The 139,179-nt window shown below is 43.2% G+C and overlaps 1 protein-coding gene across 1 annotated transcript; it reads left to right on the plus strand.

The window, feature by feature from the left end:
• The first annotated feature begins 9,131 nt into the window (after positions 1 to 9,131).
• On the plus strand, positions 9,132 to 120,566 carry il34 (interleukin 34). The gene is made up of 8 exons (XM_069900995.1): positions 9,132 to 9,215; positions 33,969 to 34,073; positions 43,999 to 44,099; positions 45,300 to 45,377; positions 104,552 to 104,719; positions 113,909 to 114,047; positions 116,934 to 117,038; positions 120,477 to 120,566. Exons 2-7 carry the CDS (start codon positions 34,046 to 34,048, stop codon positions 117,005 to 117,007), a joined length of 588 nt encoding a protein of 195 aa, XP_069757096.1. The 5' UTR covers positions 9,132 to 9,215; positions 33,969 to 34,045; the 3' UTR covers positions 117,008 to 117,038; positions 120,477 to 120,566.
• Positions 120,567 to 139,179: the final 18,613 nt, after the last annotated feature.

Raw genomic sequence — 139,179 nt, forward strand, 5'->3', positions numbered from 1 at the left:
GGAGGGTGATTGACACCCTACTGGGTGGGGCTTGATCCATTCAGGCCGACTAATTGGCAGCCGGCCAGATGTTGTCCTGTTCCCCCACTCCTGCAGGTATAGAGGTTGCCCCCTGCAGTAGGCTGGTGATGTACCACCACAGTCGTGAACATGTCACTAAATTTGTTTCATTGTGGTGCCATCCCAGTGCAAACATTTCTATAAAACCACATCTCAAAATAAATAAAATAGTGCGGTTCATTATTCATTCAAGGCAGCTTCATTGACCTTTTTTTGCAGTGGGTCAAGGCGAAGTCCTGTATCAACTTCCAAATGGCACAAACCTGTTATCAAATGTTTGTGGGCCTCTTGTGGGGACCCTTTGCAGAGTGATCATTGTCAGCTGGAGCTTGGGTACTGACTGTTTGCCGGTGAAGGGCAGCTGGTTTCACTTCTGGGGGAAGTGCACTCTTACCTTACAGACACCTGCAGTCCCTTTCTCAGTTCTAAAGGGGAAGTTTAAGGGAATTACTGGTCTGAAACAGGACATAAAGACAGCAGAAAATAGGAGTGGGAAAATAGGGGGAAACAATCCCCCTCTATCCTACCCCACCATTTAATATGATCATGGCTGATCTATGCTGACCTCGAGTTCCCCAGAGCCCTCAATTCCTCAACCTTTCAAATATTTTTTCCTCCTTTAAATATCCCTGACATCCTACAGTGTTGATACAGTAATTTTGAAGAGGGTAATCTGTGAGAGGGTCCTATGTGCCTTGGTCTCAGGTAACAGCCTTGCAATCTTGCAACCTAGTACCTTTGTTCGAGACACCCACTGGTTGAAATAACTCAGGATCTCCCCTGTAATTTCTCCCACCCCCCCCCCCCGATGATATTGCGTCTTGGAATACGGTAACCCCTCATTCTAAGCTCCAGAGTAGAAATCTAATGCCTTTAGCCGCTTGTGATGTGACACCAATTCAACAGCTTGTCCAATGTTCCAAGATTGAGTGAAATGCTTTATTTTGTGTGCTACTGAGGCAAGTCAACTTGCACTGAAGTATACCAGGTAAATACAATGATAAAGTGAGGGCTCTGTCAATCCAGAGTGCAGGGTGGAGAGGTACTATTAAGATCTGGCTTGAGGATGCTGACTTTGTTCTTCAGCAACATTTTTAGCGTACTAGATTGGAGTATGTTTGCTGCCCATGGTACCACAGACTCTCAGATTGATATCAATTTGTATTCCAACTCTGTCCTTGAGAACATCGACAAGTGTGTGGATGGAGTGACATCATAGAAGCAAATTTTAAAAAAAATTTGCGAATCAAAAACCATGGATGAACAGTGAGGCTCGTTGTCTGCTCAAAGACAGAGTTAGCTGTCAGATCTGGAGCCTTTCAGATCAGCCAGGGTCAACCTAAGGAGGGGACTCACTCAAGCTAAACATACAAGCAAAAGGTCGAAGAGCATTTCAACTCTTTGGACCCCCGGCAGATGTGGTATGACCAACAGATCATTACAGACTATAAATCACCTCATACTGCACCCCCTTCCAGTTGTGTCCCCCTCTCTGCAGAGCTTAATTATTTCTACACTCCCTTTGATCAAGAGAATAAGGAGGTCACCTTCAAAGTGTATCTTCCACCTGATGAACTGTCTCTCTCTTACTTTCCATCTCCAATGTTTGGGCCACCCTGAGTAGGGTGAATGTAGGAGAAGGTAGCTGGTCCAGATGGTGTACCTAGCCATGTGTGATGATACACCACTAGCCTACTGCAGGGGGCGACCTGTGTACCTGCAGGAATATCACCAGAGGACAGACCACACCTGGCCGGCTGTCAATCAGCTGACCTGAATGGATCAAGGCCCACCCAGTCCACTGTCAATCATCCGCCAGGATATAAGCCACATCCAGCCCCTCGAGGTCAGTCACACGGAGTTGCAGCTAACTACAGCAGAAGACTTTAAGTAGAATAAAGCCTGTTGTTCAGTCTTTAGAATCTTGTCTGCATCACACCGTGTGCTTAAGAATCTTGTACAGAACAAGATAGGGTCTTCATGGCCATTTTCAGTCTGTCTCTGTTCATGGCAGTTGATCTTATGAGCTTCAAGATTGCCACCATTGTTCCAGTGCTGAAGTGGCCTATTGCCATGAGTCTGAAAGACTTCTGTTCAGTTGCACTCTCTCCCATCTTTGCAAAGTGTTTTGAGAGACAGGTTCTCTCACATTTGAAATCCTGTTTGCCTGCTACCTGGACTCTCATCAGTTTGTCTATCGTATCAACAGGTCAACTGAGGATGCCATTTCCATGATGCTTCACTCTGCCTTAACCCACTTGGACAGGCCCAACCCTTGTGTCAGAATGCTGTTCATTTGCTTTAGTTCGGCATTCAATAATGTGATTCCCTCCAAACAGATTGCCAAACTTTGCCAGCTTGGTATCAGCTCATCCCTCTGTAATTGGACCTTGGATTTCCTGACTAACACCCCAATCTCTTCCATTCTCACCTAAAGCCCCAGCGTGCCCCAGGGCTGTGTGCTGAGCCCGACTGCGTTGCTGTATATAGTTCTAATTCCATAATCAAGTTCGCAGATGACACCACGGTGGTTGGTCTGATCAGAGGGGATGATGAGATGGCCTATAGGGACGAGGTCCAGCACCTGGCCGAGGGATGTGCTGATTTTAAAAACTTGGCACTTAACATCAAGGAAATCATTGTGGACGTCAGGCATGCTGTAAGCCACACTCGTGTCCTTATTTACATCAGTGGAGTTCTGGTGGAACATGTAAATTCCTTGGTGCCCACATTTCCGATGATCCCACCTGGCCCCTGAACTCCATCCAGATCAAAAAGGTGCATCAACGACTTTATTTCCTGTCCCAGGATACTGATGGATTTTTACTGCTGTATCACTGAGACCATAAAGTACTTCAGCAGGTGGTGAAAACAGCCCAGTGTAGTATCGGCATCCAATTACCCACCATTGAGAGCATCGATCACAGTGGCACTCAACCTTTTTCTTTCCACTCACAGACCACTTTAAGTAATTCCTAGGCCATCGGTGCTCTGTGATTAGTAAGGTGGTATGTGAATGGGAAGGGAAGGTTGAGAATCACTGCTCTGGACCCAATTGTTACTGAAATATTTTGCTTGAGAAAAATTGTCATTTTGGCCCATTTCCTTTGGAATTCTGAAACTGCACATAAATGAGTCAATGAGAGACTATTAAAACAGTGGCTTTCAAACCTTTTCTTTCCATTCTCATACCATTATAAGCAATCCCTCACTAATCATAGAGCACCTATGGCATAGGGAATACTTAAAGTGGGATGTGAGTGAAAAGAAAAAGGTTGAAAACCACTGATCTATCAGGAACGCTGTCAGGGCCGGGCGAAGAGCATCATCAGGATGGATCACACGCAAACTGGACCTTTTACTCATCTCCCATCCGGTAGGGGCTACAGGAGACTTCGCTCTCGAACCAGCAGGCTCATGAAGACCTTTTTCCCCGAAATCTGTGACTTTGCTGAACCTTAAATCCCAGCGCGGAGTGGTCCTGCTCTCTCATTGAACTGTCAGGACTTTTAGAATTGTTTGCTTGCTAAATGCATTTGTTTTTATTCGCACATAGTTATTTGTACATAACACTACAGTACAACTCTGATCAACCAAATTCGGATTCTCCAAAATCCTCAGTTATCTGAAATTTAAAAAATTTTTTTTGGATAAACAAGGATGTCCAAAATCCTTATTTATCCAAAATTATTTTTGGAGCTGAACTGACTGGGGACCTTGGGCTCCCAGCTCGAGCAATGCCTTAGTGGGGAAGTATCAGTAATCGGGGGTGGCCAGCATTTTTTGTGAGAATTAAACATTATTTTAATGCTTAAAAAGCCTTCCCATGTTGTTTGTTGTTGTTTAAACTCTGTTATAAGTGATTTGCTGTTCCTACTGGGCTGTTTTTTAAAAAAAAGATAATTTCTCAGAAAAAGCTGTTTATTCGAAACAGGCCTTGTCCCGGCTATTTTGGATAATCAGAGTTGTACTGGACTTTTTAACTTCTGGTTGGATGCTAATTGTTTTTCATTGTCATTGTGTCAGTAAGATACAAACCCAATTAAGTTTAATCTACTAGGGTAAGGTTCAAGTTTATTTTCATCTGACTATACATGTACAACCGGGCGAAACAGTGTTTCTCTGGACCACGGTGCATACACAATACACACCACATAATATTCACATGCATATATACATCAACCTATATAAGTATTCTGGAATAACTTACTCAGTTTGATTTGTGAGAATCCCAAGGTTGCAGGATACCATTCATCAAGGGATAGAATTTTTGGCGAGACATCAGGGGTAAGATTTTAACACAGATTTGTGGGGGTCTGGAATGCCTTGCCAGGGATGTTGGTGGAGACTGAAACATCAGGGGCATTTAAGAGATTCTTAGACAGTCACATGAATGAAAGAAAAATAAAAATAGAGGGTTATGGGTTTAGTATTTTTTTTAAGGAACCAGCAGGCTCGTGAAGAGCTCCCCACCACATCCCCCGAGGTTGTGACCTTGCTGAACTTTAAATCCCAGCGTGGAGTGGTCCTGCTCTCACATGGAACTGTCAGGACTTTTAGAATCGTTTGCTTGGTGGATGTACTTGTTTTTATTCACACTTAGGTATTTGTATTTGACATTTTTTTAAACTTCTGGTTGGATTCTAATTGTATTTAAATCTAATCTTTGGTCAAGACGTGCAACTGGGCGTCCGTGAGGTCCAGGCGGCCCACGTTGGGTGGAGGTGTGCTTTCTCTCTTCCCCTGTCGGTGATCCAGAGGGGTGTGATCGAGAGGGGGTGCGCCCTGTCGGTGATCCAGAGGGATGCGATCAGGAGGGGGTGTGCTGAGCCCAAACCTCTGCACTGATTTGAATTCTCGGAGTTCTTGTCTGGGATGTCTTGCTTCCTCGTTGCTATTGTCAGTATCAAGGGGGACCCAGCACTTGAGGAGCTGGCGAGGGGGGTGGGTATATCTCATGACCTGGCTTGTCAGTTTCTTGGCTGTGGGCTTATGTTCACGCCTCCTCGCTCCTTTCCCCCCTTCCTGGGAATCCCCTGGAATCATCATCACCTGACTGGCTGGAGATCGGGCACTGTAGAGCTGGCCAGCTCCCATTCATGCAGCATCTCTGCTCATTAGCTGCAGCCCAGTTGGCTCTGTGGAAACCTGGTCATTGCCTGTGGCTCAGGCCATTGGCAGAGACCCTGATAAGTCCAACTTCCTGCCCAGCCACGGGGAACCTCAACATCCCACACTCTTCCACAATCCAGCACTCTCATTGCTGGAAGCCATTTCTGGGTTGACCTGTATCAATGGGAGATCTGAAGCTGAACACAATGGATGTCTTCGACTCTTGTCCTCAGTCCTCCATGGATCTACAATCTATTATTTCCCATTCTGGGTGTTTATGTGGCTGATCCCACATCTGTGTCTGCACCCCCATTTTAACTCTGTTACCTTTCTCTCTGTGAATCTGTTAACTGCCAGCATAATTAGCACTCCAAAGGATTAATCCCAATGGAAACTTGAGGCCATTGAGCCTGTTGAGTCATTGCTGGCCCTTGAAATAATCTGCTCTGTCCCATTGCACTACTTATTTCCCAGTAACCTATTCTCTTCAATGCAGACTGACTTGCCTGGATAGAGCACAATAGCTGAGAAATAGTGCTGGGCTCACATGACAGTTCAACCTCTCTTACGGCTATCAACTTCCTTTTGGTCCATTTAACCCCACTCCCCCACCCCACCCCACCACTCTGATAGCCTTTAGAATGGGCATGGTGGGTGGGAGGGGGAGAATCCCACATCTTTCTGGGAAGAATGTGCAAACTTCACACAGATAGCACCAGAGGTCGGGACTGAAGCTGGGCTGTTGATGCTGTAACACTACCCCCGTGGCCTGTTGACGATCATTTCCTGTCTTTTGTGTTGTCTTCAGTAGTACCTGGTCTCTGTCAGCTGTTCCACCTGGGCACCACTGAAAGGCTTGCCAACTTGTGCCTGTAACTATAATCAACCCCAATGGTGGTACAGATGAATTTGTTCATTTTAGAATTGCAGATTTGGTGTATAACTGCAATAATTGGGCAGATGTTCTGGTCTGTTGGATCCTTCTCTTAGTCCAAATCAATTTCACAGTGAAATGATGCATCTTTCTTAAGGGGAGGTTGAAGAGGGCAAGATCACCAGCCCCCATCTTGACATCATTTTTAAAGGGTTGAGTGTGCCCTGTCGGGTTGCATCATTGCAGGGTCCGGTAGCTGCAAAGCAGTAGAATGGAAGTTGATAGAGGCGATCACCAAAGCAGCTGAGAAGATCTGGAGAAGCACTGCTCTGTCTCCTACACGTATGGCCAGATGATGATGAGATGCCTCAGTGAAGCCGGTGTGCTCCCTACTTTCCTGCTTCTTGGGCAGTTTCTGGCTCCGACTGGATGCCTGGCCCATCCTCCACTTGTGCTGCAAGCCTCTGGCTCAACAATTTTCTTCCTCCCAGTTGTGCTGGTCTCAAAATCGACCTGAAAAACCCCAACTAAAATAATTTACTGAATTGAATTAAAAAGAGACAATAAATGGAGAAGATAGATGTTCACAGTAATCCTAGTGCAAATGATATGGATAGTCCATGATTAGCGTGACAAGGGAAGGTTGAAGAGCCTGTTGGAAAGAAACTGTTCTTGAACAGGGAGCTGCTGGGTCTTCAAGCTTCTATACCTTCTACCTCAGTGGTTCTCAACCTTTTTCTTTCCATTCACATCCCACTTTATGTAATCCCTATGCCATCGGTGCTCTGTGATTAGTAAGGGATTGCTGAAGGTGGTATGTGAGTGGGAAGGGAAGGTTGAGAATCACTTCTCTAGACTCAATTGTTACTGAAATATTTTGCTTGAGAAAAATTGTCATTCGCCCAATTCCTTTGGAGTTTTGAAACCATGCTCATAACGAGTCAATTAGAGACAATTAAAACAGTGGTTGTGGGGGTGTGAGCAGTGGAAGAAACACAGCCACCACATTGAGGGTCATTAAGGACTGTTTTTATTCATATTCAGCGTGTGCCCCTTTAAGGGCAGCATGAGCTCAGTCACCTGGTGCATTGTGACATCATAATCGTTGCCCAGGGCACGCACTGGAAGGGATGTTGGAGTCAGAGAGAAACCTCTGACGATGCCATTTCCCCATGGCTGCCCCACCACGTGGCGATACAAGTGGGGCCAGTTTGCCATGAGAATGTGCTCCGCCACGTGCTTTTCAAACTTTTTCTTTCCACCTCAAGCAATCCCTTAAGCAATCCACTGAGCATCGACAGCATAGGGAATACTTAAAGTGGTAGGTGAGTGGAAAGAAAGGGGTTGAGAACTTCTGTTCTACCTGAAGGTAGCAGTGAGAGGAGGCTGTGGCTAGGTTGATGAGGGTCTGTTATGATGTTGACTGTTGTCTTGAGGCAGCACCTCATGTCGATGACTGCATGAGCTGAGAGGTCCATCTATGATGGTGATGTTTGCTACCTTCTGCATTTATGGGCAGTAGAGTTCTCAAACCAGGCTGTGGCATAGCCAGTTTCCATAGTGCACCTGGAGACATTTTATAGTGTGCATCTGATGACATCCTGAATTGTCTAGAATCTTTGATTAAATCTCACTTGCCTCTGCAACGTGGCCCTTTGATTGTTGAAGTGTCTTGGTTCCACTGTGTAATCAATGTTCTGGGCCTCATTTACATGCCTCGTCCTTCATGTTCCCCATTGATTTAATGCACTGTACCCACTGTGACTAAACACAGCACCACAGCCAAGCAGAATGTCCACATCCTGCACAGTTGTATTCCAGCACGTTCTTTGCAGTTGGTCTTGTTCTGAACATTTGCTTTCATTTTTGAGTTGTATTGGTTTATTGTCACATTTATAGAGCAAAAAGCTTTGTCTTGCATGCTATCAGGCAAGTCAGCCCATACTTAAATACAGCAGGTAGTGTAATAATATAACAAAAGTTATATTATATTAAAAGTTATATTATAGTCAAAGAGCGTCATCACTTTAATGCGTTTAACACATGTTTTTGCTTCAATCTCTTCGACATCTTGTTCCATGAGAGACTAACAATAAAATAAAAAATCAGGATGCCTTTAAACACCCACTGTAGGTCGGGCATCCTCAGTGAGAGAGAAAGAATAGCTGCCCTTTCTTCATCTCCCACTGCTGCTGCTCGACCCTCTGACCTCCTCCAGCAGCAGGTGTTTTGCTTCAGATTCCTGTGTCTGTAGTCTCCCATGTGTCTTCAAAGCATGCTTTTAAAATAGGTTTTAAATACTTTGTCATTTGTCCAAGCTGCTCTTCATAAATCACTGCACAAAGTAAGAGTTTCTGAGGAAAGTTGCTGGACCTGAAATGTTAATGTTTTCTCTTTCCCCTAATGCGGAAATGTGAGGAGGCCATTTGGCTCCTGTTAAACCTGCCCCACCATTCTGCGGCTGATCGATGCTGCCTTCACCTCCAGTTCCCCCCACCCCTCAATTCCTTGATCTTTCCAATATTTATCTGTCTCTACCTTAAAAACACGTCCATTAATCCAGCCTTCGCCGCCAGGGGGTAGAGAATTGCAGACAGTTGCAGAGGACAAGTCACTGGGTGGATGTGAAGTGAGGTTCGTGAAGAGTGATAGCGTTGAGGGTTACAGGGAGAATGGGATGGAGAGGAAGAATACATCAGCTGTGATTTGAAAGTCAGAGCAGACTGAATGGCTTGGCTCTATTCCTTTGCCTATGGAAAGTAGGTGCAGCCTGGCCTGCTGAGTGTTTCCAATAATTTCTGTTTTATTTTGAAATAAAAGAACCATTTTGGACGGAGTTGAGTAGGTTTCTCTTTGCCAGAGAATGGTAAACCTTTGGAGTTCCCTGGCCAAGAGGGCTGAATGTATTCCAAAGCAAAGAATCTAGGGTTCACTGAGCTACCAGATTCAAGATTAATTTACTGTCAAGTAACAAGTCAGGATGTGTAATACTGTACAGGTAGTCCCTGCCTCACGACTGGAAAAAAAAATTTCAATGGGGGGGAGGCTGCATTTGTTTGTGCATGGCGTAAGCGCAGTAAGCTCACCAGAGTAGATAACGAGCAAGAGGAAAACCCATCCCCTGCCATCAGATCCCCTGCTGACAGACGATTTGGAATTGAGAATGAAGGTAATCAACCAATTTTTGAATTCTATGTGCCTTGCTAACATTTTTCCGATGCGCCCGTTTTGAGATACAACCAGCTGGTCAGAACGAAAAACGGTTGTAAGTCGGGGGCCACGTGTAAGAGTCACCATTAGTGCCACTCAGTGCCTCCTTACAGTATGAGATAAAGCGAAGCAAAAGAAAGTCTCTTCAGAGTCCCTGGGTGACCCTAGATTTGCCTCCAGCGCTTCTGTGGCTGCACAGACTCCTGTTTGACTCATCAGCAATTCAAACGCCGGGTCCAAGCCTCTGTAATTAGGAAGCCTTCATGCCCGAGGCTCTTCAGGAGCCCTTCTTGCCCTCAGCACCCTCTCGAAGCTCCCATGAACTGGTCTCCAGTAGCCCGTGTTGCAAGATCAAACCAGCAACCAAAAAGAAGGCATATCACACAAGGGTAAAGAGGAACAATGACTTTATTAACAAAAATTCACCTTCAAACTTTAATTCAAAATCCCCCCTTTTATAACAATGCCCACTGGTTACCATGCAAATTTCTATAACAGTGTAAAACTAATAAATTCCCCTGCCTAAATTAAAGTCTAAGTCATATTTCCAACCAGTCCACAGAAAAACTTATACACAAAACAAACACAAAACACACAAGACTCATAAAACTTCGATCTCAACCGAAGCAAAGATCATAAACAAAATTCAGTTTGTTTGATAAACTGAAGCCAAAAGATCTTTTAGAGAGAGATAGAGAGAGAAAGCACAAAATTTGAGGTTGTCTTGTGTGCTTACAGAGAGAGGAACAATGGCTTGGTCCGGATCCTTCTGGTTGCCTTCGGAATGTTCATCCCTTTTAAAATGCCCAACATTCTAAACTGCCTCCCAGACAATGGATCATGCTTGGGCCTCCTTCCACTTCACAGCCACACCCAGTGGTGGTTTGTCTTCCAAGTCCAGAAATTTCTAGATCATCTTCGGCACATGCCCAGTCCATCTCCCACTCTCTGCAATCCACCTTCACCTTGGCTCTCAAAGGCAAACTGTCACTTTTTAACATAAAACCAAACAACACATAGGTCAATATATAACACAGAACCCTGTAACACCTTCCCGGTTTAAAAAAAAAAAATTTGGTCCACAAGAACAAATTTTTAACAATTAATAGAAGTATTACATAAATAAAATAAACATTCCATTTCTTACAGTAAGTATGTGATTAGATTCATATCTACCCAGATTAACATCTTGACAAACAATCTGCTATTACATCATCCATCCCCTTAATGTGTGTAATAATTAAATCATACTCTTATAACATTAAGCTCTAGTTCAATAACCGTCTGTTCTTATTGTTCATTTTAGACAGAAAAACTAATGGATTATGATCAGTATATATTATTAATGGTTTTTGAGCAGTACGAATTTACACATCAAAATGTTGCAACGTTAAAACAAGCGCTAATAACTCCTTCTCAATGGTCGAGTACTTTCATTGATGGTCGTTAAACCTTTTCGAGAAGTACGAAATAGGATGTTCTACTCCATCACCATCCTTCTTCTGTAACAGTACAGCACCAACCACTTTGTCACTGGCATCCATGGCTAAAGAGTATGGCTTTTCAGAGTTAAGGGACACAAGTACAGGCTGATAGCATAAAATAGCCTTTAACTTCAGAAACACTTCCTGGCATGCATCTGACCAGATAAATTTTTCTTTCTTTCCAAGTAGTTTTGTTAATGGGAGTGTTAATTTCTGCAAAATTTTTACAAAATCTATGATAATAGCCAATCATACCTGGAAATCTCCAAAGAGCTTTCTTATTACCTGGGATAGGGAACAGTGAGAGCCAATACCTTCACTCCAACTGGTGCCACCTGTCCCTGTCCAACCACATAACCCAGATAATTTACAGTGGCATATCCAAACTCATTCTTGTGAGGTGTGCTTCCACCAGTCTCTGAAATAATTGCTCTAATTCAAGCATGTGTTCTTCCCATGTATCTGTACTAATTATATAGGTTTCTGTGTGCTGTAAACCCTGAATTACTGCATCAATCATTCTCTGAAATGTGCCAGGTGCATTTTTCATCCTGAAAGGCATAACATTATACTCATACAAATGCAGAGATCTCCCTGCCTCTCTCTGTCAAAGGAACACACCAGTATCTCTTTAAGAGATCAATCTTTGTAAGAAATTTATCCTTCCCCACCTTTTCTATGCAATCATGTATTCTGGGAATAGGGAACACATCAGTCTTCAATACCATGTTTACCTTTCTATAATCTGTATAAAATCTAATTGAGCTATCTGTCTTAGGCACCAGAACACAGGGTGAACTCCAGTTTGAACTTGATTTTTGGATGATGCCATCTTTGAGCATATAATCCACCTCTTGATCCAACAATCTTCTCTTTTCCTGATTAATTCGGTAAGGATGCTGCTTAATAGGCTTAGCATCACATCATGACAACCCACAGTAGTTCTTCTTGGAACATCTGGGAATATATCCTTAAATTTCATAAGTAATGTCTTCAATTCTTGCCTTTCTGATTTAGTCAAATGCATTAACTTGGTGTCTAAGTTTTGCAAAACAATAGAATTTTCCAGCCTAGGGCTTATCACTTTCTGTGCTCCATGACCTTCCATGAAACTTATCTCCTCCTTACTTTCCTCTATAACTAGCACCTTGGTTGGAATCCTAGTCTCCCCCTCAGTCATTTTCTCAAAATAAGGTTTGAGCATATTCACGTGACAGACCTGTGTCTCTCTTCAACGATCAGGCGTCTCAATGACATAGGTGACCTGGTTAATTTTTGATTTCACCTTGTATGTTCCTGAAAACTGAGCTCTCAAAGGGTTTGACTGCATTGGAAACAAAACCAATACTTTAGTTGCCAAGTTTAATGTCCCTATTTTTTGCTTTTTGACTTTTCATTTTTCTTTGAGCAATTTTTAAATTTGTCCTTGCCATCTCGCAAGCCTGATGTAATCTGTTTTTAAATTTGAAAACATAATCCAACAGATTTGATTGTATATCATTATGATACCACTGTTCCTTCAACAATAGTAATGGACCACCTACTTCATGACCATACACCAACTCAAATGGACTAAAGCCAAGAGATTCCTGAGTTGCCTCTCGAACAGCAAACAATAACAAATGGATTCCTTCATCCCAATCCTTTTTATTTTCCATGCAATAAGCCCTCATCATATTTTTCACAGTTAAATGGAACCTTTCCAAGGCCCCTTGACTTGCAGGATGATAGGCAGACGACACAATTTGATGGGCTCCCAATTCCTACACCAACTGTTGAAATATTCCAGATATAAAATTACTCCCTTGGTCTGATTGAATTTCCCTTGGTCGGCCAAACAGTGTGAAAAATTTTAGCATAGCCTTCACAATCATCTTCACTTTAATGTTTCTCAGGGGAATAGCCTCTGGAAACCTTGAAGCTGTGTACATGAGTGTTAACAAATATTCATTTCCTGCTTTGGTTTTTGGCAATGGGCCAACACAATCCACTATCACTTTTAAGAAGGGCTCCCCGAAAGCAGGGATGGGTTGTAAAGGTGTCACTGGTGGTCCTTGATTAGGCTTGCCCACCAGTTGTCAAGTGTGACAGGTTCTACAAAAGTTCACAACATCCTTTCTTAATTTCGGTCAATAAAACTGTTTCCTGATCTTTTCTACCATCGTCTTCACTCCAAGATGACCTCCCAAAGGTGTACTATGAGCCAACTTTAATATTTCATTCCTGTAAGTTTTGGGAATTACAACTTGCCTTATTACCGCCCAGTTTTTACTGGCCGGTATCACTTGTGGTCTCCACTTTCTCATCAATATTCCATCTTGAACAAAGTAACCTTCTGGCACAGTTTCAATTTCCTGGTTAGACAGAATCTTATCTCTTATCCCAGCAAGATCCGGATCATGCTTTTGTCTGGCTATTAATTCTTCTCTTGACAACGCAAAACTGGATCCTTAGGTTTGTCCTCAATGCTTGCCTCCACTACAGGATCATCACAGACTTTCTCTACCTCTACCTTCTTTCTAGACATAGCTCTAGTAATGGCACATGCAGGGTAGATTTCCAAATCCTTTTTGGACTCATAAACCAATGGCTTACTTGTGAATTTCATCGCAGGTATGACATTACCCTCTGGTAAATCATTCCCTAACAAAAGAGAAACTCCATCCACCAGCAGACTTGATCTTATCCCTATCGTAACCGGGCCATTGACTAAGTCTGATTTCATCACTATTCTATGCAAAGGTATAGGCTCTGCTTCACCACCAATACCTTTAATTAAATTCACATCTCCAGTATCAGTCACCTCACCAAAATTCAAAAGGTTGTTTAATACAAGCAACTGGGCTGCTCCAGTATCTCGCAGGATTTTAACTGGCACTTGATTGGATCTTTATTTAACTGAAATGAAACCTTCAGTCATGAATGGTTTAAAAATATCCCTAACTTTCTCACTCTGAACACAGGCAGTTGGTACCACCCCTTTCTCTTTCTTCCTTTTCAGTGCAGGGCTATTTGCTATTATGTGCCCTGGCTTCTTGCAATAGTGGCAAATAACACTCGAAAAATTTTCCTTCACCCATTTCTCTTCCTCTCTTCCTTTAACCTCACTTCTAGATTTTCTTTCTACTTTACTTCGATTATCAACAGTATTCCTTTGAAAGGTTTTCTCTGGTGTCCACTTAGGCTTGTGGGTTAAAACATATTCCTCTGCGAATTTAGCCAGTTCTTGCCAAGTTTTTATATTTTTCTCTGCCAAGTACACTTGAATATCGTCAGGAACACAATTTTTAATCTCAATCGGAATGATTTCCCTCAATAAATCCAAGTTATTTTTTACTTTCATTGTGGCACACCACCGATCAAAAGACACAACCTTCCTAAATGCAAAATCCAGGTAAGATTGGGTGGCTGTTTTTTTAAAACTCCTGAACTTTTGTTTATGAGCCTCTGGGACTAGTTCATAAGATCAGAGTATAGCCTGCTTTACAAATTTGTAATCAGCTGCTTGTTGCACCGTGAGACATAATTACACCTGTTGGGCTTTCCCTTTCAGAACACTTTGTAGCAGGAGTGACCACTGGTCTGGTGGCCATTTAAAATTTACAGCTACTTTCTCAAAATGCTGAAAATACTGGTCTATTTCAGCTTTCTCAAATGGAGGAACTAACCTCACTTCTCTACTGACCAGAAACCTCTCCTCTTGATCAGCACCTCTCCTTGTGCTAGGGTCAGCTTTAAAATTAAAGCTTGTTCAAGCTCATGCTTCCGTTCTTTCTCTCTCTCCTCCATTTCTAGTTTTCTTAAAACCAACTTTACTTCCTCTGAAGTTTCTCCTTTGGAAACTGTTGTAATGCAGCTTCTTCAAATACCCCCTTTCCTACATAGTGCTTAATAATCTTTTGGGCAATTTCCTTTTTTTTCATCCCAGTTCTTACTGTAAGAAGTTTTAACTTGCTAACTATAACCATCAGTTCTGACTTTTTAGCCATTTTTAAATTAACCACTGAAGGGTTCGCTATGAACTGGCCAATATTCATAGTTGCTGGTTTTTCTGCTGGTGATTTACACACTCACCATTTATTTTTAATTTCAATCTGGGGTTGAGTCAAACTCAGACGACTGATAACTAAGTACAAATCAATCGCCCCTAAAGCTTCCAAATTGGTTTGATCCTGGATGAATCCCTCAAATTATGTTACAAGATCAAACCAGCAACCACAAAGAAGGCATATCACAGGGGGGTAAAGATGAACAATTACTTTATTAACAAAAATTCACCCTCAAACTTTAATTCAAACCCCCCCCCCTCCCCTTTTATAACAATGTCCACTGGTTACTATGCAAATTTCTATAACAGTGTAAAACTAATAAATTCCCCAGCCTAAATATAACATATGTAATTAAAGTCTAAATCATATTTGCAACGAGCCCACAGAAAAACTTGTACACAAAACGCACAAGACTCACAAAACTTCGATCTCAACTGAAGCAAAGATCATAAACAAAATTCAGTTTGTTTGGTAAACTGAAGCCAAAAGATCTTTGAGAGGGAGAGAGAGAGCACAAAATTTGAGGTTGTCTTCTTGTGTTGCTTGCAGAGAGAGGAACAATGGCTTGGTCCGGATCCTTCTGGTTGCCTTCGGAATGTTCATCCCTTTTAAAATGCCCAATATTCTAAACTGCCTCCCAGACAATGGCTCATGCTTGGGCCTCCTTCCACTTCACAGCCACACCCAGTGGTGGTTTGTCTTCCAAGTCCAGAAATTTCTAGATCATCTTCTGCACATGCCCAGTCCATCTCCCACTCTCTGCAATCCGCCTTTACCTTGGCTCTCAAAGGCAAACTGTCACTTTTTAGCATAAAACCACACAACACATAGGTCAATACACCACACAGAACTCTGTAACACCCGTGCAGGTGACCCAACTGCAAGTTGCCCACGGCCACAGAAGCCTCTCACTGGTCAGCTGCTTTAGTCAGCATCCCGCTTCTCCTCAATGGGAGAGGTTCTCCTTGTTTCTGGTGCCCTGTGCTGGCCTGCCACTGCCCCGGGTTCTGCAACCTCTCATGGCTGATGCTGAGCACAGATGCTGCCATCTTGGGCACAGTCCTCCACTGTTGCAGGATTTTATTTATGAGCACCTTTATCAAGCTGTTTAAACCCTGTTCAGTTGGTGACCAGATGGGTGAACCTATCACGGCAGCGCTGTGTCTCCACTCTCCACGCTCCTGTGTCCACACTAGGGCAACGCTGCCATTACAGCAGATCCGCCATTTTTTTCTGACTGAATCATGGGAGCATCAGTCGGCAGGGCTGCCACCTCCCATCTATTTCTTATGCTCATGTGAGCTTTTTTGAAGGATTTCTCTGGTTTCATTTTACTTTTGAGACCCAGTGCAGTAACGAGCCTTTCCAGTGCCCAAATCCACCAATGTTTCCTCCATCTCAACAGCCTGCTTTTGACATAGTGCCAGTGACCCTGCTTCAATCCCTACCTCCAGTGCTGCTTGTGAGGAGTTTGCATGTTCTCCCTGCCACCATGGGGTTTCCCCCACTCTGAAAGACGTGGGGGAGTTGTTCGCTGCGAATTACCCATTAGTATGTAGGCGCAGGTCTAGAATTCAAGGAGTGCTGAGGAATAAGAATTAGAATTGGCCTACAATGGTCAGTACAGACTCGAGCTGAAAGGCCTGTTTCCATGCTGTGTAATTTGGCCTCCTCATTATCCTAAATCGTTTTTTTATTATTCCTCTTTTTGATTATTATTTGTCCATAGCTTTGCTCAGAATGTTTGCTGTTACATCAGGTGTTGTTTCCGAGTTTCCCCTTCCTTCTGTGTCCCCAAGCCCAACTGCTTTTTCTTTCTTCGAAACCTCGCCCATTGACTGTGTGGTGCTGCGGGTGGTGCTGCTTCCTCTAGCTCTGGGGTTCGATCACCATCTCTGTGTGGAGTTTGTAGCGATCTGGAGGGATTCTGCCTGCTCCTTCGCACGTCCCCGAGACGTCGGAAGGTTAGTCGTCCTCTGTAAATGGCCTTTCACGTGGGTTAGAGGCAAAGAAAAAAGCAGAAAGGAATTTCTGTTTTCTTGTTTTGAACACTTTATAAGACAACATTTCTAAAACATCAAACATTTCCCTTATTTTCCTACTTAAAACTTCTTTAACCCCATTCTCCCCTCCCCCTCCTGAGTTGCCCTTTATCCCTTGCCGGGCAACCACATCTCCCCTCTTCATTTGGATTTGCAAATTCACTCGCAAGCGTCAACTGATTTTGTAGTGACCGTAACTCCTCCCCACCCAGCCCCCCCGGAAAAGATTTCAATTTTCATATATAACAAAGGTCACTCTTTTAATTCCCTCCTTATCCCCTCTATTCCCTTTCATTCCCTTATTAATTCTTATCTATACTCTATATATTTTCCTCTAAATACGGATACACTCATGTATACACACATATACATACACACCCATATATATACATATAATATATATATATATATATACACACACACACATACATGGTCATTTTTACTCTCATTACATGTCTTCATCTCTCTGCTTGTTTTGTAGTTGTTCTGCAAATTTTCGTGTTTCCTCTGGATTCGAGAATAGTCTGTTTTGTTGCCCTGGAATAACTATTTTAAGTACCGCTGGGTACTTTAACATTAATTTATATCCTTTTTTCCATAAAATCGTTTTTGCTGTATTGAACACCTTCCTCTTCTTCAGGAGTTCAAAACTTATGTCTGGATAGAAAAAAATTTTTTGACCTTTGTATTCCAGTGGCTTTTTGTCTTCTCTTATTTTCTTCATTGCTTTCTCCAATATATTTTCTCTTGTTGTATATCTTAAAAATTTTATTAGAATGGATCTTGGTTTTTGCTGCGGTTGTGGTTTCGGGGCTAATGTTCTATGTGCCCTCTCTATTTCCATTTCTTCCTGTAATTCTGGTCTTCCTAGGACCCTGGGGATCCAATCTTTTATAAATTCTCTCATATTCTTGCCTTCTTCATCTTCCTTAAGGCCCACTATCTTTATATTATTTCTTCTATTATAGTTTTCCATTATATCTATCTTCTGAGCTAACAGCTCATGGGCCTCTTTAACTTTTTTTATTAGATTCTTCTAATTTCTCTTTTAAGTCCTCTACTTCCATTTCTACGATTATTTCTCATTCTTCCACATTTTCCACTCTTTTTCCTATCTCTGATATGACCATTTCTATTTTATTCATTTTTTCTTCTGCATTCTTAATTCTTCTTTTTATCTCATTAAATTCTTGTAATTGCCATTCTTTCACTGATTCCATATATTCTTTAAAAAAAGATATATCCATTGTCTTGCCTTTCTCTTCTTCCATTTCTTTCTGTTCTTCTTCCTCTGGGTTGACCATCTGTTGTTTCCTTGTTTTCTTTTTACCCTCTTCTTTCTTGTTGTTGTTATTTTCCATGTTCTGCACCTGTTGCTGTGTTGCAGGTGTCTCTCTCAGCTGTGGAGATTGACTCCGGAGCTGTTACCCCCCTCCCGTCAGTGTGTTTTTTTTTCATGCGCGGTTGCGCATTTTTACTCGGCTCTGTGAGCCATTTTTGTAGTCCTGAGCCTGGGACTTCCACTGACCTGAGGGAGCGGGCTTCTCTCTCTGCGGCGGGCCTCCTCGGACAGGTAAGGCCTTCACCTTCTTCTTCCGACGTTCTTTCATCTTCTCTTCTTCCCGTTGTTTTTGACTTTTCTCTCTTCGCTGCCATTTTCTTCTCACCTTTATTTTTACTTTGTTTTAATTTTTACTCTTGTACCTTTGTGTTTTATGTGTTTTTTTTTTCAACTTTTCCGGAGAGGGCTGGAATTCCCTGACCGGCCACTACTCCATCATGTGACTCCTCAAAAAAAGCAGAAAGGTATTCAGGGAATTTTTCTATTCATTCAAGGGGCAGGGACTTGACTGGCTGAGCCAGAATTTGAAGGTCCGTCCCCTAATTGTCCTTGAGAAGGTGGGGAACCTGCAGTCTTTGAGGTGTAGGGACACCCACAATACCGTTGGGGAGGGAGGCCCAGGATTTTGTGGGGACACCCATAATGCTGTGGGGGAGGGAGGCCCAGGATTTTCTGAGGACACCCACAATGCCTTGGAGGAGAGAGGCCCAGGATTTTGACCCAGCAACATTGAAGGGACAGCGAGATGTTTCCAATCAGGATTGTGCGTTGCTCTGAGGCCAGGCTGGTGGAAGGTTTTGAAGGAGTCTTGGTGAGTTGCTGCAGTGCATTGTGTGGACGGAACAAACTGTTTCCTCCTGTACATGGGTGGTGAAATGAGCGAAGGGGTGTGGATGGGGGCTATCAAATGGCTGCCGTGTCCTGGATGGCGTCGTGTTTGAGTGTGCAGGATGCTGCACTCACCCAGGCAAGTGAAGGGTGTTCCATCACACTCCTGACCTGAGCTTTGGTGGACAGGCTCTGGGGAGTTGGGGGGGGGTGGGCTAGTGTGAGTTACTCACCGCAGGATCCCTAGCACCTGACCTGTTCCTGTGGCCACATGGTGCATGTGTCTACTTCAGATCAGTTTCTGGCCAATGGTTACCCTCAGGGTATTGACCAAGGGGGAATTTCATGATGTTCATGTCATTGAATATCAGGGGGTTGGGGGTGGGCTGGGCTTTCTTTTCCTGGAGTTGGTCATTGGCCAGCACTAGTGCACCGGGTCTGTGACTTGTCACCATCAAGCTAGGCCCGGATAATGTCTGGGTCTTGCTGCATTTGGCTGTGGATCGGGTCATTACCAGAGGAGTCCAGCATGGTGCTGAGCATTGTGTGAACCTCCCTACTTCTAACCCTATGATTGAAGGAAGGATGCTGATAATGAAGCTGAAGATGGTTGGGTTCAGCACACCATCTGGAGGAACTCCTGCAGAGCTGTCCTGTGCTGAGATGGTTGACCTCCAACCACAGCCATCTTCCTTTCAGCGAAGTAGCTTTCTAACCCATGTTCCATCTGATTCCCATCGACTCCAGTTTAGCCAGGTCTCCTTGAGACCACTTGATTAAACGCTGCCTTGAGGCCAAGGGGGAGTTATTGACCTCACCTCTGGAAATCAGCTCCGTTGTCCGTGTTTGGATCGAGGCTGTGATGAGGTCAGGAGGTGACTGATCCCAATCTGCAGGGCACAAAAGTGCTGGAGAAACTCAGTAGGTCATGCAGCATCCATAGGAAGTAAAAGGCAGTCAATGTTTTGGGCCTAACTTCGTCATCAGGAGCATTTTGAATGTCAGGCCGATGCCAACATCAAAAGGGGGAGAAATGGAAAAGTGGAAGGAGGGGTTGGGAGTGACTCTGTCATGGGTAATGGGTCATTGGTGGAATCAGGTGGGAGGGGAGAAGGGAAAGAAGCTGATCGTAGAAGGGAAGAGGGTGGAGACCTGGAGGATAGAGGGGTAAGGAGAGGCCAGGAAAGGGTTTACAGAAATTGGAGCAGTCAATATTGATGCCATGTGGTTGGGAAGTGCCAAGACGGAATTTGTGGATGGGTACTGATTGGCGGTGCATGAGGCAGACCTATCATTCTGGGAATGGTGCGTGGAATTGAAATGGCTGGCCACTGAAGGATCCCTGCTATTGCAGTGGGCAGAGCAAAGGTACTCAATAAAGTGATTTCCTCCAGGCTGCACCCAGTCTTCCTGATGTAGAGGATGCCATGTCGGAGGCTCTTGATGTTGTAATTGACCCAGACAGATTCATCGGTGAAGTTTCGCTTCACTTGGAAGGACTATTTGGGGGCCCTGAATGGAGGGGACGGAGGAGGTGTAAGTGGAAGAGTTTTTTTGAGCAGGTTGTTTATGGACAAATGATGCTATTTGCTATCGCTTTGAGGTAGTTAACGTCCGGATGGTTTTGTCCTGCTTTTGGGCAGGACGTACTTGGGCAACTGTCTAATTGTTGAGTAGATGCCAGTCTGGTATCCTAACTGGCCAAGAACAAGAGAACAAGTTACAAGTGGAGGGGAGGGATGGGCAAGATGGGATCCGAGAGAGAGAGAGAGAGTTGGCAAAGACCCAGTTGACCAAATAGCCTCGTTCCCTTTTGTAAGATCTTTGGGAAAAGGAGGACAATCACAGCAGCCCTTGATTTCTGAGAAATGAGAGAACTGCAGAGGCTGGAATCTTGGATGAGTAAAGACTTAATGGATCGGAGGGAGGTGGTCAGTCAGCATTTTGGGTCAGGGCCAGTGGGATGGGGATATAGTAATGGGGAGGGAGGAAAGGTGAATGAGAATGGGTGCAGGTAAAAGTTGTAGAGGCGATAGGGATGGAATTACCTGGCATCGGAAAATGCGATGTCCACACTGCAGAGTTGAAGGCTGGCCAGGAGGAATCTGACGTGCTGCTCCTCAGGTTTATCCTGACAACCGATGAGGCGAAGGTCGGATGTGCCTGTGTAGGACTGATGAGGGGAATTAAAATGGCCAGCAAGGTTGGATCCACAGACCACGGGTGTGCGGCGAAGCAGTCCTTCCGCCATTTCAGTCAATCTCTTGAAGACTTAGACACCCTTCCAGGTTGCGCTTGGCACCCACAACAGCATTGCCCGCTGGGCTTTGTTTTGTAATCTTTCTGCTGCCTCCCAATGAACCGTAAGATCCTGCCTGCTTCACTCTTTGTGTCCCAGGAATGCACACAGTTCCTACCTCCCCTCAAAAGTTGACTCAGCAGCTTGCATCGACATTCTGACTGCTACCAATGTTTACGACATGCCACTTCCATTGAGCTCAGTGTTGGTGCCTTTTACCTTTTCTGCCTGTGTCCTGTCACTGCTCGGGTTTTGCACTCTTTGAAGTTCACAAAATTGTGCTCTGGACCCCTAAGACTGTGCCATGAAATGGCACAGAGTCCTCTTGACGGCTGCTGCACCTTATAGTTCTCTCCAGTGAAGGCACGCAAGGCATCGGATTGTACAAAGTTATTGTTGGGACCCTAATTTCTCCACTTTCCTTTTGACTCCATTTTATGAATATGTAATTATAGAACTTTAAAAGAATGTTAAATTCCCCTTTCTACCTGCCCCTCTGTTTTATTTTTAATCTCGCTGGTCTTTTTCCAATGTGACTGTCAAAAGGTTTCAATGTACATGTACTGTATCTTCTCTCATGGGGATATGGTACCTGAATATTGTTTTGCCATCTATATCTTGGGCCTGATTTCTTACCAATTAATTGAAGCCAGCTGTGCTCCAGTTAGGAACTTAATTATTTTTGTCCTTTCCAACAACTATCCTAATTACCCTGCCAAGTGATTTCCCCCTCCCCTCCACCAATCCAATTAGCTCGGACTCACCAGAACTAAATCCCGCGCAGTTCAGAAAAGTGCCGAAGGATCTCAGCAGGGCAGGAAGCAACGGGCCATCGACGTTTCGGACCTGACCCCCACCCCCCCCCCCCTTCATCAGGGGTGCCCAGTGAGAAGGTTGTGGGTGTGGAGGTTAGCGGGTGGTACAGGTGGGAGAAGGAAGGAGGGAAGGGAGCCGGCAGGCCCAGAGTGCTCCCTAATTTGGGGACGGAAATGCAGAGATCAAAAATGTTCTCCTGCAGTCTTGGACTCTTTTCGGGTGCCTTGCCTGCTGTCTGATGCAGAGTCCTGACCCAAAATGTCGACTCAACGACACTGCCCCGGCCGGATGGGTTCCTCCTCCAGCAGAATGGGTTTTCTCACTCCAGATTCCAGCCTCCGCAGCCTCTTGAGTCTTCTGTGAAATTGGCACAGCTTGTTGTTTTAATTCTGGACACATCCTCCTGCTCTGCTTTTCACAAGTCCAAGTTCTCACCCTGTAGCTGCTTCCATTCCCTCATGGTCACCCTGGTTTTACCCCATCAGAGATCCCCCTCACCTTCCCTCCCCTGCAGCTTAACAGGATTCCTTTGGTTCCAGTTCTAACAATGGGCCTTCCACATGAAATGTTAAGTCTGCTTCCCTTCCTAAAGCTGTTGACTGCTTCCAGCAACTTTTTTGTTCTTGATTTGGAAAGCCATCCCTCCCTTTTATGTTGGCTCTCCCTCTATCTCTACCTTTGAAGCCAGTCTCTGCTACTGCCCAGGCATGGTAACCTTGCGTGGCAGGGTGCTTTGCAGCTGATGCCCCTTGAATGTGTGAGTTGGGGCCTTGTGTTACAGCTGTGCGAGACATTGGTGAGACCACACTTGATGTTTGGTGCCCCGTTCCCATTTTGAAAGGAGGTCATTGCGTTGGAAACTGAAATGAATGAATCTGCAGAGAGTGACCTTTTTGTTTTTGCCCAGAGGGAGGTGCTTGTATGGAATGGGCTGCTGGAGGAGGTGGTTGAGGCAGGGACTTTAAGAATCATTCAGACTGATGCTTGGCTTTTGAGGGACATAGATCAAATGCTGGCAGGTCAGCTTGGGCAAATCTGTTTCCATGTCTCCATAACTCAGTAAGGGAGCGACCTTAAAGGGGCATAGAAAATCAAGAGGGGCACAAACAAGGTGCATGGTTGCAGGATTTGTCCCAGGGTAGGGAGGCAAACGACGAGAAGACACAGATTGAAGGCAAGAGGGGAAAGATTTAAAAGGGGCCTGAGAGGCAACTTTTTCTGCAGAGAGGATGATGGATGCAGGGAACAAGCTGCCAGAGCAGGAAAGTTAGCGTTTTTTTTTTAAATAAAAGCCTAAGGCTGATTAGAGGATCAGTAAGGTGGAGAGGGATATGTGCCGAACACCAGCCAATGGGATCGGTTCATTTCATAACTTGGTCACCATGGACCAGTTGGGCCGAAAGGTCTGTTTCCTTGGTATGTAGCTCTGATTTTAACACATTCCTCGCCATTGCCCAGAAGCAGCCCCAGCTGACAGAAGATTACATGGCGATTGAGTTTCATCCAAATTTTATTTGATTCTCAAGTAACCTGCCTTAACGACAATCGACCATAGCACTTGCATCAGCGGTGATGAAGTGTTTTGAAAGGCTGGTGATGAAGCAGATCAGCTCCTGTCTGAGCGGTGACCAGTTCACCTATCATAGAAACAGGAGGGGATACCATCTGACTGGCTCTATACAAAGCCCTGGAACAGCTGGACAGCAAAGATGCTCTTTATTGACACCAGTTTGACATTTAACACCATCATCCCCTCAAAACTGATCAGCAAACTCTAAGACCTGGGACTCAACACCCCATTGTGTAATTGGATCCTGGATTTTCTCACCTCCAGACCACAATCAGTGAGGATTGGTAAGAACTTCTCCAGCAGTACTGGTGAACCACAGGGCTGTGTCCTTAGCCCCCTGCTCTACTCACTTTACACCTATGACTGGATGGCTCAGTACGACAATAATACCATCTACAAATTTGTCGATGATACCGCAGTAGTGGGTTGTATAAAGGAAGGGGATGAGTCAGCGTAAAGGATGGAGATTGAAAACTTGGCTGAAAAATGACACCAAAACAAATTGATGTTGACTTTAGGAAGGGAAATCAGACTTTAGGAAGGGGATCAGAGGTGGAGAGAGGAAGCACATTTAAGTACTTGGGAGTCACTATCTCAGAGGATCTTTCCTGAGCCCAACACACCAATGACCAATGGCATCATGAAGAAAGCATGTCAGCACCTCCACTTCCTCAGGGGTTTGCAGAGGTTTGGTATGACACCAGAAACTCTGGAAAATTTCTACAGAGGTGTAGTGGACAGTTTGCTGACCAACTACATCATGGTTTGGTACGGGGACACCAACACCCCTGAATACAAAGGTAGTGGATGCAGCCCAGGATATCACAGGGAAAACCCTCCCCACTAGTGAGCACATCTGCAGGGAATGCTGCCGATGGAGGGCAGCAGCGATCATCAAGGATCCACACCACCCAGCACACGCTCTGTCTCATTGCTGCCATCAGGAAAGAGGTATAGGTGCCACAAGACTCGCACCCCCAGGTTCAGGAACAGCTGCTCCCCCTCCACCGTCAGACTCCTCAACAACAAACTCAATCAGGGACTCATTTAAGGACTCTGACTGTTGCATTTTATTGATTTTGTTCTCTCTCTATTGCACAGTTTTGTTTACATTCATTATCTGTTTACATTTCTTTTATTTACGTATACATTGTGTACAGTTTATTTTTTTGCACTACCAATTAGCGGTAATTCTGCCATGCCCACAGGAAACAGGAATCTCAAGGTTGGATGTGATGTCTAGATTGTACTCTGACAATAAATCTGAAGAGTTATTTTTGCCCTTAGCCTCTTGTTCCTTATTTAGCTTCCCTTGTGTGGCAAATCATTCTTTTGAGGCTGTGAGCATGATATGCCTTAGCATTTCCTTGTCTGCACAATATGCCTTGTCATTTCCTGTGACCTGGTGAGCCAGGCTCTTGCCTGTGCACTCAATCAGTTTGTCTGAGCCAGTTGTGTGCTACTGGGAAATTCTGATCCACTTAATTCCTGCCTTGAAGCATCGAGGAGAGGGGTTTCAGCATCCCAGGTGAATGACAAGAATAACCGCCAGTACCATTTGACACCTCTCAATTCCAGGGGCAAAAAGCTGACAAGAGCTGAATGGTGTAGGAGAGGGTGGAGAAAGATTTAAAGGGGGCCTTCTTCACTCGGAGGGTGGTGGGTGCACGGAGCCAAGAACCAGGGGCAGTTACAATGATTAATGGACATTTGGACAGGTGCATGGACAGGAAAGGGTTAGAGGGATGTGAGCCAATCGTGGGCAGGTGAGGTTAGCTTCAACAGGCAACTTAGTTGGGCCAATTTTTGTTCTATACGATTCTGACTACCGGTCCCAAGTACTTATCTGCCCAGAGGCAGGACCTAGATCAGACTACCAGGCCGCCAACTCTGGCTGCATAGCTTGGTGGATGTCGAAACTACCATCCGGGGAATCCGCAATCAAGATATCTTCCTTTGTGCTCCTCCCCTGATTTCCATTATAACCAATACCACAGACTGAAAGATTACTAAAGTAATATGATTTGGTATCCAGCAGCTTGCGACATTTCCTGGCGATTATGATAATAAATGTATTGTTGTAAACATTGTACAATTCTTATTTGCTGCAGCCAAACAGGTACTTTGCAATTAAAAACTAGATATTGTTCTTAATTGAATTAAAAAGACAATGAGCACACAAAAATAGATAATATTCAGTTATCCTAGAGCACATGAAAGTGACTTTGCAGTAGTGTTGAGTCCTTTTGAGGTGTTGGAACAGACCCTGATTAGTGTAGCAAAGGAAGATTCAAGAGCACTTTAAATTCTGTTTGGGACTGAAGGGACTTTGTTAGCACTAACACAGGAAAATGGAAAATTCACTAGACACTGGCAAATTCAAAATAATAGTGTTTATTAAACTATTAATAACATACAATTTCTTACTTATCTCTAAACTTTAAATTTAACCCCACTATGCACAGATGTGAATGTGTGTGTTTGTGATTTAAAGTCCCCAAACTCTGAAAATTCAATTTTAAAACTTCAGCATAATTTTGGTCTTGCTTAAAAGTCTTAAATTTTCAGTTCTGAAATAATTATAAAATATCATCAGGCCTCTTTAAACTCACAATTCTTGCGATGAGTTGTTCTTCAGAGAGATTCTTCAAACAGAAGTGACCATCTTCTGAGCCACATATGTATCTCCTGTGAATAGGATAACACAAGTTGTGTCTTTCCAGGAGGTCAAATCTTCTTTTGAATGAAAACTTTGAAATCTGTTTTCCAAATGATGAAACTGCCCTCTTTTTCTGAAAGAGACAGTCAGAAGTAGCTTCTCTTTTGAAATCTACTTATTTTGTCACCCCCTTTTATTAGAATAGCACATAACAGCACCTACTCTGGTTACTGTAATTCAACTCTGGCTTCCACAAGGTTCCAACTCTTGTGTGTGTTACATGGTCTTGACTTCTATAAACTGATCCAAAAATGTCTGAATTTGATAATATATTTCTTCAAATAATTTGACATTACATCATCAACGAGGTCAAGTCCAAATTCTTGGACTATTATTTTTTTTCCTGCAAAACTTCTTACCTTTTTCAAAACTACTTCATATCAACCTCTGACCTCATCTATGTTCAAGAGGCTTAAGTGATTTTATGATGCTGGAAAGTCTTATAAACGTGTTTTTGTTTAAACAGCAGTTCTTCTTGAGTATTTAAATACTTCAGTTTTTAATAAAGCAAACACTACAATGTTCTTGAATAATTAAGACCCACTTCAGTTCCATTAGCCCTGTCTTTCTAGACACCATAACTCTGAAAGATGAACCTCACTTCATAATGTATGGTATGGTTGTGCCCTGTTCTTCTTTCTTTGGCTTGGCTTTGCGGACGAAGATTTATGGAGGGGGTAAAAAGTCCACGTCAGCTGCAGGCTCGTTTGTGGCTGACCAGTCCGATGCGGGACAGGCAGACACGATTGCAGCGGTTGCAAGGGAAAATTGGTTGGTTGGGGTTGGGTGTTGGGTGTTGGGTTTTTCCTCCTTTGCCTTTTGTCAGTGAGGTGGGCTCTGCGGTCTTCTTCAAAGGAGGCTGCTGCCCGCCAAACTGTGAGGCGCCAAGATGCACGGTTTGAGGCGTTATCAGCCCACTGGCGGTGGTCAATGTGGCAGGCACCAAGAGATTTCTTTAGGCAGTCCTTGTACCTTTTCTTTGGTGCACCTCTGTCACGGTGGCCAGTGGAGAGCTCGCCATATAATACGATCTTGGGAAGGCGATGGTCCTCTATTCTGGAGACGTGACCCATCCAGCGCAGCTGGATCTTCAGCAGCGTGGACTCGATGCTGTCGACCTCTGCCATCTCGAGTACCTCGACGTTAGGGGTGTGAGCGCTCCAATGGATGTTGAGGATGGAGCGGAGACAACGCTGGTGGAAGCGTTCTAGGAGCCGTAGGTGGTGCCGGTAGAGGACCCATGATTCGGAGCCGAACAGGAGTGTGGGTATGACAACGGCTCTGTATACGCTTATCTTTGTGAGGTTTTTCAGTTGGTTGTTTTTCCAGACTCTTTTGTGTAGTCTTCCAAAGGCGCTATTTGCCTTGGCGAGTCTGTTGTCTATCTCATTGTCGATCCTTGCATCTGATGAAATGGTGCAGCCGAGATAGGTAAACTGGTTGACCGTTTTGAGTTTTGTGTGCCCGATGGAGATGTGGGGGGGCTGGTAGTCATGGTGGGGAGCTGGCTGATGGAGGACCTCAGTTTTCTTCAGGCTGACTTCCAGGCCAAACATTTTGGCAGTTTCCGCAAAGCAGGACGTCAAGCGCTGAAGAGCTGGCTCTGAATGGGCTGTAACCAACCCACAACTAACCTAAGACCTATCTATAAGAAATATAGCTTAACTTTAACCTAAATATTAATATTAACACAGATCCATTACAAGTCTCATAGTCAATGGAAAGAAACTGTTCTTGAACCTAGAGATGGTGCCCGAAGGGAGCAGTGAGAAGAGGTTTTGACCAAAGTGATGGGAGTCATTTATGATGTTGGCTGCCTTCTTGAGGTAGCACCTGATGTAGATGCATTTAATGGGTGGGAGAACCGAGATGATGATGGACTGGCTATGTTTGTTGCCCTCTGTGTTCTGGGGCAGTCAAATTTCCAAACCAGGCTGTGGCCAAATCTCCTCAGTCTCCTTAGAAAGTAGAGGCTTTGATGTGCTGGCTCCAGGAGAGGTTCTGTGATGTGAAGTCTGAGGAACTTGAAGGTTCCAACACTCTCCACCTCTGTCCCATCAATGCAGACAGCTATGTAGACCCTTTGCTTCTCTTTCTTAAAATCAACAATCAGTTCCTTGGTCTTCGTGATGTTGAGAGCAAGATTATTGTTCTGGCACCACTCAAGCAGATTCTCGATCTCCATCCTGGATTCTGACTTATCACTTCCAGTTATTCAGCCAACAACGGTGAAGTTGTCAGGGAATTTTTTGATTGAGTTTGAACTGAACTTGACCATGCAGTCATGGGTTAGCAGGGAGTAGAACAGGGGACTAAGGATGTAGCCTTGGGTGCCCCTGTGTGGATGGTCTGTGAGGATGAGGTGTAGTTTCTGATTAGTACTGATGGGGGTCTGCTGATGAGGAAGTTGAAGTTGATGAGGATCCAGATGGAGAGGAACGGACAGAGTCCCAGAATCTTCAGTTTGGTCATGAATTATGCTCATCTGATGGTCTTAAGTGCTGAGCTGTAATCAATGGACAACAACCTGTCAGGCTTGTGGTCCAGGTGATCTAACAGAGAGGGGGCCAGCGAGATGTGTCCGACCTGTTGTCAAGATTGGTGAATTGAAGTGGGTCCAGGTCCTGACGGAAACAGGAGTCGATTCGCTCCATAACCAACCTCTCAAAGCACTTCAATTTGTATCTTTGTGCATTTGGGATTTTCAGAAGGCCTTTGACAAGGTGCCACACACGAGGCTACTTAACGAGATAAGAGCCCGTGGTAGAACAGGAAACATGATGTGTGGGTAGAGTATTTGCTGATTGGCAAGAAGCTGAGAGTTGGAATACAGGAGCATACGCTGATTGGCTGCTAGTTGCTAGTGATGTTCCACAGGGGTCGATGTTGGGGCCACTTCTTTTTTAAGTTGTATGTTAATGATTTGGAATTTGGATTAAATGGCTTTGTGGCCAAGTTTGCGGATGATCCAAATTAAAGGTAGGTGGAGGAACAGGTAGTGCAGAGAAAACCTGGAGGGTGCAGAAGGATGAACAGATTGGGAGAATAGGCAGAGTATTGGCAAATGAAATATAGTGTCGGAAAGAGTGCGGTCATGCTTTTTGGTAGAAAAGACAAATGAGCAGACTTTTTTTTAAATGGGGAGAAAATTGAAAATATCCAGATGCAGAGGAACCTGGGAGTCCTCGTGCAGGATAGCCTGAATGTAAACTTGCAGGTTGGTGAAGAAAGCAAAGGCAATGCTGGTGTTCATTTCTCGAATATAAGAGCAGGAATGTGATGTAGAGGCTTTATAAGTCACTGGGGAGATGCCATTCAGAGAATTGTCAGCATTCTTGGGTTCTTCGTTGAGGAAAGAACATGCTGACATGAGAGAGGATTCAGAGGAGGTTCACAAGGAGGATTCTGGGAATCGTATGAGGAGCGTTTGATACCTGTTTTTGTTGGAATTTAAGAGAATGAGGGGATATCTCATTGAAACATTTTGAAAGGCATGGATGGAGTAGATGTAGAAAAGTTGTTTCTCAGAACGGGAGAGTCAAGGACAAGAAGGCACAACATCAGGATTGAATGGCATCCACTTAGAATATGCTCTGGGCTCCTAATCCTCTCCTTTCCCTATTTGGAATAAATAGTCAGCTGATTTTAAATTTGTCTGGGCCACAATCCCATGGAGTTGCCTTTGGTCTTATTACCAGAAGAGCCCTACTTCTGAGATGGTTGGATGCTGTCCCTCCAACACATGCTCAATGCTGATCTGATGTGCTCGAGTCTGGAAAAAATTAGATGATCTACCAACGTAATGAACCTTAATTTCCTAAATTTATAGGGTCCTTTCCTTAATTATTTCAGAATGTATAAGATTATGGGATCCTATTTTAAGGGTTGATTGTCCTCTCTTTCATGCATTAATGGAACATTAACGTTTAATCATAGCTTCACAAGGAAAGGGTTAGATGATTAGAATGGTTTTTGTTTTATATAGATTTTGGTTTTTTTTAATTGCATAGGTTGCTTACATCTGTTTGTTAATATACATTTATTTTGTTGGATATAGATGCTTGTTACTACCTAAGTATGAATGTATATAATATACATTTATGTGTGTGTATATAAAATATGTATGTGTATATATATATGTTTGTATATAATATGTTTGTATATGTATGTGTGTGGATGCATAATATGTGTGTATATAATGTGTGTATATGGGTTTATAATATGTGTGTATGTGGGTATATAACATGTGTATATGTATGCACATGTATGTATGTGAGTATATAATGTGTGTATGGGTATATAATGTGTGTGTAAGTGGGTAAATAATATGTGTATATGTATGTCTTCTTTGGCTTGGCTTCGCGGACGAAGATTTATGGAGGGGGTTAAAGTCCACGTCAGCTGCAGGCTTGTTTGTGGCTGACAAGTCCGATGCGGGACAGGCAGACACGGTTGCAGCGGCTGCAGGGGAAAATTGGTTGGTTGGGGTTGGGTGTTGGGTTTTTCCTCCTTTGCCTTTTGTCAGTGAGGTGGGCTCTGCGGTCTTCTTCAAAGGAGGTTGCTGCCCGCCAAACTGTGAGGCGCCAAGATGCACGGTTTGAGGCGATATCAGCCCACTGGCGGTGGTCAATGTGGCAGGCACCAAGAGATTTCTTTAGGCAGTCCTTGTACCTTTTCTTTGGTGCACCTCTGTCACGGTGGCCAGTGGAGAGCTCGCCATATAACACGATCTTGGGAAGGCGATGGTCCTCCATTCTTGTGACGTGACCCATCCAGCGCAGCTGGATCTTCAGCAGCGTGGACTCGATGCTGTTGACCTCTGCCATCTCGAGTACTTCGATGTTAGGGATGAAAGCGCTCCAATGGATGTTGAGGATGGAGTGGAGACAACGCTGGTGGAAGCGTTCTAGGAGCCGTAGGTGATGCCGGTAGAGGACCCATGATTCGGAGCCGAATAGGAGTGTGGGTATGACAACGGCTCTGTATACGCTCATCTTTGTGAGGTTTTTCAGTTGGTTGTTTTTCCAGACTCTTTTGTGTAGTCTTCCCAAGGCACTATTTGCCTTGGCGAGTCTGTTGTCTATCTCATTGTCGATCCTTGCATCTGATGAAATGGTGCAGCCGAGATAGGTAAACTGGTTGACCGTTTTGAGTTTTGTGTGCCCGATGGAGATGTGGGGGTGCTGGTAGTCATGGTGGGGAGCTGGCTGATGGAGGACCTCAGTTTTCTTCAGGCTGACTTCCAGGCCAAACATTTTGGCAGTATGTATGTGGGTATATAATGTGTGTGTATGTAGGTATGTAATATGTGTGTATGTGGGTATATAATATGCATATGTATGTGCATGTGGGTATATATGTGTATGTGGGTATATAATGTGTGTATATGTGGGTATATAATATGTGTATGTGGGTATATAATATGTGTGTATGTGGGTATATAATATGTGCATATGTACGTGGGTCTATAATGTGTGTGTGTATGTGGGTATATAATTGTGTGTATGTGGGTATATAATTGTGTGTATGTGGGTATATAATTGTGTGTATGTGGGTATATAATGTGTTTGTATGTATGTGTATGTGGGTATATAGTATGTGTATATGTATGTATGTGTATGTGGGTATATAATTGTGTGTATGTGGGTATATAATATGTGTATATGAAAGAGAGGAATTTCTTGTGGGGGGTGGTAAATCTGTGGAATTTTTTGTCACTCACGGTTGTGAAAGCCAGGTCATGGGGGTACTTAAGGCAGAGATTGACAGGTTCTTGATTAGCCAGGGCAATGAGGCTGAGTGGGAAAATGGATCAATTCATGATTAAATGGCGGGCCAGACTCTGTGGGCTGAATAGCCTATTTCTGCTCCAATGTCATTTGATCGTATGATCCTGTCATTTGTAGATGCCAGTGAGGCAGGTCGCCTGGCTCTGCTTCAGCACCGGGATGACGGATATCATTTTGACCATTGTTATGAGTGGTTGAAAATGTCCGCAGAAACTCCAACCAGTTGTTGTGCATGGGTTTCAAGGACGGCACCAGCTACCCCACCTGGGCTGGATGCTTTCTGAGAATTCACCCTCCTGAATGCTCTGTTCACATCAGCCTCAGATACCGGGAGCATAGGGTTGCTGGGGATGTGGGAGGTGGCATCGTGGTTGTACCCTCACTCTGTGCTGAAAATGGCTTGATTTAAATCAATGAATCTGCCAAGGAAAGTTGTATTGAAAGTTTTACCATCTGTATTTCAAGTTGGGAAGATTGATTATTGTGGAGTTCTACAGCATGGAAACAGACCCTTTGGCTCAACTTGTCCGATTTGCCCACGTCGCTCTGATCTCTAATCTACATCGCTGTCTAAATGCCTTTGGAACAAAACCATTCTGTGCACTTGCAACACTTCCTCAGGCAGCTCATACCACAAGCCCACCACTCTCTGGGAGTGGTACTGTTAGCATAATGCCATTACAGCGGTAGTGACCCAGATTTGAATCTGGCGCTGTCTGTAAGGAGTTTGTGCTTCCTCCCAGTATCGGTGTGAGTTTTCTCCGGGTGCTCCCACCCTTCAAAACTGTACAAGGGCTGAAGGATAATTGAGGTATTTTGGTAGCAAAAGCTAATGGGTCGGAAGGGCCTGTTACTGTGCTGTATGTCTAAATTTTAAAAATTGTTGGTTCCTTTAAATCTTTCCTCTCTTACATTAAATCCATGACTTCCAGTTTTATATTCATCTGGGCTAGGGAAGAAAAGCTAGGATTATTTACTGTATCTCAACTCTTTTTCGACCTATGAGTTAGGACTTATGAGTTGGAGTTACTTCAGAGTGTGATGTCATGGCGTTTACCTATTCCTCGTGAAGCAACATCAAGCTTTTTGCTGTATCTACCCTGTGAGCTTTGGGTGGGAGTTATCAAGGGAGCTTTGTAACTGTCTATGCGTGGGGAATGTTGATGGGACAGCTTTGTAATGTCAAACGCAGTTGTTCTCAACCTTTCTCTTTCCACTAACATACCACTTTAAGGATTCCCAATGCCATAGGTGCTCTGTGATGAGTCACAGATTGCTTAAGGTGGTACGTGGGTGGAAAGAAAAAGTTTGAAAACCACTGTTTTAATCATCCCTAATTGACTCGTTATGTGCACGGTTTCATAACTCCAAAGGAAATGGCCAATGGCAATTGTTCTCAAGCAAAATATTTAAGGAACAATTAGGTCTAGAGCAGTGATTCTCAACCTTTCCTTCCCAATCACATCCCATCTTAAGCAATCCCTTACTAATCACAGAGGCATAGGGATTACTTAAAGTGAAATGTGAGTGGAAATAAAATGGTTGAGAACCACTGATCCAGCTCTGCTGAGGAACATTTGGTGGAGCCAGAGCTTTGTTGCGTTACGTATCTTGGACAGGTACAGAAGAAAATTTGAACGGTCTGACCTCTACCATTCCTGGTCTGGGAAAGGGTTCAACTGTTCCGCGCCTCCCTGGGTGCGTCATTCTGCACCTCCGAATGCTCGTTTGGGCAGAACAGCAGTCTGAAATAGTTGTTGTTGTCCTTCCGCAGATGATCCAAGGTTGGGGACTGTGATCCGATCCAATGAGGGCAAAGGCATAGCAAGGTCTACCATTGGGACAGTAACCATGCTGTGGCATTTCACCAGAGCCATCTGTGAGTGAATGCAAGTTTAATTCCAGTTGTGGGGGGTGGGGGGGAGAGTGGTTTGATTTTTAGAAAAAGACTGCTCAAGGAACTCGGACGATGGATGCTTTTGACTGACGATGACTTCCTCCCACATTCTGAGCTCGAGTTTGACTAATAGTGATTTGGGAGGTGACAGACACTTTTGGGATGTGTAGCTCCCCCCCCTCCATCCTTCCAACTCTCTGGGCTTCCCCACTCCCCTTTCCCTTCCTATCATCCCTGTGTGCCCCTGAATCTCGTCTCACCGCTGGACATCTCTGCCCTGGGGCTGCGAAGGTTCCAGCTCAGCCCCTCTGCAGCCTCCTGCTGAGACGTGGGCTTGAACCTACATCTCTTGCTGGCCCTCCTGAAGCTCCCACTCAGCAAAGTGCCATACATCCAGATCGCCCCAGGACTTCCCGTGAAGCAAGGTTTTGGTTTGGAGTGAATAGGTTTCACCTCAACTATCAACAATTCTCTCTGATTTTTTATCATTGGCTAATACGTCATCGGGGCCTTTTAACATTTCCATAGAACCTTAGAACATTATAGAGCAGAAACAGACCATTCAGCCCATCTATAATTCTGCCTTGTCCAATTAACTTGCACCTGGACCATAGCCCTCCAGACCCCTCCAATCCACGTACCTGTCCAAATTTCACTTGAATGTCAAAATTGAGTCCACTTTCTCTTCAGTCATGCGGTTTGAGCATTTGCAGTTTTCCGATTTGAAGAGTATTATTGGGCGCATTGAAGGAGTCTGTTTGAGCTGTGGTCTCCATTGGTAGTAGGAAGGAAAATATCTGGGGCCTGTTCTGTTACACTGCCAGTAGCTTGGTTGGTATCTGCCACTGTCTGAAAGGAGTTTATACGTTACCATGCTGTATCATTAAGTTATGTGCCACACATGGTTGGGTTGACCTGTGGCTTCACTGAGAAGACGAGGCTCAAGGGTAATGGAACAATTCTGCATGAAACAGACTATTCAGCCCATTCTGCCTGTGTTGGCCCTTTAGGGGAGGACTGATCACTTGTTCCTTTCCTCTTCTTCACCTATCAAGGCACAATTTGATCCAAATCTGATAAAGATTTATCTGGCATTGAGAGTTACCTCTCCAATCTGCTTTCACCATTTCAGTCCCCTAGTCAACTCTCCATCTCTTCCACCCCTTCCTAATCATCCTGACCCTTTGGAAGTGCCTCAATTCTGCTTCCTACCTCTACTCAAAGGTTTTATTTTTTAAATATCCCAATAAAATCTTTCTTGGAGAAGTGGAATGCCCTCTCAGCCCATTCTCTACCACAGCCTCTCCTTCACACCTTCGTACCTTCCCAACTCTGGTGATGGGTTCCCCAACGGTTCTCCCTCTCCCCCACCCCCCACCATTGCTGGTACTGCCTGAACTGCTGTGTTTGTCTGACATTTTTCCTCTTTGAGAGATGGAGGGGCTATCCTCGTTAGAATTCAGAAGAACGAGAAGGAATCTTACAGAAACGGATAAATTCATCAAAGAGGTGGATCAGATCGAGCCAGGAACGTGGGGAAGATGAGACCTCATTTTCTTTATCTCACACATTTATCCAGCTCTACCTTAAATGTTATAAATGTTCCAACCTCCACACCTTTCAGTGAGCAGAAGATTCCTCCTTCTACGAGGAGAAAAGTGTGCACACCTCAGTTTTAAAGGCCCATCTGCTCATTGTGATTCCTTTGTTCAAGATTCTCCAGCTGATTTAAAAACTTCTCAGCATTGGCCTGTCCTCGCAAGACCTTAAATGTCCCAATGTGGTCGCACCAGCTTCTTGCACATAAGCACGACGGCTAGAGTAATAAACCAGTCTCGTTTTCCAAGGCTTTGGTGAACATGTCATTCTTCTCCAGGCTCGCATGGTGCGAACCTTACAGCTTAGATAATAAATCTTGTTGTTTTACAAAGAGCCCACATTTCTTTATTGTAATAAAAGAAACCTCACGCCCAGTTCCCATGAGCGCACAGCCCGTGCAGGTACTTCGACCACAAGTTGTCAACCTCCTGCAGCCTGTGTGGCTTCTTCAGCCACTGAGCTGCCATGGTCACTGTCCTGTGGGAATGTCTTCCATGCTTCTCCTTCTCAGTGGGAGGGTTGGGGGAGGGGGTGGTGTTCTCCCTCTTTGTTCACCAGTCCACTTCTCTTCATGGTACGTTGCCCTGCACAGGCGCCGCCACCTTGAGCACAGACCCCTGTGGTCACAGGATTTTTAAAAAGAAACACTGCCCAGCCACCTTAGCAGATTTAAAGCCTTTACGGAGCCATTGGCATTAGAACTGGTTTGTAGAACCCTGGAGAGCAATGCTGTGCCTGCAATTCCTGCTCTCTTGGTTCCTTGCCAGTTACAGTGGCTCCAACGGTTCCGCTATTGGCTCTGTGAAAGGGAGATGAGATAGTTGTTTAGACCACCAGATGATGGTGGGATGGAGGGATTCAGCGGATCAGACAGCACCCTTGGATAGACCAGACGCTCAATGGTTCGGGTTGGGGACCCTTCATCAGGGCCCGGCCTGCTGACTGAGTGTCTCAGTGGAGGGCCAGGGCCGACTCATCGTCTGACGGTCCCACTGGACCGCCCAGCCATTTCTGCACATGGACGTTGCCTGACCTGAGTTTCCCCAGCTCTAGATTTTAGTGTCTGCAGATCTTGTGCTTGAGTGTCACGCTGGATGGGGAGCTGCCGAGCGGCTTGGCCACAGTCCCGTGAGCAGAGTTCTCCATGTGCAAAGCATCTTGAGAGCATTCAGATTTGTGGCCAGGCACTTTATTGGGAAAATCTGTTTGCTAATGGGCTTGATGCTGCTTGGAAGCAACCCTCCCCTTTCCTCTGCACGTTGCCAAAGGATACAGCGCTACAGATGGTGCTCAGGTCCCAGCTCCGGACTACAAGCCACTGCCAGGAAATCATGACCAACTCTTTAAGGAAAGGCCCACATCTGGAAACAGACGTAATGTGAGGACTTTGCAGTTTGCTTGCAGAGACATTCCAAGTGAAAGATTTCTTCTGTCACCACAACTGTTCTGCTTTAAAGGGGATTAGTCATAGATGCGAATCGTGCACATGATGAGAACCCAAGGGCAAACGCTCCAAAAAAAAAGGTTCTTTAGTGGGGTGTGAATGGTGGAAACAGGCCCTTTGGCCCACCAGGGCTGTGCTGGCTATTGATCAGTCGATGGCTTTTTGCCAGCCTGAGGATTCTGATTGTGTGACATTGAACCGAGTCTGCATCTGCCTCGCTGCTGCCACTGACCCCCCCCCCCACCCCGACAATGGGCAGATATCAAAACAGGCCGTCCCATGGAGTGAGGGAGTTGCACAGTGGGGGTGGACGTTTCTGTTCTCACACAGAGGCGTGAGTCGATTATATGGTCCCCGGCTGAGAGCGTCTGTGTGGTGAATCTGCTGCGGTGGGAGGCAAATGGGAGGTCGGTCTGGAACGCTAGAGCCAGGTGCTGGCAGACCTCAGCGGGCCAGGAAGCATCTGTGGGGGCGATGGACAGTTGACGTTTCAGTCTGGAGCCCATCAGGAGGGCAAGGGAGGGGGCAGATCTTTAATGATGAATGAACCTGACCAAAGCGTCTCTCTCTCCCACTGGCGCAGCCCGACCTGCTGAGTTCCTCCACAGTCCGTTTGGCTTCAGATTCCAGTGTCTCCAGGCTCCTGTGTGTCTTGTGCAGAACAGGATTTGACTGTAAAGGAAATGTTTGGATGTAGCAAAGGGAACTTTTACTGCCATTAGATCCAGTAGGCTGTCTGTTGGAGGACCAGCAGTATCCGTGGTGAGGGGTGGATAGTCGATATTTTGGTGGCAAGAGCTGGGAAGAAGCCCGAATTAAAGGACAGGGAAGGGGCAAAGGTTGGGAGGTGATGGTTGGATGTAGGTGGGAGGGGGGATGCATTGTAAGATGGTAGGTGAAAGGGGCTCAAGGCATCTCAGGGAGAAGACGCAAACTCCACTCAGACAGAGGTGGGGATTGAACCGGGGATCTCGGGCTGCGGGACAGCAAGCAGAAGAGACCTATGGTGGGCTTGGGAACTTGTTGGGATCTCTGTGATTCGAATGTTGTCATTAAAAGAGTAGAGTGTCATCACAATGTCAATGTGGGAGATCCCCCCTCCCCTCCTTCACAAACGAGCAGCAACCCCTCACCTTGTGGAGTTGACCTCATCCAGCTGACTTGGGTCCCTTCGCTGGTGGAAAGGGAAGATCGAAAGAACCGAGAGATATTGGGGTTCATCACCATAGGACATTGTTAAAAAGGCATGCGCTGTGTTGGCCTCCATTAATCATGGGATCAAGGCTTGAGGTAACGTTACCTTGGTTAGACCCAACAGAATATTAACCATATAACCACTTACAGCACAGAACAGGCCAGTTCGGCCCTACTAGTCCATGCCATAACAAAGCCCCACCCTCCTAGTCCCACTGACCAGCACCCAGTCCATACCCCTCCAGTCCTCTCCTCTCCATGTAACTATTCAGTCTTTCCTTAAATGTAACCAATGATCCCGCCTCAACCACATCTGCCGGAAGCTCATTCCACATCCCTACCACCCTTTGCGTAAAGAAATTTCCCCTCATGTTCCCCTTATAATTTTCCCCCTTCAATCTTAAACCATGCCCTCTAGTTTGAATCTCTCCCACTCTTAATTGAAAAAGCCTATCCACATTTACTCTGTCTGTCCCTTTTAAAATCTTAAACACCTCTATCAAGTCCCCCCTCAATCTTCTACGCTCCAGAGAAAAACGCCCTCGTCTGCACAACCTTTCCCTGTAACCCAAACCTTGAAATCCTGTCAACATTCTCGTGAAAATTTATGCTCAGTTCTGGTCACCTCTCCACAGGAAGGATACGGAGGGTGCAGAGGAGATTTACAAGGATGTTACCTGGATTGGAGAGCACGCCTTGTGAGGATAGGTTTGGCGAACTTGGTCTTTTCTTCCTGGAGAGACAGAGGATGAGGTGCACAGGATGGTGAGAGGCTATTTCCCAGGGCAGAAATGGTTGACACAAAAGGGCCTAGTTTTAAGGAATTGGGGGGGGGCAGGGGGGATGTAAAAGATGAGCTCTTGCACAGAGTGGTGGGTGCACAGAATGTGCTGCCGGCAGCGGTAGTGGGGGCAGGGACAATAGGACCTTTTAAGAGACTGTCAGATAGGTACATGGAACAGAGACAGAGTGTTGTGCAGCAGGGAAATTTTAAGCAGTTTTATTATGTCAGTACAACACTGCCTGTCCCGCATCGGACTTGTCAGCCACAAACGAGCCTGCAGCTGACGTGGACTTTTACCCCCTCCATAAATCTTCGTCCGCGAAGCTAAGCCAAAGAAGAAGAACAACACTGTGGGCCAAAGGGCCTGTACTCTGCTGGAGATTTCTATGTTCCATGAAGGGTGTTGGACAGTGTCTCCACCAACTGCAGGACACCCACCTTCTCACTTGCTCTTGGAGAAGTAGTGTTGCCTGCTGGAAGTGGACACTGTCTAACAGTTCTGTTCAAAAGCCCAACAGCCTCGACAAGAATAAAGCACGAGGACTGTAAAGCATCTGACTAGCGTGTCAAAGCCTCGGCGATGAACATGTTTGGAGCAATCTCAATCTTGAAACAGCGGACGGTCACACCACCCTGTACTGAAGTACCTCGACTGCATAATCGACCGTGGACCTGTCAGCCTCAACTGCATGTTCTTCAGCCTAGCAAGACCCCCTTGAGGGGGTTACTGGCTCCATACCGAACATTACTGTGTGGGACCAGAGTCTGATCTGTCGAGATGCTCAGTAAATGGACCTCTTGGCAAGATGTAGTTTATTTGGAAGTTGAAATTTTCCTGCAGGGTTCTAATGCTGGCGTTCTGCCCCGTCAATTATATTTACAATGTACACGCCTTTGCCAGTTATGTTGAAGGAGAGAAAATTGATGTACTTGCAGTCCTTGCAGGAAGAAAGCATTGAACCAAATGGCTAGAACTAAGCCCTTCGTTTAAATGGTTATGAATATTTTTAAAATATGAGGAGCCTGGGAAATTAGCCAAGGTGGAAGCGAAGGAGCTTGGAACGGTTCTGTCTTTCACAACCTCGGGACAACCCAGAACACGTTGCAAACAAAGAAGTGGTTTTTGAAGACTTTGGTGGAAAACAAAATCTCCCCCAATAAGAATGTTATAATGGCCCATTTTCAGGAGCACGGGTGGGGGGGGGGGGGGGGTCCGATCAAACCCTGCCTGAATGCACGGCCCAGATGTATGTGTGAGAGAGAGACTGGCAAAGAAGGAAATGCAGAGAGGGAAGGAAATGTTCAGAGAGGGGGAGAGAGGGAAGGAAATGTTCAGAGAGACACAAGATAAGTGCTTATGTGGAGAGTGAGAGACTGAGACAGGAGATGCTCAGAGAGAGAGAGAAGGAAATGTTCAGCGAGCAAGAGACAAACATCCCTACACATCTGGGTTTGGCTGCAGAGGCACTAGAAGGGTGTCTCCTTCTGGCACAACTCCGAGTCCAGGGGGAGCAGATTATCCCCAGCCACAGCAATAGAGAAATGAGGTCTCCAAGCACTTTTCTTTTTCAATATTTTTATTAACATTGAAATTTCACATCCAAAAATACAGAGTCCATACAGATACATGTTAAAAGTCAAGAAGAAACTTTACACCTAAATCTTATCATTTCATCCAAGGTCCCACCCACATTTTAATCAGTTTATATTGTATTGATATTTTATTATTAAAAAAGGAAAGAAGCTGTTTCGCCAAAAGAAGACAGAATTTTTACCTGAGTGATAAATTATCTCATTAGTCGACACTTCTGCCTTCAGAACAAATCGAAGATTTTGAAAGGAACTCAAAAAGGGTCCCCACAGTGTTTGAAAAATTCAATTCAAACCGGAAACTGAGCATCAAATCTTCTCCAAGTTTTTCCTTAAAATATTTTTATTAATTTGATAGCGAGAAATATTACATGTATATATTTTTTAGATGTTAATTATATCTCTGTTCTACAATACAACTCAGAATGAGTCACATGTCAATTATACATTGTCTTATATAATTCTCAAACAAAAATGAGAAATCCTTGAGAATTTCACCTCGCATTCCAATCTGAGGTTATCGATAGACCCATCTCTTCTAGTTGAAGAAATAAACAAATATAAGAACAAAAGAAAAATAAAAGTTTAAACATGACATCACGTAACCATTGAGGGGTGACGTCCCTCCATCCACCTAGCCCTCAGAGAAATGAAAACGAGTACATGCAGCTCAGATGTCCTTACAATTACACCACTGTTTCTAAGGCAATTAGGGGATTATGTGCAAAATTAACTTTAAAAAAAAAATAGAGAAAGTTTGAAATACTTTGTTCCAGTATTTACTCTAAGCATTTTGAACCAGCTGGTCCATCTCCACCCCCTGCGGCCTCCAGCACCGTCAAAACCAAACCTGCACCGTTTTGAAATGTGGCATGAAGCAGTGGCTTGAGGCACTGACCCTTGGTTGTAGTAGTATGACCAAAACGACCTGTGCCCTTTTACCATGGGCGCATTTATCCACCTCTGAAAGTGGAAGATCGCCAAACTAATGATGGCAGAACAAGTCTGTTCATCAACCAAATGATGGAACCATTAACACTCCTCACTTGTACGCTGACGACGTGCACAGGGTCTTGCCAAGACCATAGCTCCAGATCACGTCACCCAAGAGGCACGGAGATCACAACTGGCAAAATATTTTAAAATGAAGACATTTAACTATTTTAACTATACAGTAAAAGGCCCATCTGGTCCATGAACCAAATTAGGCCGAAGTAATATTCCTCTGAACCTCTGACCTCTTACCTTGAACATGTTCTCTGGTGTTTGAGGGAAAGATCAAAGGAAGCGGAAGGTGGAGCAGCAGGCAAGTACCACCAAAAATTGGGAATTGACAGATTTGAGTTTGTCTCTCTGACGCCCAGCAATAATCCTCCTGTTCTGTGTGACGGTGCTCAGCATCTCCCAGGCTGAATGTCCAATGCAGCCCCAGGTCCTGACGCTGACCTGCACAACAGCCAGCACCACAGGGTCGCTACCAGTTCAAATCAGATAACAGACTTGGGGGGTGGGGAGAGAAGGAGATCCCTTTGTTGAGTTGTATCCACTGTAACAGCAAGGACCTCCCAGTGGCCCACCACTCAATTTCACTCTACATCACCTCACTGACATATCTGTCCATGGCCTCTTGCACTGCTATTGAGGCCTCCTGTAAATTGGAGGACACCTTGCGTTCGTCTCAGGAGTCTCCAAACAGAAGGCAGCAACATAGATGTCCAATTTGCATTAACCACCCCCTTACTTTCTCCCCCTCCTCACTCTCTCACCCCTTTCACTGACTCCTTCCCCTCCTTCCTCTCCTGCCTGCTTTCCTCCAGATCCCCACCTTTCGTCTGATCACAGAGCATCTTTCTCAGCCCTCTGTCACCTCAGCTCCCCTCCCACTGGTATCCACCTTTCACCCTGCAAACGTGCTCCCTCCCCTTGCTGCCCTCCCTCCACCTTATGATTTGCGCAAATGCCTGAATTGTTGAGCTTGAGCCGCAGCAAGCTATTGCCTCTGGTTCTCCACGGATGCTGCCCGCCTTGCTGAGTTCTTGCAGCCCTCTCTGCGTGCTATTCCTGAACTGATCTGAACCAGAAAGCAACGTGTAACACTTGTTGTAGGCGGGCGAGGCTATAGAAGCTGGAATTTGCGGTCGAAACGTGAACTTCTAGAGGAACTCGGGTCGAGCAGCATCCATGGAGGCAGAGGCCAACATTTCAGGTCGAGGTCCTGCATTATAACTTCACACAATTTACACGTTGTTGGACCTTTGCTCTGCTGGACGGTTCAGTCTGCTCCTGAGAAATGTCCAAGCTCTTCGCCCGAGGAACCAGGCCCCCAGTCTAGTTGGTGTCAGCAGAGTTGTGGCTGCGCTGTTGCCCTTGGATTTGAAGCTGTGCATGTGACCCCAGCAACTTTCGTCAGGAGCTCGGGGTCCTGCTCCTCAGGGTGCAGCCCAGGACTGGTGGCTGCCGCCTCTCTCTATTGAGTTTCTCCATCCCTTCTCCCTCCCCAGTGCCTCAAACGACTGAAGAAAATGAACTGTTTTCTAGCATCCTGGAGCCACATAGCAGAACAGTGGGCCTTTCAGCCCGCTGAGTTGGTGCTATCCAACTGTCCCCCCTCCGATGCTAATTCCATGTTATTCTCTGCACATTCTCATTAGTTCCACTCAGATATTGCCCCTCAGCCAGGCCCACTTTGCAAGGGCTAATTAACCAGCTGACCCACATGTGGGAGGGAACAGGAGTACCTGGGAGGGTTCACACTCCACGAGGTCCGATGATCGAAATCTTTTTAAAAAAGATTTAGAGCTACTGCACGGTAAAAGGCCCTTCTGGCCTGCTACACCCCAGCACAGCCATGTGACCAATTAACGTGCACCTTTGGAGTATAGGAGGAAACTGGAGAACTCCTTGCAGACCGTGCCAGATTTGAACCCGTGTCGTTGGCGCTGTAATAGCGTTGCTAACCATGTCACCCTGGTGTTTACCCTTTCCTTTAATGCTGAGGGATAAATATTAACCCGAACGCCGGTGATAATCTCTTTACCGTGTGAGAAGAAGGGTTTATTTCCCTCAGACTCATGTATAATTGAAGCCTCTTTGACGTATATTCAATGATGAACTTATTGTGGTAAGGTTTGGTTTTTATGTGATGTGAAGGTACAATTGTCCCAATAAAGGCTTGTATAACTTGAACTTGAAGCCATTAGATGAGGTTGACCCAATTAGAAGACCGGGCCATGTTCATATCTCGCTTCTTACATTTACCATGATAATTTCTTCAGTCTCGTCTCTCTCCCTTGCAGATTTAAGTCTCCTTGGGGCACTGGTCACCGCTGATTCACTCTGCATTCATCTGGAGGAGCTCCACAATAAGCTGCAGTACCGACATCGGGCCAAGTACATGGTAAGTGGTGCTTTGAATTGAAATAGCATTGCCACCCTCCAGATGAAGCTCCCATGAGCACTTTAGTCCCCTCACTGGGAAAGTGGCCCAATCCTGTTCCAAGATTGTGGTTTGTTTAGCCATCCTCGTGTTCTCCCCTGTGGACTCATGGAGCGCTGCTGCCTGGACTTGCGCTATTGGCCGCCTACCCAAGTAGCCCTACTTTCGATCTTGTCTCAAGATGTAGGAGCAGAATTAGACCATTCAGCCCATCGAGTCTGTCTGCCATTCGAATCGTGGCTGAGGTGTTTCTCCCCATAACCTTTGATACCCTTACTAATCAAGAATATATCAGCCTCTGCTTTAAATCTACCCAGACACGACCTCCACACGTGTCTGTGGCCACAAATTCCACAGATTCACCACCCTTTGGCTGAAGCAAATCTGAGTTCTAAAAGAATGCCCTTTTATCTTGGGCAGCATTGGAAATGTCTTCCAATGCCCACTTTACCCAGCCCTTTCAATTGTGAGTAAGCCGTCTGACCATGGGGTCATCACCACTAACCTTGTTCTTGAACTTTGAACTCAGTGAGTGGGGAAATATCATTACTCAGTATGAGGTAATGGGGAGGTTTAATGCCCTCGATCTGTTGGTCATGATCTCTTCACACCCCCTCCCCTCCTGTCAGGAAGAAGATTCACGAGTACGAGATCACACACCTCTAGGTTCAAGGACAGCTTATTCCCCACCATTATTAGACTCCTGAATGGTCCTCAAAGTGGTAAAATTCTACCTGCTGCAGCTCCATGCTGTAACAGAGTTTGCTTTTGTTCTGTATCTTAACTGGGTACGAGATGTTTAACTGGTAAGCTCGCAAGACAACCTTGAACCTGTGTTGAAAGTGGGTGTGTTTCCACTGTCTACTTTTGCCTCTTTCCCATTTTCTACCCCCTTCTCCCTGCCCATGTATTTGCTACACATGGGTCCTTCTGAGATCGACTGAGTTTTGGGATGGACTGAAGAATTAGACCCCATGTAGTCTCGGATAACGAATAACAGTCGGAGCGCCGTCGCCCTGAATAAGTGTGTTCCACTTCACTGGGAGTTCGGAGGGACTTTAGGGGAGCACCTTGAGTTGAGTGTGGTAAGTGGAGCATGCTGAAAAATCAAACCCACTGGTCATGATGTGGGTTTAATGATTGGTTCTATTTTATTTGCAGAAAGATTACTTTCCAATTAACTACTCCGTGCAAGTTCACGACGAAGATATTTATCGAGCGCTGAACGTTACCTGGATGGTAGGTTCTAATGCAGGAAGTTTGTCCTTCCAGCTTGCATCTTAAAGTGTCTCTGCTCCACCCCCCCCCCCCCCCCCCCCCCCCACCGAGACTGGGCTGTCAGTTCTGTTGCTGATTTGGATTCCATCCCCTCCTTGTAGCCCTTTACCTGTGTCCCACTTAAGGTGGGTCTCAGAAAGATGTACGAGTGGCATTGGGGAAACTTCTTTCTTCTCTCTCCTGCTCCCAGCCCCCTGTGGGACTGCCTTCAAACTTGTATTAGTGCATTGGTATTTGGTTTAGTTCAAACATCAACCACAGTTCAGGCCCTTCAGCCACAATGTTGTGTGACTTGTGCAAACCCATTCCACAGCGATCTGACCCTTCCCAACCTCACACCCATAACCCTCTATTTTTCATACATCCATGTTTCTATATGGAAATCTTTTGAAAGTCCCAATTCTACCACCACTCCTTGTAGACCTACATGAAGTCACCTCTCATTGTTCTTCAGGCTTGGCAGTTAGCGCAATGCCTTTACAGCGCCAGTGATCGGGACCAGGATTCGAATCCCGCACTGTCTGTAAGGGGCTTTTCTCTGGGGTTCCAGTTTCCTCACCCTTTGAAAGACGTTGCGGGGTGTAGGTTAATGGGGTGTAAATTGAACGGCACAGACTCATAGGGGCTGATTCGGCCTGCTATTGTGCTGTATTTTAAAAATTCACTCTATAAAGAGGAAAGCTTTGGCTCACTAGATGTGGCTTCTAATACAGATAATATCCTGGTAAATCTTTTATGCACCCTCTCCAAAACTTCCATGTCTTTCCTATAATGAGGTGACCAAACTGAACATAAATTTGATCCAACCAGAGATTTAAAGAGCTGCAACAGTTTCATGGAGGTGCTCTCATACGTGTATAAAATTCTTTCTCGTGTTTGCTCTCTGCCCTACACAGATTTAAATGTGAGCAGTAATTGTTAAGGAAATGCATCTGAAAGTTTTATTGACTCATTTCTATTCTTCATCCTTGCCAAATCAGTTGTTCCAAATGTGGAAAGGACACACCAGGATAGTTTGTGTTGTCAGCTTGCTTCTCGATCTTAACATACCTGTACGTTTCCACCACTCTCAGCTTTCCTTTAAGAATGTAATCATTTCGAGGTGGGGGTGGGGGGGAGAGGGCTGTGCTGGCTTTACACTTCCGCATTGCCTGCAGTCAGTCTAATAAAAAACTGAATGAAAACTGACAACTGGTGGGAAGAACCGCAGGAGAGATTTGCTGCCTTTGGCCAAGCCTTTTCTGGCTCCGGAGTAACTTTGCATTGCAAATGCAGACCGAGCTTTCCTGTGCTCGATCTTTGAGAAAGCTCCTCATGGAGCCCAGGGAAGGCCCTCTGGCCCACAACATCTGCACTGGCCATGACACCTAAATAACCTGACCCCACATACATTCACATTGTCTCAATCCCACCATTCCTTCCCTGCCTGCTTGGGTGTCGGCGAAATGCCATCAAATTTGTCTCTGACACCTTTATGGAATCACATTGTAGATGGCCACCACTCTGTGTAAAAACAAGACTTGCCTTGTAAATCTCCTATAAACTCTCTCCCTCTAATGTTAAACTTAAGCTCGCTAATATCTGGCGTTTCCACCTTGGGAAGCAGCCTCTCACTGTCCACTATATCAATGCCTCTCATAATTTTATTTATATTTGGACAGCATGGTAACAAGACCCTTCCGGGCCACGAACCCGTGTTGACCAAATAAACCCATGTGGCCAATTAACCTATTGACCCTGTACTTGTTTGGAATGTGGGAGGAAACCGGAGCAGTTGGAGGAAACCCATGTGGTCATGGTGGGAACATACTGTGACAGAGTATATAGGTATGTTTTTGGGAGATAAATTGGGAAAGATTTGTTAGAATAGATCACATACAAACACTTTACAACAAATCTTATGTGAAATACTGGAGCTCTGCCCCATGCTAGACATAATGGGGCCAACAGCCTTTGCAAGAACTTTGGAGAATTCTAATGGATGGTTGTTTAGAAAAAGGCAACAGATAAAAGATCTTGTTGGAGACGCCGTCTGTCTGGAAGAGACTTGAGAGAGAGAGAGAGAGAGAGAGAGAGAGAGACACACACACACACACACACACACATACACAGTGTTACAGCCAATAACAGCATCTGGGACTGGAACAGGACAAGCTGGCAAGCTTGTGGAAAAACCCCATTTGGAAGTTGGTTGTGAATGCTTAGTTCAGCCTGGTCAAAGCCCTTGTGGTTCATGCAAGAGGAGAGGACTGGCTGTCTAATGTTTCACTTGGAATAAGAGAAACAAGAAGGAACTCTGGTGTCCTGAAAGAAAGATATTATCATCTGGAGAACCCTGAAGGGGCAAGTTTCGTTAGCAAGACACTGACGTGGCTGATTAAAAAAAAAAGGAATCAGTTGTGGATGTCCTGGAACAACAAATCTCTCTCTGAAAACTGACAAGCACCAAAGCCTGGTGAACTTTATAAATGTTAAATTTTGTGCACAGTAATAAGAATTGTCTATAACCAGTGAACTTGGAGGAATGAGAAGTGAGTTTGGATTGTGAATCAAAAACCTTTTTTGAACTTATGCACACATTACACACACATGCACTTAGAATTAGAAGGGGGTTAAATTAGGTTAGTTACATCAATAGTTATAAATTAAAGTGTAATTCTATTTTAATGTTTAAAGGTAATTAAAAGCAACTTTTGTTTAAGTAACCATTTGTCTTGGTGAATATCTATTGCTGCTGGGTTTTGGGGTCCTCTGGGCTCTAAACAATACAAAATCCTTACAGATTGCGCTGGATTTGAACCCAGGTGGCTGGCGCTGTACAAGCATTGTGTTCACTGTACCAGCCTGATAAACATCCATCAGGTCACCCTCAGCCTTTGACATTGCAGGGGAAACGATCCAAAAGTGTTCAATCGTTCCTTATACTCTCCTATCCAGGCAGCTTCCTGGTGAATCTCTTCCACACTCTCTCTTAAGGTTCCACCTCCTGTCCATAATGTGGGGAGCAGAACTGCGTGCACTACTCCTAATATGGCCAAGCCAACATATTGCACAGCTCTGACTTTCATAGTCAGTGCCCGAACTGATGACGGCAAGTAGGCCATCCACCTTACTTACCTGCACTGTCTCGTGGCCTTACAAACATCCCCTTGTCATAAGCCAAGCCAGAATCTGTTGGAAATGCTCAGCAAGCTGGTCTGAATCTGTGGCAAGAAGAGCAGAGCCCAGGTTCGGGGTCAAAGTTAGAAACGTTTGCAAAACAGTAAATTTTGTGACATGTTCATGACAGCAAATCCTAACTTCACCTTGTGTGACCTGAAATATTGGCAATATTTATCTTTCCATGGATACTACTGGGCCCTCTGAAGGTTGGCAGGGTCTTCTGTTTTCATTCTAGATTTGCAGTATCTTCATTTTTTTAATTTCCTATGGCGCAGCCAGATCTGAAAAGGTGAATTTCCAGTGTGCCTGTTCGAGACATCAGTCCAGCCAGTGGAGCATCACAGAACGGATGTTACTGGCCATCAAAGGGCAAGACTCTTCAATGGGACCATTCCTTACACAAAGGAAGGTGGTTGCTGTTTGGTTGCTGTTGAGGATTGGCCTTCCCAGCCCTGAGGGCAGCATGACGGATGTTTGAATTGAAGAATTGTACAGTGTTTGGGAGAATGGAAGATGAAAAGCATAACTATAAGACGAGGGGGTTGGATTTAGAAGGGTGATGAGGGGACCATTCTTCATTCAGAGGCTGGTGAGTACATGGAACAAGCTGGTAGACAAAGTAATGGGGGAAGGTACAAAATAATGCCAGTGCTGTTGTAAGGGCAGTGCCCTCTGCTGGAAAGCGGAGACATAGCGCTGCTCTGAAGGGGTCAACCATCTGGTCCTCGTGCCTGCAGCTCCATACAGGCCCTGTTAGAGGAGCAGATGGTGTTTTTAAAAAACTAAAATCCTGCCACCACAGGTCTGTGCCCAAGATGGCAGCGTCTATGCTCGGTGGCAGCCACGAGGGGGTTTGCAGAATCTAGGAAGCCAAGGCACAGACCTGAGAAACAGGTCCGAAACTGGGAGAACTGAGAAGTAGAGGAGATAACCCCATGGAGAGTGACCATGGTGGTGGACCAGTCAGGGGCTCGGCAGCTGAGGAACACAAAGGTGGTGGGAGACACGGTTGGGGAAAGGGGGGACCCGCACAGTCTGCGGGCTGCTAGAGGGTGGATCATGAAAACCAGGTATTGGAGCTGGGGATTCAATAGGGTGCTGAGGCCAGTAAAGGCTCTGGAAGGGTCTCGGGAACTCTGATCATATCGGAGGCTTGAACCTTGAGCTCGGGTGGTCAATGGATCTAACAGGAGTCTTCGCCAGCTGCATAGGCTACAGCAGCGCTGGAGGCGAATCCATGGACACTTGGTGACTCTGAAGAGACTCCTCCTCTTTCTCTCTTACTGTAAGCGGCTCCTGGGTGACAATAATTGTGACTCTTTGTCTCCCTTATGGCAGGCAGAAGACAATTTGGTGTAATATTACATATTCTGTACCATCACATAACAGAGTGTTGAGGTAGTGGTGGCAGCAGATACAAAAGCACTGTTTAATAGCTTTGGACATGGATGTGAATATTGTCACGTCGCGTTCTTGCCTTCGTCGGGAGCGGTGCTGCGCGAAAGTAACAGCGCACATGTGCGGGTGTGCTAATTGTCCAGATACGGGTGATGGATCTCAGGAGAAGGAGAGGGAGAGCGATAGGATCAGCTGCGTGGCAGTGAGCCCATGAGACAGTCGGAGGAATTTAGTTGGAGGGTGTTTGGGGAGCTGAAAATACAATGTGGTGTCTGGTGAATAATAAAGAAAGGCCACTTCATGGTGGCTGAAAGTAACAAGCAAGTGTATTCTTCATTGGTTTGTAACCTCGTATATTAGTGCGGTTAGAGTATGATGGAGGGATATGCTTCATTAGTTTGTAACCTGGTAAATCAGCTCCGTTACAGTATGCTGGAGGGATATGCTTTGTTGTTTTGTTCCCTGGTAAATCAGTGTCGTTAAAATATGATGGAGGGATGAGCTTAAATAGTTTGTTACCTGGTAAATCAGTGTTGTTACAGTATGATGGAGGGATATGATTCATTGGTTTGTAACCTGGAAAATCACTGCAGTTATAGTATGATGGAGGGATATGATTCATTGGATTGTAACCTGGTAAATCAGAATCATTACAGTATGAGTGAGCGATATGTTTCATTGGTTTGTAACCTAGTAAATCAGCCCCATTACAGTATAATGGAGGGATATGCTTCATTTGTTTGTACCCAGGTAAATCAATGCCGTTATACTATGATGGACGGAAATGCATCATTGGATAGTAAACTGGTAAATTCGTGTCGTTACAGTATGATAGAGGGATATGATTCATCTGTTTATAAAGTGGTACGTCAATGCCATTACAGTATGATAGAGAGATATGTTTCATTGGTTTGTTACCTGGTAAATGAGTGTCATTACAGTATAAGGAGGAATATGATTCATTGGTTTGTAACCTGGTAAATCAGACCCATTACAGTACGATGGAGGGATATGCTTCTAAGGTTTGTAACCTGTTAAATCAGTGCCATTGCAATATGATGGAGGAATATGCTTCATTGGTTTGTAACCTGGTAAATCAGAATCGTTACAGTATGAGTGAGCGATATGCTTCATTGGTTTGTAACCTAGTAGAGCAGCCCCGTTACGGTATGATGGAGGGATATGTTTCATTGGTTTGTAACCTAGTAAATCAGCCCCATTACAGTATAATGGAGGGATATGCTTCATTTGTTTGTACCCAGGTAAATCAATGCCGTTATACTATGATGGACGGAAATGCATCATTGGATAGTAAACTGGTAAATTCGTGTCGTTACAGTATGATAGAGGGATATGCTTCATCTGTTTATAAAGTGGTACGTCAATGCCATTACAGTATGATAGAGAGATATGTTTCATTGGTTTGTTACCTGGTAAATGAGTGTCATTACAGTATAAGGAGGAATATGATTCATTGGTTTGTAACCTGGTAAATCAGACCCATTACAGTACGATGGAGGGATATGCTTCTAAGGTTTGTAACCTGTTAAATCAGTGCCATTGCAATATGATGGAGGAATATGCTTCATTGGTTTGTAACCTGGTAAATCAGAATCGTTACAGTATGAGTGAGCGATATGCTTCATTGGTTTGTAACCTAGTAGAGCAGCCCCGTTACGGTATGATGGAGGGATATGCTTCATTGGATGGTAACCTGGTAAATTAGTGTCGTTAATCTATGACGGAGGTATATGCCTCATGTGTTTGTAACCTGGTAAATAAGTGCCGTTATAATATGATGGAGGAATATGCTTCATTGGATTGTGAACTGCTAAATCAGTGCTGTTATATTATGATGGAGGGATATGCTTCATTAGTTTTTAACCTGGTAAATCATCTTGTTACAGTATGATGGAGGGATATGCTTTGTTGTTTTGTTACCTGGAAATCAGTGCTGTTAAAATATGATGGAGGGATGAGCTTAAATAGTTTGTTACATGGTAAATCAGTGTTGTTACAGTATTATGGAGGGATATGATTCATTGGTTTGTAACCTGGTAAATCACTGCAGTTATAGTATGATAGAGGGATATGATTCATTGGATTGTAACCTGGTAAATCAGAATCATTACAGTATGAGTGAGCGATATATTTCATTGGTTTGTAACATAGTAAATCAGCTCCGTTACAGTATAATGGAGGGATATGCTTCATTAGTTTGCACCCAGGTAAATCAGTGCCATTATAGTTTGAAGGAGGGATATGCTTAATTGGTTTGTAACCTAGTGAAGCAGCCCCGTTACAGTATGATGGACAGATATGCATCATTGGATAGTAAACTGGTAAATTTGTGTCGTTACAGTATGATAGATGGATATGCTTCATTGATTTGTTTTCTGCTAAATGAGTGTGATTACAGAATGATGCAAGGATATCCTGCATTGGTTTGCAACCTGGTAAATCAGTGTCTTTACGGTATTATGGAGGGTTATGCTTCATTAGTATGTTACCTGGTAAATCAGTATTGTTACAGTATGATGTAGGGATCTGCGTCATTGATTTGTAACCTGGCAAATCATTGCCTTTACAGTATGATGGAGGGATATGCTTCATTGATTTGTAACCTGGTAAATCAGTGCTGTTGTAGTATGATGGATTGATATGCTTCATTGGTTTGTAACATTGTTAATCAGTGCCGTAACAGTGTGAGGGAGGGATATGTTTCATTGGTTTGTAAACTAGTGAAGCAGCCCCGTTATAGTATGATGGAGGGATATGCTTCATTGGATGGTAAAATGGTAAATAGTGTTGTCAAAGTATGATGGAGGAATATGCTTCATTGATTTGTAACCTGGTAAATCAGCTCCGTTACATTATGATGGAGGGTAATGTTTCATTTGTTTGTAACCTGGCAAATCAGTGCCGTTGTAGTATGATGGATTGATATGCTTCATTGGTTTGTAACATTGTTAATCAGTGCCGTAACAGTGTGAGGGAGGGATATGTTTAATTGGTTTGTAAACTAGTGAAGCAGCCCCATTATAGTATGATGGAGGGATATGCTTCATTGGATGGTAAAATGGTAAATTAGTGTTGTCACAGTATGATGGAGGGATATTCTTCATTGGTTTGTAAGCTGGTATATTAGTGTTATTACAGTATGATGGAGGGAAATGCTTCATTGGTTGTTAAGCTGGTAAATCAGCCCTTTTACAGTATGATGGAGGGATATGCTTCATTGGTTTATAACCTGGTAAATCAGCCCTGTTACAGTATGATGGAGAGATTTGCTTCATTGGTTTGTAACATGGTAAATTAGAGTCATTACAGTATAATAGATAGATATGCTTCATTGGTTTGTAACCTGGTAAATGAATGTGATTACCGAATGATGCAGGGATATGCTTCATTGGTTTACATCCTGGTAAATCAGCTCATTATAGTATGATGGAGAGATATGTTTCATTGGTTTGTACCCTGGTAAATCAGTGCCATTACAGTTTGTTGGAGTGATATGCTCCATTGGTTTTTAATGTGGTAAATCCGTGCCATTGCAGTATGATGGAGAGAAATGGTTCATTGTTTTATAACCTGGTAAATCAGCTGTGTTACGGTATGATGGAAGGATATGCTTCATTGATTTGTACCCAGGTAAATCAGTGCCGTTACCGAATGATGGAGGGTTATGCTTCATTGGATTGTAACCTGGTAAATCTGTGCTGTAACAGTGTGAGCGAGGTATATGCTTTATTGGTTTGTAACCTGATAAGTCAGAATTGTTACAGTATTTTGGAAGGATATGCTTCATTTGTTTGTAAACTGGTAAATCAGTGAAGTTACAGTATGATGTAGGGATATGCTCATTTGGATGGTAAGCAGGTACATCTGCCCTATTACAGTATGATGGTGGAATAGGCTTCATTGATTAGTAACCTTGTAAGTTACTGTCAATACAGAATGATGGAGGGATATGCCTCATTGATTTGTACCCAGGTAAATCAGTCTCATTACGGAAAGATGGAGGATTATGCTTCATTTTTTTGTAACCTTGTAAATCAGTGTCTTTTCCGTATTATGGAGGATTACGCTTCATTACTTTGTTATCTGTTAAATCCGTATTGTTACAGTATGATGTAGGGATATGCTTCATTGGTTTGTAACCTGGTAAATCATTGCCGTTACAGTATGTTGGAGGGATATGCTTCATTGATTTGTAACCTGGTAGGATGAGTCACGTGATGGAGTAGTGGCCGGTTGGGGAACTCCAACCCTCTCTGGAAAAGTTTTAAAAAAACACAGAAAACACAAGGGCATAAACACAAAAATTAAAATGAAGTGAAAGTAAAGGTGGGAAGAAAATGGCAGCGAAGAAAGAAAAGTTGAAAGCAACGGGAAGAAGAAAAGACATCGGAAGAAGAAGGTGAAGGCCTTACCTGTCCGAGGAGGCCAGCCGCGGAGAGAGAAGCCCGCTCCCCCAGGTCAGTCGAAGTCCCGAGCTTGGGACTACAAAAATGGCTCGCGGAGCCAAGCAAAAGTGCGACTCCTCGCGCATGCGCGATGCACAAGACAAAAAAAACACTGACGGGAGGGGGGACCAGCTGAGGAGTCGATCTCCACAGCTGAGAATGACAGCCACAGCACAGCAGCAAGAAGAGAACATAGAAAACAACGAGAACAAGAAAGAAGAGAATAAAAAGAAATCAAGGAAACAACAGATGACCAACCCAGAGGAAGAAGAAGAAGAACACAGAGAAATGGAAGAAGAAGAACACAGAGAAATGGAAGAAGAAGGGCAAGACAATGGATATTTTTTTTTAAAGAATATATGGAATCAGTAAAAGAATGGCAATCACAAGAATTTAGTGAAATAAAAAGAAGAATTAAAAGTACAGAAGAAAAAATGAATAGATTTGAGATGGTCATGTCAGATACAGGAAAAAGAGTGGACAAGGTGGAAGAACGAGAAACAGCCGTAGAAATGGAAGTAGAGGACTTAAAAGAGAAATTAGAAGAATCTAATAAAAAAGTTAAAGAGAAACAAGAGCTGTTAGCTCAGAAGATAGATATAATGGAAAATTATAATAGAAGAAATAATATAAAGATAGTGGGCCTTAAGGAAGATGAAGAAGGCAAGAATATGAGAGAATTTATAAAAGATTGGATCCCCAGGGTCCTAGGAAGACCAGAATTACAGGAAGAAATGGAAATAGAAAGGGCACATAGAACATTAGCCCCGAAACCACAGCCACAACAAAAACCAAGATCCATTTTAGTAAAATTTTTAAGATATACAACAAGAGAAAATATATTGGAGAAAGCAATGAAGAAAATAAGAGAAGACAAAAAGCCACTGGAATACAAAGGTCAAAAAGTTTTTTTCTATCCAGACATAAGTTTTGAACTCCTGAAGAAGAGAAAGGAGTTTAATACAGCAAAAGCGATCCTATGGAAAAAAGGATATAAATTTATGCTAAAGTACCCAGCGGAACTTAAAATAGTTATTCCAGGGCAGCAAAACAGACTATTCTCGGATCCGGAGGAAGCAAGAAAATTTGCAGAACAACTACAAGACAGACAGAGAGATGAAGACATGTAATGAGAGCAAAAATGACCATGAACTATATGTATGTGTGTATTTATGTGTTTATGTATATATGTGTGTACATGAGTGTATGTGTATTTAAAGGAAAATATATAGAGTATAGAAAAGAATTAATAAGCGAAAGAAAGGGAAGAGAGGAAGTAAGGAGGGAATTAAGAGAGTGACTTTTGTGTATATGAAAATTGGAATCTTTTCTGGGGGGGCTGGGTGGGGAGGAGTTAAGGTCACTGCGAAATCAGTTGACGCTTGCGAGTGAATTCGCAAATCCAAATGGAGAGGGGAGATGTGGTTGCCCGACAAGGGATAAAGGGCAACTCAGGAAGGTGAGGGGATAGTGGGGTTAAAGAAATTTTAGATAGGAGAATAAGGGAAATGTTTGATGTTTTAGAAATGTTGTCTTATAAAGTGTTCAAAACAAGAAAGCTGAAATGGATAAGAAGGAAAGGTGATGATGAGGAAACGGAAAGGAAAGATAAACAAAGTATGAAATGGCTATGTTGAACTATATGACTTTAAATATTAACAGAATACATAAACAAATCAAAAGGAAGAAACTGCTAAATTTACTGAAAAAAGAAAAAATTGATATAGCATTCTTGCAAGAAACACACTTAACTGAAATGGAGCACAAGAAATTAAAGAGAGATTGGATAGGACATGTAACAGCAGTGTCATATAATTCAAAAGCTAGAGGAGTAGCTATATTAATCAGTAAAAATGTACCAATTAAAATAGAAGAGGAAATAATAGATCCAGCAGGGAGATATGTAATGATAAAATGTCAGATATATTCTGAGTTTTGGAATTTACTAAGAAGATCAAAAATTTATGCAAGATATTTTTTTGAAGATAGCAGACACGCAAGAGAATATATTAATAGGGGAGATTTCAACCTTAATTTGGATTCAAATATGGATAAAACTGGGAAAAAAATTAACAGAAATAACAAAGTAACCAAATTTATAATTAAATCGATGCAAGAAATGCAACTTTTGGATATATGGAGGAAACAACACCCAGAGGAAAAGGAATATTCATATTGTTCGGGTAGACATAAAACATACTCAAGAATAGACCTATTCTTGTTATCAGCTTGCATGCAAGACAGAGTTAGAAAAACAGAATATAAAGCTAGAATATTATCGGACCACTCACCCCTGATATTGACAGTAGAGTTAGAGGACATCCCTCCAAGAATGTATAGATGGAGATTAAACTCCATGCTACTTAAAAGGCAGGATTTTAGAGAATTCATTGAAAGACAAATTAAAATGTACTTTGAAATAAATACGTAATCAGTGAAAGATAAGTTTATACTATGGGATGCAATGAAAGCGTTCATCAGAGGGCAAATAATAAGTTATGTAACCAAGATGAAGAAGGACTACAATCAGAAAGCAGAGCAGTTGGAAAGGGAAATAGTAAATATAGAAAAAGAATTAGCAATGAAGGAAGACACACATAAAAGAAGAGAATTGGCAGATAAAAAAATAAAATATGAAACACTACAAACATATAAGGTGGAGAAGAACATAATGAAGACAAAACAGAAGTATTATGAGCTAGGAGAAAAAACGCACAAAATTCTACCATGGCAGCTTAAGACAGAACAAACTAAGAGAATGGTATTGGCATCAAGGAAAAAAGACAAACAAATCACATATAATCCAACGGAGATTAATGAAAACTTCAGAGAATTCTACGAACAATTACACCAAACTGAAAATGAAGGGAAAGAAGACAAAATAGATGAATTTTTAACTAAAATTGAACTACCGAAATTACAAATAGAGGAACAAAATAAATTAACAGAACCATTACAATCTGATGGAGGAATATTCTTCAATTGTTTGTAACTTGGTAAATCTGTGCCATTGCAGTATATTGGAGGAATATGCTTCATTGGTTTGTAACCTGGTAAATCATGTCCGTTACAGTATGATGGAAGGATATGCTTCATTGTTTTGTAACCTGGTAAATCAGTGCCATTGGAGTATGATGGATGGATATGCTTTATTGGTTTGTAACTTTGTTAATCAGTGCCGTAACAGTGTGAGGGAGGGATATCTTTTATTGGTCTTTAAACTAGTGAAGTAGCCCCGTTACACTATGATGGCGAGAAATGGTGCATGGTTTTTTAGCCTGGTAAATCAGGTCCATTACAGTATGATGGAGGGATACGTTTCATTGGTTTGTATACTAGTTAAGCAGCCCCGTTACTGTATGATGGAGGGATATACATCATTGAATGATAAAGTGGTAAATTAGTGTTGTCACAGTATGATGGAGAGATTTACTTCATTGGTTTGTTATCTGGTAAATCATTGCCGTTGGAGTGTGCTGGAGGGATATGCTTCATTGGTTTGTATACTAGTTAAGCAGCCCCGTTACTGTATGATGGAGGGATATACTTCATTGAATGATAAAGTGGTAAATTAGTGTTGTCACAGTATGATGGAGAGATTTGCTTCATTGGTTTGTTATCTGGTAAATCCTTGCCGTTGGAGTGTGATGCAGAGATATGCTTCATTGGTTTGTAACCTGGAAAATCGGTGCCATTACAGTATGTTGGACGGATTTGCTTCATTGGTTTTTCACCTGGTAAATCCATGTCATTGAAGTATGATGGAGAGAAATGGTTCATTATTTTATAACCTGGAAAATCAGCTGTGTTACAGTATTATGGAGCTATATGCTTCATTGGTTTGTAACCTGGTAAATCAGGACCAGCATGATGGAGGGTTATGCTTCTTTGGTTTGTAATCTAGAAAATTAGTGCCGTTGGAGTATGATGGATGGATATGCTTCATTGGTTTGTATCATAGTGAAGCAGCTCCATTGCACTATGACGGAGAGATTTGCTTCATTGTATGGTGAACTGGTAAATTAGTGTCATTACAGTATGATGGATATGCTTCATTGGTTTTTTAACCTGGTTAGTCAATGTCATTACAGTATGATGCAAGGATATGCTTCATCTGTTTGTGTCCTGGAACGTCAGTGCCATTACAGTATGATGGAAGGATATGTTTTATTGGTTTGTAACCTGGTAAATCAGAATCGTTACAGTATGATGAAGGGATATGCTTCATTTATTTGTATCCTGCTAAATGAGCCCCATCACAATCTGATGGGGGAATAAGCTTCAATTGATTTTAACCTGTTAAATCCATGCCATTGCAGTATATTGGAGGAATATGCTTCATTGGTCTGTAACATGGTAAATCCATGCTGTTGCAGTATGATGGAGAGAAATTGTTCATTGTGTTATAACCTTGAAAATCAGATCCGTTGCAGTATGATGGAGAGATATGCTTCATTGGTTTGTAACGTTGTTAATCAGTGCCATAACTGTGTTAGGGTCTGATACGTTTCATTGTTTTATAAACTAGTTAAACAGCCCCATTACAGTATGATGGAGGGATATAGTTTATTAAATGATAAACTGGTAAATTAGTGTTGTCACAGTATGATGGAGGGATATGCTTCATTGGTTTGTAAACTGGAAAATCAGGGCAGTTTCAGTATGATGGAGTCATATGATCCATTGGTTTGGAAGCTGGTATATTAGTGCCATTGCAGTATGATGGAGGGATATGCTTCATTAGTTTTAAACCTGGAAAATCAGCCCTGTTACAGTGTGATGGGAAGATTTGCTGCATTGGTTTCTTATCTGGTAAATCATTGCCGTTGGAGTATGATGGAGGGATATGCATCATTGGTTTGTAACCTGGTAAATGAGTGTGATTAAAGTATGATGCAGGAATATGCTTCATTGGTTTTCAACCTGGTAAATCAGTCTCGTTGAAGTATGATGGATGGATATGTTTCATTGTTTTGTATCCTGGCAAATCAGCCCTTTACAGAATGATGGAGGGATGTGCTTCGTTGGTTTGTACCCAGATAAGTCAATGCCGTTACCGATCGATGAAGGGATATGCTTCATTGGTTTGTAACCTGCTAAATCTGTGCCATTACATTATGATGGAGGGATATTCTTCATTTATTTGTAAGCTGGAAAATCATTGCCGTTACACGTTGATGGTGGGATCTGCTTCATTGTCTTGTAACCTGGTAAATCAGGTCCGTTACAGTATAATGGATGGATATGCTTCATTGGTTTGTAACTTGCTAAATCAGCCCCGTTATAAATTGATGGAGGAATATGCTTCATTGGTTTTTTAACCTGGTAAGTCAGTGTCATTTCAGTATGATGCAAGGATATGCTTCATCTGTTTGTATCCTGGTACATTAGTGCCATTACATTATGATGGAAGGATATGTTTTATTGGTTTGTAACCTGGTAAATCTGAATCGTTACGGTATGATGAAGGGATATGCTTCATTGGTTTGTAACCTGGTAAATCATGTCCGTTACAGTATGATGGAGGGATATGCTTCATTTATTTGTAACCTGCTAAATCAGCCCCATTATATTCTGATGGAGGAATATTCTTCAATTGTTTGTAACTTGGTAAATCTTTGACATTGCACTATATTGGAGGAATATGCTTCATTGGTTTGTAACCTGGTAAATCATGTCCTTTACAGTATGATGGAGGGATATGCTTCATTTATTTGTAACCTGCTAAATCAGCCCATTACAATCTGATGGAGGAATATTCTTCAATTGTTTGTAACTTGGTAAATCTGTGACATTGCAGTATATTGGAGGAATATGCTTCATTGGTTTGTAACCTGGTAAATCATGTCCGTTACAGTATGATGGAGGTATATGCTTCATTGTTTTGTAACCTGCTAAATCAGTGCCGTTGGAGTATGATGGATGGATATGCTTCATTGGTTTGTAACGTTGTTAATCAGTGCCGTAACAGTGTGAGGGAGGGATACGTTTCATTGGATGGTAAACTGGTAAATTTGTGTTGTCACAGTATGATAGAGGGATATGCTTCATTGGTTTGTAAACTGGTAAATCAGTGCAGATACAGTATGATGGAGTGATATGCTCCATTGGTTTGCAAGCTGATATTTTAGTGTTTTTGCAGTATGATGGAGGGATATGCTTCATTCGTTTGAAACCTAGTAAATCAGCCCTGTTACAGTTTGATGGGGAGATTTGCTTCATTGGTTTGTTATCTGGTAAATCATTGCCGTTGAAGCATGATGCAGGGATATGCATCATTGGTTTGTAACGTGCTAAATCAGTGCCATTACATTATGATGGAGGGTTATTCTTCATTGATTTATAAGCTGGAAAATCATTGCCGTTACACTATGATGGAGGGATCTGCTTCATTGTCTTGTAACCTGGTAAATCAGGTCCGTTACAGTATGATGCAGAGATATGCTTCATTGATTTTTAACGTGGTAAATCAGTGCCGTTGTAGTATGATGGATTGATATGCTTCATTGGTTTGTAACATTGTTAATCAGTGCCGTAACAGTATGAGGGAGGGATATGCTTCATTGGATGGTAAACTGGTAAATTAGTGTTGTCACAGTATGATGGAGGGGTATACTTCATTGGTTTGTAAACTGGTAAATCAGTGCAGTTACAGTATGATAGAGTGATATGCTCCATTGGTTTGTAAGCTGGTATATTAAAACAACCAACTGAAAAACCTCACAAAGATAAGCGTATACAGAGCCGTTGTCATACCCACACTCCTGTTCGGCTCCGAATCATGGGTCCTCTACCGGCACCACCTACGGCTCCTAGAACGCTTCCACCAGCGTTGTCTCCGCTCCATCCTCAACATCCATTGGAGCGCTCACACCCCTAACGTCGAGGTACTCGAGATGGCAGAGGTCGACAGCATCGAGTCCACGCTGCTGAAGATCCAGCTGCGCTGGATGGGTCACGTCTCCAGAATGGAGGACCATCGCCTTCCCAAGATCGTTTTATATGGCGAGCTCTCCACTGGCCACCGTGACAGAGGTGCACCAAAGAAAAGGTACAAGGACTGCCTAAAGAAATCTCTTGGTGCCTGCCACATTGACCACCGCCAGTGGGCTGATAACGCCTCAAACCGTGCATCTTGGCGCCTCACAGTTTGGCGGGCAGCAGCCTCCTTTGAAGAAGACCGCAGAGCCCACCTCACTGACAAAAGGCAAAGGAGGAAAAACCCAACACCCAACCCCAACCAACCAATTTTCCCTTGCAACCGCTGCAATCGTGTCTGCCTGTCCCGCATCGGACTGGTCAGCCACAAACGAGCCTGCAGCTGACGTGGACTTTTTACCCCCTCCATAAATCTTCGTCCGCGAAGCCAAGCCAAAGATATTAGTGTTATTGCAGTACGATGGAGGGATATGCTTCATTGATTTTTAACCTGGTAAATGAGGTCCGTACAGTATGATGCAGGGATATGCTTCATTGGTTTGTAACCTGGCAAATCAGTCCCGTTGAAGTATGAGGGATGGATATGCTTCATTTTGAAACTTGCTAAATCAGCCCTGTTACAAATTGTTGAAGGAATATGCTTCATTGGTTTGTAACCTGGAAAATCGGTGTCATTACAGTCTGTTGGACGGATTTGCTTCATTGGTTTTTCACCTGGTAAATCCATGTCATTGAAGTATGATGGAGAGAAATGGTTCATTGTTTTATAACCTGGAAAATCAACTGTGTTACAGTATTATGGAGCTATATGCTTCATTGGTTTGTAACCTGGTAAATCAGGACCGTTACAGTATGATGGAGGGTTATGCTTCTTTGGTTTGTAACCTAGAAAATTAGTGCCGTTGGAGTATGATGGATATGCTTCATTAGTTTGTATCCTAGTGAAGCAGCTCCATTGCACTATGACGGAGAGATTTGCTTCATTGTATGGTGAACTGGTAAATTAGTGTCATTACAGTATTTTGGAGTGATATGCTTCATTGGTTTTTTAACCTGGTTAGTCAATGTCATTACAGTATGATGCAAGGATGTGCTTCATCTGTTTGTGTCCTGGTACGTCAGTGCCATTACAGTATGATGGAAGGATATGTTTTATTGGTTTGTAACCTGGTAAATCTGAATCGTTACAGTATGATGAAGGGATATGCTTCATTTATTTGTATCCTGCTAAATGAGCCCCGTCACAATCTGATGGAGGAATAAGCTTCAATTGTTTGTAACGTGGTAAATCCATGCCATTGCAGTAAATTGGAGGAATATGCTTCATTGGTCTGTAACATGGTAAATCCATGCTGTTGCAGTATGATGGAGAGAAATTGTTCATTGTGTTATAACCTTGAAAATCAACTGTGGTGCAGTATGATGGAGTGTTATGCTTCATTGATTTTTAACCTGGTAAATCAGATCCGTTGCGGTATGATGGAGAGATATGCTTCATTGGTTTGTAACGTTGTTAATCAGTGCCATAACTGTGTTAGGGTCTGATACGTTTCATGGTTTTATAAACTAGTTAAACAGCCCCATTACAGTATGATGGAGGGATATAGTTCATTGAATGATAAACTGGTAAATTAGTGTTGTCACAGTATGATGGAGGGATATGCTTCATTGGTTTGTAAACTGGAAAATCAGGGCAGTTACAGTATGATGGAGTCATATGCTCCATTGGTTTGGAAGCTGGTATATTAGTGTCATTGCAGTATGATGGAGGGATATGCTTCATTCGTTTGAAACCTAGTAAATCAGCCATGTTGCAGTGTGATGGGGAGATTTGCTTCATTGTTTTGTTATCTGGTAAATCATTGCCGTTGGAGTATGATGGAGGGATACGCATCATTGGTTTGTAACCTGGTAAATGAGTGTGATTAAAGTATGATGCAGGGATATGCTTCATTGGTTTTCAACCTGGTAAATCTGTCTCGTTGAAGTATGATGGATGGATATGTTTCATTGTTTTGAATCCTGGCAAATCAGCCTTTTACAGAATAATGGAGGGATTTGCTTCGTTGGTTTGTACCCAGATAAGTCAGTGCCGTTACCGATTGATGAAGGGATATGCTTCATTGGTTTGTAACCTGCTAAATCTGTGCCATTACATTATGATGGAGGGATATTCTTCATTTATTTGTAAGCTGGAAAATCATTTCCGTTACACTTTGATGGTGGGATATGCTTCATTGGTTTGTAACCTGCTAAATCTGTGCCATTACATTATGATGGAGGGATATTCTTCATTTATTTGTAAGCTGGAAAATCATTGCCGTTACACTTTGATGGTGGGATCTGCTTCATTATCTTGTAACCTGGTAAATCAGGTCCCTTACAGTATAATGGATGGATATGCTTCATTGGTTTGTAACTTGCTAAATCAGCCCCGTTATAAATTGATGGAGGAAAATGCTTCATTGGTTTTTTAACCTGGTAAGTCAGTGTCATTGCAGTATGATGCAAGGATATGCTTCATCTGTTTGTATCCTGGTACATTAGTGCCATTACATTATGATGGAAGGATATGTTTTATTGGTTGGTAATCTGGTAAATCTGAATCATTACAGTATGATGAAGGGATATGCTTCATTTATTTGTAACCTGCTAAAGCATCCCCATTACAATCTGATGGAGGAATATTCTTCAATTGTTTGTAACTTGGTAAATCTGTGCCATTGCAGTATATTGGAGGAATATGCTTCATTGGTTTGTAACCTGGTAAATCATGTCCTTTACAGTATGATGGATGGATATGTTTATTTGGTTTGTAACGTTGTTAATCAGTGCCGTAACAGTGTGAGGGAGGGATACGTTTCATTGGATTGTATACTAGTTAAGCAGCCCTGTTACTGTATGATGGAGGGATATACTTCATTGAATGATAAAGTGGTAAATTAGTGTTGTCACAGTATGATGGAGGGATGTGCTTCATTGGTTTGTAAATTGGTAAATCAGTGCAGATACAGTATGATGGAGTGATATGCTCCATTGGTTTGCAAGCTGATATTTTAGTGTTATTGCAGTATGATGGAGGGATATGCTTCATTCGTTTGAAACCTAGTAAATCAGCCATGTTACAGTATGATGGGGAGATTTGCTTCATTGGTTTGTTATCTGGTAAATCATTGCCGTTAGAGTATGATGGAGGGAAATGCTTAATTGGTTTGTAAACTCTTAAATCTGTGCAGTTACATTATGATGGATGGATATACTTCATTGCATTGTATCCTGGTAAATGAGTGTGATCACAGTATGATGGAGGGATATAATTCATTGGTTTGAAACCCAGTAAATTAGCCCTATTTCAGTATATTGGAGAGATTTGCTTCATTGGTTTGTTATCTGGTAAATCATTGCCGTTGAAGCATGATGCAGGGATATGCATCATTGGTTTGTAACGTGCTAAATCAGTGCCATTACATTATGATGGAGGGATATTCTTCATTGATTTGTAAGCTGGAAAATCATTGCCGTTACACTATGATGGAGGGATCTGCTTCATTGTCTTGTAACCTGGTAAATCAGGTCCGTTACAGTATGATGCAGAGATATGTTTCATTGATTTTTAACCTGGTAAATCAGTGCCGTTGTAGTATGATGGATTGATATGCTTCATTGGTTTGTAACATTGTTAATCAGTGCCGTAACAGTATGAGGGAGGGATATGCTTCATTGGATGGTAAACTGGTAAATTAGTGTTGTCACAGTATGATGGAGGGATATGCTTCATTGGTTTGTAAACTGGTAAATCAGTGCAGTTACAGTATGATAGAGTGATATGCTCCATTGGTTTGTAAGCTGGTATATTAGTGTTATTGCAGTACGATGGAGGGATATGCTTCATTGATTTTTAACCTGGTAAATGAGGTCCGTACAGTATGATGCAGGGATATGCTTCATTGGTTTGTAACCTGGCAAATTAGTGCCGTTGTAGTATGATGGATTGATATGCTTCATTGGTTGATAACATTGTTAATCATTGCCGTAACAGAATGAGGGAGGTATATGTTTCATTGATTTGTACACTAGTGAAGCAGCCCCGTTATAGTATAATGGAGGGATATGCTTCATTGGATGGTAAACTGGTAAATTAGTGTTGTCACAGTATGATGGAGGGATATGCTTCATTGGTTTGTAAACTGGTAAATCAGTGAAGTTACAGTATGATAGAGTAATATGCTCTATTAGTTTGTAAGCTTGTATATTAGTGTTATTGCAGTATGATGGAGGGATATGCTTCACTGGATAGTAAGCTGGTAAATCAGTGTCATTGCAGTAGGATGGAGGGATATGCTTCATTGAAACCTAGTAAATTAGCCCTTTTACAGTATGATGGAGAGATTTGCTTCATTGGTTTGTTATCTGGTAAATCATTGCCGTTGGAGTGTGATGGAGGGATATGCTTCATTGGCTTGTAAACTCTTAAATCAGGTCCATTACAGTATGATGCAGAGATATGCTTCATTGGCTTGTAACCTGGCAAATCAGTCCCATTGAAGTATGATGGATGGATATGCTTCATTTTGAAACTTGCTAAATCAGCCCTGTTACAAATTGTTGGAGGAATATGCTTCATTGGTTTGTAACCTGGAAAATCGGTGCCATTACAGTCTGTTGGACGGATTTGCTTCATTGGTTTTTCACCTGGTAAATCCATGTCATTGAAGTATGATGGAGAGAAATGGTTCATTGTTTTATAACCTGGAAAATCAACTGTGTTACAGTATTATGGAGCTATATGCTTCATTGGTTTGTAACCTGGTAAATCAGGACCGTTACAGTATGATGGAGGGTTATGCTTCTTTGGTTTGTAACCTAGAAAATTAGTGCCGTTGGAGTATGATGGATGGATATGCTTCATTGGTTTGTATCCTAGTGAAGCAGCTCCATTGCACTATGACGGAGAGATTTGCTTCATTGTATGGTGAACTGGTAAATTAGTGTCATTACAGTATTTTGGAGTGATATGCTTCATTGGTTTTTTAACCTGGTTAGTCAATGTCATTACAGTATGATGCAAGGATATGCTTCATCTGTTTGTGTCCTGGTAAATCAGAATCGTTACAGTACGATGAAGGGATATGCTTCATTTATTTGTATCCTGCTAAATGAGCCCCATTACAATCTGATGGAGGAATAAGCTTCAATTGTTTGTAACGTGGTAAATCCATGCCATTGCAGATAATTGGAGGAATATGCTTCATTGGTCTGTAACATGGTAAATCCATGCTGTTGCAGTATGATGGAGAGAAATTGTTCATTGTGTTATAACCTTGAAAATCAACTGTGGTGCAGTATGATGGAGTGTTATGCTTCATTGATTTTTAACCTGGTAAATCAGATCCGTTGCAGTATGATGGAGAGATATGCTTCATTGGTTTGTAACGTTGTTAATCAGTGCCATAACTGTGTTAGGGTCTGATACGTTTCATTGTTTTATAAACTAGTTAAACAGCCCCATTACAGTATGATGGAGGGATATAGTTCATTGAATGACAAACTGGTAAATTAGTGTTGTCACAGTATGATGGAGGGATATGCTTCATTGGTTTGTAAACTGGAAAATCAGGGCAGTTACAGTATGATGGAGTCATATGCTCCATTGGTTTGGAAGCTGGTATATTAGTGTCATTGCAGTATGATGGAGGGATATGCTTCATTAGTTTTAAACCTGGAAAATCAGTCTCGTTGAAGTATGATGGATGGATATGTTTCATTGTTTTGTATCCTGGCAAATGATGGAAGGATATGTTTTATTGGTTTGTAACCTGGTAAATCTGAATCGTTACAGTATGATGAAGGAATATGCTTCATTTATTTGTAACCTGCTAAATCAGCCCCATTACAATCTGATGGAGGAATATTCTTCAATTGTTTGTAACTTGGTAAATCTGTGACATTGCAGTATATTGGAGGAATATGCTTCATTGGTTTGTAACCTGGTAAATCATGTCCGTTACAGTATGATGGAGGGATATGCTTCATTGGTTTGTAACGTTGTTAATCAGTGCCGTAACAGTGTGAGGGAGGGATATCTTTTATTGTTCTTTAAACTAGTGAAGTAGCCCCGTTACACTCTGATGGAGAGAAATGGTGCATGGTTTTTTAGCCTGGTAAATCAGGTCCTTTACAGTATGATGGATGGATATATTTCATTGGTTTATAACATTGTTAATCAGTGCCGTAACTGTGTGAGGGAGGGATACGTTTCATTGGATTGTATACTAGTTAAGCAGCCCCGTTACTGTATGATGGAGCGATATACTTAATTGAATGATAAAGTGGTAAATTAGTGTTGTCACAGTATGATGGAGGGATATGCTTCATTGGTTTGTAAACTGGTAAATCAGTGCAGATACAGTATGATGGAGTGATATGCTCCATTGGTTTGCAAGCTGATATTTTAGTGTTATTGCAGTATGATGGAGGGATATGCTTCATTCGTTTGAAACCTAGTAAATCAGCCCTGTTGCAGTATGATGGGGAGATTTGCTTCATTGGTTTGTTATCTGATAAATCATTGCCGTTAGAGGATGATGGAGGGAAATGCTTCATTGGTTTGTAAACTCTTAAATCTGTGCAGTTACATTATGATGGATGGATATACTTCATTCCTTTGTATCCTGGTAAATGAGTGTGATTACAGTATGATGGAGGGATATAAGTCATTGGTTTGAAACCCAGTAAATTAGACCTATTTCAGTATATTGGAGAGATTTGCTTCATTGGTTTGTTATCTGGTAAATCATTGCAGTTGAAGCATGATGCAGGGATATGCATCATTGGTTTGTAACGTGCTAAATCAGTGCCATTACATTATGATGGAGGGATATTCTTCATTGATTTGTAAGCTGGAAAATCATTGCCGTTACACTATGATGGAGGGATCTGCTTCATTGTCTTGTAACCTGGTAAATCTGGTCAGTTACAGTATGATGCAAAGATATGCTTCATTGATTTTTAACGTGGTAATTCAGTGCCGTTGTTGTATGATGGATTGATATCCTTCATTGGTTTGTAACATTGTTAATCAGTGCCGTAACAGCATGAGGGAGGTATATGTTTCATTGATTTGTATACTAGTGAAGCAGCCCCGTTACAGTATAATGGAGGGATAAGCTTCATTGGATGGTAAACTGGTAAATTAGTGTTGTCACAGTATGATGGTGATATACTTCATTGGTTTGTAAACTGGTAAATCAGTGAAGTTACAGTATGATAGAGTGATATGCTCTATTGGTTTGTAAGCTTGTATATTAGTGTTATTGCAGTATGATGGAGGGATATGCTTCACTGGATAGTAAGTTGGTAAATCAGTATCATTGCAGTAGGATGGAGGGATATGCTTCATTGAAACCTAGTAAATTAGCCCTTTTACAGTATGATGGAGAGATTTGCTTCATTGGTTTGTTATCTGGTAAATCATTGCTGTTGGAGTGTCATGGAGGGATATGCTTCATTGGTTTGTTATCAGGTAAATCATTGCTGTTGGAGTGTCATGGAGGGATATGCTTCATTGGTTTGTAAACTCTTAAATCAAGTCCATTACAGTATGATGCAGAGATATGCTTCATTGGTTTGTAACCTGGCAAATTGGTCCCGTTGAAGTATGATGGATGGATATGCATCATTTTGAAACTTGCTAAATCAGCCCTGTTACAAATTGTTGGAGGAATATGCTTCATTGGTTTGTAACCTGGAAAATCGGTGCCATTACAGTATGTTGGACGGATTTGCTTCATTGGTTTTTCACTGGTAAATCCATGTCATTGAAGTATGATGGAGAGAAATGGTTCATTGTTTTATAACCTGGAAAATCAGCTGTGTTACAGTATTATGGAGCTATATGCTTCATTGGTTTGTAACCTGGTAAATCAGGACCGTTACAGTATGATGGAGGGTTATGCTTCTTTGGTTTGTAACCTAGAAAATTAGTGCCGTTGGAGTATAATGGATGGATATGCTTCATTGGTTTGTATCCTAGTGAAGCAGCTCCATTGCACTATGACGGAGAGATTTGCTTCATTGTATGGTGAACTGGTAAATTAGTGTCATTACAGTATTTTGGAGTGATATGCTTCATTGGTTTTTTAACCTGGTTAGTCAATGTCATTACAGTATGATGCAAGGATGTGCTTCATCTGTTTGTGTCCTGGTACGTCAGTGCCATTACAGTATGATGGAAGGATATGTTTTATTGGTTTGTAACCTGGTAAATCAGAATCGTTACAGTATGATGAAGGGAGATGCTTCATTTATTTGTATCCTGCTAAATGAGCCCCGTCACAATCTGATGGAGGAATAAGCTTCAATTGTTTGTAACGTGGTAAATCCATGCCATTGCAGTATATTGGAGGAATATGCTTCATTGGTCTGTAACATGGTAAATCCATGCTGTTGCAGTATGATGGAGAGAAATTGTTCATTGTGTTATAACCTTGAAAATCAACTGTGGTGCGGTATGATGGAGTGTTATGCTTCATTGATTTTTAACCTGGTAAATCAGATCCGTTGCAGTATGATGGAGAGATATGCTTCATTGGTTTGTAACGTTGTTTATCAGTGCCATAACTGTGTTAGGGTCTGATACATTTCATTGTTTTATAAACTAGTTAAACAGCCCCATTACAGTATGATGGAGGGATATAGTTCATTGAATGATAAACTGGTAAATTAGTGTTGTCACAGTATGATGGAGGGATATGCTTCATTGGTTTGTAAACTGGAAAATCAGTGCAGTTACAGTATGATAGAGTCATATGCTCCATTGGTTTGGAAGCTGGTATATTAGTGTCATTGCAGTATGATGGAGGGATATGCTTCATTAGTTTTAAAACTGAAAAATCAGCCCTGTGACAGTGTGATAGGGAGATTTGCTTCATTGGTTTGTTATCTGCTAAATCATTGCCGTTGGAGTATGATGGAGGGATATGCATCATTGGTTTGTAACCTGGTAAATGAGTGTGATTAAAGTATGATGCAGGGATATGCTTCATTGGTTTTCAAACTGGTAAATCAGTCTCGTTGAAGTATGATGGATGGATATGTTTCATTGTTTTGTATCCTGGCAAATCAGACCTTTACACTATGATGGAGGGATTTGCTTCATTGGTTTGTACCCAGATAAGTCAGTGCCGTTACCGATCGATGAAGGGATATGCTTCATTGGTTTGCAACCTGCTAAATCTGTGCCATTACATTATGATGGAGGGATATTCTTCATTTATTTGTAAGCTAGAAAATCATTGCCGTTACACTTTGATGTTGGGATATGCTTCATTGGTTTGTAACCTGCTAAATCTGTGCCATTACATTATGATGGAGGGATATTCTTCATTTATTTGTAAGCTGGAAAATAATTGCCGTTACACTTTGATGGTGGGATCTGCTTCATTGTCTTGTAACCTGGTAAATCAGGTCCGTTACAGTATAATGGATGGATATGCTTCATTTGTTTGTAACTTGCTAAATCAGCCCCATTATAAATTGATGGAGGAACATGCTTCATTGGTTTTTTAACCTGGTGAGTCAGTGTCATTGCAGTATGATGCAAGGATATGCTTCATCTGTTTGTATCCTGGTACATTAGTGCCATTACATTATGATGGAAGGATAAGTTTTATTGGTTTGTAACCTGGTAAATCTGAATCGTTACAGTATGATGAAGGGATATGCTTCATTTATTTGTAACCTGCTAAATCAGCCCCATAACAATCTGATGGAGGAATATTCTTCAATTGTTTGTAACTTGGTAAATCTGTGCCATTGCAGTATATTGGAGGAATATGCTTCATTGGTTTGTAACCTGGTAAATCATGTCCGTTACAGTATGATGGAGGGATTATGCTTCATTGTTTTGTAACCTGGTAAATCAGTGCCGTTGGAGTATGATGGATGGATATGTTTATTTGGTTTGTAACGTTGTTAATCAGTGCCGTAACAGTGTGAGGGAGGGATACGTGTCATTGGATTGTATACTAGTTAAGCAGCCCCGTTACTGTATGATGGAGCGATATACTTCATTGAATGATGAAGTGGTAAATTAGTGTTGTCACAGTATGATGGAGGGATATGCTTCATTGGTTTGTAAACTGGTAAATCAGTGCAGATACAGTATGATGGAGTGATATGCCCCATTGGTTTGCAAGCTGATATTTTAGTGTTATTGCAGTATGATGGAGGGATATGCTTCATTCGTTTGAAACCTAGTAAATCAGCCATGTTACAGTATGATGGGGAGATTTGCTTCATTGGTTTGTTTCCTGGTAAATCATTGCCGTTAGAGTATGATGGAGGGAAATGCTTCATTGGTTTGTAAACTCTTAAATCTGTGCAGTTACATTATGATGGATGGATATACTTCATTGCTTTGTATCCTGGTAAATGAGTGTGATTACAGTATGATGGAGGGATATAATTAATTGGTTTGAAACCCAGTAAATTAGCCCTATTTCAGTATATTGGAGAGATTTGCTTCATTGGTTTGTTATCTGTTAAATTATTGCCGTTGAAGCATGATGCAGAGATATGCATCATTGGTTTGTAACGTGCTAAATCAGTGCCATTACATTATGATGGAGGGATATTCTTCATTGATTTGTAAGCTGGAAAATCATTGCCGTTACACTATGATGGAGGCATATGCTTCATTGTCTTGTAACCTGGTAAATCAGGTCCGTTACAGTATGATGCAGAGATATGCTTCATTGATTTTTAACCTGGTAAATCAGTGCCGTTGTAGTATGATGGATTGATATGCTTCATTGGTTTGTAACATTGTTAATCAGTGCCGTAACAGTATGAGGGAGGGATATGCTTCATTGGATGGTAAACTGGTAAATTAGTGTTGTCACAGTATGATGGAGGGATATGCTTCATTGGTTTGTAAACTGGTAAATCAGTGCAGATACAGTATGATGGAGTGATATGCTCCATTGGTTTGCAAGCTGATATTTTAGTGTTATTGCAGTATGATGGAGGGATATGCTTCATTCGTTTGAAACCTAGTAAATCAGCCCTGTTACAGTATGATGGGGAGATTTGCTTCATTGGATGGTAAACTGGTAAACTAGTGTTGTCACAGTATGATGGAGGGATATGCTTCATTGGTTTATAAACTGGTAAATCAGTGAAGTTACAATATGATAGAGTGATATGCTCTATTGGTTTGTAAGCTTCTATATTAGTGTTATTGCAGTATGATGGAAGGATATGCTTCACTGAATAGTAAGATGGTAAATCAGTATCATTGCAGTATGATGGAGGGATATGCTTCATTGAAACCTAGTAAATTAGCCCTTTTACAGTATGATGGAGAGATTTGCTTCATTGGTTTGTAAACTCTTAAATCAGGTCCATTACAGTATGATGCAGAGATATGCTTCATTGGTTTGTAACCTGGCAAATCAGTCCCATTGAAGTATGATGGATGGATATGCTTCATTTTGAAACTTGCTAAATCAGCCCTGTTACAAATTGTTGGAGGAATATTCTTCATTGGTTTGTAACCTGGAAAATCGGTGCCATTACAGTCTGTTGGACGGATTTGCTTCATTGGTTTTTCACCTGGTAAATCCATGTCATTGAAGTATGATGGAGAGAAATGGTTCATTGTTTTATAACCTGGAAAATCAACTGTGTTACAGTATTATGGAGCTATATGCTTCATTGGTTTGTAACCTGGTAAATCAGGACCGTTACAGTATGATGGAGGGATATTCTTCATTGATTTGTAAGCTGGAAAATCATTGCCGTTACACTATGATGGTGGGATCTGCTTCATTGTCTTGTAACCTGGTGAATCAGGTCCGTTACAGTATAATGGATGGATATGCTTCATTGGTTTGTAACTTGCTAAATCAGCCCCGTTACAAATTGAAGGAGGAATATGCTTCATTGGTATTTTAACCTGGTAAGTCAGTGTCATTACAGTATGATGCAAGGATATGCTTCATCTGTTTGTATCCTGGTACATCAGTGCCATTACATTATGATGGAAGGATATGTTTTATTGGTTTGTAACCTGGTAAATCAGAATTGTTACAGTATGATGAAGGGATATGCTTCATTTATTTGTAACCTGCTATATCAGCCCCATTACAATCTGATGGAGGAATATTCTTCAATTGTTTGTAACTTGGTAAATCTGTGCCATTGCAGTATATTGGAGGAATATGCTTCATTGGTTTGTAACCTGGTAAATCATGTCCGTTACAGTATGATGGAGGGATATGCTTCATTGTTTTGTAACCTTGTAAATCAGTGACGTTTGAGTATGATGGATGGATATGCTTCATTGGTTTATAACGTTGTTAATCAGTGCCGTAACAGTGTGAGGGAGGGATATCTTTTATTGGTCTTTAAACTAGTGAAGTAGCCCCGTTACACTCTGATGGAGAGAAATGGTGCATGGTTTTTTAGCCTGGTAAATCAGGTCCATTACAGTATGATGGAGGGATATATTTCATTGGTTTATAACGTTGTTAATCAGTGCCGTAACTGTGTGAGCGAGGGATACGTTTCATTGGATTGTATACTAGTTAAGCAGCCCCGTTACTGTATGATGGAGGGATATACTTCATTGAATGATAAAGTGGTAAATTAGTGTTGTCACAGTATGATGGAGGGATATGCTTCATTGGTTTGTAAACTGGTAAATCAGTGCAGATACAGTATGATGGAGTGATATGCTCCATTGGTTTGCAAGCTGATATTTTAGTGATATTGCAGTATGATGGAGGGATATGCTTCATTCGTTTGAAACCTAGTAAATCAGCCCTGTTACAGTATGATGGGGAGATTTGCTTCATTGGTTTGTTATCTGGTAAATCATTGCCGTTAGAGTATGATGGAGGGAAATGATTCATTGGTTTGTAAACTCTTAAATCTCTGCAGTTACATTATGATGGATGGATATACTTCATTGCATTGTATCCTGGTAAATGAGTGTGATCACAGTATGATGGAGGGATATAATTCATTGGTTTGAAACCCAGTAAATTAGCCCTATTTCAGTATATTGGAGAGATTTGCTTCATTGGTTTGTTATCTGGTAAATCATTGCCGTTGAAGCATGATGCAGGGATATGCATCATTGGTTTGTAACGTGCTAAATCAGTGCCATTACATTATGATGGAGGGATATTCTTCATTGATTTGTAAGCTGGAAAATCATTGCCGTTACACTATGATGGAGGGATCTGCTTCATTGTCTTGTAACCTGGTAAATCAGGTCCGTTACAGTATGATGCATAGATATGCTTAATTGATTTTTAACCTGGTAAATCAGTGCCGTTGTAGTATGATGGATTGATATGCTTCGTTGGTTTGTAACATTGTTAATCAGTGCCGTAACAGTATGAGGGAGGGATATGCTTCATTGGATGGTAAACTGGTAAATTAGTGTTGTCACAGTATGAAGGAGGGATATGCTTCATTGGTTTGTAAACTGGTAAATCAGTGCAGTTACAGTATGATAGAGTGATAGGCTCCATTGGTTTGTAAGCTGGTATATTAGTGTTATTGCAGTAAGTTGCAGAGATATGCTTCATTGATTTTTAACCTGGTAAATGAGGTCCGTACAGTATGATGCAGGGATATGCTTCATTGGTTTGTAACCTGGCAAATCAGTGCCGTTGTAGTATGATGGATTGATATGCTTCATTGGTTTGTAACATTGTTAATCATTGCCGTAGCAGCATGAGGGAGGTATATGTTTCATTGATTTGTACACTAGTGAAGCAGCCCCGTTACAGTATAATGGAGGGATATGCTTCATTGGGTGGTAAACTGGTAAATTAGGTTGTCACAGTATGATGGAGGGACATGCTTCATTGGTTTGTAAACTGGTAAATCAGTGAAGTTACAGTATGATAGAGTGATATGCTCTATTGATTTGTAAGCTTGTATATTAGTGTTATTGCAGTATGATGGAGGGATATGCTTCACTGGATAGTAAGCTGGTAAATCAGTGTCATTGCAGTATGATGGAGGGATATGCTTCATTGAAACCTAGTAAATTAACCCTTTTACAGTATGATGGAGAGATTTGCTTCATTGGTTTGTTATCTGGTAAATCATTGCCGTTGGAGTGTGATGGAGGATATGATTCATTGGTTTGTAAACTCTTAAATCAGGTCCATTACAGTATGATGCAGAGATATGCTTCATTGGTTTGTAACCTGGCAAATCAGTCCCATTGAAGTATGATGGATGGATATGCTTCATTTTTAAACTTGCTAAATCAGCCCTGTTACAAATTGTTGCAGGAATATGCTTCATTGGTTTGTAACCTGGAAAATCGGTGCCATTACAGTCTGTTGGACGGATTTGCTTCATTGGTTTTTCACCTGGTAAATCCATGTCATTGAAGTATGATGGAGAGAAATGGTTCATTGTTTTATAACCTGGAAAATCAACTGTGTTACAGTATTATGGAGCTATATGCTTCATTGGTTTGTAACCTGGTAAATCAGGACCGTTACAATATGATGGAGGGTTATGCTTCTTTGATTTGTAACCTAGAAAATTAGTGCCGTTGGAGTATGATGGATGGATATGCTTCATTGGTTTGTATCCTAGTGAAGCAGCTCCATTGCACTATGACGGAGAGATTTGCTTCAATGTATGGTGAACTGGTAAATTAGTGTCATTGCAGTATTTTGGAGTGATATGCTTCATTGGTTTTTTAACCTGGTTAGTCAATGTAATTACAGTATGATGCAAGGATATGCTTCATCTGTTTGTGTCCTGGTACGTCAGTGCCATTATAGTATGATGGAATGATATGTTTTATTGGTTTGCAACCTGGTAAATCAGAATCGTTACAGTACGATGAAGGGATATGCTTCATTTATTTGCATCCTGCTAAATGAGCCCCATCACAATCTGATGGAGGAATAAGCTTCAATTGTTTGTAACGTGGTAAATCCATGCCATTGCAGCATATTGGAGGAATATGCTTCATTGGTCTGTAACATGGTAAATCCATGCTGTTGCAGTATGATGGAGAGAAATTGTTCATTGTGTTATAACCTTGAAAATCAACTGTGGTGCGGTATGGTGGAGTGTTATGCTTCATTGATTTTTAACCTGGTAAATCAGATCCGTTGCAGTATGATGGAGAGATATGCTTCATTGGTTTGTAACGTTGTTAATCAGTGCCATAACTGTGTTAGGGTCTGATACGTTTCATTGTTTTATAAACTAGTTAAACAGCCCCATTACAGTATGATGGAGGGATATAGTTCATTGAATGATAAACTGGTAAATTAGTGTTGTCACAGTATGATGGAGGGATATGCTTCATTGGTTTGTAAACTGGAAAATCAGGGCAGTTACAGTATGATGGAGTCATATTCTCCATTGGTTTGGAAGCTGGTATATTAGCGTCATTGCAGTATGATGGAGGGATATGCTTCATTAGTTTTAAACCTGGAAAATCAGCCCTGTTACAGTGTGATGGGGAGCTTTGCTTCATTGGTTTGTTATCTGGTAAATCATTGCCGTTGGAATATGATGGATGGATATGCATCATTGGTTTGTAACCTGGTAAATGAGTGTGATTAAAGTATGATGCAGGGATATGCTTCATTGGTTTTCAACCTGGTAAATCAGTCTCGTTGAAGTATGATGGATGGATATGTTTCATTGTTTTGTATCCTGGCAAATCAGCCCTTTACAGTATCATGGAGGGATTTGCTTCATTAGTTTTACCCAGGTAAATCAGTGCCATTACCGAATGATGAAGGGATATGCTTCATTGGTTTATAACCTGCTAAATCAGTGCCATTACATTATGATGGAGTGATATTCTTCATTTATTTGTAAGCTGGAAAATCATTGCCGTTACACTATGATGGAGGGATCTGCTTCATTGTCTTGTAACCTGGTAAATCAGGTCCGTTTCAGTATGATGGATGGATATGCTTCATTGGTTTGTAACTTGCTAAATCAGCCTCATTACAATCTGATGGAGGAATATGCTTGAATTATTTGTAACCTGGTAAATCCGTGACATTGCAGTATATTGGAGGAATATGCTTCATTGATTTGTAACCTGGTAAATCTGTGCCGTTGCAGTATGATGGAGAGAAATGGTTCATTGTGTTATAACCTTGTAAATCAACTGTATTACGCTATGATGGAGTTTTATGCTTCATTTATTTGTAACCTGCTAAATCAGCCCCGTTACAATCTGATGGAGGAATATGCTTCAATTGTTTGTAACATGGTAAATCCATGCCGTTGCAGTATATTCGAGAAATATGCTTCATTGGTTTGTAACCTGGAAAATCGGTGCAATTACAGAATGTTGGACGGATTTGCTTCATTGGTTTTTAACCTGATAAATCCCTGTCATTGAAGTATGATGGAGAGAAATGGTTAATTGTTTTATAACCTGGTAAATCAGCTGTGTTACAGTATTATGGAGCTATATGTTTCATTGGTTTGTAACCTGGTAAATGATTGTGATTACAGTATGATGCAGGGATATGCTTCATTGGTTTTCAACCTGGTAAATCAGCCCTTTACAGTATTATGGAGGGATTTGCTTCGTTGGTTTGTATCCAGGTAAATCAGTGCCATTACTGAATAATGAAGGGATATGCTTCATTGGTTTGTAACCTGCTAAATCATTGCCGTTACACTATGATGGAGGGATCTGCTTCATTGTCTTGTAACTTGGTAAATCAGGTCCGTTACAGTATAATGCAGAGATATAATTCATTACTATGTAACCAAGGAAATCAGTCCCGTTGAAGTATGATGGATGGATATGCTTCATTAGTTTGTAACTTGCTAAATCAGACCCGTTACACGTTAATGGAGGAATATGCTTCATTGGTTTTTTAACTTGGTTAGACAGTGTCATTACAGTATGATGCAAGGATATGCTTCATCTGTTTGTATCCTGGTACATCAGTGCCATCACATTACGATGGAAGGATATGTTTTATTGGTTTGTAACCTGGTAAATCAGAATCGTTACAGTACGATGAAGGGATATGCTTCATTTATTTGTAACCTGCTAAATCAGCCCCGTTACAATCTGATGGAGGAATATTCTTCAATTGTTTGTAACCTGGTAAATCTGTGCCATTGCAGTATATTGGAGGACTAAGCTTCATTGGTCTGTAACATGGTAAATCCATGCCGTTGCAGTATGATGGAGAGAAATTGTTCATTGTGTTATAACCTTGAAAATCAACTGTGGTGCGGTATGATGGAGTGTTATGCTTCATTGATTTTTAACCTGGTAAATCAGATCCATTGCAGAATGATGGAGAGATACGCTTCATTGGTTTGTAATGTTGTTAATCAGTGCCTTAACTGTGTTAGGGTCTGATACGTTTCATTGTTTTATAAACTAGTTAAACAGCCCCGTTGCAGTATGATGGTGGGATATAGTTCATTGAATGATAAACTGGTAAATTAGTGTTTTCACAGTATGATGGAGGGATATGCTTCATTGGTTTGTAAACTGGAAAATCAGTGCAGTTACAGTATGATGGCGTCATATGCTCCATTGGTTTGGAAGCTGGTATATTAGTGTCATTGCAGTATGATGGAGGGATATGCTTCATTAGTTTTACACCTAGAAAATCAGCCCTGTTACAGTGTGATGGGGAGATTTGCTTCATTGGTTTGATATCTGGTAAATCATTGCCGTTGGAGTATGATGGAGGGATATGCATCATTGGTTTGTAACCTGGTAAATGAGTGTGATTAAAGTATGATGCAGGGATATGCTTCATTGGTTTTCAACCTGGTAAATCAGTCTCATTGAAGTATGATGGATGGATATGTTTCATTGTTTTGTATCCTGGCAAATCAGCCCTTTACAGTATGATGGAGCGATTTGCTTTGTTGGTTTGTACCCAGATAAGTCAGTGCCGTTACTGAACGATGAAGGGATATGCTTCATTGGTTTGTAACCTGCTAAATCTGTGCCATTACATTATGATGGAGGGATATTCTTCGTTTATTTGTAAGCTGGAAAATCATTGCCGTTACACTATGATGGTGGGATCTGCTTCATTGTCTTGTAACCTGATAAATCAGGTCCGTTACAGTATGATGGATGGATATGCTTCATTGGTTTGTAACTTGCTAAATCAGCCCCGTTACAAATTGATGGAGGAATATGCTTCATTGGTTTTTTAACCTGGTAAGTCAGAGTCATTACACTATGATGCAAGGATATGCTTCATCTGTTTGTATCCTGGTACATCGGTGCCATTACATTATGATGGAAGGATATGTTTTATTGGCTTGTAACCTGGTAAATCAGAATCGTTACAGTATGATGAAGGGATATGCTTCATTTATTTGTAACCTGCTAAATCATCCCCATTACAATCTGATGGAGGAATATTCTTCAATTGTTTGTAACTTGGTAAATCTGTGCCATTGCAGTATATTGGAGGAATATGCTTCATTGGTTTGTAACCTGGTAAATCATGTCCGTTACAGTATGATGGAGGGATATGCTTCATTGTTTGGTAACCTGGTTAATCAGTGCCGTTGGAGTATGATGGATAGATATGCTTTATTGGTTTGTAACGTTGTTAATCAGTGCCGTAACAGTGTGAGGGCGGGATATCTTTTATTGGTCTTTAAACTAGTGAAGTAGCCCCGTTACACTATGATGGAGAGAAATGGTGCATTGTTTTTTAGCCTGGTAAATCAGGTCCATTACAGTCTGATGGAGGGATATATTTCATTGGTTTATAACGTTGTTAATCTGTGCCTTAACTGTGTGAGGGAGGGATACGTTTCATTGGTTTGTATACTAGTTAAGCAGCCCCATTACTGTATGATGGAGGGATATACATCATTGAATGATAAACTGGTAAATTAGTGTTGTCACAGTATGATGGAGGGATATGCTTCATTGGTTTGTATACTGGTAAATCAGTGCAGATAAAGTATAATGGAGTGATATGCTCCATTGGTTTGCAAGCTGATATTTTAGTGTAATTGCAGTATGATGGTGGGATATGCTTCATTCGTTTGAAACCTAGTAAATCAGCCCTGTTACAGTGTGATGGGGAGATTTGCTTCATTGGTTTGTTATCTGGTAAATCATCGCCGTTGGAGTATGATGGAGGGATATGCATCATTGGTTTGTAACCTGGTAAATGAGTGTGATTAAAGTATGATGCAGGGATATGCTTCATTGGTTTTCAACCTGGTAAATCTGTCTCGTTGAAGTATGATGGATGGATATACTTCATTGCTTTGTAACCTGGTAAATGAGTGTGATTACAGTATGATGGAGAGAAATGGTTCATGGTTTTATAACCTGGTATATCAGTTCCGTAACAGTGTGAGGGATGGATATGTTTCATTGATTTGTAAACAAGTGAAGCTGCCCCGTTACAGTATGATGGAGTGATATGCTTCATTGGATGGTAAAATAGTAAATTAGTGTTGTCACAGTCTGATGGAGGGATATGCTTCTTTGGTTTGTAAACTTGTAAATCAGTGCAGATACAGTATGATGGAGTGATATGCTCCATTGGTTTGCAAGCTGATATTTTAGTGATATTGCAGTATGATGGAGGGAAATGCTTCATTGGTTTGTAAACTCTTAAATCTGTGCAGTTACATTATGATGGATGGATATACTTCATTGCTTTGTATCCTGGTAAATGAGTGTGATTACAGTATGATGGAGGGATATAATTCATTGGTTTGAAACCCAGTAAATTAGCCCTATTTCAGTATATTGGAGAGATTTGCTTCATTGGTTTGTTATCTGGTAAATCATTGCCATTGAAGCATGATGCAGGGATATGCATCATTGGTTTGTAACGTGCTAAATCAGTGCCATTACATTATGATGGAGGGATATTCTTCATTGATTTGTAAGCTGGAAAATCATTGCCGTTACACTATGATGGAGGGATCTGCTTCATTGTCTTGTAACCTGGTAAATCAGGTCCGTTACAGTATGATGCAGAGATATGCTTCATTAATTTTTAACCTGGTAAATCAGTGCCGTTGTAGTATGATGGATTGATATGCTTCGTTGGTTTGTAACATTGTTAATCAGTGCCGTAACAGTATGAGGGAGGGATATGCTTCATTGGATGGTAAACTGGTAAATTAGTGTTGTCACAGTATGAAGGAGGGATATGCTTCATTGGTTTGTAAACTGGTAAATCAGTGCAGTTACAGTATGATAGAGTGATATGCTCCATTGGTTTGTAAGCTGGTATATTAGTGTTATTGCAGTAAGATGTAGAGATATGCTTCATTGATTTTTAACCTGGTAAATGAGGTCCGTACAGTATGATGCAGGGATATGCTTCATTGGTTTGTAACCTGGCAAATCAGTGCCGTTGTAGTATGATGGATTGATATGCTTCATTGGTTTGTAACATTGTTAATCATTGCCGTAACAGCATGAGGGAGGTATATGTTTCATTGATTTGTACCCTAGTGAAGCAGCCCCGTTACAGTATAATAGAGGGATATGCTTCATTGGTTTGTAAACTGGTAAATCCCTGTCATTGAAGTATGATGGAGAGAAATGGTTCATTGTTTTATAACCTGGTAAATCAGCTGTGTTACAGTATTATGGAGCTATATGTTTCATTGGTTTGTAACCTGGTAAATGATTGTGATTACAGTATGATGCAGGGATATGCTTCATTGAAACCTAGTAAATTAACCCTTTTACAGTATGATGGAGAGATTTGCTTCATTGGTTTGTTATCTGGTAAATCATTGCCGTTGGAGTGTGATGGAGGGATATGATTCATTGGTTTGTAAACTCTTAAATCAGGTCCATTACAGTATGATGCAGAGATATGCTTCATTGGTTTGTAACCTGGCAAATCAGTCCCATTGAATTATGATGGATGGATATGCTTCATTTTTAAACTTGCTAAATCAGCCCTGTTACAAATTGTTGGAGGAATATGCTTCATTGGTTTGTAACCTGGAAAATCGGTGCCATTACAGTCTGTTGGACGGATTTGCTTCATTGGTTTTTCACCTGGTAAATCCATGTCATTGAAGTATGATGGAGAGAAATGGTTCATTGTTTTATAACCTGGAAAATCAACTGTGTTACAGTATTATGGAGCTATATGCTTCATTGGTTTGTATCCTGGTAAATCAGGACCGTTACAATATGATGGAGGGTTATGCTTCTTTGATTTGTAACCTAGAAAATTAGTGCCGTTGGAGTATGATGGATGGATATGCTTCATTGGTTTGTATCCTAGTGAAGCAGCTCCATTGCACTATGACGGAGAGATTTGCTTCAATGTATGGTGAACTGGTAAATTAGTGTCATTACAGTATTTTGGAGTGATATGCTTCATTGGTTTTTTAAACTGGTTAGTCAATGTAATTACAGTATGATGCAAGGATATGCTTCATCTGTTTGTGTCCTGGTACGTCAGTGCCATTATAGTATGATGGAAGGATATGTTTTATTGGTTTGTAACCTGGTAAATCAGAATCGTTACAGTACGATGAAGGGATATGCTTCATTTATTTGTATCCTGCTAAATGAGCCCCATCACAATCTGATGGAGGAATAAGCTTCAATTGTTTGTAACGTGGTAAATCCATGCCATTGCAGCATATTGGAGGAATATGCTTCATTGGTCTGTAACATGGTAAATCCATGCTGTTGCAGTATGATGGAGAGAAATTGTTCATTGTGTTATAACCTTGAAAATCAACTGTGGTGCGGTATGGTGGAGTGTTATGCTTCATTGATTTTTAACCTGGTAAATCAGATCCGTTGCAGTATGATGGAGAGATATGCTTCATTGGTTTGTAACGTTGTTAATCAGTGCCATAACTGTGTTAGGGTCTGATACGTTTCATTGTTTTATAAACTAGTTAAACAGCCCCATTACAGTATGATGGAGGGATATAGTTCATTGAATGATAAACTGGTAAATTAGTGTTGTCACAGTATGATGGAGGGATATGCTTCATTGGTTTGTAAACTGGAAAATCAGGGCAGTTACAGTATGATGGAGTCATATGCTCCATTGGTTTGGAAGCTGGTATATTAGTGTCATTGCAGTATGATGGAGGGATATGCTTCATTAGTTTTAAACCTTGAAAATCAGCCCTGTTACAGTGTGATGGGGAGCTTTGCTTCATTGGTTTGTTATCTGGTTAATCATTGCCGTTGGAGTATGATGGATGGATATGCATCATTGGTTTGTAACCTGGTAAATGAGTGTGATTAAAGTATGATGCAGGGATATGCTTCATTGGTTTTCAACCTGGTAAATCAGTCTCGTTGAAGTATGATGGATGGATATGTTTCATTGTTTTGTATCCTGGCAAATCAGCCCTTTACAGTATCATGGAGGTATTTGCTTCATTAGTTTTACCCAGGTAAATCAGTGCCATTACCGAATGATGAAGGGATATGCTTCATTGGTTTATAACCTGCTAAATCAGTGCCATTACATTATGATGGAGGGATATTCTTCATTGATTTGTAAGCTGGAAAATCCTTGCCGTTACACTATGATGGAGGGATCTGCTTCATTGTCTTGTAACCTGGTAAATCAGGTCCGTTTCAGTATGATGGATGGATATGCTTCATTGGTTTGTAACTTGCTAAATCAGCCTCATTACAATCTGATGGAGGAATATGCTTGAATTATTTGTAACCTGGTAAATCCGTGACATTGCAGTATATTGGAGGAATATGCTTCATTGATTTGTAACCTGGTAAATCTGTGCCGTTGCAGTATGATGGAGAGAAATGGTTCATTGTGTTATAACCTTGTAAATCAACTGTATTACGCTATGATGGAGTTTTATGCTTCATTGATTTTTAACCTGTTAAATCATGTCCGTTACAGTATGATGGAGGGATATGCTTCATTTATTTGTAACCTGCTAAATCAGCCCCGTTACAATCTGATGGAGGAATATGCTTCAATTGTTTGTAACATGGTAAATCCGTGCCGTTGCAGTATATTGGAGAAATATGCTTCATTGGTTTGTATCCTGGAAAATCGGTGCAATTACAGAATGTTGGACGGATTTGCTTCATTGGTTTTTAACCTGGTAAATCCCTGTCATTGAAGTATGATGGAGAGAAATGGTTCATTGTTTTATAACCTGGTAAATCAGCTGTGTTACAGTATTATGGAGCTATATGTTTCATTGGTTTGTAACCTGGTAAATGATTGTGATTACAGTATGATGCAGGGATATGCTTCATTGGTTTTCAACCTGGTAAATCAGCCCTTTACAGTATTATGGAGGGATTTGCTTCGTTGGTTTGTATCCAGGTAAATCAGTGCCATTACCGAATAATGAAGGGATATGCTTCATTGGTTTGTAACCTGCTAAATCATTGCCATTACACTATGATGGAGGGATCTCCTTCATTGTCTTGTAACTTGGTAAATCAGGTCCGTTACAGTATAATGCAGAGATATAATTCATTACTATGTAACGAAGGAAATCAGTCCCGTTGAAGTATGATGGATGGATATGCTTCATTAGTTTGTAACTTGCTAAATCAGACCCGTTACACGTTGATGGAGGAATATGCTTCATTGGTTTTTTAACTTGGTTAGACAGTGTCATTACAGTATGATGCAAGGATATGCTTCATCTGTTTGTATCCTGGTACATCAGTGCCATCACATTACGATGGAAGGATATGTTTTATTGGTTTGTAACCTGGTAAATCAGAATCGTTACAGTATGATGAAGGGATATGCTTCATTTATTTGTAACCTGCTAAATCAGCCCCGTTACAATCTGATGGAGGAATATTCTTCAATTGTTTGTAACCTGGTAAATCTGTGCCATTGCAGTATATTGGAGGACTATGCTTCATTGGTCTGTAACATGGTAAATCCATGCCGTTGCAGTATGATGGAGAGAAATTGTTCATTGTGTTATAACCTTGAAAATCAACTGTGGTGCGGTATGATGGAGTGTTATGCTTCATTGATTTTTAACCTGGTAAATCAGATCCATTGCAGTATGATGGAGAGATACGCTTCATTGGTTTGTAATGTTGTTAATCAGTGCCGTAACTGTGTTAGGGTCTGATACGTTTCATTGTTTTATAAACTAGTTAAACAGCCCCGTTACAGTATGATGGTGGGATATAGTTCATTGAATGATAAACTGGTAAATTAATGTTTTCACAGTATGATGGAGGCATATGCTTCATTGGTTTGTAAACTGGAAAATCAGTGCAGTTACAGTATGATGGCGTCATATGCTCCATTGGTTTGGAAGCTGGTATATTAGTGTCATTGCAGTATGATGGAGGGATATGCCTCATTAGTTTTACACCTAGAAAATCAGCCCTGTTACAGTGTGATGGGGAGATTTGCTTCATTGGTTTGTTATCTGGTAAATCATTGCCGTTGGAGTATGAAGGAGGGATATGCATCATTGGTTTGTAACCTGGTAAATGAGTGTGATTAAAGTATGATGCAAGGATATGCTTCATTGGTTTTCAACCTGGTAAATCAGTCTCATTGAAGTATGATGGATGGATATGTTTCATTGTTTTGTATCCTGGCAAATCAGCCCTTTACAGTATGATGGAGCGATTTGCTTCGTTGGTTTGTACCCAGATAAGTCAGTGCCGTTACTGAACGATGAAGGGATGTGCTTCATTGGTTTGTAACCTGCTAAATCTGTGCCATTACATTATGATGGAGGTATATTCTTCATTTATTTGTAAGCTGGAAAATCATTGCCGTTACACTATGATGGTGGGATCTGCTTCATTGTCTTGTAACCTGATAAATCAGGTCCGTTACAGTATGATGGATGGATATGCTTCATTGGTTTGTAACTTGCTAAATCAGCCCCGTTACAAATTGATGGAGGAATATGCTTCATTGGTTTTTTAACCTGGTAAGTCAGAGTCATTACACTATGATGCAAGGATATGCTTCATCTGTTTGTATCCTGGTACATCGGTGCCATTACATTATGATGGAAGGATATGTTTTATTGGCTTGTAACCTGGTAAATCAGAATAGTTACAGTACGATGAAGGGATATGCTTCATTTATTTGTATCCTGCTAAATGAGCCCCATCACAATCTGATGGAGGAATAAGCTTCAATTGTTTGTAACGTGGTAAATCCATGCCATTGCAGCATATTGGAGGAATATGCTTCATTGGTCTGTAACAAGGTAAATCCATGCTGTTGCAGTATGATGGAGAGAAATTGTTCATTGTGTTATAACCTTGAAAATCAACTGTGGTGCGGTATGGTGGAGTGTTATGCTTCATTGATTTTTAACCTGGTAAATCAGATCCGTTGCAGTATGATGGAGAGATATGCTTCATTGGTTTGTAACGTTGTTAATCAGTACCATAACTGTGTTAGTGTCTGATACGTTTCATTGTTTTATAAACTAGTTAAACAGCCCCATTACAGTATGATGGAGGGATATAGTTCATTGAATGATAAACTGGTAAATTAGTGTTGTCACAGTATGATGGAGGGATATGCTTCATTGGTTTGTAAACTGGAAAATCAGGGCAGTTACAGTATGATGGAGTCATATGCTCCATTGGTTTGGAAGCTGGTATATTAGTGTCATTGCAGTATGATGGAGGGATATGCTTCATTAGTTTTAAACCTGGAAAATCAGCCCTGTTACAGTGTGATGGGGAGCTTTGCTTCATTTGTTTGTTATCTGGTAAATCATTGCCGTTGGAGTATGATGGATGGATATGCATCATTGGTTTGTAACCTGGTAAATGAGTGTGATTAAAGTATGATGCAGGGATATGCTTCATTGGTTTTCAACCTGGTAAATCAGTCTCGTTGAAGTATGATGGATGGATATGTTTCATTGTTTTGTATCCTGGCAAATCAGCCCTTTACAGTATCATGGAGGGATTTGCTTCATTAGTTTTACCCAGGTAAATCAGTGCCATTACCGAATGATGAAGGGATATGCTTCATTGGTTTATAACCTGCTAAATCAGTGCCATTACATTATGATGGAGGGATATTCTTCATTGATTTGTAAGCTGGAAAATCCTTGCCGTTACACTATGATGGAGGGATCTGCTTCATTGTCTTGTAACCTGGTAAATCAGGTCCGTTTCAGTATGATGGATGGATATGCTTCATTGGTTTGTAACTTGCTAAATCAGCCTCATTACAATCTGATGGAGGAATATGCTTGAATTATTTGTAACCTGGTAAATCCGTGACATTGCAGTATATTGGAGGAATATGCTTCATTGATTTGTAACCTGGTAAATCTGTGCCGTTGCAGTATGATGGAGAGAAATGGTTCATTGTGTTATAACCTTGTAAATCAACTGTATTACGCTATGATGGAGTTTTATGCTTCATTGATTTTTATCCTGTTAAATCATGTCCGTTACAGTATGATGGAGGGATATGCTTCATTTATTTGTAACCTGCTAAATCAGCCCCGTTACAATCTGATGGAGGAATATGCTTCAATTGTTTGTAACATGGTAAATCCGTGCCGTTGCAGTATATTGGAGAAATATGCTTCATTGGTTTGTATCCTGGAAAATCGGTGCAATTACAGAATGTTGGACGGATTTGCTTCATTGGTTTTTAACCTGGTAAATCCCTGTCATTGAAGTATGATGGAGAGAAATGGTTCATTGTTTTATAACCTGGTAAATCAGCTGTGTTACAGTATTATGGAGCTATATGTTTCATTGGTTTGTAACCTGGTAAATGATTGTGATTACAGTATGATGCAGGGATATGCTTCATTGGTTTTCAACCTGGTAAATCAGCCCTTTACAGTATTATGGAGGGATTTGCTTCGTTGGTTTGTATCCAGGTAAATCAGTGCCATTACCGAATAATGAAGGGATATGCTTCATTGGTTTGTAACCTGCTAAATCATTGCCGTTACACTATGATGGAGGGATCTCCTTCATTGTCTTGTAACTTGGTAAATCAGGTCCGTTACAGTATAATGCAGAGATATAATTCATTACTACGTAACGAAGGAAATCAGTCCCGTTGAAGTATGATGGATGGATATGCTTCATTAGTTTGTAACTTGCTAAATCAGACCCGTTACACGTTGATGGAGGAATATGCTTCATTGGTTTTTTAACTTGGTTAGACAGTGTCATTACAGTATGATGCAAGGATATGCTTCATCTGTTTGTATCCTGGTACATCAGTGCCATCACATTACGATGGAAGGATATGTTTTAATGGTTTGTAACCAGGTAAATCAGAATCGTTACAGTATGATGAAGGGATATGCTTCATTTATTTGTAACCTGCTAAATCAGCCCCGTTACAATCTGATGGAGGAATATTCTTCAATTGTTTGTAACCTGGTAAATCTGTGCCATTGCAGTATATTGGAGGACTATGCTTCATTGGTCTGTAACATGGTAAATCCATGCCGTTGCAGTATGATGGAGAGAAATTGTTCATTGTGTTATAACCTTGAAAATCAACTGTGGTGCGGTATGATGGAGCGTTATGCTTCATTGATTTTTAACCTGTTAATCAGATCCATTGCAGTATGATGGAGAGATACGCTTCATTGGTTTGTAATGTTGTTAATCAGTGCCGTAACTGTGTTAGGGTCTGATACGTTTCATTGTTTTATAAACTAGTTAAACAGCCCCGTTGCAGTATGATGGTGGGATATAGTTCATTGAATGATAAACTGGTAAATTAATGTTTTCACAGTATGATGGAGGCATATGCTTCATTGGTTTGTAAACTGGAAAATCAGTGCAGTTACAGTATGATGGCGTCATATGCTCCATTGGTTTGGAAGCTGGTATATTAGTGTCATTGCAGTATGATGGAGGGATATGCTTCATTAGTTTTACACTTAGAAAATCAGCCCTGTTACAGTGTGATGGGGAGATTTGCTTCATTGGTTTGTTATCTGGTAAATCATTGCCGTTGGAGTATGAAGGAGGGATATGCATCATTGGTTTGTAACCTGGTAAATGAGTGTGATTAAAGTATGATGCAAGGATATGCTTCATTGGTTTTCAACCTGGTAAATCAGTCTCATTGAAGTATGATAGATGGATATGTTTCATTGTTTTGTATCCTGGCAAATCAGCCCTTTACAGTATGATGGAGCGATTTGCTTCGTTGGTTTGTACCCAGATAAGTCATTGCCGTTACTGAACGATGAAGGGATATGCTTCATTGGTTTGTAACCTGCTAAATCTGTGCCATTACATTATTATGGAGGTATATTCTTCATTTATTTGTAAGCTGGAAAATCATTGCCGTTACACTATGATGGTGGGATCTGCTTCATTGTCTTGTAACCTGATAAATCAGGTCCGTTACAGTATGATGGATGGATATGCTTTATTGGTTTGTAACTTGCTAAATCAGCCCAGTTACAAATTGATGGAGGAATATGCTTCATTGGTTTTTTAACCTGGTAAGTCAGAGTCATTACACTATGATGCAAGGATATGCTTCATCTGTTTGTATCCTGGTACATCGGTGCCATTACATTATGATGGAAGGATATGTTTTATTGGCTTGTAACCTGGTAAATCAGAATCGTTACAGTATGATGAAGGGATATGCTTCATTTATTTGTAACCTGCTAAATCATCCCCATTACAATCTGATGGAGGAATATTCTTCAATTGTTTGTAACTTGGTAAATCTGTGCCATTGCAGTATATTGGAGGAATATGCTTCATTGGTTTGTAACCTGGTAAATCATGTCCGTTACAGTATGATGGAGGGATATGCTTCATTGTTTTGTAACCTCGTAAATCAGTGCCATTGGAGTATGATGGATAGATATGCTTTATTGGTTTGTAACGTTGTTAATCAGTGCCGTAACAGTGTGAGGGCGGGATATCTTTTATTGGTCTTTAAACTAGTGAAGTAGCCCCGTTACACTATGATGGAGAGAAATGGTGCATTGTTTTTTAGCCTGGTAAATCAGGTCCATTACAGTCTGATGGAGGGATATATTTCATTGGTTTATAACGTTGTTAATCTGTGCCTTAACTGTGTGAGGGAGGGATACGTTTCATTGGTTTGTATACTAGTTAAGCAGCCCCATTACTGTATGATGGAGGGATATACATCATTGAATGATAAACTGGTAAATTAGTGTTGTCACAGTATGATGGAGGGATATGCTTCATTGGTTTGTATACTGGTAAATCAGTGCAGATAAAGTATAATGGAGTGATATGCTCCATTGGTTTGCAAGCTGATATTTTAGTGTTATTGCAGTATGATGGTGGGATATGCTTCATTCGTTTGAAACCTAGTAAATCAGCCCTGTTACAGTATGATGAGGGGATTTGCTTCATTGGTTTGTTATCTGGTACATCATTGACGTTCTAGTATGATAGAGGGATATGCTCCATTGGTTTGCAAGCTGATATTTTAGTGTTATTGCAGTATGATGGAGGGATATGCTTCATTCATTTGAAACCTAGTAAATCAGCTCTGTTACAGTATGATGGGGAGATTTGCTTCATTGGTTTTTTACCTGGTAAATCCATGTCTTTGAAGTATGATGGAGAGAAATGGTTCATTGTTTTATAACCTGGTAAATCAGCTGTTTTACAGTATTATGGAGCTATATGCTCCATTGGTTTGTAACCTGGTAAATTTGTTCCATTCCAGTATGATGGAGAGAAATGGTTCATGGTTTTATAACCTGGTATATCAGTTCCGTAACAGTGTGAGGGATGGATATGTTTCATTGGTTTGTAAACAAGTGAAGCTGTCCCGTTACAGTATGATGGCGTGATATGCTTCATTGGATGGTAAAATAGTAAATTAGTGTTGTCACAGTCTGATGGAGGGATATGCTTCATTGGTTTGTAAACTTGTAAATCAGTGCAGTTACAGTATGATGGACGGATATGCTCCATTGGTTTCAAACCCAGTAAATCAGCCCTGTTACAGTATAATGGAGAGATTTACTTCATTGGTTTGTTATCTGGTAAATCAGAATCATTACAGTCTGATGGAGGGATATGCTTCATTGGTTTGTAACTTGCTAAATCAGGTCCGTTACAAACAGTTGGAGGAATATGCTTCAATAGTTTATAACCTGGTAAATCCGTGCCATTGCAGTATATTGGAGAAATATGCTTCATTGGTTTGTAACCTGGAAAATCGGTGCAATTACAGAATGTTGGATGGATTTGCTTCATTGGTTTTTAACCTGGTAAATCCCTGTCATTGAAGTATGATGGAGAGAAATGGTTCATCGTTTTATAACCTGGTAAATCAGCTGTGTTACAGTATTATGGAGCTATATGTTTCATTGGTTTGTAACCTGGTAAATGATTGTGATTACAGTATGATGCAGGGATATGCTTCATTGGTTTTCAACCTGGTAAATCAGCCCTTTACAGTATTATGGAGGGATTTGCTTCGTTGGTTTGTATCCAGGTAAATCAGTGCCATTACCGAATGATGAAGGGATATGCTTCATTGGTTTGTAACCTGCTAAATCATTGCCGTTACATTATGATGGAGGGATCTGCTTCATTGTCTTGTAACTTGGTAAATCAGGTCCATTACAGTATAATGCAGAGATATAATTCATTACTATGTAACCAAGGAAATCAGTCCCGTTGAAGTATGATGGATGGATATGCTTCATTAGTTTGTAACTTGCTAAATCAGACCCGTTACACGTTGATGGAGGAATATGCTTCATTGGTTTTTTAACCTGGTAAGACAGTGTCATTACAGTATGATGCAAGGATATGTTTCATCTGTTTGTATCCTGGTACATCAGTGCCATCACATTACGATGGAAGGATATGTTTTATTGGTTTGTAATCAGGTAAATCAGAATCGTTACAGTATGATGAAGGGATATGCTTCATTTATTTGTAACCTGCTAAATCAGCCCCGATACAATCTGATGGAGGAATATTCTTCAATTGTTTGTAACCTGGTAAATCTGTGCCATTGCAGTATATTGGAGGAATATGCTTCATTGGTCTGTAACATGGTAAATCCATGCCGTTGCAGTATGATGGAGAGAAATTGTTTATTGTGTTATAACCTTGAAAATCAACTGTGGTGCGGTATGATGGAGTGTTATGCTTCATTGATTTTTAACCTGGTAAATCAGATCCATTGCAGTATGATGGAGAGATACGCTTCATTGGTTTGTAATGTTGTTAATCAGTGCCGTAACTGTGTTAGGGTCTGATACGTTTCATTGTTTTATAAACTAGTTAAACAGCCCCGTTACAGTATGATGGTGGGATATAGTTCATTGAATGATAAACTGGAAAAATAAGTGTTTTCACAGTATGATGGAGGGATATGCTTCATTGGTTTGTAAACTGGAAAATCAGTGCAGTTACAGTATGATGGCGTCATATGCTCCATTGGTTTGGAAGCTGGTATATTAGTGTCATTGCAGTATGATGGAGGGATATGCTTCATTAGTTTTACACCTAGAAAATCAGCCCTGTTACAGTGTGATGGGGAGATTTGCTTCATTGGTTTGTTATCTGGTAAATCATTGCCGTTGGAGTATGAAGGAGGGATATGCATCATTGGTTTGTAACCTGGGAAATGAGTGTGATTAAAGCATGATGCAGGGATATGCTTCATTGGTTTTCAACCTGGTAAATCAGTCTCATTGAAGTATGATGGATGGATATGTTTCATTGTTTCCTGGCAAATCAGCCCTTTACAGTATGATGGAGCGATTTGCTTCGTTGGTTTGTACCCAGATAAGTCAGTGCCGTTACTGAACGATGAAGGGATATGCTTCATTGGTTTGTAACCTGCTAAATCTGTGCCATTACATTATGATGGAGGGATATTCTTCATTTATTTGTAAGCTGGAAAATCATTGCCGTTACACTATGATGGTGGAATCTGCTTCATTGTCTTGTAACCTGGTAAATCAGGTCCGTTACAGTATGATGGATGGATATGCTTCATTGGTTTGTAACTTGCTAAATCAGCCCCGTTACAAATTGATGGAGGAATATGCTTCATTGGCTTTTTAACCTGGTAAGTCAGAGTCATTACACTATGATGCAAGGATATGCTTCATCTGTTTGTATCCTGGTACATCAGTGCCATTACATTATGATGGAAGGATATGTTTTATTGGCTTGTAACCTGGTAAATCAGAATCGTTACAGTATGATGAAGGGATATGCTTCATTTATTTGCAACCTGCTAAATCATCCCCGTTACAATCTGATGGAGGAATATTCTTCAATTGTTTGTAACTTGGTAAATCTGTGCCATTGCAGTATATTGGAGGAATATGCTTCATTGGTTTGTAACCTGGTAAATCATGTCCGTTACAGTATGATGGATGGATTTGTTTCATTGTTTTGTAACCTGGTAAATCAGTGCCGTTGGAGTATGATGGATGGATATGCTTTATTGGTTTGTAACATTGTTAATCAGTGCCGTAACAGTGTGAGGGAAGGATACGTTTTATTGGTTTGTATACTAGTTAAGCAGCCCCGTTACTGTATGATGGAGGGATATACATCATTGAATGATAAACTGGTAAATTAGTGTTGTCACAGTATGATGGAGGGATATGCTTCATTGGTTTGTATACTGGTAAATCAGTGCAGATAAAGTATGATGGAGTGATATGCTCCATTGGTTTGCAAGCTGATATTTTAGTGTTATTGCAGTATGATGGAGGGATATGCTTAATTCGTTTGAAACCTAGTAAATCAGCCCTGTTACAGTATGATGAGGAGATTTGCTTCATTGGTTTGTTATCTGGTACATCATTGCCTTTCTAGTATGATAGAGGGATATGCTCCATTGGTTTGCAAGCTGATATTTTAGTGTTATTGCAGTATGATGGAGGGATATGCTTCATTCATTTGAAACCTAGTAAATCAGCCCTGTTACAGTATGATGGGGAGATTTGCTTCATTGGTTTGTTATCTGGTAAAACATTGCCATTGGAGTATGATGGAGGGATATGCATCATTGGCTTGTAAACTCTTAAATCAGTGCAGTTGCAGTATGATGGATGGATATACTTCATTGCTTTGTAACCTGGTAAATGAGTGTGATTACAGTATGATGCAGGGATATGCTTCATTGGTTTGTAACCTGGAAAATCGGTGCCATTACAGTATGTTGGACGGATTTGCTTCATTGGTTTTTTACCTGGTACATCCATGTCATTGAAGTATGATGGAGAGAAATGGTTCATTGTTTTATACCTGGTAAATCAGCTGTGTTACAGTATTATGGAGCTATATGCTTCATTGGTGTGTAACATGGTAAATCCGTGCCATTACAGTATCTTGGAGGGATATGCTCCATTGGTTTGTAACCTGGTAAATTTGTTCCATTCCAGTATGATGGAGAGAAATGGTTAATGGTTTTATAACCTGGTATATCAGTTCCATAACAGTGTGAGGGATGGATATGTTTCATTGGTTTGTAAACAAGTGAAGCTGCCCCGTTACAGTATGATGGAGTGATATGCTTCATTGGATAGTAAAATAGTAAATTAGTGTTGTCACAGTCTGATGGAGGGATATGCTTCATTGGTTTGTAAACTTGTAAATCAGTGCAGTTACAGTATGATGGACGGATATGCTCCATTGGTTTCAAACCCAGTAAATCAGCCCTGTTACAGTATAATGGAGAGATTTACTTCATTGGTTTGTTATCTGGTAAATCAGAATCATTACAGTCTGATGGAGGGATATGCTTCATTGGTTTGTAACTTGCTAAATCAGGTCCGTTACAAACAGTTGGAGGAATATGCTTCAATAGTTTATAACCTGGTCAATCCATGCCATTGCAGTATGATGGAGAGAAATGGTTCATTGTTTTATTAGCTGGTAAATCAGCTATGTTACAGTTTGATGCAGGGATATGCTTCATTGGTTTTTATCCTGGCAAATGAGAGCCATTGTATTATGATGGATTGATATGCTTCATTGGTTTCTAACCTGGTCAATGAGTGTGATTACAGTATGATGGAGGGATATGTTTCATTGTTTTGTATCCCGGCAAATCAGCCGTTTACAGTATGATGATGGATTTGCTTTGTTAGTTTGTACCCCGGTAAATCAGTGCCATTACCGAATGATGAAGGGATATGCTTCATTGGTTTGTAACCTGCTAAATCAGTGCCATCACATTATGATGGAGGGATATTCTTCATTGATTTGTAAGCTGGAAAATCAGGTCCGTTTCAGTATGATTGATGGATATGCTTCATTGGTTTGTAACTTGCAAAATCAGCCCCGTTACAAATTGATGGAGGAATATGCTTCATTGGTTTTTTAACCTGGTAAGTCAGTGTCATTACAGTATGATGCAAGGATATGCTTCATCTGTTTGTGTCCTGGTACGTCAGTGCCATTACAGTATGATGGAAGGATATGTTTTATTGGTTTGTAACCTGGTAAATCAGAATCATTACAGTATGGTGAAGGGATATGCTTCATTTATTTGTAACCTACTAAATCTGCCCCATTACATTCTGATGGAGGAATATGCTTCAATTATTTGTAACCTGGTATATCCGTGCCATTGCAGTATATTGGAGGAATATGCTTCATTGGTTTTTAACCTGGTAAAATCGTGCCGTTGCAGTATGATGGAGAGAAATGGTTCATTGTGTTATAACCTTGTAAATCAACTGTGTTACGGTATGATGGAGTGTTATGCTTCATTGATTTTTAACTTGGTAAATCATGTCCATTACAGTATGATGGAGGGATATGTTTTATTGGTTTGTAACCTGGTAAATCAGAATTGTTACAGCATGATGAAGGGATATGCTTCATTTATTTGTAACCTGCTAAATCAGCCCCGTTACAATCTGATGGAGGAATATGCTTCAATTGTTTGTAACCTGGTAAATCCGTGCGATTGCAGTAGATTGTAGAAATATGCTTCATTGGTTTGCAACCTGGAAAATCGGTGCCATTACAGAATGTTGGACGGATTTGCTTCATTGGTTTTTAACCTGGTAAATCCATGTCATTGAAGTATGATGGAGAGAAATGGTTCATTGTTTTATAACCTGGTAAATCAGTTTTGTTACAGTATTATGGAGCTATATGCTTCATTGGTTTGTAACCTGGTAAATCAGGTCCGTTACAGTGTGAGGGAGGGTTATGTTTCATTGGTTTGTAAACTAGTGAAGCAGCCCCGTTACAGTATGATGGAAGGATATGCTTCATTGGTTTGTACACTGGTAAATCAGTGCAGTTATTGTATGATGGAGTGAAATGCTCCATTGGTTTGCAAGCTGATATATTAGTGTTATTGCAGTATGATGGAGGGATATGCTTCATTCGTTTGAAACCTAGTAAATCAGCCCTGTTACAGTATGATGGGGAGATTTGCTTCATTGGTTTGTTATCTGATAAATCATTGCCGTTAGAGGATGATGGAGGGAAATGCTTCATTGGTTTGTAAACTCTTAAATCTGTGCAGTTACATTATGATGGATGGATATGCTTCATTGCTTTGTAACCTGGTAAATGAGTGTGATTACAGTATGATGCAGGGATATGCTTCATTGGTTTGCAACCTGGTAAATCACCTCGTTACAGTATGATGGAGGGATATGTTTCATTGTTTTGTATCCTGGCAAATCAGCCCTTTACAGTATGATGGATGGATTTGTTTCATTCGTTTGTACCCAGGTAAATCAATGCCATTACCGAATGATGATGGGATATGCTTCATTGGTTTGTATTCTGCTAAATCAGTGCCATTACATTATGATGGAGGGATATGCTTTATTGATTTGTAAGCTGGAAAATAATCGCCGTTACACTATGATGGAGGGATCTGCTTCATTGTCTTGTAACCTGGTAAATCTGTCCTGTTGAAGTATGATTGATGGATATGCTTCATTTTGTAACTTGCTAAATCAGCCCCGTTACAAATTGATGGAGGAATATGCTTCATTGGTTTGTAACCTGGAAAATCGGTGCCATTACATTACGTTGGACGGATTTGCTTCATTGGTTTTTAACCTGGTAAATCCATGTCATTGAAGTATGATGGAGAGAAATGGTTCATTGTTTTATAACCTGGTAAATCAGCTGTGTTACAGTATTATGGAGCTATATGTTTCATTGGTTTGTAACCTGGTAAATGATTGTGATTACAGTATGATGCAGGGATATGATTCATTGGTTTTCAACCTGGTAAATCAGCCCTTTACAGTATTATGGAGGGATTTGCTTCGTTGGTTTGTATCCCGGTAAATCAGTGCCATTACCGAATGATGAAGGGATATGCTTCATTGGTTTGTAACCTGCTAAATCATTGCCGTTACACTATGATGGAGGGATCTGCTTCATTGTCTTGTAACCTGGTAAATCAGGTCCGTTACAGTATAATGCAGAGATATAATTCATTACTATGTAACCAAGGAAATCAGTCCCGTTGAAGTATGATGGATGGATATGCTTCATTAGTTTGTAACTTGCTAAATCAAACCCGTTACACGTTGATGGAGGAATATGCTTCATTGGTTTTTTAACCTGGTAAGTCAGTGTCATTACAGTATGATGCAAGGATATGCTTCATCTGTTTGTATCCTGGTACGTCAGTGCCATTTCAGTATGATAGAAGGATATGTTTTAGTGGCTTGTAACCTGGTAAATCAGAATCGTTATAGTATAATGAAGGGATATGGTTCATTTATTTGTAACCTGCTAAATCAGTCCCGTTACAATCTGATGTAGGAATAACCTATTAAGTTAGTGCTGTTCCCATATGATGGAGGGATATGCTTGATTGGTTTGTAACCTGGTAAATTAGTTTCGTTACATTATGATGGGGGGATATGTTTCGTTTGTTTGTAACCTGGTAAATCAGTGTCATTGCAGTATGATGCAAGGATATGCTTCATCTGTTTGTAACCTGGTACGTCAGTGCCATTACAGTATGATGCAAGGATATACTTCATCTGTTTGTTACCCGGTACGTCAGTGCCATTGCAGTATGATGGAGGGATATGCTTCATTGGTTTGTAACCTGCTAAATCAGCCCATTACAATCTGATGGAGGAATATGCTTCATTTGTTTGTAACCTGGTAAATCCGTGCCATTACAGACTGTTGGAGGAATATGCTTCATTGGTTTGTAACCTGGTAAATCAATGCCATTACAGTATGATGGAGAGAAATGGTTCATTGTGTTATAACCTTGTAAATCAGCTGTGTTACGGTATGATCGAGGGTTATGCTTCATTGATTTTTAACCTAGTAAATCATGTCCATTACAGTATGATGGAGGGATATGCTTCATTGTTTTGTAACCTGGTAAATCAGTCCCGTTGGAGTATGATGGATATGCTTCATTGATTTGTAACGTTGTTAATCAGTGCCGTAACTGTGTGAGGGAGGTATACGTTTCATTGTTTTTAAACTAGTGAAGCAGTCCCGTTACAGTATGATGCAGAGAAATGGTGCATTGTTTTTTAACTTGGTAAATCAGGTCTGTTACAGTATGATGGAGCGATATGCTTCATTGGTTTGTAACCTTGTTAATCAGTGCCTTAACAGTGTGTGCGATGGATATGTCTCACTGGTTTGTAAACTATTGAAGCAGCCCTGTTACAGTATGATGGGGAGATTTGCTTCATTGGTTTGTTATCTGGTAAATCATTGCCGTTGGAGTATGATGGAGGGATATGCTTCATTGGTTTGTAAACTCTTAAATCAGTGCAGTTACAGTATGATGGATTGATATGCTTCATTGGTTTGTAACCTGGTAAATGAGTGTGATTACAGTATGATGGAGGAATATGCTTCATTGTTTTCTCACCTGTTAAATCAGCCCAGTTACTGTATGATGAAGGGATACGGTTCATTTGTTTTTAACATGATAAATCAACCCCGTTACAGTATAATGGTGTGATATGCTTCAATGGTTTGTTAACTTGTAAATCAGTGTCATTACAGTATAATGGAGGGATAAGATTCATTGGTTTGTAACCTGGTAAATGAGCACCGTCACAGTATGATGGACGAATATGCTTCATTGGTTTGTAACCTAGTGAAGCAGCTCTGTTGCACTACGATGGATGGATTTGATTCATTGGATGGTAAACTGGTAAATAGTGTCATTAGTTTGTAACCTGGTAAGTCAGTGTCATTTCAATATGATGGAGGGTTATATGTTATTGGTTTGTAACCTGGTATATCAGAATCATTATAGTATGATGTAGGGATATGCTTCATTGGTTTGTAACCCGGTAAATCCTTGCCATTACATTATTTTGGAGGAATATGCTTCATTGGTTTGTAACCTGTTAAATTAGTGCTGTTGCCGTATGATGGAGGGATTCGCTTCATTAGTTTGTTACCTGGTATATCAGTATTGTTATAGTATGATGGAGGGATATGCTTCATTGGTTTGTAACCTGCTATGTCAGTGCCGTTACAGTATGATGGAGGGATATGTTTCTTTAGTGTGTAACCTATAAATCAAAATCATTACAGTATGATGGAGGGATATGCTTCATTGGTTTGTAACCTATTAAGTTAGTGCTATTGCCATATGATGGAGGGATATGTTTCGTTAGTTTGTAACCTGGTAAGTCAGTGTCATTACAGTATGATGCAAGGACATGCTACATCTGCTTGTAACCTGTTAAGTCAGCGTCATTACAGTATGATGCAAGGATATGCTTCATCTGTTTGTAACCTGGTACGTCAGTGCCATTACAGTATGATGCAAGGATATGCTTCATTTGTTTGTAACCTGGTAAATCCATGCCATTACAGTCTGTTGGAGGAATATGCTTCATTGGTTTGTAACCTGGTAAATCCATGCCGTTGCAGTATGATGGAGGGAAATGGTTCATTGTGTTATAACCTGGTAAATCAGCTGTGTTACTGTATGATGGAGGGATATGCTTCATCTGTTTGTAACCTGGTACGTCAGTGCCATTACAGTATGATGCAAGGATATGCTTCATTGGTTTGTAACCTGCTAAATCAGCCCGTTACAATCTGATGGAGGAATATGCTTCATTTGTTTGTAACCTGGTAAATCCGTGCCATTACAGTCTGTTGGAGGAATATGCTTCATTGGTTTGTAACTTGGTAAATCCATGCCGTTGCAGTATGATGGAGGGAAATGGTTCATTGTGTTATAACCTGGTAAATAGCTGTGTTACTGTATGATGGAGGGATATGCTTCATTGGTTTGTAACCCGGTAAGTCAGTGTCATTACAGTATGATGCAAGGATATGCTTCATCTGTTTGTAACCTGGGACGTCAGTGCCATTACAGTATGATGGAAGGATATGTTTTATTGGTTTGTAACCTGGTAAATCAGAATCATTACCGTATGATGAAGGGATATGCTTCATTTATTTGTAACCTGCTAAATCAGCCCCGTTACAATCTGATGGAGGAATATGCATCAATGGTTAGTAACCTTGTAAATCCATGCCATTGCAGTATGATGGAGAGAAATGGTTCATAGTGTTATAACCTTGTAAATCAACTGTGTTACGGTATGATGGAGGGTTATGCTTCGCTGATTTTTAACCTAGTAAATCATGTCCGTTACAGTATGATAGAGGGATATGCTTCATTGTTTTGTAACCTGGTAAATCAGTCCCGTTGGAGTATGATGGATATGCTTCATTGATTTGTAACGTTGTTAATCAGTGCCGTAACTGTGTGAGGGAGGGATACGTTTCATTGTTTTTAAACTAGTGAAGCAGCCCCGTTACAGTATGATGGAGAGAAATGGTGCATTGTTTTTTAACCTGGTAAATCAGGTCTGTTACAGTATGATGGAAGGTATGCTTCATTGTTTTTTAACCTGGTAAATCAGGTCTGTTACAGTATTTTGGAGTGATATGCTTCATTGGTTTGTAACCTTGTTAATCAGTGCCCTAACAGTGTGAGGGAAAGATATGTTTCACTGGTTTCTAAACTATTGAAGCAGCCCCGTTACAGTATGATGGATGCCTCATTGGTTTGTAAGCTGGTAAATCAATGCCATTGCAGTATGATGGAGGGATATGCTTCATTGGTTTGTAAGCTGGAAAATCCTTGGCGTTACAGTATGATGGAGGGATATGCGCATTTGGATGGTAATCAGGTAAATCTGCCCCGTTACCGTATGATGGAGGTATATGCTTCATTGTTTTGTAACCTGGTAAATCAATGCTGTAACAGTGTGAGAGAGGGATATGCTCCATTGTTTTGCAATCTCCTAAATCAGCCCTGTCACAGCATGATGGAGGGATATGCTTCATTTGTTTGTAATATGGTAGATCACCCCCATTACAGTATAGTGGAGGGATATGCTTCATTGGTTTGTACCCTGATAAATTAGTGCCGTTACAGTATGATGGAGGGATATTCTTTATTGGTTTTAACCATGTAATTCAGTGCCATTACAGTATAATTGAGGGATATGCTTCATACGCAGCCAGTATAGTTCAACTTGGATATTTTTACAAAATTTAATAATTCAGAATAGTGGAAGGCCTTTCCAGCCCATTAAACCTCCTCTCACCTGTATGCACTGATCACCTGTCAGCCCGCGCTCCTCTTTCTTCCTCTCTCCCCCCGCCTGCTCTTCATTGAGGCAACCGCCTGATTTTTGTCACTCCTGACGAAGGGCTCAACTGAATCTTCGACTGCCTTTAACTTCCTTTCTGACTGCTGCGTGAACTGCCGAGATTCTCTGGCATTTGTATGTGCGTAACATCTGCGGAGTTCATGTTTATCTCTAACTGAGTTGCCTTGCTCCCAGGATACAGACCCATTCGGCTGGCATCTCGCGATCTTTTCACCCATCCTTCTCCACAGTTTAATTTTTAATTTCATAAGCTTAGGGCCACCTTCCTTTCAATTACCCTTGGAGTAGCATTTGAATGAAATGTAATTTAAAATTGCATTAGGAAAATGAAGATGGAAGTGAGAGTCATTTTCAAAATCCAGAACTGTTCAGTGGTTGAACGTGAATGTGGTAAGTGCCTCTGTAATGCACTACCAGTAACCACAGAGACAAGTTAAAGAAACGATAGGCTTTAATACACAGAAGAACCTTGCTGGTCCGAATCCCAGGATTGGAATAGTGGCAAGGGAAAAGTGGCTTGACCTTTATGGCCCAGGACCACGGGGTGGGGGAGGGAGTCATAGGGTACGAGTCATCCTTGGGTGGGCCAGCTCCATATATCCAACCGATAATGATAACTGTATACAATGGAGGAAAGGCATCACCACATGCCCTCAGTGACCATAGCTCGGGTGCTGTCTTTGTGCAGTACACAAGCCTGGGGTCCCCCTCGCACACCCTGGTGTGCTCTGATTTCCTCCCACATGGACAGGAGAGCAAGTTCTTTGACCACTGGCGCATAGGGGTGGAATTTGGGGGGTGGGGGTGGAATGAAGTTGATAGGAATAAAATGGATAAACTCAGTGGGCCAAAGGGCTTTTCCTCTCTGCCGTCTTGAAAAGGAAACTCGGTGGATTTGACTCTTCTGGTCTCCAAGTGAGCTCGTCTCCACAAAACGCGGATGCAAGCTGAGAAGGGAGAAACCTAACCTTGCACTCCTTGGGTGTTCCATTGCCAGGGGGATAGATCATCCATTGCAGGGTCTCTTGTTCCAAGCAGGGGGAGGAGCAGAGTCTCCCTACACCACCCTTTAATTCAGTGCATTCTGCTGTAAATACTCCCTTGCCCTTTCTGCTGACTTTATTGGATTGTGGGGATGTTCAACAGCCTATGACTCTCTGCAGAGTATGAGCCTCTGGGGAAGGAACTTCAGATCTTTGATACCCAAGAATGCAGCTTGGAGAAAGTTCAAGCAGTCTGGAATTAAAGAGAGGTTTGCTCCTCAAGAGCTCAATAATACCACATAGGGCTTGATGTAACGTGGCAAACTGCTCTTATTTGTGCTGCTCTGCATAGAGAAATTTTGTCTTCAAATAAAGTCTGCAGTTCGACCCTGGTTTGAATTCGGCGCTGGCCTCCCCCCCCCCCCCCCCCCTACAACTTTCACCTCGGCCCTCTCCCGCTTATCCTCCATTACCCACATATCTGCTCTGGATTCCTCTGCCTCCACATGCATCAAGGACAGGATTCCCCTTGTCTTCACCTACCACCCTGCCAGCAGCCACATCTAATGCATTCTCTGCCACCTACTGTGTGATCCCATCCCCAGGCATGCCTTCCTTCCTTTCTCCTCCCCTCTCCGCCTTCTGCAGGGACTGCTCGCCCTGTGACTCCCTCGTCCACTCCTTCCTCCCCACCAATCACCTCTTCTTACCCACTGCCATTGAGCCTGAATTTGCACTGTAGAAGCAACCAGCCTCTGGGAATGAGCAAGTGCGATGGTGTAAACATCGCGGCTGAGTCAAAGTCTATTTCCCAAAGGATGTTCAAAGGCGTAACAAGGTGGGCTGGAGGGGGTGGGGAGTAGTGTCCCTGTCTGGGGAGAGGTGGGGGGAAGCCATTTTGGATTGAGGAGAAGTGAAACCCCCTCAACCAGAGAGCTGTGAACTAGTGGAACTCCCTGTAGTTGAAGCCAGTTCATTCGATGTACTGAACGGAGTTGGGTGTGGCCCTTGTGGCTGAAGGGGTAAAGGGGCATGGAGAGAGAGCAGGAAAATGGCGCTGAGGTTGCATGATTGGCCATGATCTTGTTGAATGGAGCAACAGGCTTGAAGGGCTGAATGGCCGCCTCCTGCTCCTATGGTCCAAGACCCTGTACTTGAAGCCACCCAAAATGAACACGAATCTGTAATGTTATTTTGCTGGAGAGTGGAGATGATTTGAACCTCCCAAAACCTTGGGTTGCAATAAACTCATATTCACTAAAATTCCTTGGAATTTAAGCCGGTGCATTGGGGGGTTGGAAATGTGTATGTGGAATTAGAGATGTTGTATCTGTCTTCTAATTTTGACGTCATTTGATCAAGACTATGAGACATGGAGACAGAATTAGGCCATTAGGCCATTCGAATCCACCCTGCCAATCCATTACGGCTGATTTACTATCCTTTTCAAGCCTTTTCTATAGACTTCTCTCCATAACCTTCGTTTCCCTTCCTAATCAAGAACCTATCCATTCAGTCTTAAATGTTGGTATATTTACCTCCCAATATAATACCCCCTTTCTTTTTCCAACAGAGAAACAGAGGTTTTACAGAAATCGACCTGAAGCTGTTATGGATTTATATCAATTCTCAGGTTTTGGAGACCATCCTTAAAGTGCTTCCAAAAAGGCATCCTTCCAGGATCTACGTGGAGAACGTTGCCATGCTGTTTACTTATTTGAGGATGGGTGTTGAAGAAATGGTAAGTTCTGCTCAGACAGCAGCCCAATGAGCTGAGACAGGGCAATGTTCATGGACAAACGTGGCAAAGGTGTTCCTTCTGGACTCGAGCCTCAAGAATTTCTCTAGGCCCACCCCATACTGGCCCCAGTTGGTTCCTGATCCTCCTGCAGCTTCGTGTTGAGGTTCCTGGCCCTCTTTGTAAATCCACCCAAGATTTTGCAGAGTCGTACGGCACAGAGCAGGCCCTTCGGCGCAGCTCATCCACGCCACCAACCTGGTGTCCTGAGCTGCACTGTATTTGGCCGGTCTCTGTCCAAGCCCTTTATTATCCACGTGTCTGTCCAAATATCTCCTGAACATCCAAATTGTAGCCACTTCTACAGCTTCCTCATTGCAGATACCCCCTCTGAGTGAAAAAGTTTCCCCTCAGGTCCTTCTTCAACACTCTCTAGTTTGAGAACCATTTAACCTGGGGGGAAAAGACTGAGCATTCACTTTATCCATGCCTCTCATGGTTTAATATTACACCTCAGCCTCGTGTCCCCTTCCCCGTCTCTGTTATCTCCTCCATCCTTTCCAGAAGCACATGAATTTCACTTTGGAGCTGCCCCGCTGCATCTTTTCATTTGAACCTCATAGCTGTCAGCAGCTTAAATTCTGGAATCCCTGACCGAGCCACACTTCCTCTTTACTCCCACTCCCTTCACTTTTAAGGCAGCTTGTCAAGCAACTCTCTTGTCATTGCAAGAAACAGACTGCTCGAGGAACGGGGCTTGCAGCACCTGAGGAGCTAAGCAGGCAGTCGACGTTTTGGGTCAAGTCCCAGCCTCAGGACTGAGTCTGAACCAACCCTACATTCCTCCCATTTTGTCATTTGCACTTTTCACATCAACTCCCTTCTCAAGTTGCAGCAGCCAATTAACCCAACGACTCTCCTTGGAATGAACCAGAGCACCTGGAGGAAGCCCACAGGAAGAGCGTGCAAATTCCTTACTGACAGTGCCGGAGCTCAGGGTTGAGCCCTAGTCCCAGGGCTGTTAGGCAGCGTCACGCTTCGCAACATGTTAACTTCCATTTTTGATTTTGAGATGCAGTAGAATAACAGGCCCTTCTGGCCCACAAGCTTGTGCTGCCCAAATACATCCATACAGGGTGGCATGGTCGTTGAAGGATGGCCCGGTTGGTGTAGCTGTTAGCGCAACATTTTTACAGCGCCAGCGATTGGGAAGGGGCTCGAATCCCGCACTATCTGTGAGGAGATGGTACGTTCTCCCCGTGTCTGTGTGGGTTTTCCCCGGGGGGTCCACCACTCGAGATGCCCTGGGGGTTGTAGGTTAATGGGGCACAATTGGGCAGCACTGGCTCATGGGCTGAAATGGCCAGTTACTGTGCTGTATGTCTAAATATAATAATTTTTTAAAAACTATTGACCCAGTGTGTCTTTGGAACATGAGAGGAAACCGGTGGATCCAGAAGAAACCCACAAGGTCACAGGGAGAATGGCGGATCTCTTACAGTGGCGAATTCGAGCCCGGGATGCTGGCGCTGTAATGTTGTTACGATAACAACCACGTGAACCGTGTTGCCCATTTTGTTGGCTTGGTTTTTAGTTTTCATTTTTCTCTGTCTCTCCTCCTTCCTCTCTCTATCTATATCCATTTATATTCAGAGTATATAAATCAGATTCGCATTCCGATGGGATAATATTTGGGAGGCATGTTTTAACTAGAACATCAGACAATGTTTGGATTGCATGGAGAGGAAAGGGCTTTGGCAAATACTAGAGCGCATCGGATGTCCCCCAAAGTTCCTCAACATGATTATCCAACTGCACGAAAACCAACAAGGTCGGGTCAGATACAGCAATGAGCTCTCTGAACCCTTCTCCATTAACAATGGCGTGAAGCAAGGCTGTGTTCTCGCACCAACCCTCTTTTCAATCTTCTTCAGCATGATGCTGAACCAAGCCATGAAAGACCCCAACAATGAAGACGCTGTTTACATCCGGTACCGCACGGATGGCAGTCTCTTCAATCTGAGGCGCCTGCAAGCTCACACCAAGACACAAGAGAAACTTGTCCGTGAACTACTCTTTGCAGATGATGCCGCTTTAGTTGCCCATTCAGAGCCAGCTCTTCAGCGCTTGACGTCCTGCTTTGCGGAAACTGCCAAAATGTTTGGCCTGGAAGTCAGCCTGAAGAAAACTGAGGTCCTCCATCAGCCAGCTCCCCACCATGACTACCAGCCCCCCCACATCTCCATCGGGCACACAAAACTCAAAACGGTCAACCAGTTTACCTATCTCGGCTGCACCATTTCATCAGATGCAAGGATCGACAATGAGATAGACAACAGACTCGCCAAGGCAAATAGCGCCTTTGGAAGACTACACAAAAGAGTCTGGAAAAACAACCAACTGAAAAACCTCACAAAGATAAGCGTATACAGAGCCGTTGTCATACCCACACTCCTGTTCGGCTCCGAATCATGGGTCCTCTACCGGCACCACCTACGGCTCCTAGAACGCTTCCACCAGCGTTGTCTCCGCTCCATCCTCAACATCCATTGGAGCGCTCACACCCCTAACGTTGAAGTACTCGAGATGGCAGAGGTCGACAGGATCGAGTCCACGCTGCTGAAGATCCAGCTGCGCTGGATGGGTCACGTCTCCAGAATGGAGGACCATCGCCTTCCCAAGATCGTGTTATATGGCGAGCTCTCCACTGGCCACCGTGACAGAGGTGCACCAAAGAAAAGGTACAAGGACTGCCTAAAGAAATCTCTTGGTGCCTGCCACATTGACCACCGCCAGTGGGCTGATAACACCTCAAACCGTGCATCTTGGCGCCTCACAGTTTGGCGGGCAGCAACCTCCTTTGAAGAAGACCGCAGAGCCCACCTCACTGACAAAAGGCAAAGGAGGAAAAACCCAACACCCAACCCCAACCAACCAATTTTCCCTTGCAACTGCTGCAATCGTGTCTGCCTGTCCCGCATCGGACTTGTCAGCCACAAACGAGCCTGCAGCTGACGTGGACTTTTTACCCCCTCCATAAATCTTCATCCGCGAAGCCAAGCCAAAGAAAAAGAAAGATATAAATCAGATTCGCATTCCGATGGGATAATATTTGGGAGGCATGTTTTAACTAGAACATCAGACAATGTTTGGATTGCATGGAGAGGAAAGGAGAATGGATGCTAGCAGTGTTGGGGGCTGTATGGTCTAATGTTAGTGGGCACTGGGCCAGCAGCCAAACTAATCTGGTCATTTGGGGCTGGCATCGAACACCTGCCACTCTGACCCGACTTCAGTTCCCTCTGCATGTGAGTTCATTCAGATTCCTCACAACAATTAACTGCGCAGACTGGCCAGAAATGCAATGAGATTTGAAACCCATTCCTAAAGCCAAGTCTGCGCTGCCATTCCATCCTGCTGGATTTACTCTCCCCATCAACCCCATTCTCCTCTCTTCTCCCCATAATCCTTGATTCCCCTCCTAATCGAGGACGCAGCTACTTCTGCCTTAAATGCACCCAGTGCCGTCCACAGCAATGAATTATATGGATTCGCTACCCTCTGCATAGGCAAATTCGTTCAGAATTTATTCTCGTGAACACGTGCCACGGAATTTGTTGTTCTGCGGCTGCATTACAGGTGCAAAAATTGCTGTAAATTACTTTTTTTTAAATTAACTTGTGTAAAAGAAGAGAAAGTGAGGTCGTGTCTGTAGTTCATTGTCCATTTAGAAATCTGATCGTGGAGGGGAAGAAGCTGTTTTGGGGCCATCGGGGGTGTGAAGAGGGGCAGGAGCCTGAAGACACACACCCAATGGCCCCAAAACAGCTTCCTGAGAAGGGGGCATGAGAATCCTTGAAGATGGAGGCTGCTTCCTTGTAGATTCCTCCTCATTTCTGGTCTAGTGGGACGTTTTTGTATTCTGAGGGTATGTCCTCTGGTCCCAAACTCCACCACCATTGGAAATCCTTTCCACGTCCATTCTATCTGGGCCTTTTTGAGTATTTGATAGGTTTCAATGAGATCCTCCCTCATTCCTCTAAATTTCCATGAGTGCAGCACACTGGGCGTAGCCTTAACAGTGCCAGTGATTGGGACTGGGGTTTGAATCCCACGCTGTCTGTTCGTTCTCCCCGTGTCTGGGTGGGTTTTTCCTGGGGGCTCCGGTTTCCTACCACCATTTGAAACGTACCGGGGGTGTAGATTAATTGGGTATAAATTGGGTGGTACGGACTCATGGGCTGAAATGGCCTGTAACTATGCTGTATGTCTAAATTTTTTTTAAAATTCAATTAAAAAATACAGGTCAAGAACCTTCCTTATATGATAACCATTTTATTCCGGGATCATTTTAGCAAACCTACTCTGGACCCTTGCCAATGCCAATACATCCTGCCCTAGATAAGGAACCCAAAATTTATTCTCAATACTCCATGCCATCTGACCAATCTCTTCCTTTACATTTTATCCCCCTCGAGACGAGTGCCAGCATTGCATTTCCCTTCCTTAATACTTCCTTCATGGAATCTTGCATGAGGGCTCCTAGTCCCTTTGCAACTCTGATTTCTAAACTCGTTGTCCATTTAGAAAGTAGTTACGGCTTTACTCCTTCCACCAAGATATCCTCTGCTGAAGACAGTACTATTGGGTTGCAGGAGAATTTGAGCTTCACTGAGCAATGGAACAAGTGGCGGATTATTCCCAATGGGAGGTTCATTGCTTTCATGTTGGAGACAGTCAAAGAAAATGGATTCCCAGGATGAAAAAAGACTAGGTTAGAACAGTGAGCAGACAAAGGATTGCTGGAGAAACTCAGCAGATCAGAAAACATCCATGGATAGAAATAGTTAGTCAACGTTTCAGGTCTGGATCTTTCATCGAGGCCAGCATGGAACAGTTTGAATTGCAGGTATGGTGAAGGAAGGTCGAGTAGGGGCCCAGAGGTGTGGGAGGTGGAGAGACAGGCAGAGGGAGAAGTCAGTGGGAAGGAGGTGGGGAAATAAACATGGGAGGGAAAGAAAAGTAAGTATAGGTGTGCATTAAGAAGTAATGGTAACAGCAGAATCAGATGGGGAATGGGGGGGGGGGGGGGCTTACTTAAAATGAGAAAAATCTATGTTTGTACCTTTAAGTTTAAGAGGGTCCAGAGGAATATGTTCCTCGTTTACCTGTAGCCTCCCCTGATAATGGACAAGGGCGAGGATGGACATGTCACTGTAGGAATGGTTCGGGAATTGAAATGGTCAGCTACAGGCAGATCGGGTTTAGACCCACGCACAGGGTGTAGGTTTCGGTAAAATGTTCAGTCAATTACCTGACACTACAAAAATGTACACAAATCCAAACCAGGCATCTCTGAAATGTGCTTTAGGTGTGGTGTGGATATTGGAACCTTTGTGCATTCAACCTGGCTGTGTACGAACGTGAGGACCTTCTGAAAAAAAATTACAAAGGTGGGTTTTCCACAGGATCCAGAATTGAACCTTCTGGGGAACATTATGGACGTGTGTTTTAAACTGTCCAAGTACCACATTCAGTTTGTGACAATTGTCTTGTCAGTAGCCATGAAGTGTATAACGGTTACGTGGAAGTCCAACTCCCAACATGATAGAATATGGAAATACAGATTTGGATTCCCCTGGAGAAAATCTGAGGAGGAAATATGACACATTTGTCAGGGTGTGGCAACCTTATCTGCCACATATGGGTACGCAGATAGAGTTACACCCCTTCTCAATAGAAGCAAGGTAAAAATCCATACTAGTAGTGGATCAACTGAGACAAATGAGGTGGGTCAGTGTGCAGACGATGAGCTCTTGTTTCGTATCTGTTTCATTTTACATTATGTTACTCTGGTTCCTTTAAGGGTCGACGACTCAGTAGAGTTTTGGTTCTTGATGTCTGTTTAATTTACATAATCTTTTCCTTGTGGTATTAGGGTCTGGGAGGGGATGGGGGGTGGAAACAGACTCTAAATGTACTGCTGTTTTGGATTTGTATGAGTCCTGGAAAATCAGACATAAAATATTCTAAAAAAGTGTTCAGCTCATCTGCGTTTGGTCTCGCCAACGTAGAGGAGGCCGCTGAATGCAGGTACAGCTCTGCTTCACTCAGAAGGACTGTCTATGGCCTTGGATGGAGGTGAGGGACAAGTTTTACACTTACTGCAGTGCAAAGTGCCTAAATTTAGAATTGCCTGGCTCTCTGACTTTGACAGTTAATCCTGGGGGAAGTTTCGGTGCATCCAAGGTGGATAGGGAACCTTTCATGAATGCATTGCCCTGAATCATTTTGAGGCAGCAGGCAGTGTTCAATCAGAATCCTGTCCTGTCGGTGGTGAGAAGATTTGGGGAATATCTAACTTCTGGTCTAATCTGGAGGCATGGTTAGCATACTGGTTAGGGCAACGCTGTTACAGCGTCAGCGATCGGAACCGGGGTTCAAATATCGCACTGTCTGTAAGGAGTTTGAACGTCTTGTCCCCCCGTGTCTGTGTGGGTTTTTCCCAGGTGCTCCGGTTTCCTCCCAATGAACTGGAGGTTGTGGGTTAAATGGGTGTAAATTGTCTGGCACGGGTTTGAGGGGCGAAAGGGCCTGTTACTGTACAGTAGGTCTAAAAAATTTTTTAAACTTTGGTCAGTGGCAACTGCCAGGATATTGATGGTGGAGGAATTTCTGGGTCAGTAAGTTAACAATACACAATATGTGGCTACCTAGAAACTCTGATGGTTGAACAATATAGAGCACTCTGGATGCAGCAAGCACTCTGCTGGAGGATCTCAGTGGGTCGAGCAGCATCAGTGGGAGAGAAAAAGAACAGTCGATATTTTGAGCCAAAACCCTTCAACAAGCCTCAGTCCTCCAGCAGACTATATTTTTGCTCCAGATTCCAGCATCTGGCATGTCTCGTGTATCGAATTTTAAAGGGGATCCAAGGGGGTGTTTTTTTTAAAATGCAGCTGCTGGTTGGCATCTGCCAGAGAGGGTGGTAGGATCAGATACAATCACTACCATTTCAAATCAGCCAAGGAAGAATCGGCCCTAATGGAGGGAAATTTGGCTTTTTTCCCTGAGGCTGGGTGAGACAAGGATAAGAGGGCGTGGGTTAAGGGTGAAAGGTTTAATGGGAACATTTGGGGAAATTTCTTCATACAGAGAGTGGTGAGAGGGTGGATGAATGAATGTTGAGGTGGTGAATGAATGCAGGCCTGATTTTGGAATTTAAGAAAAATGTGGATAATGTGCGTGGTACGGAGGGCTATGGTCTGGATGCAGGTCAGTGGGACTGGGCAAATAATAATTTGACACAGAATAGATGGGCCAAAGAGTCTGTTTCTGTGCTATAATATTCTAAGGTTCTAGGCGATCACTGCAGAGAGCGGGCATGGATAGTTGGGCCAATTGCAGATGTATATCACAATCACAGCATCTGCAGACTTTCATGTTTCACTCAGATATATATTTAAACTTTTCTCAGCAGATGTTCTTAAAATTTTAAGAATTTAAGAAAAGTTCATTAAAATTTTATAGGACATTTTGATATCTTTAGATATTCTAATGCAAGCCAGCCTTGAAGTGCATTCAGAGCATTTACTTCCAACGTTAGCACTAGAATCAATGTGTGGGTTTAGGCAGTGGTTATCATGGCTGTTTCCCAATGTTACCAGTGATTCTCACCTAGTTCCAGATCAGTGGTCCCCACTGAACTGAACAAAGGCCCCCACCCCCCCCCCCACCCCAATCTCTTTTTCGCACTCGAGGAAAACATGCGGCCACCCCGTAAATTCAAGGCTGGCCCCTTTGAGGGGTCCCGTCTCAGCCTCCAAGTCCGGTACCATGGCCATCGGAATTTCCACAATAAAGCCTTGTAGGAGGCCTCCTGCCAGTCTTGCTCCCCTTCCATCCCAATGGACTCCAGCTTGGGTCCCAGCTTCCTCAATGATGTTATCAGGCATTAAATTGTCCCTCTTGCTCCAAGACCTGCTAGCATATCACTGGACAAGAGGTGAAAATGAGCAAGTGGAGGCCACAGCCCTTCTAGCTTGCCCACCCTCCCAACATTCAATATGCTCATGACAGTTTCTCCATCATTTAAATACCCCCAGTGTTCTTACCTCCAACACCCTCTGAGATAGAGAATTCCAGAGATTCAGCATCATTTGCTACGTCCCTCTGCCACTCCCTTTAGGTTAACTTTCCCCACCCCATTTTTTGTAACTACCACCTGTTGATTGCGACTCTCCCATTGGTGGCAACATCTACCCCTTCGGGACCATATATACTTCAATATCCTCATTTTTTGAAATTCCAAAGAAGGTGCTAAATGGACATCAATTTAGCACATTAGGGATTATTTAGGCACGTTCAATTTGAAATCTACCCCGAGATCACAAGGGTGCAAATGTCACCAGGACTAGAAGGTTCAAGTCTGGAGGAAAGGCTGGATAAGATGGGATTTTTTTTTCTTCCTGGGGTGTCGGAAGCTGAGTGATGACCTTCTAGACCAGGGGTGGCCAATCTTTTAACTTTTAATTTTGATGTACAGAACGGTAACAGGCCATTCGGCTGACAGGTCCATACTGGAGGTGTAGGTTAATTGAGCAGGATGGACTCATGGGCCTAAATGGCCTGTTACCATGGTGTATGTCTAAGTTAAAAATTTTAAAGTTGGCCACCCCTCTTCTCGAGGTTTATAACATTTTGAGGAGCAAGGATAAGGTAAATGCTCGGTCATTTCCTGGGTTCGGGATGTCATCACATTAAGCTGAGAGGGGGACAATATTTTTCACCCAGAGAGTGATGGGCATGAGGAACGAGCTGCCTGAAGTGGTGGAGTTAGGTACAATTATATTGTTTAAATGTCTTTGGGCAGGTACACAGACAGAAAAGGTTTGGAGAGATATGAGTGAGCCAAACACAACCAAATGTGGAATATTTAAATGTATATATGTGGTTATTATGTGCTGTGTATTGTGTGTGTGTACGTGACTGTATCATCCAGATAAACATTGTTTTGTCCGGTAGTATATGTATAGATGATAATGAACTTGAAGTGGGATTGGTTTGGACAGCATGGGCGAGATGGGCAAAAGGGCCTGTTGTTCTGTGCAACTGACTGCAGGTGTGGTTGGACTGTCCATTGAATTGAGTGAAGATTCAGCGAATCCTTCCTGGTTTCTTTTCAATGCCCAGATCGAAGACATTGAGGATGAACGAGTGGAAGAAATACTCTATCGAATCAGCGACATAGACACTGAGACTAGGAGGAAGTGGATCCATCCCAAGACTTTATTAGACAACTGTTACCAAGTATTGAACCAGGTCTTCCACTGTAAGTCTTGGCAGAATCAACACCATTTCAAGGCTTTCGTTTTCCCGTCAGAATAAGCGTTGTGATAATCTTCTGCATGCAGGAGTTCCAGGGGTGTATGTGAGGGGTTTGAAGGTAAGACAGTCACTAATGCAGTAGAGAAATCAGAGATAACTATGTACTCTCACCATAGTGAGAGTATGGAGAGTGGTTGGCAAGACTAATGTGGACATCTTTTGGGACACAGATAAATTTGGATGGAGGAGGTGTGCGAATATCAGTGATATTCAAATCCTGATCCCTGTGAAAAAACTCCTAATTGACTCAATTGTAGCCCTCAACAGTCTTCTACCCAAGGATTCTTCAACTCAACACGAGGTGTAAGATGATGGAAGGATGCTTCTTCTGATTGGAAGCCTGTGACCAATGGTGTACCGCAGGGAATGCCGCCAGAACCCTTGCACTTCGTGTTACATGGATGTGAATGTAGAGCATAGAACAGATTAAGAAGCCTTATGATGTCTTGGCCTTCATTAAACCATGGGATCTGTGAAGTAATGTTATAGCTTGATTAGAGTGCGCTTAGACCCCAGTCGAATATTGTGTTCAAACTAGCAACCAGGAGGCAACTGCCCAGGGAGCTTTTCAGATTTGTAACAGTGTTGAGAAACAGAGGGATCTGGGGATGCAGGGCCATTGATCCCTTAAGGTTGCCGGGCAGGTTGATAGGGTGGTAAAGAGGGTGTATGGTGTGCTGGACTTCATAAGTAGGGGGATTGAGTTCAAGAGCCGTGAGGTAATGTTTCAGCTCTATAAAACTGGTTGGACCACACTTGAAGTATTTAGTTCTGGTCACCTTATGATAGAAAAGATACAGATTCTTCATAGAGGAGACTTCCCAGAAAGTTGCCTGGTTGAGAGAATATGCCATATGAAATAAGGTTGCCCGAGGTGGGCCTTTTCTCCTTGGAGCAACAAAGGGCGAGAGATGATTCAATAGATGTGTACAAGGGCGGTATGTTTAGGTTAGTAATGGTTAGCACAATGCTATTATGGCGCCAACAACCCAGGTTCGAATCCGCAGTCTAAAGGAGCTTGGACATCCTCCCTGCGATGCTGTGGGTTTCCTCTAGGTGCTCCCAGAGATATATGGGGTGAGTAGATTCATTGGTCACATGGGTTAGGGCTCATGGGCGGAAGGGCCTATTACCATCCTGAATCTCTAAATTAAATTACCGGTGAAAAGATTGGGATGCGCAGAAATAGGGAGGACGGCCAGCACCTGTTTTCTGGTGCAACAATAGCAAATACCAGAGAATGTCTCTTCAAAGTGAGTGGAAAAAAGTTTAGGGGGGTTGTCAGAGATAGATATCTTACTCAGGGGGGATGGGTGCCTGGAATGCATCACTGGGGGTGGTGGTAGAGGCTGGTACAATAGGAACATTCAAAAGACTCCTTGATAGGCTCATGGATGTTAGAAAAGTAGGTCATGGGCGTGAAAGAGGGAAGGGTTAGAATTGTTGTGGAGTAGGTTTTCCATAGGGTGGCATGGAGCGCCAGCGATTGGGACCAGGGGTTTGTCTATATTGAGTTTGTACGCTCTCCCTGGGCCTACGTGGGTTTTCCCTTGCAGCTCCGATTTCTTCCCTTCAAAATATACCATGGGCTTCGGACAATCGGATTGGGTGTAATTGGACGGCTGGGTTTGGGCTGGCAGTAGCTGAGTCGAAATGACCTGTTACTGTGTTGTCTGTCTAAATTTAAAATCGTGGGCCAAAGGGCTGGTATGTTCTATGTTTTAGGTAAAAATGTTGCACGACTGCACCAGGTTCATTTAAAATGGCACAAGAGACAGGGCTCCAATCAGTTCAAAGGGCTCACAGGAACTTGAGCGGTGGGTACCCAGTCGGCGGTGGCGGTAGCGGCGACAGCAGTTACCAGCGGTCGCTGAAGTGTGGGCCAGAGTCAGGGTGGCTGTTGCTCCGTGTGGGCGGTCCAAGCAGGCCAATGTCATCGCGGTGAGGGTGGAGTGTACCTTTCGCGCTCAGCGCCTGCCCCGTGACGTCAGGTGATGCCACGCAATCAAACCCTCACTCTCATTGGATGAGAGCTCTGATGAAGAGAGGTTTGAATGAGGGAATGGCGATTGGGATTCACACGAGGCACTGTGTTTGGTGGCGGCCATTTTGGAGTGACAGACTACAGCAAAGTGACTGTTTTTAAGGCATTTCTGGCACCTGGCTTTCCTTGCAGGACACTGGGGCCTGCTGTGTTTGTCCCTCCTGCAGAAGTAGCACTTCGGGGTCACATCAGGCACGGTAACAGTGGGTGACAGGCCATTGGTGGGCTGTGGGGTAGTAGGGTTAAGGGGGGGCATCCTACTCACTTCATAGCATGTGGTCCAGCCCTGAGAGTAAGCGTCATACTTCAGACAGCATCCTCCATCATCTCTGCAATCCAGGTCGCATCCTCTAGGTTTTCTCCCCCGTGCTCTAGCAGGCGCTGCCTCACCTCATTCGATTGGACCCCGGCCACATAAGCATCTCGAATGAGATTATTGGTGATCTCAAGAGTCCTGTAGAGCTTATCTCCAAGCACTAAGGGTACTGGGCAGTGCCTGTGCCTGCACAGACAAAACTGATTAAAGTGCATGGACACCATACCAATTGCTTATTTGACTCAGGGTCAACCGAGAGATTTATCTGTCCAGACCTGGCCCACTGTTGCGGACTGGTCATTCTCCCCACTGACCAGAAGATTTCATTGGCGACCAGATCACACTTGACTGGGGTAAAGGGGTATTGTGTGGTGACCCTGAAAGTCCAGGGCATCACATTTACTGATTTTAAACTGTTAGTTCACCCTCCCACACCCTGGTGCCCCACGTGTATCCTCTCCACCCTCCAGGTTGCTCCACCAGCGCTCTTCGCAGACCTCACCCCTGGCTGGAAACCAGTGGCCACCAAAAGCCGGCAGTATAGTTATGAAGACAGGAAATTTATCACAAGCGAGGTATGCAGACTGCTGGACAAGGGCATTATCGAACCCAGCTCAAGTCCCTGGAGGGCCCAGGTGGTGGTTGTTAAAAATGGGGAGAAGCTGGGTGGTTGACTATAGCCAGATAGTCAATTGCTTCACGCGTACCCCCTCCCATGGATCACGGATGCGGTGAATCAGATCGCCCAATACCGCATGTTCTCCACCATTGATCTATGTTTGGCCTATCGCCAGCTCCCGATTCGCCCAGAAGACCGACCTTTTCATGGCCTTCGAAGCGAACGGGTGCCTGTACCAATTCCTCAGGGTACCCTTTGGGGTCACAAATGGCATCGTGGTCTTCCAGCGGGAAATGGACCGGATGGTGGACCAGAACGGGCTGACTGCTACTTTCCCATATCTGGACAATGTCACCATCTGCGGCCATGACTAGGAGGATCATGATGCCAACCTTGAAATTTTTTTTCAGTCTGCAACTCGGCTGAACTTAACCTTCAATTTTGACAAGTGTGTCTTTCAGACCACTCAGCTCACAATTCTAGGTTGTGTGGTGGAGAACAGGGTGGTAAAGCTGGACCCTGACCACATGTGTCCCCTCATGGACCTGCCACCCCCCCCCCACACCCAAAATGCACTCAGGCTTCTTTTCGTATTACGCTCAATGGGTTCCACACTACGCCGATAAGGCACGGCCCCTTATCAAGAGCACCTCCTTCCCCTTGTTAACTGAAGCCAGAGCAGCCTTCGATCGCAATAAATCAGACATCGCCGCTGCAACGCTGCACGCCATCGACGAGTCCATTCCGTTCCAAGTAGAGAGTGATGCATCCAATTTTGCACCAGCAGCCACTTTGAACCAGGCCAGCCAGCTGGTAGCCTTCTTTTCCAGGACCCTCCATGGCCCTGAGAGCTGTCGAGAAGGAGGCCCAGGCCATAGTCGAAGCAGTATGTCGTTGGAGGCACTACCTCACTGGCAGGCGCTTTACACTGCTGACTGACCAACGCGCGTTCTCGTTCATGTTTAGCAGCACCCAGCGAGGTAAGATCAAGAATGACAAGATTGCTAGGTGGAAAATCGAACTCTCCACCTTCAATTATGACATACTGTACCGGCCTGGTAAGCTCAACGACCCGCCAGACGTGCTGTCCGGGGGACTTGTGCCAACATACAACTGGACAGGCTGCAGAACCTCCTCTGTTATCCAGGGCCACTAGGTTCGCACACTTCGTTAAGGCCCACAACCTGCCCTACACTGTCGAGGAGATTCACCCCATGACCCAAGCCTGCCCAATGTGTGCTGAGTGTAAGCCCCACTTCTTCTGCCCAGAGAACACCCATGTCATCAAAGCCACCCGGCCATTCGAATGTTTAAGCGTGGACTTCAAGGGGCCACTACTGTCAACCAACCATAACACCTACATTCTTACGGTGATCGACGAGTACTCCTCAGTCATAGAGGCCTTGCACAGCATCTTCGCCATCTTCGGGTTCCCCAGTTACATCCACGGTGACCAGGGATCCTCGTTTATGAGCGCTGAGCTGCGGCAGTACTTCCTGGAGCGTAGTATTGCTTCAAGCAGGACCACCAGCTATAACCCATGTGGTAATGGGCAGGTCAAAAGAGAGAATGCCACCATCTGGAAAGCGATCACGCTTGCCCTCCGGTCCAAAGGCCTCCCCACCGCTCGCTGGCAGGACATGTTCACTAGCACCCTACACTCCATCTGCTCCCTCCTATGCACCGCGACAAATGTTCTCTTTCCCGAGGAAATCCGAATCGGGAACAACCACGCCGGTGTGGCTCACCTGTCCTGCTGCGACGCCACGTCCAGTACTCAAAGAACGACCCTTTGGTTGACCGAGTGATGCTTCTCCATGGAACGCGCATTATGCACACATTGAGTACCCGGACGGGCGGGAGGACACACTCTCGGTAAGGGACCTAGCCTAAGCCGGATCAGACCCGGCATTGCTCCCAACCCAACCTCCTCCAACTCCTCCTCCCCTGGGTCATGTGCTTGAACAGAGGGATTGGCACCACCCCACCAGCGGCAGTGGCAACAATTCAGGCCAGCCTGTCGACAACACCATTGGGTAATTGAGCGAGACAGGGCATGCACCCAACAAGCCCGCCAGCAACACGACTCCAGCAGCCCCAATCCCAGCACCACGGCGGTCACGCCAGACGATCAGGCCCCCCGGCCATTACAGCCCCTAACCACCCACCAGTCTCTCTCTCTCTCTCTCTGCCACCCCCTCCTGTTTTTATTTTTACAACCCTCCATTCACCCCAGGGTCAGTTCTCAAAGAAGGGGTGAATGTGATAGTACGGATTCTATCACCAATGTATATATGTGTATATTGTAGTATAGGATGGCTGTGATTCACTAAGAGCATTGCCACGCCTACTGGTAGGTCTTAAAGGGTTGCTCCTAGCCAGACCCAGATCGTTCTGGACTGGTCGACCTACATGTGATATGCTCCAGTCTTTTGGTTAATAAAAACCTTGATTTGGATCAACAAGCCTTTGATTCTTTCGACGTGCAGAGTGTGGTTGTGTTATGATCGCAGCACCACCACCTACCCGTTTTAGCGTTCAGATTTCAGCTGCAGGACTGTGTGTGGTTCTGGCCATCACACGGTACGAAGGATGTGATCGCACTGGGGTGGTTGCAAAGGAAACTCACCAGGGTGATGTCTGCGAAGGTGGGTTTCAGTGTGGAGAAGAGGCCGGGCCTGCTCTCTCTCTTTCTCTCTCTCTCTGGTCGCGAGGAGGTTCAGAAGGGACATGATTGAGTTTGTGTAAAATGATGAGATGTTGTAGACCTTTCCCCAGTATCAAAAGTGGATAAAACTAGAGGACACAGATTTGGGGTATTGATTAAGAGATTTAGAGGAGATATGAAAGGGCCCTTCCCTTCCCAGAGAGTAACGAGTACCTGGAACACCTTGTCTGAGAAAGCGGGAGAAGTAGAGTTACTAATGGTGTTTAATCAACCAGGGTAGGAAAGGCTACCAACCAAGAGCTGGAAGATGAGATTAACGCTGCTAGGTGCCACTAGTTAGCCTGGACATGATGGGCCAAATGGCCTGTCTCCATACTGTAGGATTCTATGATGTTGGGGAAGGATAAACACTGAGAAGAGTTTCCTGATGGTCCTAAAATGTGGGGGTATCTTGTACCATAAGCGGGTCATGCTCAACAGGAGGCCCTCTCCAACATGTACTGGGATGCTGGCTTGGGTTTCATCCTCTGCTCTTCACGTGACAGACTAGCCACGGTTCATAAGCTTGCAGAGGGGTGGGGCAGCTATCGCATGAGGGTCAATTGCAATGGTTTTGCCTTTGTTGTTGAGGAGATTGGGATGCTTCACGAGAGCTGAGACTTCGAAAGCATCCGTTACCCTCTTGCTGCCCGATAACCAAGTTCTTGCTTTGTTATTTCTTTGCAGGCAACTGGGATCCTTGACCCAGCCCTCGATTCCTGTATGAATGGGAGGCATTTACTTTTACAGATTTACAGTTCCTTTTTGACATCAGAAGCATCCAAGATAGCTACGCCTGCCTTCACCCAAGTGAACCATGCATCAAGCTGCAGGGCTGGCTTGCCATTGGCTGAAGGACTACCATGTACTTGTTGACAAGGACCTGTGGACAATTGCTATGTCCTCCCCCACCTTCTCCCTCTCCTTCCTGGCCACCATCCCCCATTCCTTCTGGCCTTGTTTCTTCGCTGAGTGTTTGTCCTGGACAAGCCCCCCAAGTGACTTCTGAGCCACATACCAGATGCACCAAGTTAGACACTTCACCCCCCCCCCCCCACCCCCCCCCCTGCCAGCCATCCACAACATTCTTTTATGATTCAGGTACCCAATAGATCCAATTCTTTATCAGAACCAGAATCATGATGGTGCGCCAGACAAAGAAGACCCAAAACAATGTGACTCTCGGAGGGAGTGTCACTGAAGCCTGACTTGGCTGTGGACACCGGTCATAGCACAGCAGGGGTCGTGGGTTGGAGACCGGAGACACGCAGGGGTCTGCAGATGCTGGAATTGGCAGCAGCCAACTGGTCTCCATGGGTTGGAGATTGGAGCCTGGCCCAATCAGACATCGGGATAGGAGACAAAGCAAATATCCTTCGATAAATCGCCACAAAGACCTCCCCTCGTTTTGCTATCCAGGTCAGGTGTGTATCACCTCAACAGCCTCAAATCTGCAGCAAGGAGCTTCCAGACAAATCAATGATTTTAATGCCAAGGCCATATTGTTTATTGGGAACATTTTTACTGCAATGGTGTTAGAGATTTAATTTTTCACTGTTATGTGAAAGGACCATCTGATATAATCTTCCAACCTGCACAGTGATCAGGTGATGGACTGAATAATAAATGTCTGAATGCTTCTAATGTCTTCCATTCTGTACGATGCTGTGACTCTGGGCTGTTTTCACAGCCTCTGTGTTCTTATTGCATCCAGATATGAATAAAATACTATACGTTTCTTGCAGGAAAATCACAATGGTTGAATCCCACTTTCCCAGTCACTGTCCCGACAGGGAATTATCTTCTCTCATCATCATTGAACTCAGGTCCTGGAATCTTCCCTCCAACTCTCTTACAGTCACACCTTCTCCATAGCAACAGTTCACGGGTGATCACACTGTCTCCCCAGCAGCACCTATCGATGGGCAATCAGTGGTGTCCTTGCCAGCGATGCCTGCAGCCCGAAATGTCAAACAAGACTGTTCACAGAGGCAGGGCCGGATGAACGTGGTAGCAAGAGTGGGAAATGCTATGGGCCCCGTAATTTCAAGGGCCCCGCGTTTGTGCTGTGAATTATGAGAAATATTTTTGTTTTCATCTTTGTGCAGTGGCTATCAGATTCCATTCACAGTCTGTGTTAATAACCCCATTTAAAGATGACAAATGGCTAAAATCACTGACCTTAAACCTTCAATTTAAGGTTAGTGACCTTTTCCAGAACTCGATAGACTCAGGATCAGTACCCATGGATCGAAGGGTAGCTAATGTTACCCCACTATTTAAAAAGGGGGGTAGAGAAAAAGCGGGGAATTATAGGCCGGTGAGCCTTACATCAGTAGTGGGCAAAATGATGGAATCCATTATTAAGGATGTAATAGCGGAGCATATGACTAGCAGAGAAGGGATCGGACGGAGTCAACGTGGATTTACAAAAGGTAAATCATGCTTGACAAATCTATTGGAATTCTTTGAGATGGTGACAGGTAAAATAGATGGGGGAGAGCCAGTGGATGTGGTGTACCTGGACTTCCAAAAGGCCTTCGATAAGGTCTCGCATAAACGACTGGCTTCCAAAATCAAGGCTCATGGGATTGGGGGCAAAGTATTGATGTGGATTGAGAACTGGCTGGCAGGTAGAAGACAGAGGGTTGGGATAAATGGCTCGTTTTCTGAGTGGCAGGCGGTGACCAGTGGGGTGCCACAGGGATCTGTACTGGGACCCCAGTTGTTCACAATTTCGATTAATGATCTGGATGAGGGGATTGGATGTAATATCTCCAAATTTGCAGATGACACTAAGCTAGGAGGGGTTATGTGCACGGAAGAGGGGGTCAGGAAGCTCCAGTGTGATTTGGATAAATTGAGGGACTGGGCAGATACTTGCAAATGCACTACAATGTGGATAAATGTGAGATTATCCACTTTGGTAATACAAACCGGAGGGCAGATTACTATTTGAATGGCAATAGATTAAGAGATGGGGAAGTGCAGAGAGACCTAGGGGTACTTGTACACCAGTCTCTGAAGGCGAGCATGCAGCTACAGCAGGCAGTTAAAAAGGCAAAGGGTATGTTGGCCTTCATATCAAGAAGGTTTGAGTATAGGAACAAGGATACCTTACTGCAGCTGTACAGGGCCTTGGTGAGACCACACCTGGAGTATTGTGTGCAGTTTTGGTCACCTTATCTAAGGAAGGATGTTCTTGCAATGGAGGGAGTGCAGAGGCGATTCACCAGGCTGATACCTGGAATGGCAGGAATGACTTATGAGGAAAGATTGCGCAAATTGGGATTGTACTCGCTGGAGTTTAGAAGATTGAGAGGGGATCTCATAGAGACATATAAAATTCTGGCAGGACTGGACAGAATGGATGCAGATGGGATGTTTCCAATGATGGGAAAATCCAGAACCCGGGGCCATGGTTTGAGGATAATAGGCAAACCATTTAGGACCGAGATGAGGAGGAATTTCTTGACCCAGAGGGTGGTGAATCTGTGGAATTCATTGCCACAGAGGGCAGTAGAGGCAGTTTCATTAAATCTATTTAAGAGGGAATTAGATCTATTTCTTCAGTATAAGGGTATTAAATGTTACAGAGAGAAGGCGGGGACGGGGTACTGAACTTCAAGATCAGCCATGATCTCGTTGAATGGCGGAGCAGGCTCGAAGGGTCGAATGACCTACTCCTGCTCCTATCTTCTATGTTTCTATGTTTCTAGCCAAAGTTAATCTTTAATCGGGGTTATTAACACAGTCTATGAGAAACCACACTGATCATCTGTGTTAATAACCCCGATTAGAGGTGAGAAGAGGCGTGTGGCTCCCAGACCCTGATCTGACTTCACATTTTCCCCCTCACCGCGCATATGCCAGCCAGCACTATTTAAGGCCCCTTTAAAATTAATACAACAGGCCCCACAATCTGGCACTAATAGAGGTCGCACTGCTGGTCAGATATGCACTGGTAACATGGGACCTGTGAGGCTGCTGGCTCACCCGTGTCTTTCAAAGAGGAAAGATTTGACGATAACATGAGTTTATCATCTACATATTAACAGGCTCCTCCTATCCCAGCCACATTCCCTTCAACCCCCTCCCCCGTTGGAGGGCAGGTTAATAAGGGTAAGACCACCAGATTCATGGGCAGTTTTCCTGCTGTTATCAGACTCCCGAATAGACCCTACAACAGTAAAATGATGTTGCCTTTGTTCTGTACCAACTTATCTCTCTCTCTCTGTAATTTTTTGTGTCTTACCTGTATTAAGTATGAGACGTCAACTGGTCTGCTCACCAACCAACCTCCCTCACTGTATCTTGGTGCATGTGACAATAAACATGAACCCAAAATTGAGGTGGCATCACTCAAAACACTTCCCTTGCACTCGAGCAATCAGTTTCCCTTCTACTGTGGCCAATAGAGCCATGTCATGCATTTCTTTCATTCTCAGAGTTCCACTCTCGGCCACTCAGAACAGGGATGGAGTTCCTCTTGCTCTCACCTTTCACCTCACCAGCATCCTCCGTCATTTCCACTTGACCCCCACCACCAGACACATCTCCCTCTTCCCACCCCTTTCCACCTTCTACGGGGGCTGTGCTCTTGGTGAGTTCTTTGTTCATCCTTCCCCACCCCACCTGCCCATTCCCCCATCTCCTCCCTCACCACCATGCAGGGATAGCCCTTCCACATGAGGCAAAGATTCCCACCACCTCCAGCCTCGCCGACTGCTCTCTGAGCTTCTGAAATGGCCTCGTCTACGTCGGTGAGAATCAAACGCAGACCCAGCGGTCCATTTCGCAGTGTCCATCCTGTGCTCCCTGATGATGCCATTTCACCTCCCCTTCCCACGCTGTCCTGTCTGCCATGGGCCTTCTTGCCTGCCAGAGTGAGGCCCAGCATACACAAGAGGAACAACGCCATATGTTCCACCTTGGAGGACTGCAGCCCAGTGGTGGGGACATAGGATATTTTAATTTTGGGTAGAGCCCCCTCTCTCTATCCCATTCCAGCCACTGTGTTTTTTGTTCCCCTTTCCCACCCACCTCCCCTGATTTTTTTTCTCCCCCCCAACCATTCTCATACCTCCTCTTTCATTCTCATCTCTACTCTCCTTCCCCCACCTCAGTTCCTTTTGGTCTCTCTCTTTGACCACCATTATCACCTTCTCATCAGATTCCAGCATCCTGCAGGCCCTGGTACTGATAAATATTAAGAGTTAAAATGCAAGAAATAACAGGGAAATTGGCTCCTTAATCACAAGCATAGCTTTTTCTCATCATTATTGAAACCAAATGGATTGTTTTTCTTAGAGTTTTTGATGTGCAAATTAGAACAAGAAAACTGTTTATAATATTTCTCAGCTGTGCTCAAAACCAAATGAATTAGAGATTGCTATTTGAAATCTTAACTTCAGCCTTTTGAAAGTTGTTGGCACAGCAACACAAAATCTGCATCCCCTTCCTTGGCTAAACAGACCCCGACTCTGCATCTTAACCATGGTGGACTCACTCTGGAATCACGGGTCCCCGTCTCTCGAGTACACTGTCTGCAGCTAGTCAGCCCAGGGTTATGTGAGAACTTTGTGGACATGGCGTTTGCGTTTTCATGGCAATCCTTTACATCTCGTGTGTGGGGACATGAACCCACTCCCCTCGGAATGCTGGATTGGTTCCGATGGGATAGCATCCTGCCCACAGCTGGTTGGGGATCTTGCCCTTCTCTGGCAGGGCGGGCGAGTCGGCGGCAAAGAAAGATCCTGCCACCCATTAATACCCCCCCCACCCGCCCCAGGGATCACACAGGAAAACAAACTGAACATTGGAAGGAGGTTTCAGATGGAAAATATTAACCAAAAGGTTTGAATGTAAAAATTTAGGTTATTTTTCTTGTAATATTGACTATCCTGCAGATAATTTTCTTGGTGGATTCCACTCTAACGTTGCTTCTGAATCATAATTCAGACTCGAGTCTGGCAGGGCTATGCCTCAGTGTGAAGCTGTCAGCAGCAAGAAATGAGGAGAGGGAGCTGGAGCGAGGGAGGGAGAAGGGGGGTCCAGTCCCACAGAGCTCAGGTGGAGCTCTGCAGCCGATGGAAGATGGATGCTCCATTTCAGGATCCTTTAAACTAGAATGGTTGGGGGGAGGGAACAAAATAGTACAGAGCAGTAAGGAGAAGGTTAGAATGAAAACAATGAAAGTTTGTAGTAAGTATTTGAATATGGATGGGCAGGTGATAGAGAAGGGAAATGCTCTGGAAGAAGATGAAGGGCAATTGTCAGGAAAAGTAAATAATGTTGTTCTTAAAGATGAGGGAAAACAGGGATTAAAAAATGGGAAATCCCTGAAATTCATATATTTTAATGCCAGGAGTATTGTAAAAAAGGTGGATGAGCTGAAGGTGTGGATTGATACTTGGAAGTATGATGTGGTAGCGATTAGTGAGACATGGTTGCAGGAGGGATGTGATTGGCAACTGAATATCCCTGGGTTTCGTTGTTTTAGGTGTGATAGAGTCGGAGGGGCAAGAGGAGGTGGGGTTGCATTGCTTGTCAGGGAAAATATTACAGCGGTGCCTAGGAAGGATAGATTAGAGGGCACATCCACGGAGGCTATTTGGGTGGAACTGAGGAGTAGGAAAGGAGAGGTTACACTTGTAGGGGTGTATTATAGACCACCCGGAGGGGACCGAGGCCTAGAGGAGCAAATCTGTAGGGAGATAGTAGATATTTGTGATAAGCACAGGGTTGTAATTATGGGAGATTTTAATTTTCCACATATAGATTGGGAAACACATTCTGTGAAAGGAATGGATGGGTTAGAGTTTGTGAAATGTGTGCAAGATAGTTTTTTACAACAATATGTAGAGGTGCCGACCAGAGAAGGAGCAGTGTTAGATCTACTGTTGGCAAATGGGATGGGTCAAGTGACGGAGGTTAGTGTTGGCGAGCACTTCGGGTCCAGTGATCATAATGCCATCAGCTTCAATGTCATTATGGAAAGAGAGAAATCAGGGCCAAGGATTGAGGTTTTTGATTGGGGAAAAGCTAGATTTGAGGAGATGCGAAAGGACTTGCAGGGTGTGCATTGGGACAATTTGTTTTATGGGCAGGATGTAGTAGAGAGATGGAAGTCTTTTAAAGATCAGATTTTGAGAGTGCAAAAGCTTTATGTTCCTGTTAGGTTAAAAGGAGGGGCAAAAGGTTTGAGAGAGCCGTGGTTTTCAAGGAATATTGGAAACTTGGTTCGAAGAAAAAGGGAGGCGTACATTAGATATAAGAAGCATGGAGTTAAGGAGATGTTTGAAAGATACATTGAATGTAAGAGGAATCTTAAGAGAGGAATTAGGAAAGCTAAAAGAAGGTACGAGAAAACTATGGCAAGCAGGGTGAAAACAAATCCAAAAGAGTTCTACAAATATGTTAATGGTAAGAGGAAAGCTAGAGACAAAATTGGTCCCTTAGAAAATCAGAGTGGAAAACTGTGTGTGGAACCTAGAGAAATGGGGGAGATATTGAACAGTTTCTTTTCTTCGGTATTCACTAAGGAGAAGGATATTGGGAGATGTGGGATAAAAAAAGCAAATTGGGTAAATATGGGGAATATAGAGATTACAAAAGGTGTAGTTTTAAGGCTTTTGAAGAATATAAAGGTGGATAAGTCTCCAGGACCAGACGGGATCTTCCCCAGGACATTGAGAGAAGTGAAGGAGGAAATAGCAGAGGCTCTGGCGGTAATTTTTCGAATGTCATTAGATATGGGGATAGTGCCGGAGGATTGGCGCATTGCGCATGTGGTTCCGTTATTTAAAAAGGGTTCAAGGAGGAAGCCTGGCAACTATCGGCCTGTAAGTTTGACGTCTGTGGTAGGTAAATTAATGGAGAAAATTCTTAGAGATAGTACTTATAAACATCTGGATAGACAGGGTCTGATCAGGAGTACTCAACATGGATTTGTGGGAGGAAGGTCATGTTTGACCAATCTGATTGAATTTTTTGAAGAGGTGACTAGGAATGTGGATGAGGGTAGCGCAGTGGATGTTGTCTATATGGACTTCAGTAAGGCCTTCGATAAGGTACCACATGGAAGGTTAGTTAGGAAGGTGCAGTCTTTAGGTATAAATTTTGAGATAGTCAAATGGATTGAACATTGGCTGAAAGGGAGAGGCCAGAGAGTGGTAGTGGATAATTGTCTGTCAGGTTGGAGGCCGGTGACCAGTGGTGTGCCTCAAGGATCTGTATTGGGCCCATTGTTGTTCGTTATATACATTAATGATCTAGATGATGGGGTGGTGAATTGGATTAGTAAATATGCAGACGATACTAAGATAGGTGGAATAGTGGATAATGAAGAAGGTTTTCTAGGATTGCAGAGGGATTTGGGCTGCTTAGAAAAGTGGGCTGAAAAATGGCAGATGGAATTTAATGCTGATAAGTGTGAGGTGCTTCATTTTGGTAAGAAGAATCAGAATAGGACATATGTGGTAAATGGGAGAGCATTGAGGAATACAGAAGAGCAGAAAGATTTAGGAGTGACGGTACATCGTTCCCTGAAGGTAGAAACTCACGTGAATAGGGTGGTGAAGAAGGCTTTTAGTATGCTGGCCTTTATCAATCATTGCATGGAATATAGGAGTTGGGAGGTGATGTTGAGATTGTATAAGACGTTGGTGCGGCCTAATTTGGAGTTCTGTGTGCAGTTCTGGTCGCCTAATTATAGGAAGGATATAAACAGAGTGGAGAGAGTGCAGAGAAGGTTTACCAGAATGTTGCCTGGGTTTAAGCATCTGGAGTATGGGGAGAGATTGGACAGATTGGGTCTTTATTCTTTGGAGCGTAGAAGGTTGAGAGGGGATTTGATAGAAGTATTTAAGATTATGAAAGGGATAGACAGAGTGGATGTGGATAGACTATTTCCGTTAAGAGGAGGAAAGATTAAAACAAGAGGACATGAGTTAAGAATTAAGGGGCAGAGGTTTAGAGGTAACATGAGGGGGAACTTCTTTACTCAGAGAGTGGTAGCTGTGTGGAATGATCTTCCGGGAGAAATAGTGGCGGCGGAGTCAATTGTATTATTTAAGAAAAGGTTGGACAGGTATATGGATGAGAGGAAGATGGAGGGTTATGGGCATTGTGCAGGGAGGTGGGATTAGAAAGGGGTGTTTGGTTCGGTGCGGACTAGAAGGGCCTAATGGCCTGTTTCCGTGCTGTAATTGTTATTATTATTATTTATTATTTCTACTCGAGTTTTGTATTGACCAAACAAGGGCACAGACACAGGGGATCGGTAAGAAATGCACTTGCCCAGATTGTGCACGGGTTCAACTTGAGGGATAACATTGGCCAGATCACAAGGTACAAAGCACCACCCCTGGACATTGTAAGGTATGGCACAAGAGTGGGTCCTTTGGCCCTCTGAGTCAGTGCTCCATTCACACTGGTCCCACATCAAACCCTTATTTGAATCTCCCCGTGTTCTCGTTAACTCACACACCACCCCACCCCCTCCTCACTGCACACTTAAGGGCAATTTGCAGTGGCCAATTAACCTGCGCACCTGCATGCCTTTGAGGCATGGGAGGAAGCTCATGGAGGGGGGGGCGGAGTAGGGGGGTGCAAACTCTGCATCGACAGGGCCTGGCATCAGGTTTGAACTGCTGCCTCTGGTGCTGGGAAATAATGGCTCTTTGAGACATGCCACCATGCTGCCCCTGAGACGTCTCCATCCTCTCATGGGCAGCGGTGGATTAACTACCAACCCCTGACCCTAGGCTGAGCTTTAGTAAGGCACACCCCTGTCCTTGCCCATCCCCTAACTGGGCTATGCCCTCCCCTCATATATTCTTGCTTTTTCAATCTTCTTATTGGTTTTTGTAAAAAAGTATCAGATACATGGATACATCTGAGGGACCATGATCCTGGTGGGGGCATTTGCTAGGGCTACTAAGGAGCTTCTGCTATGCTGGCCTTTATAAATCAAAGCATAGAATATAGGAGCTGGGAGGAGATGTTAATACTATTCAAGGCCTTTGTGAGGCCAAGTTTGGAATATTGTGTGCAGTTCTGTCCCAAAATTATAGGAAGGATATCAATAATGTAGAAAGGATGCAGAGAAAATTTACTAAAATGTTGCCCGGATTGCAGTATTTAGAATACAAAGAAAGATTGAGTAGACTGGGTCTTTATTCATTAGAGTGTAGAAGGTTGAGGGGGGGTTTGATCGAGGTATTTAAAGTTATGAGGGGGATTGATAGAGTAGATGTGAATAGGGTCTTCCCCTTGAGGGTAGGTGAGATTGGAACGAGGGGTCATAAATTGAGGGTTAGGGGGCAAAAGTTTGGAAGTAACATGAGAGGGAACTTCTTCACTCAGAGAGTGATGGCTGAGTGGAATGACCTTCTGGAAGAGGTGGGCCAATTTTGTCATTTAAGAAAAGGTTGGATAAGTGCATGAATGTGAGGGGGTTGGAGGGTTAGGGACAGGGAGCAGGTAGGTGGGACTAGTGGAGATCACTTAAATTGGTGCAGACTACAGGGGCCCAGATGGCCTGTGTCTGCACTGTAATTGTTGCATGGTTATGTGATTACTGTCAAAGTCAGATGTCAAGACTTAAAATAATTGATCTATAAGTTCTGAAAATATTGAACCCCAAAGAGAAAAGAAGTGCTTTCTTATTTGGAACCAAATATTCAGATTTTCCAACTACCAAATTATCAGTTAGTTTGGAGAGCGAAAAAGGCAAATGTACTTCCAGTATTGAAATCTTTTAATGGATTTCATCTCTAAGTCAATCCATCTTGAGGCACCTGAATATTCATTATGATGTATCTAAATAATGATACTGTAGCATTCGCTCTACATGGGTATAGAGAAGAACGACTCACACACCAAAATCTTGGAATCGAGACTGGTTTATTCCTCTGGTCGTTGCATTTATATGGGCCCCAGGTACTGATGTCAGGGCACCATGTCATCAGAGTGCTGGCCCGAGATCAGACGGCATTCGCACCAGAGTTTCCCATCTTCCCGTCATGTGGGAGGTCACTTGGGATTATGGTTGGTGTTGCCCCCCCAGCTTCTCAGTTCATCGGCCATTTTGTGGGCCGGTCCACGTCTCTGTGCACAGGCCGCTACGAGACTCCCCTTCCCCCTAAAACTGGCGACGATCAGGCCGTTGTCTATTGACTTGGGTGGTCTGCCCGTGTCGCTGGGGAAGAATGGAGACCGACTCATTACTGCCAGTTTCAAGCAGTTGTCAGTAAAAGTCTCCTTACCACCGATGTCAAGGACGAAAGTGGAGCCATTGTCCCTGATGACCCTGTAGGGTCGTTGTAGGGGTGGGCGCCCTTTCACACAAACACATACTGACAAGTCTTTAAGTTCCTAGGGATGTTATGTTTTGGCTGGCTATGTGGTGGGTGTTGTCGCAAGACTAGGGACCCCTGTTTCCATCACAGGTTCTTGAGGGTGGCTGCGGTGTCTTCCGGGTGTTTATCAGGGGCCAGGAACTCTCCCAGAATGATTAAGGGTGTGCTGTAGAACATCTCCACCACCGAGGCGTTGAAGTCTTCCTTCAGCGCGATGTGAATCCCCAGCAGGATCTATGCAGTTCGTCCACCCAGTTGGTTTGAAATGTCCAGAACTGCACACAATATTCCAAGTATGAATATCAAGGTGGGAGGGGGGAAGATGGGGGAGGGTCCCAGAGGTGGTGTGCAAGATGGAGAGACAAGCAGAGGCAGAGACCACTGGGAAGGTGCAGTGGAGCATGCTAATGCAGGTGGGGACCTCACTGGATTGCTCTGGCTGACCCACCTCCAACCTGGTAACTCCTCCCTGTAGTTTCCCAATAAAGGCTGAGAGCCCTAGTCTCCTCTCCCACAACCAGCCTTGGATCCGGGCCAGAAGCATGTAGTGATATGCTGGATAATTCAGGCTATTAAACCCTTCATGTCTGCTGGTAGTTATTGATCGCGCTACAATTTAATATTCTGAATTTTTGCCGTGAACTAGGTGATCCGAGAGGAGGAACTGGAGACTCTCAGGAAACCAGAGGCCTCTGTTAATTTTGACATGTAGCTACATTGTTTAAAGGCCTTTGTGAGGCAGCACGAGATCTCAGCTGATAGCAATAAGTATAGTCTGCTTTATTCATCGGTGGGCCATTGAACCTACTAAATAATTTGGGTTTGTGAGAGGGTCCTCCTGCGGCAGGATAAACTTGATGTATCCCCACTATTTACTATGTCACCCAACGCCAAGGCCCTAGTGAGTCTGTCGATTACTTCATGAGGGAGTTGCCTGTGGGAGCAAGGATGTAATGGTGGCAGCCTATCAAGAAGAACTCATCTGGTATGGGTTAATGGCTGGCTTCTGTTCCAACCACATCCATGAGCAACTCCTGGAGAAAGGCAATTGGACCCTCTAGGAAGTCATGCAGCTGGCTTGATCATTATAGGCAGCCCAAAAGAACGCTGAGGCCTATTTGGCAAACCACATGCCCAACAGATGGGGAGCATGGGCACCACCATCTTAGGACTTGGGGACCCTGACTGTCATTGCAGCCTCTGAGCACACAAAGTGCCACTACTGCGGCCAGGCCTAACACCCGCGGAAAAACTGCCTGGTCTGTGATGCAACCTGCTCGAACTGGTAGAGGAAGAGTTACTACACAAAGGAATGCCGTCTAAATCCCCCCCTCCAGCAGCCCAGTGTGCGAATCATGACCCGCGTCGCCATCTTGGGTTGACCCTCTTCTGGTAGCTGAGAACCAAACAGCGGGAATGGGAGAAAGACGCTACAGGATGATGTCACCCCCGGCGTCTCTTCTGGACCCCACTCAGTGTGATCCATGGGGGCGGCCATCTTCGGGATTTCCTTGGCGGTCATCTTAGCAGTAGCCGTCCCAATGCTACAGCAGCAGCGATTCCGACAATGAGTTGACTTTGGCCTCCAACGTGTTGCACCAGAATGGGGCGCACCAACTGGTGAGATTGATGATGGACATCGAGGTAAATGGTTGCACCACAGGCTGCCTATTTGACACAGGTAGAACAGAGAACTTTATACATCCAACGCTATGCCTTGCCAGTGTCCCCTGTCAAGTGCAAGGTAGCATTAGCGTCCAAATCCCACTCCATGGAAATCCGCAGGTGCTGCACCATGACCCTAACCATTGGGGGCACAAAGAATAAAAACATCAAGCTGCTTGTGATGCCCCATCTCTGCACCAGTCATACTGGGGTGGGGGGGGGGGGGGAGATTTCCTCTGTAGCTGATGCCATTTGATGGGCCCCACCCTCCCTCATGGTCAGAAATAACCAATTTCTGGAGGACCTGCCCTTCCCTCCAAACACGATCAAACAGATACAGGAACGCCGCCCATGGCACCCGACATGTGGGTTGGCCACCCTCCGGGTCCCTTCTTCCCCCCCCCCCCATTCCAGGACCTCACCCCAGACTGCCAACCTGTTGCCATGAAAAGCAGACCATGCACCCCGGAGACAGGGCGTTTATAAAAGCTGAAGTGGGTCTGCTACTAGCAGAGGGTATCATAGAACCCAGTTACAGCCCCTGGAGGACACAGGTAGTGGTGAAGAGTGGGGAGAAGTTCTGGATGGTCATCGATTACAGCCAGACCATCAAAAGTTTCACAATACTGGACACCTACCTCCTCTCCCACATGGCCAACATGGTGAATGAGATTGCCCAGTTCCAGGTTTAACATACAATCAGAAGATGATTCAGTATCACATAATTGGCAATACTGGGGTACGTGCTGGAGCACCGTGTCATTGCCCATGACTTCGAGCACATGTGCCCCCTGCTGGAACTTCCATGACCCCAGAACCCTAAAGCTTTAAAAAGGTGCCTGGGGCTCTTCTCATACTATGCCCAGTGGATCCCCAGTTATGCAGTCAAGGCCCACCACCTGGTGAAAATCACCACCTTTCCCCCATCGGCGAAGGCCCGTAAGGCTTTCGAGGGCATTAAGGATGAGATTACCAAGGTGGTGATACACGCCATTGATGAATCCATTCCGTTCCAAGTGGAGACTGATGCCTCTGACTTTGTCCTGGCCGCCATGCTGAACCAAGCATTCCGTTCCCGAACCATCCAGGGCCCTGAACCTAGGCTCTTGGCCATTGAGAAGGAGGCACGGGCTATAGTGGAAGCTGTGCACCACTAGAGGCACTATTTGGCCGGCAGGCCCTTCTCTCGACTGTACAAGTACATATTTTGTATTAAAAGTGCTGAATACAGTGGTCTCTACTCACATCGGCAGCCTGAAATCCCCATTCCTCGTGACACCCCAAAGTCCTTGTTCCCCATTCCCCTCAACAGCCCAAAATCCCAGTTCCCCCTGGCAGTCTGAGGTTCCCCTTGCTCCCAACAGCCTGAGGTCCCTGTTCCCCATGGTAGCCTGAGACCCCCATTTCCCGAGGCAGGCCGAGGTCCCGTTCCCTGTTCTCCACGACAGTCCGAAGTCCCTGTTCCCCCCCCCCCCCCAGCAGTCCGAGGTCCCCGTTCCTCTGGCACCCTGAGGTCCATGTTCCCCCAACACCCCGAAGTCCCCGCTCCCCTTGAGAGCCTGAGGTTCCTGCTCTCCCCGGCAGCCCGAGACCCCCATTAAAGGTTAATTTGTTGAATGTTGCATGAACTCAGGCAAGTACGGTGGAGCAGATCCAACTTACGACCAACCTGAGTTATACAACCAATCCTTTGGTCTCCATTACGGTTGTAAGTCGGGGACGACCTGTAAATCATTATAAATATATGATATTAATTCACCGTGAAAAAAAAACTTAGCTTAACTTGGCAAATATGGGTTTAACATGGTTCAGATTAATCCAATTATTTGTTCCTTATGTGGATGAAGGAACTATCAATGGAGTTCCATTAATTTTTTTTGTTTATTTGTACGTGTATGTATATGAGATGACTTGTTATGTGTTTGCTTAGAATTTTGTATGTAACTTTTTATGTTAAACTCAATTAAAACATTTAAATGAAAAAGAAGTGGTGAGATAAGAGATGGGAATAGTAGAACTAGGGTGTGGTTGGGGTTACCGAAGAAATCGATGTTCCATTTGAAATTTATGACCTTCCAATTGTACAAGTACAACCTGACAAAACATTGTTCTCTGGTCCTCGGTGCAAAAACACACAGACACACATGTGTGTGTGACACACATGTCACACACATACAGACAAAAGATACATATGCAATACATATATACCAATATTAAATATTGTTTACGACATTGTTAGTGTGAGCAGTTCATTCAGTTGTTCAGCATCCTCACTGCCCATGGGAAGAAGCTGATCCTCAGCCTGGGGTACTGGCTCTGATCCTCCGGTATCTCTTCCCCGACAAGGGTAGCTGAAAGATGCTGTGTGCAGGGTGGAAGGAGTCCTCAATGATTTTGAGAGCCCTCTTCAATCATCGATGTGGGGGGGGGGGGAAGGGGAGGGAGACTCCAGTGAACCTCTGCAATTCTTATGGTCGTGTGGTTTGACCTCCGATCCAATGCCCAACAACAACTGTACCCACACTGTGATGCAGCCAGCCTGGATGTTCTCGATAGGGCTCCTGCAGAAAGTTGAAAGAATGGTGGGGGGTCGCCTTGCCCATTTCAGTCTTCTCAGTAAGTGCACTCGCTGTTGCACCTTCCTGACATGAAGTGGTGTGTGTCCAGGATAGGTCACTTCTTAATTGGGCTCAGAGAACTCTGCTCTCTACTCTCAACTACCGAGCTATCAATGTGTGGTGGAGGATTTTCATCCCTGGTCTTTCTGAAGTCCACAATCATCTCTTGTCCATGTTGAGACTCAGGTTGTTGTTTTTGCACCATAGGGCGACTCTTCGTTGTTACTGATGAGGCCAACGACCGTAGTGTCATCTGTAAATGATTATTCTGTCGGAGCTGAATCTGATGAAGCAGTTGTGGGCCAGTTGTGTGAACAGGAGAGGGCTGTCCACTCAGTGTGCCAGTGCTCAATGTGATGGTGCTTGACGTACTGGTGCTGCCCTGGTCTTTCTGTTTGGATGTTCAGAATCCTGTTACATAGAGGTGTGTTGAATCCCAGTGAGGACAGGTTCTCTACAGCTCCTGGGGAATGTTCGTATTAAACGCCGAGCTGAAGTCTGTGAACAGCAGCCTGATGTATGAGGCATCGTTCTCTAGGTGGGTCAGGATGGAGTGAAGGGACATGGCTACAGTATCATCAGTGGAACGGATCCATCTGTAAATGAATTGAAATGGGTCCAGTGTCTCTGGGAGGAGCACTTTGATGCGTTCCATCACCAGATGGTTAAATCATTTTATTTTGTTGGAGGTCAGTGCCATGGGCAATAGTCACTGAGGCCTGTTATCATTGCCCTCTTTGGTACTGGGATCTTGGTGGCTGTCTTTAAACCTGAAGGGATGATGGACTGCTGCAGTGTCATGTTGAAGATCTCCATTGGTCTGTGCAGTCCTTCAGTACCTGACCAGATATTTTGTCTGGTTCTGCTGCCTTGTGTGGTTCATCTTGGATAGGGTTCTCCTCACTTTGGTTGCAGCTATGCAGGAGAGCTGTTCACCCAGGGGATGTGGGGCTTTATTCGCCATCAGCCTGTTCTCTGTCTGGAAAGGAGGCATTGTTGTCTTTGATTCGCAAGTTGAATTGTGTTCCATTATAGTCTTGATCCCTTTCCACATGTCGTCGATGTTGCACAGCTGTCTGGGGGGATCTTCTGTGTGAACCCCTCTTTGCCTTCCGGATTGCATGGGAGAGTTCAGCCCTGATGATCCTAGCACCATCTTGACTCCTGTTCTGAAGGCAGCATCAGAGCTCTGAGAGGAGCCCGGTCCTCTGCCTCCATCTATGGTTTCTGGTTAGCCCTGGTTGTGAAGCGTTTGATCTTGGTGACATCCTCAACGTACTTGCTGATGTAGCCAGTCACTGATCTCGTGTACTCCTCAGTGTTTACATGGCCGTTGTAGGTGGCTGCCTCACTGAAGCAGCTCCAGTCCATGGTCTCAAAGCAGTCCTTGTAATGACTCTCCTTCCTCTCCCTGCACCCCTCCCCCCACCATCCACCATCTGGCATCATTCTGATTTCCCTGCCAACTGCCTTAGTTTGTTTTGCCAGTGGTCTGTACACCAGGGTTGGCTGAACGGATAAGTGATCTGAGTAACCAAGGTGGGGGCTAGGTGTACGCAGCAGGGTCATTGGTGTACACCCTATCCAGGGTCCTCTCTCCACTCTGGTGGTGAAGTTGGAGTGATTTTGAAAGGGAGACATGCCTTTAGGTTTAAGGTTGTCCAGGAGGAATATAATGATTTGTTCCTCAAGTCTACATTGGGCTTCACTCCGACAATAGATGAGGCCTAAGACAAGCATGTTACTCTAGGAGTGAGTGGTTGAGGGAGTTGAAATAATTGGCTACAGGTAGATCAAGTTCTGCTTTTGATTTTACTGATATAGGGGAGGCCACAGTGGGAACACCGAATGTGGCACATCAAGTGCCTCACCTGAAGGATCTGTCAGTGGCCCTGGATGGAGGTGGATGAAGGTGAGGGGAGAGATATTGGGATAAGTTTTACACTTTATGCAGTTACAGAGTGAAGTGCCTAAAGGGGGGGGGGGGGGGGGGGGGAGGGGCAGGGGGGAAATGAAGGCTAAATGGGGGGAAGAGCAGATGAGTCTCGGAGAGATTTATCCCCATGAAATGTGGAGTGGGATGGAGAGGGGAAGATGTGGCTGGTCGTGGGATCGCGCTGAAGTTAGCGGAAATGTAGGAGGATAATGTGTCAGATATAGAGAATGGTGGGAAGGGGACAAAGGAAGAGCAGAAGGACCTTGTTCTGCCTATTTGTGGGTCTAAACTTGATCATCCTGTAGCCAACCATTTCACCTCCCTCAACCATTCCTACAGTGAGGTGTTTGTCCAACGTCTCATCCATTGTTAGGGTGAGGCCAGCGTAAACTTGAGGGACATACAGTATTCCTCCTGGTCAGCCTTACCCCTCACAGCATGCCTGGGCATGGTGGGAAAGGGCAGAAGTATGAGGAATGGAGGAGATATGAGGGCAGGTTTATCAATTACAAGAGGGAATTCAAGTCATTGATAAAGCTTGCAAAATATGGGTTCCCTCTCGCATCTTCAGTCCTTTCATTCTGGGCCCTCGCCCAGTTTCTTTCCCCCTTTTTTTACGTAATATATTGCTAATCTTGATAAGGGGCCCTGACCTGAAACGGTGACTGACAATTTCTCCCCACAAATGCTGCCTGACCTGCCAAATCCCTCCAGCCATTCTTCACTCCAGATTCCAGCATCTGGCAGCCTTTGTTTTTTGTTGATGGAGTGGGCAGCCTGCACCGTGGGAAGTATACTGACTGGTTCAACTGCAGCCTGGTTTGGGGATTCGAGTGCCCGAGGCACAGAAAGCTCCAGAAGGTAACAAACACAACCAGGTCCATCACGTGCTCTGGCCTCCCATCTACTATGTGAGGTCCTGCCTTAAGAAAGCAGCCAACATTATTAAGGACCTCCATCATCCTGATCACAACCTCTGCTCATTGCCAGCTTCGGGCAGAAGGCCTGAAGACCAGCACCTCTACGTTCAAGGACGGATTCTTTCCAAGAGTGATCAGGCTCTTGAACCTCCCCTTGTAACGGACTGTGCCGATATCAGAAAAGGACTGTCTGCACTATTGCTCTAGGATAACAGTATATTATTAATCTTTTATATTTACATTCTCTTTTTACTTTTTAATCATGCATACTAAAGTAGTTTTTTTTAAAACGATGTACCTGTTTGGCAGCAGCAAGTAAGAATTTCATGCATACATCTGACAATAAATTAATTCTCGTTAACAGTCGATGTTTTCAGTTGAAGATCTTAAATAAGAGGAGTGAAATAAAGCCCATTTTGGTGGAACCAAATACACTCTGCTGTAGGAACTCAGAGGTGATGTTTCAAACTGAAACCCTTCATTGAGACCGCATTGGAGATCTCCCGTCTCCTGTTAAGGTGACGGAGAAGGAGGAGGATTTCAGAGTTCCAGGACCCGCTTGTTCTTTTGATTTACTTTTTGTTGAAGAAATTGTGCGTGTTTTAATTTTAAGTTGGTGGGGGTGGGGGTTGTGTGACGCGATCAATGACCACTCGCAGACATGAAGCAAGAGTCAAAGGGTTTATTGATCAGAAGGCCCAGACATTGCTGCTGGCTCATGTCCAAGGCAGGTATGAGTGAGGAGACTAGGGCTCTCAGCCTTTATTAGGGGAGGGGCTACAAGTACAGAAGGCGGGCCAGCCTGCCCAACCCAGTGATGACATGCCCAACGTACCGTCTTCCACCACGGTGGGGAGGGGGGGGAATAAGGAGAACAGCACGGTTAGA

Source organism: Narcine bancroftii, chromosome 10 (genome assembly GCF_036971445.1).
Source record: "Narcine bancroftii isolate sNarBan1 chromosome 10, sNarBan1.hap1, whole genome shotgun sequence".
NCBI lineage: Eukaryota > Metazoa > Chordata > Chondrichthyes > Torpediniformes > Narcinidae > Narcine > Narcine bancroftii.

Excerpts from the sequence above, each read along its gene's own strand:
- il34 (XM_069900995.1), top strand. The coding sequence starts at position 34,046 with ATGCTGTGGCATTTCACCAGAGCCATCT. Across the intron at positions 34,074-43,998 it reads GCATTTCACCAGAGCCATCT|ATTTAAGTCTCCTTGGGGCA; the intron begins GTGAGTGAATGC and ends TCTCCCTTGCAG. Across the intron at positions 104,720-113,908 it reads GGATGGGTGTTGAAGAAATG|ATCGAAGACATTGAGGATGA; the intron begins GTAAGTTCTGCT and ends TTCAATGCCCAG.